Source organism: Convolutriloba macropyga, chromosome 4, assembly GCF_964194025.1.
Source record: "Convolutriloba macropyga chromosome 4, txConMacr16.3, whole genome shotgun sequence".
Taxonomy (NCBI): Eukaryota; Metazoa; Xenacoelomorpha; order Acoela; family Convolutidae; genus Convolutriloba; species Convolutriloba macropyga.
The window spans coordinates 72,912,317-73,056,495 of NC_134471.1; the positions used below are offsets into that span (position 1 = coordinate 72,912,317).

General features: G+C 35.4%; 3 protein-coding genes across 6 annotated transcripts; 2 read left to right on the forward strand and 1 right to left on the reverse strand.

Moving 5' to 3' along the window:
- Positions 1-29,464: 29,464 nt before the first annotated feature.
- On the forward strand, positions 29,465-41,528 carry LOC142338660 (uncharacterized). The gene is made up of 5 exons (XM_075388512.1): positions 29,465-29,965; positions 37,363-37,470; positions 37,899-38,063; positions 38,786-38,936; positions 41,254-41,528. Exons 1-5 carry the CDS (start codon positions 29,821-29,823, stop codon positions 41,369-41,371), a joined length of 687 nt encoding a protein of 228 aa, XP_075244627.1. The 5' UTR covers positions 29,465-29,820; the 3' UTR covers positions 41,372-41,528.
- A 3,586-nt stretch (positions 41,529-45,114) lies between these two features.
- Positions 45,115-70,486, reverse strand: LOC142338661 (uncharacterized). 2 transcript variants are annotated; one of them, XM_075388514.1, is made up of 5 exons: positions 70,089-70,486; positions 59,270-59,540; positions 58,033-58,172; positions 47,065-47,206; positions 45,115-45,581 (listed from the first exon to the last, which is right to left on the reverse strand). In XM_075388514.1, the coding sequence occupies exons 1-5, from the start codon at positions 70,165-70,167 to the stop codon at positions 45,212-45,214; spliced, it is 1,002 nt and encodes a 333-aa protein (XP_075244629.1). In that variant the 5' UTR covers positions 70,168-70,486; the 3' UTR covers positions 45,115-45,211. The 2 variants fall into 2 exon arrangements, with proteins under 2 accessions (XP_075244629.1, XP_075244628.1); XM_075388513.1 differs by having other exon boundaries at positions 58,033-58,175.
- Positions 70,487-71,801: 1,315 nt separating this feature from the next.
- On the forward strand, positions 71,802-120,434 carry LOC142338662 (serum paraoxonase/arylesterase 2-like). 3 transcript variants are annotated; one of them, XM_075388515.1, is made up of 3 exons: positions 71,802-72,009; positions 117,092-117,291; positions 119,410-120,434. In XM_075388515.1, the coding sequence occupies exons 1-3, from the start codon at positions 71,855-71,857 to the stop codon at positions 120,273-120,275; spliced, it is 1,221 nt and encodes a 406-aa protein (XP_075244630.1). In that variant the 5' UTR covers positions 71,802-71,854; the 3' UTR covers positions 120,276-120,434. The 3 variants fall into 3 exon arrangements, with proteins under 3 accessions (XP_075244630.1, XP_075244631.1, XP_075244632.1); XM_075388516.1 differs by lacking the exon at positions 71,802-72,009 and adding an exon at positions 100,806-101,411; XM_075388517.1 differs by lacking the exon at positions 71,802-72,009 and adding an exon at positions 100,806-101,400.
- Positions 120,435-144,179: the final 23,745 nt, after the last annotated feature.

Below are 144,179 nucleotides of genomic sequence, written 5' to 3' on the forward strand. Positions count from 1 at the left end.
TGCAGAAAAATGGTAATCCATCTTGTAGGAATCTGGCAGAAAGATGATTATCTTGTAGGAATCTGGCAGAAAAATAGTTATCGTGTAGGAATCTGTCAGAAAAATGGTTATCTTGTAGGAATCTGGTAGAAAAATGGTTATCTTGTAGGAATCTGGCGAAAAAAAAGGTAATCTTGTAGGAATCTTGCAGAAATTTTTGGCAGAAGATGCATCGTCTTGTAAGAGTCTGCCAGATTCCGTCTGCAAGATAACCATGCATTCTCCAATGGGGATAGGTAGAAAGAACGCTATTTTCGTTGATTGCCGTTGTTAAAGAAAAAGTTTTTTAAACATAGTTCAACTTCACTTTAAGGGCACACATTTCTGAGACAAAATTTTTGTTTAACGATCGTTGACAGCAGAAACCGGATTGTCTTCTAGAAGATGTTCGACTTTTCTCGGTGAATGATGCAGAATCTTGACATTTACTACCTATATGCGTTAAAACAAGCTTTCAGCTTTCTTGTCAAAATTTTTAGAATTCCTCCCTAGATATTAATTTGTTTCTGAATTCTCAATTTATGAGTAGACGTTGATCTGCGTCAATTCGAATTGAAGTGCCAATTTTTCTAAAGAATTGACGTTCTCCGTCAGTTTGCTCACTAAAAAACGTATATGCCTATTATACTACATTTTCGTGCCATCTCCCTTTCTCTGGTAGTTTCTTCTTTTATTCCATTTTTCAACTTTTATTCCATATTCAACTTATTCCATTTTTAGTACTTTGAATCCAGTATTTTTTGTTTATCTTTCGTGCAAAATAATCAAAGTTTCAGTTCACCTTTCCTTAACAACAAGCAAAAGCTTTGAATTCAGATACATACACGGCACAAATGTTTCAACTTCCTATAATCTGTAGAGCAGTAAACAATTCATAAATATGAACAACGAAAAATAAAACAAAGTGTTCCAACTAGTCAAAAAAATCAAGCGCAATTTCGAACTAAAGCTGTGATTTAACTATCGATAAAATAACTGTTTTTGAAGCTAATGAAATGCTGCAGCTGTCTGAGCAAATCGTTGTATGACCACTCAATCTTTTACTCGATTAAATAAACCACAACTTTTCCAGCTGTTTTTTACCGTTCTTTTTAATCTCTGCATTGGGCAGTTTATTGCTACGCTCACTCTTAGTCAGTTACGTATCATTGCTCTGACCATTTCTTCACTCAAACCATGTTTCTTTATTCCATGAGCTTTGAGTGCATCTTTTCTGTTCGAATTGTAATCACACATGTGACATTTGAACAAAATGTTTCCGTGTGCAGCTTGAAAGTGGCGGTTGGCGTTTCCGGTGTTTGAAAACTTCTTTTGGCACAAAGGGCAAACTAAATTGCCCAAACCATCTTCGCCAAATTTGACAGAGCCAACAGATCCAGGGGTCGCATTAGGCTGACCTAATGAGTTAACCTTTCTAGATCCCGGCTGAACAGAACTCGGCACTGATTTTGGAATACTTTTGGAGGATTTCATCGGCTGGAAATTCTTTGAACTATTTGAAACAAATCGCTTAAGTAGATTTGGAGCACATTCAGGTACATTGGCAGATTTTGAATCCAGAGGCAGAATTATCATCTCACCAAAATCAGTGACTTTTGCTAAATCAGTTAAGAGAAAGCTTACGCCGCTTTGAAAGTTGTCAAAATAATCAAATGCAAAACTTGAAAACCGCAGCTGGATGTTTACAAAGTCCACAACAGGTGTCATTGTTCTTATCGTAATTTCTGAAAGCTTAATTGAAATAAATGAATAAACTACGCATAAGCTTCGTAGACGCTACTATACAGAAGTAACGCATGACTAAAACTGACACTGAAAACGAAAAACAAGTTAAACGTAAAATCTGTTTTCTTCTTTGATAGAACTACAATTGATAGATCAACAATTACAGAAAAATCTAAAATGAAACAAAATGATCAGGAGGACACTATAAACAAACTCAATAAACAATCAAACAAGCAATAAAATAAGTTTTCAAGCGTCAATTAAACAAAATTTCCATCAATTTTTTTCATTGTATCCAAATTAAAATCACGTACTGGTGGCTATTCGCAAATTCTAAAACTTTTTCCCTTTGAACTTTTTCGAACCAATGCGCCGCTAGCCGTATATTTTGCTCGCGAAAATTTATCACTGATTACCATCGTAGGTGTTAATAAAGCGTGAATTAGACAAAAGTTAGCGACATTTAAGCGAAATTAAGCTAAAAAAATCGATTAATGATACTTTTATACTATAACTTGTCGCCCCTAAGATGCCCGACTATCTTTCCAGTGGAGGCGCGTTTTATTTAATTGAAGCAGTTATCACCATTGTTCACAAAATCCCCAAAATTAACTTTTGCAGCAAATATGAACGATTTGCAGCGTAAGGTCAAGTATTTTACATCAGTTTAGCCATCTCTACAGTGAGTCCATGTTTCTTAATACCATGCAACTTGAGTGCATCTTTTCTGCTAGTATTATAGTCACACAGTCGACATTTAAAACAGACGTTTCCATGAGCAGTCTGAAAATGTCGCTCAGCGTTGGCTTTCCTCGGAAACTTCTTTTGACAAAGAGGGCAAACAGAATTTCCCATTCCGTCCTGTCCAAAAATCACTGATCCGATTGAACCAATCGCAGTATTGCCAATGATATTTGTCACTTGCTTCGATGGTGCTTGTGTTCGTTCTGTTTTCACATTGGATATGGTTGCCTTCTTATAATTGACAACTTGATTTGAGAAACTCGTGGCAGGTCGCTTTAACAACCCCTTTCCATTTTCAAAGCTAAATGATCCAGTAGCTGGTTGTACAATTAGCCTACCGTAACTTTTGACTTTTGTAAGATCAGTTAAAAGACAAGTTAACTCTTTAGTAAATACTCCTGAGTCCACAGCGAATAAATCAGACAATATCAATTGAATGTTCATGCACTCTGACGGAGAATTCATTGACGAATCAGTAGCTATAACCCGCTTTGTCCACAGGAATCTGAAAGACGGCAAAATTTGTCAGAAAGGGGTAGATAAGTGTTTATTAATAATAAACTAAATTTGACCAGCGGAAAACATAATAACAAGAGCCAGAAGAAACCTAAGACTCAGAATCACAAAAAAAAGACTCATAGTTAAACCTATGATTGATATATTAAGCTACAATTTTTTTTGACACAAACAAGCAAACTGGATATTCTTCAAAAAATAACACAGAAAACGGACACTTCAAAAACTAATATGACAAGGTACGCATTAGTTTGAAAACATTATTTTTAATACAAGAGAATTCATTTGAACTAACAAACCTTTACTTCTCATTCGACCAAAAGTTTAAAAGGTATAACCAATAAATATTCCTTAGAAAAGATCGGAGAATGTAACAATTGAGCATGGCAAAATACTCGATAGGCACGTAATATGAACATAAAATTCCCTAACAAAGAACTCAAATTCTCAAATCAGATAGTTCCTAGAAGATAATTCCTAAAATTGTATCTTTTTAAGATAGACAGACAAAAGTAAATATTTATTCATTTTACCCTTTAACAATTTGTGAAACAGTTTTAAACTGACGATGAACGTAACCTGACGATGAACTTGAAAAATCCGTATCAAAGAACTCAATCTCTCAAATCAGTTCCTAGAAGATAGTTCCTAGAAGATATTTCCTAAAACTGTATATTTTTAAGATAGTTCCCGGACAGACAAATGTAAATATAAATTTATTTTATCCCTTAACAATTTGTGAAACAGTTTTATCCTGGCGATGAAAGTAACCTGACGATGAACTTGGAAAATTCCCTAAAAAAGAACACAAAATCTCAAATCAGATAGTTCCTAGAACATAGTTCCTAAAATTGTATATTTTTTAAGACAGTTCCTAGACAGACAAAAGTTAGTATATATTCATTCTGTAAAAGAAACCAATTTGTCAAATTAAACTTACTTCCGATATTTCAAATAAACGTTTTCGATCTTTACCTTCATTGTCAGGTTAAAACTGTTTCACAAATTGTCTAAGGATTAAATAAATATTTTTACATTTCTGAGACCACAATTAAAACAATTCTAGGAACTATTTCAAAAAAATCAATCGTAAATTTTCCTTTGGACAATATATAGCCTATTTACAACTCAGATTTATATCTGTTATCAATTTTTTAAAAAACAAACATTCCTACACCAGATTTTTCGATTTAGGCCATGTTTTTGTAGTTCTAGAGTAATTCCCAATTTGCCCCAACCCTAAGTAACCCTCTTGTGGAGGTTTTGCAAATTTCGTTTTTTCATGCACAAAAAGTTTTTTTTTGCCCTATATATCTTTCTGAAGTCAAAATCATGATTTGAAGTTAGGTTTTTACGTGATTTCCCCCCTTTACTGATCGCATGTGTTTATCGCCGGTTATAGCTTGCTGATGTATATAGCTTCGATAGTCATTAGCTTCTCTACTAACCGACGGTGGCCGCCGTATTGGCCGACAGGGCGTTTAGCCGACAACCAAAAAATGGGAAATTTAGCCAACAATTTAAGTACAAAGAGCAATAAAGCTTATTCTAAAGCTGAGATTGGCCAATTTAAAGCACCATTTCGTAAGCAGACAAATATACAGCAATTTTTCATCAACTAGTGTAACAAAGGTCTATCCGTGTTCGGACGGTATTTTACCGCATCTGGCCCTGCTTCGCGGGCCATGGCCATGCCTCAGAGGCCCGTGGGACTTGATATGAATCTATCACAACCGAACTACTGATTTATGGACCAATTATGGACTTTTATTACCAATTAATGATAAAACTGTCGGCTAAATTTCTCATTTTTTCCTTGTCGGCTAAACGCCCTGTTTTCCTAGCCAAATTTCCTAGCACCCTAACCGGAATTTTTCATTCAAGGTCAAACATGGTATGAGGATTTTAGTTTGAATTCATCATCAGAAAACTATTCACTATACAATAAGCTTCAAAACAGACTGTATAATGTCTTGAAACAAAAAACAGAAGATCTCCTTGAACTGTTTCTCCTCCCTTAGTACTGATAAATATCTTTGAAGTTTGGTCAATAATGTTAGAGGGACAAAAAAGAAAGCTTCAAATAACAATGCACTAAAAATTTCCGCTCTGATATGATTGTTGACGAAAAAAAATTGCATAAATATCTAATTTTGTATTCTCTAACCAAGAGCTGTTTTTGGTAAGAAAAATGAAGCAACACCACGTTTCGATGTTGGACGTTTCGATTCATCAATTTTTGGCCCATATCAGAAAAATGACCGTTTTGATATCATCAGAGAGCTAAATCTCACGAAACCAACAACTTACTGTAAACTAGCCACATGGACTCTAATTGATAATCGGCAAAGATTTAGCCCACCACGTGACGTTCATTGTAACTCATTGTATTAATGACTGTGGTTTCCTACGATGCCAAAAGAACCATCAAAAAAACAATCTATAAAAAGATGACATTATGGACCCTGTACACTACTTGCCTATCTGAATAACTAGTTCGTTTTCTAAATTAATAGAAAAAACTTAAACAAACACTTATATTGAGAATAGGAAACTATTATCGTCACTTCAGTTCGAATTTTGACGTAATGTATCAGCACAAGGTGTTATTCTGTTTTTCATCGAATCAGACCAAGATGAAATCGATAATAGTAATAATAAACACTCCGTTTTGCTTGATTTACCTAGATACCTAGAGCTTTCCTGTCACTATCACGCCAACCACTTTTGAAAAAATTAAAATCACTAAACTTTTCAACTTATGCATTACATTTGATAAAAAGGCTTTCATGAGGATCGCATACAACACGTTTGATTTAATGCAGTTGCTTCAAATTGATTGAGCCAAGCAAGATGTTCCTCGGGGACAGTTTTAGGACCACTTCTTTTCAACAAAAGCAAGTAAAAGAACTGGAAAGCTTTTGAAGTAAGCGGATGAGTATGTATTATTTTGTTGTCACAAAAAGACAGATAATGCTTTAAAGTTTTTGTAAGAAATGATTTGAGTTTGGAAAAATTACTTTTGTATCAATTGGTAAAACTTGAATGCCAAAAAAACGAAGTTTATTAAGTTAGTTAAATAATAAAATTAGATAAAATGATAAAACAGATAATATTATTTAGCAAACAGGATAACAGGCTCAAAGAATCTGAGATAGTAATTGTTGGAAGAACAATAGTAAAAAAAACAAACCAGTGTAAAGATTTAGGTGTTGTGATCAACAGTCACCCTAATATCAAACACAAGTAAAAGAATTTAAGGAAAATATGGCTGTTGGTATCAAAACTATTGATATTGTGCAACATAGATTTTCCATCATTGTTTTACTCATGCTTTTTCACTATCTTGTCATTAGTAATTTAGTGTACTCTGCTTTATGTCTTTCAAATCAGTTTAACTTTGGAGCTTTCTTCGAAAAAACAGACCAGTTAAGCTTCGAAATGTGTATCTTTTTGTTCTAGTATCAACTAGTCCAATGAATTGAGAAAAAAATCAATATGAGATATTTAACCGAGTTGGAAACTTTATAGTACTACTTCCCATATAATAGAAACACGAAAAAAGCCTTTCGTCAACAGCTTAAATTACCTACGGCCAGGATTAACAAGCGCACTAACGAAATGATTTTTGAAGTGAATACTCCCTCTTTTTCTTGCTCTAAATCTTTCTTTATTATGTGTCGTTGAAACAGAACTCACTACCTCTGTACCTTCGAGATCCAATTGTAAGTTTACAGTTATTCAAAAGTCGATTGGAAAGAATTCTGATACACGAGTTGACAACAGTTCCTATCCAAAAATCTACCACATGGCATGACTTCCCATTCGAATGATCTTTGACTAATTAAACTTCAAAAAAAGCAATTTGTGTTTTTGCATTAATCATTTAATTTTATTTAATTTTTAGCAACAGCTATCGCTAATCAACAATATAGTGTTCTCTGTCTCTCACTTGATTTAAATTATTGTCGAAATCATACTTCAACACAAGTGGCCTAGATTTTTTAAAAATTTTAAAGTTAACTCGATATATTTTGGGTACTCTAGCAATCACTCATGAGCAGTACAGTATTTCGTCCCGCTGACGTACTCACCTGTCATCTATCCTAACTTTCACATTATCAATAATAGAAGGAAAAACTTCAAGTTAGTTGAATTTGAAAAGCAAAGTTGTCAAAAATGAGATGTAGTGCAGTAACCTGGGAACTACTGTCCTAGTGCTCTCACCCACAGAGTCTAATAATAATAATAATAACAACAATAATAATAATAATAATAATAATAATAATAATAATAATAATAATAATAATAATAATAATAATAATTATAATAATAATAATAATAATAATAATAATTTCAATAATAATAATAATAATAGTAATAATAATATTAATAATAAAAATAATAATAATATTAATAATAATAATAATAATAATAATAATAATAATAATAATAATAAGACAAATAATAATAAAAATAATAATAATAATAATAATAATAATAATAATAATAATAACGATAATAATAACAATTTTAACAATAAAACAATCTAATAAACAAAATTATAATAATAATAAAAAAAATTAAAAGTAATAATATATCATAGATGCCGTTAAAAATTGGAAGCGCTCTGCAGATATAAGATTTCAAAATTGTTACATCACAGAAATATGGCTCCGAAAATACTCACGACGCACCCTTTTTACCCCGCTATCAAGTCTACAATAATGATCAGTTCTCTACAAACATTGAAAAAATCATGAAGTGGTTTAACTGGTAAGAATTCTATTAAACGCAAACCGCTGAATCAAAACTATGTAACGTCAGAATTACTATTTTGAATATGATCACCAAAACAAACCTATTTTTCTTGTTTGTATCTATGACGCGCCTAAGATAAGTTCCTAACCTTGGACTGACAAGATACTGCTCATGGGTCTATGGGATTTTGAGCGTCTGAAGGCAACTAACAATTGTCTATCTATCATAAATGAAAGTAATACAACTTTTTTATCCAATATTGGAACACTTTGTCAGGTAATAACCACATATATAATATTTTTGAGCTTCTTTTTACTGCGCAAATTTTCAGAGATTTAGAGGAACTATGAGAAGATGGCACAGAAATCTTAAAGATTTTAAGATTAACATTATATAATTTGTGTACTGCCGCAATCAATCTTGAGCAGTACAGTAGTTTGTCTCGTTAACGTAAACACTTGTTATCTATTCTAATATTTTCAATAGTAACTGTTCAAAATAAGATGTGCTTTAGCTTGATAACTTGACAAAGCAACTTGACAAATGTGCCTTAGCTTGAAAAAGCAATGCTGTAACTGAAACCCTAGAACAAATTGATCATTGGCAATCATCACTAACAAATGTTAGATTTAATGAGAAAATTGTGGGACTAAGACTGTTAGCAACTTGACATAATCTGAATAATTCTCCAGAATTGATGCGATAAGGTAACAATGGAGCATGGTAAAACACACGATAAGATTATATTATTGATATGTTAGATATAATCTTGGTTTATCTGGAAAAAGACGAGTTAAAAGAAAAGCTGTGCAAGGCAAGGGAAAAAACCGGGCAAAGCAGGTAAAAAGACTTGGCAAAGCAAGTAAATCCATAACAACACCACATACAGTTTTCATCGAGTTTGGAATTCTTTTCAAAAAGCTCAAATTCTCAAATCAGCGTTCAGACTCAAAAACTATAGTGGTTACTTAAACCTGACAATTTTATCGGAGAAAACGACGCCATAAAAGTAGGTTAGCAACTGTTTGAAACAAGGCAAACCCTTGTTTTCTTAAAGCTCAAACGCGCAAAAACAATAGCTGAAGTAATTATCGGTCTGAAAGAGAGAGAGTGAGAGAGAGAGAGAGAGAGAGAGAGAGAGAAGCCCAACGAATAACTCAGAAAGCAATTAAGATTTTAACTTTTAACGTTGTTGTGATACACTTATTAAATGGTTTCAGGAGTTCTGAAAACACCGGATATCTAAATTCGATAGCCTTTAGCATTTTCGCTGAAGGAGTTTAGAGGCAGGCACATGTTGTCCACCTCGTAGGTGCGGGTTATCTGGACGACATCATCAAGTGCATCCCATACGACCAGCGACAACAGCTGTTCGGTAGAAGTTACTTCAAACCCAACGCAGTAAAAAAAATGAAGATCTTGCAGAATTATTTAACAAAAAGAAGTGTAACTGCCAACCAACAGACGATCATCATCTCGCACGACGTAATCAAATATAATTTTTCCAAAGATAGACGCAACAGAACCACTGTTTGTTCAACAGAAGAATTGAAAGAGTTTTTCAAAACTTTCAGGGATAGAATAAAAGCAATAATATTCTTCAGAAGAGAAGGAACTATCGATCTCCGGAATAAGTTGATCCAAAGGAAATTTCCAATCGTCGAAGTGAAGAAAAAAATGCTCTCGCACAGTAAGCAGAAAGACTTGAAGATACTGCAGGAACTCGCTCAAAGTCACCCCGCTTTTGAGCTTGAGGCATTCATACTGAAATCACTAAGGAGGAAAGGAAACATACTTGCTCAAGTCGTTAAATAACCGTAGAAGAACAAGCCTTCCCGGAAGTAAACACTCTATGAGCAAAAGAAACAACAGCAGCAACACATGAGTTAGTTTTTCTTTCTTTTCTCCCCGTTTCATCCTCTGAGCTTAGTGCTTTTAAGACCTTCTTTGCTTGGAAGGGGCTGGGTTCATTGTTGAATCCTCCTCCCCCTGCACGCTACCATATCTTAGTGCCTTCAAGGCTTTCTTCGTTAGAATTGGCTGAAAAATAACAGTAGCAAGAGTTATTTTCTTAGGAAAACGCTCTGACTTAATGCATTCAAGACCTTTTCAAGTTGGAAGGGGCATAGCAGAAAGCAGTTTCATCTATTTTTTCCCCTCTTATACTCTACTACACTCTATCTTCTTCATCTTTATCTACTCAATCAGTGACTGATTATTTGGCGGACAATCCACCAAATACCCCTGTGGCGAGTTTTCTGAAGAATGCATAGATGGATCCTTAGCGTGCTTCAAATGCTGCACTTGGTACCATTCGGGCGCTTTATCGGGAGTACCAACGACAGTGCTTAAGATCATGACCAAGAGACCGAAACCTCTCTGGCTGTGCAAAGACTGCAATGACATAAGAAAGAAACTACAGCAAGACCACTTAGACCTGGAGCCAAATTATGTAAATAACAAGCTCGATATAAATAAAAAGCCATTGCTGAGAACCATGCATCCTTGGCCAACATGCAGAGAAGCCTGAAATTGGAACTTGAACACAAACTCAGCAATTTGCAGAGCAGTTTTGAATCAAAATCGGATACAATACTAACGAAGCAAGGGCAAATACCTTGCGAATTACATCCGACCTGGCAAACACATCCCAACGTGCCACCAAATAACTTGACGAAGGAAACACTGATCCAACACGAAAGAGGAAAATTTGATTTCAAAACGGGCAACTAAGGTAGTGCCCTTTAGTGTGACAAAGGAGCCAGAGCCCAAAGTATAAAAATTGACAACAATATCAATTCATTCAAAACTCTTTGCAAAGAAAGATGATGGAAAGAGCCTTCCTGACCCAAAAACTTTGAAAATTTCATTGATGAGAAAAACTTGAGAACTTAAGAGGTGCAGAGGTGCCCTAAAAATCAATCAGTACGTCTCAAGACCGAACCATGAGATCGAATAAAACAAATGATAGCGGATGCTAGGTCAAAAGATGACACAAATTCTGTCAAACAGAACAACTCAATTCGAGGAACTGGGAGCTAGCAGCTAATAGTGAAAAAAAACAAGATATCAATGCTCGGAATGACGAGGTTGAACCCTGACTACCCGATAACTAAAGAGCCTTGCTCTATAATGGAAGCTTGTTTGACTGGAAAAAAGACTGAAACTAGCAGAACTGGAACAACCCTCTTTTCCGAAGCGTGACTTACGAATAACATTAAGAGTGGAGAGCTTTTCCTTACGAACTTCAAGATTTTAGGAGCTGACAGGCCAAAAGCAAGAAATAACATATCTTGTCACCGAGGAGTGATGACTGCATTCAACAACGAATTAAATTATCATTAAAAGTGTATCGAGGGTTTACCCACTCGAGTTAGAAAGAGCTGCAATTTTGTAGTACTGGAACGCCAAGACCCTACCTAAGTCATCTTGCTCTACAACCTGCCTTTTTTTAGCCCCTACCGCCTAACCGGAAAGAAATTGATGCAATTCTGAGCAGTGAAAAACGTTCTGCGCTTTCAATGTAAATCTTGCGGGAGCTTTCAATATGCTAAATACAGACTTGGAGATCTACGAGTTTACGGAAAATTATGATGAAAACATTCCCGAAAATTTGGTTGAGTTTAACTATAAGCAGATACTAATGTTCAGTACTGCAAAAACCCAATGCTTGTATTTTATACTGACAAATAATCGAACGCTGATAAGTCATCCGGAGTCAAATAATTCTCTGAAAAAATTTATTGTAAAAAAGAACTAGAGTACTTTTTTAGTTACTTCAAATGCTACTTCGAAGGGTTAGATGCCTCCAAATAACAGCAGACTTTCAAACTTTAACGCTACAGCAATGTAGATGTAAGTATTGAATTGTGTTATTCCTTGCTGTTTTAGTTGATTGGAGTTTTCACGCCCAAAAAACAAAAGGATTATAAAATTTGCCCCCCTCGTTTACCAATGACATTTCTCACGAGCTTAGCAAACTTAATACGCTCAGGCGAAAAACAACTTGTTCCTGAATGGCATCATCAAAAGCGAATCCGATCGCCCTTGAAAGTCACTGCCTTGAACTACAGGAAGCGTACATGAAGGAATACGAGCAAGCACAATTTGCAAAGAACTCAACAAAGAAACAGAATCTACAAATGATTGAAGAGTTTGCGGGCCAAATCTACCCGCAAAACCAACAAATAAAGGCACAAGAACAGAAGCCAGCACAGACAATCAAAAATCGCCACTGTTCAACAAGTATTTCACATCGGTAGTAACAGACGAAAACTACTGTTTCTTTGAACCAACAGAAAAGCGACTCAATGGGATGTCAGACCTTGCAGGATGAAGTCCAGAACGAGCGAAATTTTCTAACCGCTACCAAAAGTTGTAAAATCAAAACTACCAGTTGTATTTAAAATCTTGAAATCGATAACGTGAATTTTTTACAAAATCAAAAGACCGACAAAGTTTCCAAGCAAGTGCAAGCTTGGCATGGTTTCAACCATTCTCAAGCACGAAGATCGAAGAGAAGTGTCGAAATACTGGTCAGTCACTATGTTGGGTATAATATCAAAGGTCCCCGAGAAACTCTTGTTCAAAGTTTTAAGGAGTCTGTTCAAACGCAATGTAAACGGCAACCAATTCGGATTTCCTCCCAGGAAATTGATTGTAACGCCGCTATTGTGCAGTCTCGCCTCGATCTATGACATTTTGGCAGCAGATAACGCCACGAGTTTTCTCATGTTATTTGTTTTCTCAAAAGCATTTGACATAATAACGCACAGTGTCCCGCTGTCAAAGATTCTCGAAATTGAAACCTCAAAAAACCTCGTAATTTTTAATAAAAGACTACTAACTGGAACACTGAAACATCTGAAGATCAACAACGAGTTATTGCCTCCACTATTGGTGCCCTCTGATGTTCTACAGGGTTCAGCCTTAGGACCTCTACAGCTCTTGATCTATATTAATGATCTGCCTGATACTGTCTTCTCTTTCGGAGCACTCCTGTTTGAAGACGATCTGAAACTGATACATTGAGCTGGTTCAGCAGCTTTGAAAAGACTAGGAAGATCTATCTGCTCTGCATGCAAGGAGTATGCAAAATTGTCTAATTTTTAACCAAAATAATTGCTCGAGTTTAACCCTACTGCCCAAAAGACTGAAGAGAAGCATCGAAGAATAAGCTTGGCTTCATCTCGGTTGCAATAAGATAGCTGTTAAGTCCTCTCTGAAAGATGTAGAACTGATGTTTAATTCAAACTTGGAATGGACCGGTCACATTGACCTCCGACTTGGAAAATCACAGAGAGTTATGATTCTACTGAAAAAAACATCATCAGATTTGTCAATCGAAGGCAAAGCGCATCTAATTTGAGCATTAAATAGTCCGTCGCTCTTCATTGCTTCAGGACAGACACCACAAACTAGATTGGTTCAACAAACAGGTACTTAAGTGGTTTTGTGGTAAGGAAGAATACAGAAAACCAATTCTACTGACCACAAAATACTCCAAATTCTCTACTTTATACTTCTTAAGGATCTTGTGTTCTTCAGCGACCTCTTCACTGGTCGAAAATTGATTTTTTAAAACAACTGAAGACATCAGGATCTGACCGACGAAGAAGAAATGTTCTCTCCGACCTCAAGAATAAACACCAAAGACAAAACTGCTGGTCCGCGACTGGACAAAGAGTGACCATTCCGTAACATCAATTTTGATAACTTTGAATGCAAACCAGTAAAAAAATACTGCTCATCAAACTCATGTGGGGATACTTTGAAAGACTTTGGGCCCCTAACATCACTTGTACATGGACTTTCTTCCGTCTATGCCAAAACTGAGAAGAAAAAACAACAAACACAAGATTTTCAAAAATTTTGGGAACTTAGGAGGTGCAGAGGTGCCCTAAAAATCAATCAGTACTTCTCAAGAATACACCGAGCAAAACAATAAAACAAATGATAGCTGATGCGAGTTCAGAAGACGGCAAATGCTGTCAACCAAAAGGACTCAGTTGAAGATACTGGAAGCTAGCTGCAAATAGCGAGAAGAAGGAAACGAGATATCAGAGCTCGGAAAGAAGAGGTTGAACCTTGACTACCAGATGACTACACAGCCCATTGTATAACGGATGATTGATTGACTGCAATAAAAAAAATGAAACTAGCAGACCTGGAACAACGCGAATGTTACGAGATTCTCCTCATTTCCGAAACGTGACTAACGAATAATATTAAGAGTGGAGAGCTTTTTCTTACGACTTTTAATATCATGAGAGCTGACAAGCCAACAGCAAGAAATAACATATCGTGTCGCGGAGGCGTGATGATTGCATTCAACAACGAATTAAATTATCATTAAATGTGTATCGAAAATTTACCCACTCGAGTTAGAAAGAGCTGCAATATTGTGGTACTGGAACGCCAAGACCCTACCTAAGTCATCTTGCTCTACAACACGCGTAGTGGTAGCCCCTACCGTCAAGCCGAAAAAAAGTAGATGCAATGATGAAAAATGAGGAAATGTTCTGCGTTTTCTATGCAATTCATTTCGGAATTTTCAATATGCCAATTGCAGACGTGGAGACGTACAAGTTTACGGGTAACTATGATAAGCGCATTCTCGGAAAGCTGGTTGAGTTGAATCCTAAACTAATTATAGTGTTCAATACTACAAAAACCAAATGCCTGGATTTTATACTGACAAATAATCAAACGCTGATAAGTCATTCGGAGCCAAAAAGTTCCATGACAAAATATATTTTAAAAGAGATCTACAGTACTTTTTTTAGTTACTGCAAATGCGACTTTGAAAGGCTAGTTACCTTCAAATATCGGCAGATGTTCAAACTTTACTGCTACAGCAACGTAGATATAAGTACTGAATTGTGTTTATTCCTGGCTGTTTGATCTGATTGGAGTTTTCAAGCCCGATAAACAAAGGGACGATAAAACTTGCCTCCCTCGATTACCAATGACAATTCTCACTAGCTTAAAAAACTCAATACATTCAAGCAAAAAACAGCTAGTTCCTGAACGGCAACAACAAATGCGAATCTGATTGCACATGAAAGTCACCGCCTTGAACTACAAGAAGCGGCATGGAGGAATGCAAGTTTTTGAGAGTTTGCAGACATAATCTGCCGGCAAAATCAGCAAATAAACCACAAGCACAGAAACCAGCACAGACAATAAAAAGTTGGCCCTGTTCATCAAGTATTTCCGATCGGTAGTAACAGAGGAAAAATACTGTTTCTTTGAGCCAACAGGAAAGCGATTCTATGGGAAGTCAGACCTTGCAAGATGAAGTCCAGAACGTGCAAAAATTTCTAATCATGCCCAAAACTTGTGAAAGCAATACTACCAGTTGTATATAAAAGGCTATAGAAAGAAAACTCGAAATCGATAACGTGCATTTTTACAAAATATCAAAAGACTGAAGAGGTTTTCGAGCAAGTAGAAGCTTGGCATCGTTCCAACCGTTTTCAAGCATGATGATCGAAGAGAAGTATGGAACTAATGGTCAGTCACTATGTTGGGTATAATATCAAAGGTCCCCGAGAAACTCTTGTTCAAAATTTTTTGAATCTGTTCAAACGCAATGTAAACGGTAACAAACTCGGATTTCCAACCGGGAAATTCGTTGTAACGCCGTTACTGCACAATCTCTCCTCGATCTATGAAAACTTAGCAGCAGATAACGCCTTGAGTTTTCCCATGTTATTTGATTTCTCAAAAGCATTTGACATAATAACGCACAGTGTCAACCTGTCAAAGTTTCTCGAACTTGAAACCTCACAAAACCAAAAATTTTAATAAAAGAATACCTAACTGGAACACTGCAACATGTGAAGATCAACAAAGATTTATTGCCTCCACTATTGGTAACCTCTGATGTTCCACAAGGTTCAGTCTCAGGACCTCTACAGCTCTGGATCTATTTTAATTATTTGCCTGATATTGTTTTCCCTTCCGGGGCACTCCTGTTTGAAGACGATCTGAAACTGATACATTGAGCTGGTTCAGCAGCTTTGAAAGAATAAAGGAAGATCTATCTGCTCTGCATGCAAGGAGTATGCAAAATTTTCTGCTTTTTAACCAAAAGTATTGCTCGAGTTTAACCCTACTGCCCAAAAGACTGAAGAGAAGCATCGACGAATAAGCTTGGCTTCCTCTCGGTTGCATTTAGATTGCTGAAAAGTCCTCTGTTAAAGATGTGGAACTGATGTTAAATTCAAACTTCGAATGGGCCGGTCACATTGACCTCCGAATTGGAAAATCACAGACAGTTTTGATTCTACTGAAACAAAACATCATCAGTTTTGTCAATCGAAGGCAAAGCGCATTTAGTTCGAGCATTAAAAAGTCCGTCGCTCTTCACTGCTTCGGTGTGCTGGGACAATAGAAGAACAGACAACACAAACTAGATTGGTTCAACAAACGCGTACTTAAGTGGTTTTCTGGTAAGGAAGAATACAGAAAACCGATTCTATGGACCACGAAAAACTCCCACTTCTCTTCTTTAAAACTCTTCTTCTCTTCATCGAGCTCTTCAATGGTCAAAAGAAAATTGATTTTTTAAAACACCTGAAGACATCAGGACCTGATCGACAATAAAAAAAATGTTCTCCCCGACCTCATGAATAAACACCAAAGACAAAATTGCTGGTGCGGGAGTGTACACAGTGTGAACATTCTGTAACATCAATTTTGATAACTCTGAATGCAAACCAGTAAAAATACTGGTAATCAAACTCATGTGAGGAGACTTTGAAAGACATTAGTCCCCTAACAACACTTGTATATGGACTTTCATCTGTTTATGCCAAAACTCTCTTGTCAACCGCGTGATGTAGTGCAGTTACCTGGGAACTAACGTCATAGTGGGCTCTCCCACAAAGTCTAATAAAAATAAAAATAATAATTATATAATAATAATTATAGTAATTATATTTTAATAATAATATTAATAATAATACCAATAAGAATAAGATTAATTGTTTAAAATAATAATAATAATGAAAATAATATTATTAATAGTAATAACAAAAAAATAATAATAAAACTGTCAATATAAATTAGATGCCGCTACAAATTTGTAAACGTTCTGCAGATACAGCTTTTCGAAAATTACATCAAAGAAACATGGCTCCTAAAATACCCGCCGACGCACCCTTTCGACCCAACTATCAAGTATTCGGTAATGATTGATTCTCTACAGACAATAAAAAGATCACAAAGTGATGTTAGTTGCTGTAAAAAATCTCTAAAACACAAACGGTTAAACCAAAAATTCAAAAATTTGTAACGTGAGATTTGCTAAAATTGAAAATGTTTACCGAAACAAATCTATGTTTCTTGTTTGTATCTATAACATGCCTAAGTTAAGTTCCTGTTCTTGGTCTGAGAAGATAATACTCATGGGTCTATCGGATATTTAACAGCTGAAAGCAACTAACAACTGTTCATATATCATAAATGAAGGTGATTCAAATATTTCGATCCAATACTGGAATACTCTGTCAGGTAATAACTACTTAAATATTATCTTTGAGCTGTTTGTTTACAACGCAAACTTTTCAGAGACTGAGAGAAACTGTCAGAGAGTGGCCCATATCTTAACCTGATATAATTGGTATACTGTCGCAACCACTCTTGAGCAGTTCAGTACTTCCTTTCGCTGACGTAAAAACTTGTTATCTATATCCTAAATTTCGCTAACTTTCGCATAAACTTAATTGAATTTGAAAACTAGAAATAACTAGTCCAATATAATTTCTGAAGCAAGATGCAAATTGGTTCAGCATGATACGTTCTAGGTAACTAGGAACGTTGAAAAAGTACAAAACAATGCCTTAGCTGAAAACTTGATCATTGACAACCATCAGTAAGTAAAAGTTGAAAACAAATAAAAATTTCTGGGTCAAGAATGTTTGTAACTTGGAGTTTTACACATCAAAAGCCACGTTATAGGGCTACATTTCATTGGTTTGGAGCTTTGTTATTCGAATTATAGTTTGACCTATCAACAAACACTTAGCAAACCTTTTTAAATAATTTTTTTTTTAAATTTGGTTTTCTGAAATGCTAATAATGTATATTACCACTTCCTAGTCTCTTAGAAAAGCGTCTGTTACAGTTAAGTACATTGTGCTACTCCGGTATTTGCGGTTTGTTCTCATTACAGATCGCCACTATGGTAGATTTTTGATGATGTTGCACCATCTTCGAAATTCTACCATAGTTGGGATCTAAAATGAGAACTCAAAAAGCTGGAGTAGCACAATGTACCTAACTGTAACGCCAACCCCCACATCATTTTTAGTGTTCGCCAAACGTAGGTGCAAAAACCAAGCACTAAATTAGGAACGAAAGATTCAAAAATGGTTCTTGCGATGAAAAACCTTTAGGCTAGAGCTGAAGTTCAGCACCGTTAGTGCTTTTTATTAACAATAAACTTGGGATTTCGTTATTTTAAAAAATTCAACCATGGTTTAGTACTTGAGGGACGAAGTTCCCACCTCCGAAAAACTCTTTCCTCTTTTTTGCTACCACTCACAATGCAACAGCTGCTCCTCCAATAAAAGAAAGGAAAACTTCACACCACCCAGTTAGTTTCAGCGGTTTCACAACTGTCCGGATAGTAAGTTTTCGCGGTTAACTTTTTTGATTTTTTCTTCCACTTTACTGTAAATTACCTTTGCATTACTAGATTCGCAATTAGTCTCATTAGCTAACCGTTCACGCTTTTGGTGTTCCACAAACTTTTTGCGCTCAGAGTAAAGAAATGATTCAAGTTTATACAATCAAAATTTTGTAAAATTTTTTATGAAAACTCTAGTTTATGTTCCTTAATTGCAAATAATAAAGCTACGAAGTTAGTGCAAAACCAATTGCAGTTGTTTTTCCGAAATGGTACTTTTTATATTCTCCTAATGGTTAAACGCCAGAACCTTGGTGAGAGAAAATTAGTTGTTTTCTGTATCTCAAGTGAAATTTGTTCAGATGCAATTTGTGCGTACGATGCAATAATTATATGATAATAATGAAGGCAATTTGAATTTTTCTTAGTTTCACTTCAAGCTTGATGATCATGTACTAAATAGTTGCAAAGTATGGCTTCGATAGAAAGTAGCATTGAAATTTGCTTTACCTGCTACTCTAAATTCACTAATTGATTTGGCTTCTGGCCTGTTTGTTTTTTTAATTAAGAAGCTCTGCTATATTATACAGCAGGTCTTTTGTAAACTCGGACGTTCCTTCGAAGGCCGCCCTCTCAAAATTTGCTCCATGATGCATCTGGTTGTTGAGAGAACGTCCTCGGTGATTAATCTGTTCCCCAATATTGTGTAAACTGATTTGCGCATTTTTTGTCCAATCGCTCAACAGTCTTCTGAATTGAGGTGTTGCGTAGGGTTGAACATCCATCTGATTTCACACTGAATTCAACGTTCTGCATTCCCTTCTTTTATCCAAGCCTCAAATAATTCTGCAAACTCTCGTTCAGTTCCAACACACTTTGTCCCGTTAATACTTTTTTTGCTCGTTTTGCCTCTTTTTGCGATAAGCTGCAGGATTGCGTTGGAACAACTATCTGTGTTCAACGTGGACACCACTGCTAAATGCAACGCTCTCAAGGTTGATCAGATTACATCGCCGCTTTTTGTTTCATCGACCCGTTTTCATACAGAAATCAACAGAGAAGTTCAGTACAACAATTGTAGAAGCTGTTGAACAATCTTTCCGTACCTCGCGTTATTCTGCCATTACTGATGTTTTGATTTGTGCTCTTCGTTTTTGGCAGGTAAGACCCTTGCATTTGAATAATTAAACAATCCTCTTCGAGTGAGTTTGAGAGCTGTAGGATTCTCCTGCATTTTGGAATTTACTTTTCAAATTTGAGGTTTCGAAAACCTAACTCTTCAGCGAGCAGTTTTGTCTTTTCTCTCTCTCTTTCTCCCCCCTCTCTCTCTCTCTCCCTCTCTCTCTCTCTCTTCAATGTACACTACATATGTTGATGGATTGCATTAATTCAAATATTAGGGTCAGCTGCTCTGACCATTCAATTTCTGGTTGCTTCAAACTGAGGCAAAGATTAGAGATTAGATTCATTTTCTAAGGCCATCAAAATTTGGTTCACTCAACCAGGCCAACCCCGTGAGCCAATCGTATCTCTTGATTTCGTCAATGCTCATTGCTTTGGTGCAAAGAGTCGCTGATTTGTTCCTACCGCACGCTTAGTTCTACTGTGATATATCAATTGTATCCAATAAATCAACTACTTGATTGGGCTCAAACACTGTCATACAGTCAGACAAAAAACTAACTATTTAACTTTATTTCGTGATTCCTTCAACCTGACGGCCGTTTGCAATTTCCATAGCGAAATTGGAAGATATCTGATCGGAGCCACTCTGCAATTCCCAATGACAATGTAAATCCCGTGAGTATTCTATTGGCTCTGAATATAGATAGGTTCCTCCACAAATCGTGTCTTCAGATGCGCTAACAAACATATTGAGTTCAATTTTGTCACTCGTTGTTTTCAGGTTTCTTTCATCGATGCTTTTTCAGCTTCATAGGGAAGTTTTTTTTCCATTTCAGGATTTTTCTACTTCACTAGGCTCCATTTGTAGTCCAAATTTTGTCCATTTTTAGCCCGATTGCTTTTCAGTTGATTTTCTTGTGAACCCGGAACAGATAGAGCAATCTAATAGGATCAAATACTTAAGATACAGGTGACAGTATCTTCCTATGAGTTACGGGTTTTATTTTTTTTGTTTAATTAATTGCAAACTTGAACACTGACATCAGTAACATTTCATTGTAATTAAAGAACTGTGGATCACAACCAATTCCGTTCCACTTCGACTCGTTTCTTGTTGCTGATTGATTTTCGGTCATTTTGGATTGTTTCAGAAACTTATCATATATGTTTATCCACCTCTTCTATTAAATTCTATATTGGAACAGAAGAGAATGTGACTGATTGAAGACTCCTAGTGGTTCGTTTTCGTTTTGCTTTTGCTGCAGTTGGTTTTTTATCTTCGTAATTGAGTCCCACTTGCTTCAGAGTATAAATTGCACGAGTTTGAGAACTCTTTGCTCAAAATGAGAGATGCGGAAACTTGTATAATTTAACAAGTTCGCTAGTTCTTAAAAAACTAAGAAAAATGAAGCAACCTCTGTCCTACTCGGGGACGTCCACTCGCAAGAACATGGAATCAATGTCAGCTGTCAGAGCTAATTGCCCTTACAAAATACGATTATCGATCCAATCAACCTGTGTAGGAGATCAGGTCCGGCTAGTAGCTTGTCATTTAGGCATACATCTTTGATGCAGCATTACAAACACGTCTTTTTTTGCCAGGCTTTGACTTTGGCACTAGATGGTGTGACAAATACCATTCTTTCCAGAAAAAGACTTTAACTTCGGTATCTGTACGACTCCCTTTTCTGCATGGGTATCTCTTGATTGTTGATAGAAAATACATTTGATTGTTGATAGAAAATTCAAATACATCTGAAATATTGGTTCCAACAAGTAAAGCTGGAACAAGTCTGATCTGAAGTTTTTGAGTAAATTTGGCTCTGGTTCGCTCTATAGCATTCCTATATCGTACCCGTCACTTTTTAACCTCCTTGCGCTCTGTAGCTTTTTTGTGCCTGCAGATATTTCTTCGACTGGCGACGACGTTGATTTTGGAGGCATAAGCTTCAATGTACCACCAGTTCTGGTTATTCTCAGTAAATTTTTGTAATCAACAAAAAACCACCAGAACTCTTTAAAATATTGAGGTGAATTATCGACTGCCGTATACAGCGTCGAGTTTGATTGTAGATAACCAAATTGTCTGTACTCTTTGAGAACGTTCACAAAGTTAGAAAACATTACTGTGAAGCTGTTCCGACCTGATAAATAGTGAATTTTTTCCCAACTTGCCTTGTGAGGATTTTCCATCTGTGCATCAATGATCAGATAAGGACTTCCAAATTTCTTCTCTAGAAAGCTCCAGGCAGCACCATAAAACTGTCCATAAAAGATTATCCAGAGGCTAATGACGTTCCCTTGCCTGCCGGTAGAATTTGTAGAACTTATTTCTCAAAGTCTGCTTTTAGTCGTTTAACAACTGAAGCAGTTAACACTCATTTGAGAGTGTTTTTGATAAACCTGTTAAACCCCAGCGTCAGTTGACTATCGGAAACTAGGTCGTGGGGAAGCTCTCTGTTTTCATTGCTTGATGAACAATCGCGCGAGACTCGATATCGTGCTAAGCGACTATGCCTGTTCATTTTGATGGGTTGATTTGAAACGAAGTGTTCTTCGATAAGGCGATTTAAGATTTTTGGTACTGCAGACTCAATCTGACACATCTCTCCTGTCTGGCGTCCTATTGTAGGCTGATTTGACCCGACCACTGGTTGATTGTGAGTCTTAAAATAATGTTCTTTTTTTTCGTGCTCTATCTCACGATCGTCTTCCATTATTTGGTGTTTTTCAAATTTTTTCACTCGCATTTTTAAATGCAGCCTTTGTTGTTCAACCTGTGTTTGTTACAGTTGCATCTGTTCTTCACACCTTTTTTTCTGCAGATGTTTCCGAAAAATTTTCCATATCCTGACCACTTGTCATTGCTCCGTTTTCGTGATCGTTTGGGCAACAGAATTGTCCGTTAAATAGTTTTCGATTCTCTCGCTTTCGCTCAATGTGCGCAGTTCAATTTTCTTTATTGATTTGCACTTTTCTATTGGACTCATTGGCGAATCGCAGTTGATTGGTTTGGCTACTAGTAGTTGTGCCCCTGGATCTCTCTTTATCAGATTAGGCTGCTGTCTGCGTTCCACTATCCGGGTCAACGGACTGAAGTTAACCTCTGCTCTCTTATAAAAGAAATGAAAAATTTTACACCTCCTAATTCTTTTCAGTGGCTTCAAATCTGTCTGTATACTACGTTTTTGAAGTGTATAACGCACAATTTCTTTCTTCACAAATTCTTTTTCCTCTGGGCACTTTGTTTTTCAGAAAAAGTTTTCATACAACCAATCCGCTACACTTTGCACAAATTCTTTTTTCTCCGGGCACATTGTTTTTCAGAAAAAATCTTTCATACAACCAAAATTAGTTCTCTTTTCAGCAAATTGAATTTAAGTGAACTGTACAATCAATGAGATGGTTCATAGAAACAGTTCACAACAACAAGTAATTTACGCTAAAGAACTTTGCTTGAATACTCACTTTATGCCAATTTTGTAAAACATAATTTTGAAATTTGATCTGATTCTTTGTAATTTTCAAGCTCTATTAATGCTCATAGTCACAAGGCTTTACGCATCAAAACTGCATTTTCGATTTATTTCTGGATAAGGCTGTCGAGAGAATGTGAACAGTTTTTCGAAACGTCAGTTTTTTGGAGTAGAGCTGATGCCATGGGAGGTTTGTTTACAAAAAATAGGAATTTCTTCAATTATTCTGTATCAACAACAGTTCGAGTCGCAAACCAATTATAAGAAATCTGATGAAATATTGTGATGACCTTTGCATTTTCTTCCGAATATTATAACAAACACAAATTGTGCAACTTCAGCGCAATAAACTTTGCAGGTGATGTTAATATGGTACACTCGAACTTCTCCCATTGGTTATTTGCCAGAATCGGTGTGAGAAAATCTTTGGCTGCTTTTTGTGTTTCACGTGAACTTCGTTCAGTTGTATTTTGTTCATATGTCGCAAAAATCATTTGACAATACCTAAAGCAATTCAGTTTCACTTTATTTTTAGTTTCTTTTCATGCTTGAAAATCACGTTCTAATATTATTATCTATGTGTAGTTGCTTTGATGGAATTTAGCATTATTTGTTGCTTGTTTTGCTACTCTAAATTCGCTGCTCGATTTGGTTCTTAGTCTGTTTTTTTTCAATAGGAATATCTGCTTTGATTTTTCTGGGGCATTTTTCCATCACAAAATTTGATTTCTTTTTGGTAGTACAGAACCGAGCTGGCCAAGTGGTTTCCTGTAAATTCCGCCGTTCGTTCTCACTTTCGCTGATCGAAACACAATTCTCCTTGATGGTGTCTGTAACTCGACATAATGCATAGCTTCGTCGTTTATCGCTATTTTCGATTAATTTTCGAAGATTTTTGTTTGCCGTAGATTATCTTCTTTGCCTGTCATTCAAAGTCGGCAAATACCCTTAACAAAATCTCTCCCAATTGACTTTTACGTAAACTTGAGTTTATCGAAGGAGCTGTAGATAATAGCAATTTCTTCTGCACCTAGTAGGTAGGGAGGAGCAAACAATCCTTTTTCGCAATCATTGGTCATGTAGAAACGACTACTGCCTCTAGACGCACATAATAAAATGGCTAACAGCCATTATTAATAGCTGATGTGTGTATGATGGCTGCTAAGAAAAAAAATTCAAACAATTTCGGTGGGAAGCACAAACGATGCCAGCCCCATTGAAATACCTAACAACAATTTTTTTCAAATGGAAACGATATTTGAAGGTAGCTTCACCCTGAAAAACAATCGAAGTTTTTTCCTAACGACCTTTATGACCTCAATCAAACTTACGTTAGGTTAAATAGCAGTCATTGTTTTGGTTCAAGTAAGCCACATTCAAATGAGAAAGATTTACAAATTTAGGTATTACTCTTGAACAGGGCATGGCAACAAGATAGAGAAAACAAAAGAGAGATCTCAAAAATTCTTGAACATTTGGACCAATTCTATAATTCACAAAATTAGCAATCTTGTTAGAAAATTCATTCGGAAAATTCGGTAGATTTTATTTACAACAGATTTTATTGCAAATCATGCTTCCATTCGCTTCGCTAAAAACAAATATAAAGATAAACAATATTTTATATTTCAAAATTGGCATCCTAAATGAAGAAGCTGATATAGCTTTGATTCAACCAAGCTTTATACCACAATTAAAAAATAGTGAGAGAGAGTGTATGAGCAGTGCTGATGGCTTGCTTAAATCGCGCCGCAGAATGTTGAGATGTAAGTTATTTATATTTAAACAACACATAGCCAGAAAAATGCAAAAACGATTTCAAGGGGTGTACTGATTTTAAGGCTGCAACCTACCTTCAGCTTCAAACACCAAGAAATCACTTTTGAAGAACCCAGTATTGATAATCCCTCCAGTTTACAACTTGTCCGATGAAAAGACTTCATAATTTTAGTGCGGGTTCCAATTTGAAAACATGTTCACCGTCCAGCACTCAGCTAAATTCGTGGTAAAGTCTTTGCATGTGTTCAGCTATGGTCTCATAAGACAGATTACTGCTACCTGAATGACCAGTGTTATATCAAAGAACGGCTCAGAGATAACGTCTTGATCATCAAAAATTAATGAACTGTCGCGTGAACTGTCATGTGGTGAGAAGTGACTACGCCTGTTCACTTCAGGGGTTGCCTCGAAACGAGCTCTTGATCGAACTGGTGTTAAAATGTTGTCGACTCTACTGGCCCAATCCGAGACATTTTCTTTTTTGGTTTCCAGTTGAAGAGTAATTTACCTCGATCACTGGTTGAAAAAAGCTCTAGAAGATGAACAGTCTGTTGGCAGAGGACTTTTTTTGTTGGGTCGATCTGAAACTTCAGATAGTTTGTAAGCCAAGACATCGTTTAGCGTTAACTTTTCCTCTAAGTCTTGAAACTTCTTGTCTATTCTTAAGCTGTTAACTGAAGCTGTTCCTCTTTGATTATGATTGAATTGCCTGGTTAGTGTTTGCTTTTACTTTCCTTATTTTTTAATAAGGGTTCGCAATTCAGTTTCTAAATTGAGTTGCACAATTTTGTTCGCCCCACCGGACTTTTGCGGTGGATTCGTTTGCTTTTCGTTGGTTGGTGCCTTTGGCAATCTTTTCATCAGATTGGACAACTGCATGCCTTCCACTGTCCGGGTCGGTGGACTAAATGTAACGGCTACTCTGCTATCAAAGACTAGGGAAACCATACACAGCCCAGATCATTTCAGCGGTCTCAAATCTGTCTGGATATTATGTTTTTAAAGTTAATTTTTTGTGAACTGTGTTTTGCACTATACTCTAGATTACTGTTGCATTGCTTGTTGCTCAATCAGTTTCTTTAACTAATTGCTCAGCTTTATTGTTTTACAATTTGTTTCGCTCAGAATACACAAAATTGTAAAATGAATTTATAAATTTAGAGTAACATGTGTGCAAGAGTCCGTTGAATCTGGCTCGGAATTGAATTTATAAAAGAAAAAAGCAACACATGTTTTTTAGATCTAAAATAGATTCTGCTATAGAGATCTATCAAAAATGCCTAAAAGTGGGGCGATTTAAGGGGGTATGTTCCAGCTAGTATTGGAAATGCTTCTGCTAGAAAATACATGAGGAATCATTCTTGAGTACGAAATGCCTCACTGCTGAATTGGCTCAGAACGATGATGGCCTCCACCGTGACTTTGGATGAGGGTTTCTTCTAGACTTCTCTCCTGAATGTTTTGAGTTGCCGCTGACGCACTTTACAGTATCAAATGTTCTCCATCTCTGGTTTATGGTTATACCCTATTCTTACCACCTGTTTATAGGGCAATATTCTTGTGAATTCCCTCAGTTGATTTTTTTGCAAGAATCCAGTTTTTTTTCCAGTGTTTTCCATGAACCGCTCATCCTCCTCTGCTGATCATATTTAGTTATTTCAAAAGCGGTGAATTGACAAACTCATTGTAGCGTGATAGCCCAGAGGTAAGGTGCGTGATTTGCACGCCAATGATTGAGAGTTCAAACTCCTGCATCCGTGAAGCTGTCTGTGTAAGGATGAGCTCTTACTTAACCATAGCTTCAGGTTGACCATAGCCTGACCCCCCCAGCCTTATAAAGCCGTTAAATTTGCACCCCCCAAAATCTAAGTTTTCGCGAATTGTGAGAGCGATATTTACATTTCATTGAAGCAAGAATGTCTAGGTAGATTGAAGGCACTTTTAGAACAGTTTCTTTAAGAAGTTTTAAAAAATCAAGCCCTTATTGTAGCCGAAAACACCAAAAATGATCTAATACAGAAAATTTTATTGATGCTTACGTTATATGCAACAAATTTTGGTTGAATACGGAATACTTTGAAACCATAGCTGAGCTAGCTTTTAGTAAATGCATATTGCTCATATATGTTCACGTATAAGATTACGTAGCTTTAACAATATGTTTACACATTTATAAATGGGGGGTGCCTAACTAAGCGGGGGGGGGGGGCGCTAGCAGAAAAGATCCTGATCTTTTTGAAAAAATTGCTAGTCGCCAAAAACATTGTTGCAATCTTAGCTATCAACACCAACGAAAGCAAGCCCAGAGTTAAAATATGAATTTTGGAGTGTCCGCATTAATGACGACCAAATTTGTCCTCTACTTTGAGTCGGCGATAAATTCTTTACTTTTTGACGTAATAATATAAATGTCCGCAACTAGAATTTTATCTGGTCGGGGTTAAATTTGAGCTCACGAACGAGCTCCCGTACCTAACCTTCAGAGATCATCAGTACTGAATCAGAACAAATTCAGAGAAATTTAGGTTTTCAGTACTGAATCAGAGATAATTCAGAACGAATTCTGAATTTCTCTGATTCAGAGAAAAATTCAGAATCAACTTTCTCTGAAAATCTCCGAATCAGAGCAAAATCAGAATAACAATTTCTGAATCAACTCTGATTCAGAGCAAAAATCAGAAATTTTTTAAAGCAGCAAAACAAACAAAATTGGTAATAAAAACTGGCTCTGAAATAGGTCTTTGCAACAATAGCAGTGATAAAAGTAGGCATCTTGAGTTTTTCGCATTTTTTAGAATATAAAAATTAACTATGATTCTGATCATTTTTTACAACATCTGCTGCATATCTGAGCACCTGGTTCTATGATGCAATTAGAGACTCTATACTAACCAAGAATATACAAAGCTTTTGGTCAGAATGTGTTCCTTTGAGAGAAAAAACTGTCATTATAGAAAAATAATTTGCGACTTTCTCTATAATCACTTATATAAAAAAGTCTTATATAAAAAGTCTTATATAAAAAGTCTGTTAAAGTAAATTGTTTGATTTTCTTGATATTTATGTAAACTAAACCGTATGGCCGCTTCGTATTTAACCTGCAAAAATGGCAAAAAAACACATATGAGAAAAAAAATTGTCATTATATAAAAGAAATTGCATTTGCAACAGAGAATTTTTCAACTTTTCAAACTATTTTTATATGAAAACTCGTCACAAAATGTAAACCTTTTCGACGATATAAGTAAATATATCCAAAAAAATTTTGACAGAATTCTATAGTCGAAGGTGGAATACGAATCGTAAAATATGAACTGTGAATCTGCAGAAGAAATGGTCAGAATGTGTTTATTTGAAAAAAGTTGTCTTTATTCAAAGAAGTTGCAATTTTCTCTATAATCCGTTTTAAAGTTAGGTCTTATTGTTATTGTGAAATAATGCAATTTTCGGGTATTTTTGGTTTAGAACTAGTTGTATGAGCTATATGAACTGTGAATCTGCAGAAGAAATGGTCAGAATATTTTTATTTGAAAAAAAGTTGTCATTATTTTCTTTTGGAAAATTGTACAAGCTTGGTTTTTTTTACCATGCTATACCAGTTTTCCTAGAGTTTATTTCAGTAATTCTGCCACTGCCGGTCCCCAGCCCGGAATGAAAAAGGAGGAGGGTTTAAACCACACATAACATACTGGAAAGTCTCAAAAAGTCAGTCTTTAACTTGACTTGAGGAGATTTCCGACAACCTATTTTATAATTTTCTTCAATTTCTACAGGTATTGTATGAATTTGTATATTTTTCCCAAATTCAGAGAAGATCAGAGTCTGAATCAGAGTTTGAATCAGAGAAAAATCAGAGTCTGAATCGGAGTCTGAATCAGAGAAAAATCAGAGTCTGAATCAGAGTCTGATTCAGACAAAAATCAGAGTCTGAATCAGAGTCTGATTCAGAGTCTGTATCAGACTCTGAATCAGAGGAATTCAGATCGAAATGTGACCTGAATCAGAGTCTGAATCAGTACTGATAATTTCTGAATTTTACTCTGATTCAGTACTGAATTTGCTGTTGAGTTAGGTACGGGCTTGTATAGCACAATAGGTGAGCATGTAGAGATTTATGTACGCATGGCTAATTAAAGTCAGAGAGGAAACGACAAATTTGCATAAAACTAGGTTAAATATCCTGGCAGGATATCAAAAGGTGTTCATTAAACACACCATTTCTTAGAACGACAATCAATACTATTGAATAATCAAATAGCAACTTCCGAAGGTTTCCATTTCTACTTTGGGTGTCCCATACAATACATGTTTATTTAGTTTTTTTTAATAAGCTGCGATCAGAATTTTGTGTGCAGTTCGTTTTCTTACACACGGCTTCTGTGAGTTTATCGTATCGGCTTTCGTTTCTGATTTTTTTGCTGTATTTTAGTTGTTCCACTCATTGAAAAAATATACGTCACAAAATCTGAAACGTAGCGAGAAAGCTGCGCGCTTAGACATTTTAAATATAACTCGTTGTTAATAAGCTATACTAGCCAAAATTTATCTTCTTAATCGTTATTATTTGTATTGTGTACAGTAAAATTCATCATCTTGTATCATTTGCTGGTTATTTGTAAGAGAACAGATTTTAATTTGAAAAAATATTGAAGAATTTTTGGTCAATTATTCAAATTTTGTACTTTTCAATTATCTGTCGTGTCATTGCATGAAGCGTAAACTCGAAGAAAACAAGACGTAAACGTCATTGTTTTTTTCTGTTAGTCAACTTACTAACTTTGAGTTTAATAATTAAAACTGAAGTTCGTTAAAACCACGTCTGAAAGTTACGCAAAAGAGGTAAACAAAAACACCCCACCTACCTACCCATACACGCTTTAACTTCTAACAACAACGTAAACACAAATTCATTTCTTATAATCTTATCAATTATTACTGTATTACGTAATCAATTTCGCGGAGCTTTTGCAAACATTTATCCGACCAGCGACAAAACTGAACTTTTGTTAAACAAACATAATGGATGAAAAGGCTGGTTACATACCTGTTGATCAACAACAACCACAACCACAGGCAATGGCGCCCTACCCCGCTACAGCACCGGATGTAGCAATGAGTTCAGGAGAACCCCAACTCCAACCACCCCCCTATCCTGTCAGTGACCGTAAGTTCGATCACTCTTTTCAAAGGTTTCTAAGAGTGTATATATGCAACAGCTGATTATATACCGTGTGCCTTGAGCGCGGGTAAAATTAGTCTCTAATACCTCGGAAACCCGTGATGAAGTTTCCACCCCAAAAAGTGCAAAGTTATTGGGGACCTTTTATAAAAGATATCCCTGAAAACTCTTGCATCGGTTGGGGGTAATGCTTTGAAAATAGAGTAAGAGTTAGGGTTATAAGGGTTTAGGTTATGGTTCGGGTTAGGGTTAGGGGGGAATTACACGTGGGGGCAAGGAGTTGAAAACGATGAAAGAAGTGGGAAGGGGAGGGGGTGTTTAATATGATGAGTTTGATTCAGGACTACTGGCATTAGTACCCCCCCCCAACTGTTACATTTATTGCAGCCGTTAAAAACCGGTGTCAAAACACAAAACCCAATGCAACATAACTGAAGTTAACCCAATTTCACAACTGCTTAAGTTAAGAATATTTTTGCGTTTTCAAGTCCAAGAAACGGATGTATAATCTAACCCCAGTCACGCCATGCCTCAGTCTTTATATAAAACTATGAAATTAAATTTAGGGAAAAAAAGATGTTCAGTATGATAAAACTGCCTCGGTCTTTATATAAAACTATAAAATTAAATTTAGGGAAAAAAACAAGATGTTCAGTATGATAAAACTGCCTCGGTCTTTATATGAAACTATAAAATTCAATTTAGGGGAAAAAACAAGATGTCCAGTATGATAAAACTGCCTCGGTCTTTATATAAAACTATAAAATTAAATTTAGGGAAAAAAACAAGATGTCCAGTATGATAAAACTGCCTCGGTCTTCAGATGAAACTATAAAATTAAATTTAGGGGAAAAAACAAGATGTCCAGTATGATAAAACTGCCTCGGTCTTTATGTAAAGCTATAAAATTCAATTTAGGGAAAAAAACAAGATGTCCAGTATGATAAAACTGCCTCGGTCTTTATATAAAAATATAAAATTAAATTCAGGGAAAAAAAACAAGATGTTCAGTATGATAAAACTGCCTTGGTCTTTATATAAAACTATAAAATTAAATTTATGGGGAAAAACAAGACGTCCAGTATAATAAAACTGCCTCGGTCTTTATATAAAACTATAAAATTAAATTTAGGGTAAAAAACAAGATGTCCAGTATGATAAAACTGCCTCGGTCTTTATATAAAACTATAAAATTGAATTTAGCGAAAAAAACAAGATGTCCAGTATGATAAAACTGCCTCGGTTTTTATATAAAATTATAAAATTAAATTTATGGGGAAAAAACAAGATGTTCAGTATGATAAAACCGCCTCGGTCTTTATGTAAAACTATAAAATTCAATTTAGGTGAAAAAACAAGATGTCCAGTATGATAAAACTGCCTCGGTCTTTATATAAAACTATAAAATTAAATTTAGCGGCAAAAACAAGATGTCCAGTATAATAAAACTGCCTCGGTCTTTATATAAAACTATAAAATTAAATTTAGGAGAAAAAACAAAATGTTCAGTATGATAAAACTGCCTCGGTCTTTATATAAAACTATAAAATTAAATTTAGCGAAAAAAACAAGATGTTCAGTATGATAAAACTGCCTCTGTCTTTATATGAAACTATAAAATTAAATTTATGGGGAAAAACAAGACGTCCAGTATAATAAAACTGCCTCGGTCTTTATATAAAACTATAAAATTAAATTTAGGGTAAAAAACAAGATGTCCAGTATGATAAAACTGCCTCGGTCTTTATATAAAACTATAAAATTGAATTTAGCGAAAAAAACAAGATGTCCAGTATGATAAAACTGCCTCGGTTTTTATATAAAATTATAAAATTAAATTTATGGGGAAAAAACAAGATGTTCAGTATGATAAAACCGCCTCGGTCTTTATGTAAAACTATAAAATTCAATTTAGGTGAAAAAACAAGATGTCCAGTATGATAAAACTGCCTCGGTCTTTATATAAAACTATAAAATTAAATTTAGCGGCAAAAACAAGATGTCCAGTATAATAAAACTGCCTCGGTCTTTATATAAAACTATAAAATTAAATTTAGGAGAAAAAACAAAATGTTCAGTATGATAAAACTGCCTCGGTCTTTATATAAAACTATAAAATTAAATTTAGCGAAAAAAACAAGATGTTCAGTATGATAAAACTGCCTCTGTCTTTATATGAAACTATAAAATTAAATTTAGGGGAAACAACAAGATGTCCAGTATGATAAAACTGCCTCGGTCTTTATATAAAACTATAAAATTAAATTTAGCGAAAAAAACAAGATGTCCAGTATGATAAAACTGCCTCGGTCTTTATATAAAAATATAAAATTAAAATTAGGGGAAAAAACAAGATGTTCAGCATGATAAAACTGCCTCGGTCATTATATAAAACTATAAAATTAAATTTATGGGGAAAAAACAAGATGTTCAGTATGATAAAACTGCCTCGGTTTTTATGTAAAACTATAAAATTCAACTTAGGGGAAAAACAAGATGTTCAGTATGATAAAACTGCCTCGGTCTTTATGTAAAACTATAAAATTCAATTTATGGGAAAAACAAGATGTCCAGTATGATAAAACTGCCTCGGTCTTTATATAAAACTATTAAATTAAATTTAGCGAAAAAAACAAGATGTTCAGTATGATAAAACTGCCTTGGTCTTTATATAAAAATTTAAAAGTAAATTTAGGGAAAAAACAAGATGTTCAGTATGATAAAACTGCCTTGGTCTTTATATAAAACTATAAAATTAAATTTATGGGGAAAAAACAAGATGTTCAGTATGATAAAACTGCCTCGGTCCTTATGTAAAACTCTAAAATTCAATTTAGGGGAAAAACAAGATGTCCAGTATGATAAAACTGCCGCGGTTTTTATATAAAACTATAAAATTAAATTTAGCGAAAAAAACAAGATTTCCAGTATGATAAAACTGCCTCGGTCTTTATATAAAACTATAAAATTAAATTTAGGGGAAAAAACAAGATGTTCAGCATGATAAAACTGCCTCGGTCTTTATATAAAACTATAAAATTGAATTTAGGGAAAAACAAGATGTTCAGTATGATAAAACTGCCTCGGTCTTTATATGAAACTAGAAAATTAAGTTTAGGGGAAAAAACAAGATATCCAGTATGATAAAACTGCCTCGGTCTTTATGTAAAACTATAAAATTCAATATAGGGAAAAAAACAAGATGTCCAGTATGATAAAACGGCCTCGGTCTTTATATAAAAATATAAAATTAAATTTAGGGAAAAAAACAAAATGTTCAGTTTGATAAAACTGCCTCGGTCTTTATATAAAACTATAAAATTAAATTTATGGGGAAAAAAACAAGATGTTCAGTATGAAAAAACTGCCTCGGTCTTTATATAAAACTATAAAATTAAATTTAGGGGAAAAAACAAGATGTCCAGCATGATAAAACTGCCTCGGTCTTTATATAAAACTATAAAATTAAATTTAGCGAAAAAAACAAGATGTCCAGTATGATAAAACTGCCTCGGTCTTTATATAAAACTATAAAATTAAATTTAGGGGAAAAACAAGATGTTCAGCATGATAAAACTGCCTCGGTCTTTATGTAAAATTATAAAATTCAATTTAGGGAAAAAAACAAGATTTCCAGTATGATAAAACTGCCTTGGTCTTTATATAAAAATTTAAAAGTAAATTTAGGGAAAAAACAAGATGTTCAGTATGATAAAACTGCCTTGGTCTTTATATAAAACTATAAAATTAAATTTATGGGGAAAAAACAAGATGTTCAGTATGATAAAACTGCCTCGGTCCTTATGTAAAACTCTAAAATTCAATTTAGGGGAAAAACAAGATGTCCAGTATGATAAAACTGCCGCGGTTTTTATATAAAACTATAAAATTAAATTTAGCGAAAAAAACAAGATTTCCAGTATGATAAAACTGCCTCGGTCTTTATATAAAACTATAAAATTAAATTTAGGGGAAAAAACAAGATGTTCAGCATGATAAAACTGCCTCGGTCTTTATATAAAACTATAAAATTGAATTTAGGGAAAAACAAGATGTTCAGTATGATAAAACTGCCTCGGTCTTTATATGAAACTAGAAAATTAAGTTTAGGGGAAAAAACAAGATATCCAGTATGATAAAACTGCCTCGGTCTTTATGTAAAACTATAAAATTCAATATAGGGAAAAAAACAAGATGTCCAGTATGATAAAACGGCCTCGGTCTTTATATAAAAATATAAAATTAAATTTAGGGAAAAAAACAAAATGTTCAGTTTGATAAAACTGCCTCGGTCTTTATATAAAACTATAAAATTAAATTTATGGGGAAAAAAACAAGATGTTCAGTATGAAAAAACTGCCTCGGTCTTTATATAAAACTATAAAATTAAATTTAGGGGAAAAAACAAGATGTCCAGCATGATAAAACTGCCTCGGTCTTTATATAAAACTATAAAATTAAATTTAGCGAAAAAAACAAGATGTCCAGTATGATAAAACTGCCTCGGTCTTTATATAAAACTATAAAATTAAATTTAGGGGAAAAACAAGATGTTCAGCATGATAAAACTGCCTCGGTCTTTATGTAAAATTATAAAATTCAATTTAGGGAAAAAAACAAGATTTCCAGTATGATAAAACTGCCTCGGTCTTTATATAAAACTGTAAAATTAAATTTAGGGAAAAAACAAGATGTCCAGTATTATAAAATTGCCTCGGTCTTTATATAAAACTATAAAATTAAATTTAGGGAAAAAAACAAGATGTTCAGTATGATAAAACTGCTCACTTCTATTCTGAATGGTGAACGAAAAGTAAAAAAAAAACGAATTGGGTGTAAAAGCAACAATAGCAACGGGTTCTCTGGGACTACTTTGTTTTTGCGCAACTCTAGGACTATTTACATGCAGTACACAACTTTTTTATCTCCACTAATTTGTAATGTCATACAACACAACTATTAAAAAAAATTTGAGCTGAACTATCTAATTTACAAGACCTTAAAAACCTGTTTTACAGGATGTTGGAAAGTTAGGCCAAAACTTAAGCAACTTAGCATAAACCGTTCAAGATGAACAGTAGACTTGAAGCCTCTTGCAAAATAAACTTTTTCGCAAAAATAAGTATGAATCAGAACCTCTAGCAACAGTGAGCATCTATATGAAGCAAATGCCGAATCACCTACTAATGTATGAGTAATGAAAGTAAATTTTAAAAAATTTTGCAAAAGATTTTTGCTGGTGTGTTGGTTTTTGTACTAATTTTGCAAGATGTAACAAAGACTGTTTTTGTGATCCTTAAGTAAGCTAGTAAATGTTCACTTAATTTCATTTTCATCTAGGTTCCAATTCTTAGCATGTTTATCAATGTTTACTTGCAAGAATATTGCTTAAAACTTGATTATAGCAGCTGTCCAAACCTGCTTTTAATTTTCACTAGAACTGACGCCGCTCCTTCGACTGAAAACAATGCGAGAGTTATCCTTCAGATTTGTGGGACCCGCCTTAGTTGGGTCAAAACTATAAGATCAACTGGGTAGTTCTTTGTTCAGACGATATTAACCAATCGATTTTCTCATTGTAGAGAGTTGAGCGTGGTACCATTACTAATGCCGTCTAACGTAAAAAAGTATAATAAGAAATTTTTTTTCACTGACTTACGTTGTTTTTTTTCACATTTTTGCAATATTTCCTCGAATTTTGATCAATTTCGCTAATATATTTTTTTGAAATTGTTCGAGACAATATCACTGGTTTAACTTGTACAGAGAGGTGAGTACTAATAAAATGATTGATTGGACTTTTAGGCTAAAATTTTGGGCAAAACTCTCGAGTATTCAGCTGCTTTTCATAAAAACGCACAATGTACTTCTTTTCTCCATATTGTCCTATTTCGGCACAACACCACATTAAAACGGCTGATACATTTTTTTTCAAACTCCGATTAGAGATAGTTTTTTTCGGGTTCCAATGAAAATGTTCGGAAAATCAAATCTAGTTTTTTCTTAGTTTTCGTCATAATTATCCAAAACTCATCTATTAAACTTTGATATTTTGATTATATTTTCAAATTATCTTTTGCTTATTTTGGAAAAAACTAAAGTTTTTGATGGATAAGCAGGAATAGGAATATTGTGGATTTGTTCTAATCGTGGATTTTAATTCTCGAAAAGTTATCTAGATTGTATTGGGGCGCGGTCTTCTTTTATTATTTTTGCTTTTTTGTTTTTTATCTTATTTACAGACCAGATCATAGTTGTTGTATTTAGAACAATCATTGATGCCAACCAAACCACGAAAGTCACCGGTAGCAAAAAAAGAAAAATAATTTCTAATGAATCAGGATTCTTCCACGCAAAACTGACAAATCAATTGAAAAATAAATTTGAACACTAAATATGCCTTCCTATTGTTTGCATAATACCTAACCATCATAATTCTGCATTCTATTTTCAGAAAACAAACTATTTGAATTTTTTTTACAGAAAACAAAAAATTACTACAAATTAGATTTAAAATTAACGGAAAATCAAATGTTTTCAAAATATCAGTGCCGCGTGCCTCTTAATTCGTTGATCATTACCTCATAAAAGATACCAAGTGAACTGCTTTCAGGGGACAGTATTTGCTTTCATAATTTTTCAGTTGATCATGTTTTCGATATACAGCACACATCGTAGAACAGATGCAAAAACGTAGGCTCAGATGTAATAAGATTTAGGTAAATTTTTATTTCTTAAAATTTGGCATCAAATTTTAGACGTTTCTATTGTATATGTCATTGCTGAAAATTTCATTTAAGTTCATGCTTATTTGTTTTGATCACTTCAAGTAAAAATGAACAAGAAAAGATCCAAAATTTTGAAACAAATCGGAAATCTTTTGTTTGAGAGTTTGAAATTTTTTGCTTGCCTGTTTTCTTTACTGGGAGCCAGAGTTAATCATACTTTAGGATCAGTTTATTGAATTTTCTTAGACAACTTTATAATTTACGTCAACTCTTCTGGTTCTATTGATTTTAATATTAGAAATAACTCATAAAAGTTTCCAAAATAATTCCTCAAAAAAGTCGACAACATTTCTTGTAATCGTTTGTACAATTTTTAATTACAGAAAATTGGACACCTTCATAAATTTATTATTGACTTTTCTGGTTCTAGTGTTATTAAAAAGTTGAAATAACTCATAAAAAATTGACAAGACCTCTTATACTCGATTGTACCTTAATTATAGAAAACAGTTTACTTTTCTGAAAATAGAGTTATAAGTTTAATTTCCAGTTGTAAATTTGCATCGAATAACGTGCACAATGTTGCCCAGAAAAGTTTTCAGCCTTTCGGTACTCCGAAAAAAAAACATTTTCATATATTTGAGTGTTTGACAGAAACTGTTTCTGGTGGTCAACAAAACTTCAATTCATATCCGAGCCAACCTCCTCAAATAGCAGCACAACAGCAACCAGAAGCATACCAGAACCAATACCCACCTTACGGTACGTCAACATAGTCAATTCAATCTTGGCTATAACCTAATCAGCCTCTAATTTTTTGTTAACTGGTAATGAAAGTTAAAAAGTACCCTCCCTGACTCTGGGTGAAGTCACCAAGATTTTCTGACGTTTATTTAGAACCGAGAGGTGGTTCGAGATGCAATGGCAAAATTAGGTGAAATGCCAAAATTAGTAAATTTGAATATATCCAGTTTTCAATATTGTAGCTTCCTAGGTCTATAGGTGGACTATGGGCGTTTTTCACACCTGTGCTTAATTTAGTTTTATTTTAATTTGCGTTATAATTTGCGTTTTCTTTTATCCTAAAGGAAACTTGAACAAACGTTTCCACAAATTAGATTTTATTAAAAACAAAACTATCAAAATTTTATCCACTTTTTTTGCTGTGTTCTTGATAACTTTTTTCCCAGGAGCCCCCCAGCCAGGACCTCCACACCCAGCTGATCCGAAGACAGGACCACCCCCATCGGGTTACCCTGATCCTCCGAACTACCCCAATCCGGGACCTCCCCCACCTGCCCCAGGACAGGTTCCACCAGCTGTGGTCGTACCAGCTATATCGGCTCCTTACTTGGGTAAGCGAACAACAGGGCCATCTGGAGCAGATTAACTTAAGATGTAGTAGCGATGACTAAAGACTAAGTTGTTCTGTTATTGGCCCTAGTTGAGATATTTTCGGTTTTTCAGCATGAGAAATCGCCGGTATCGTCGTTTTTTTTCAAGCCCAAAGCGAAATTTCCTATGAATTTTATTCGGTCTTCTCAACTAGGGGGAGCGTTCTTACAAGCAAATAATTTTTGGATCTTTCCCGTTTGTGATTTGGCGCTTGCTCTGTAACTGAGGGTGTATTATGTCTGCGGGGGGGGGGGGGGCAAAACAGGAAATTTTTTTACAAGTATCTCAATTTTGGAGCAACCCTACAACTATCTGATTTTTGGATACCCCGTAACCAAATATTTTAGTAGCAATTGTAAAAAACTAAAATCCGTGTTTATATAGCTTTCTAAGACGCAAAAATTGCAATAATAGATGGTCATCAGCATATTGTGTTCTCCTGGAGTATTAAATGCATAAATGAATTTCTATATTATCTTCTAAATGTAAAAGAGCAAGTTTCTTTTTTTCTAATCAATACTCTGGAAACAATTTATTATTATTATAATATTGTACCGAAGGGAGAAACATACCCCAATTCTTAGTGATGAATAATGGGAAAGACCCGAATTTTGGAATTTTGATGCGGATTTTCCTCTTCCGGAGAACACGTGAACAAACTTTTCCTCTGTTCAATGACCAGGTCACAAGAGTGCAACAGTGAGGTGTCAGTTCTGTGCAGCCACAGTGACTACCGAGACAGAGTACAAAGTTGGGTCTGGCACTTGGCTCTCTTGTCTGGCTATATTTGGAATCGGAATTCTCTGTACTCTCTTCATTGGCATCGGATGCATGTATGTAGACGAGAACTGTAAATCAAGGAGTCCAATTTCAGATCTTTTCTGTTTCTGCCCCCCTTCCCGGGTCGAGGTTTGGCGGTGATTTTTTTTAAGAAATGCGGTGAAAAGCGGTGAAAAAAAAATAATTTTTACCGCGTATTTCTTACATCTTTTTGCGGTGAACGCGGTGAATAGCGGTGAATTTATTCATTTTCACCGCGTTCTCAGTATTCTTACAAAAAAGGATCGTCCCAACACGGGTTTGAACCTGTATCTTCCTGCATGCCTTCACCTGCTTAATCCACTGCGCCAACTCTCACTTACAACGATGAATTTTCTTGTGAATTTAAATTAGATTGAGTAAAGTTTGGAAATCATATGCAGTGAATTTTTGTAAGATATTCGGTGAATTTCGAGGTGAATTGTTGTAAGAAATGCGGTTAAAGGCGGTGAAATATTTTATTGTCACGGCATTCACCGCAATCACTGCATTTCTTACAAAAATTTACCCAAAGACCTCGACCCGGGTTACATAATGATTCAGTAAGTAATGTCAGGGGATGCATACCCGTACCATGTCCACAGAACCACCAGCTCTGATTCAGAAAAAAACAAAGAATGTCCCAGCCCTAATTCAGAGTCTTATCAGGTCAAATACAAGGCTGCTAAGAGAACACTGCAGAAAAGATCTCTTGAAGTTTCTTTGAACAGAGAAAAATCAAGAGTCTTTGGTCAGAGAAATCTGTAAAGTCTGTCAAGAGTAGACCCAAGACTTGGTGACCTCTTGGCAGACAGGGCGCAGGACTTGGGATTTCGCTTAGCAGAAAGGATATAAGACTTGATTTGAGGATTACAAGGATGAATTTTCCTGGGTTCAGGGGCACTTTTAACATAAGTTTGAGTATCCTTAGAATCAAATAAATGTCAAATTTATCAGATATGATTATGAATGCTGTCAAACCTAAGTTTGTGGCTCTTGGTAAAGTATGGTTATCTTTTCAAGGCCCAAGAATTTCTCAAAAATACAAATTCAGTACACACTGTTGAAGAAAATTGAAAAAGTATAGCTAAAAAATCATAACAAGGCCAAATTCTATGAATAAATATAAAACAACATTCACAAGCAAACACAAAAAACTACTAACAAGCAGAATGTAAAAACACACAATGCAAAACGCTTCTTGAATAGCTTGACAAAACTTATCCTGAAGCGGAAACTTTCAAAATAACGAAAAAAACGCTTAAAAACGTAATTCGTTTCCTAGACAAGCTTGTTCAAAAACTCCTTTTGATATGCATCCCACACATAGAGTGGGATTTTGACTTGGAGCGTAGTTCGATTTCAACCACTGCTTGACTAGCTTGAACAAAATATTTTAAAAAGGCATTTTGCAATATAAAAAACGTCATTTTCTGAAAAAAAAAATAAAAGGGTTAATATGTTGAATTTTGACTCTCTTCAATATGCGATTATCCCCTTGTGAGCTGAGTGGTAACAACCCTCGATGAGTTCTTGGCTTATGAAAAGAGCGCTCTCAGGCATAAGGTGGTGTGAAAAACCCTGCTCAGTTCAAATGGTTCATGAAAAGAGTTCAGCTCGACTTTGTCACTTGGCTTTAACTTGACCAAAAATTTGCAGGTAGACTTTAACTCAATCCAAATTCTTTGTGCTGAACTTTACCTCGAGCCAAATGTAAGCTGGACAACAGCGGGACGCAGCTGAATTTTAGATGGAACCAAACGTTTCAAGTGCACTTTAAGAGTTGTTATTGCACTTCAAATTGTTTGGCAAAATTCCAACTCTTTCTAAATTGGAAAGGCTTAGGCAATGCCAGTTTGGCAGTACCCGTTGATTTCCACATGGAAAGAAAAAAAAATGGAAAGCAAACACCCCCCCCCCCCCCCAAAAAAAAAACAGACGCACACACATACACACGCAAGAATTTTTGGATATTTCCGTTTATGACCCCCTCCCAGTTTAGAGGGTGCATATTATCTGCACCCCCCCAGACGCACGTGTCATATTTTACATAATGATTTACCTTTAAATGAAACGTGCTCTGTAACTGGGGGGTGCATAACGTACTGGGAGCGGGGTGTGGATGGCACAAGCGATCCGAAAAAATCCGATAGTTATTTTGTCTATTCAGAGGAGATCTAGGCTAGGTTACGTGACGCTCAGTTGACGCCAAACTTTGGCAGTAACTTCATCGGAGCCATGTACCTTATAAATGTCACGTAACGTGTCTTGTTATTTATCAATTTTTAATTAAGTTTGGGACCACTTTGCCTTATTGTATAATGACGGTACTTATCTTTTCTCCTTTTTCAGATTGTTCTTCGTGTGTTGGGTTCCCTGTGTGATCGACGAGTGCAAAGATGTCACGCACTACTGTCCCAACTGCAGAAAAGTCATCTCTCAAAGAGGAGCACTTGTCTTAGGGCGATAGAAACACATCAACATTTGTTACGGAGAAAGAACAGAAGAATTTGACAAATATTTTTATACATACAACACGTGAAAAATTAGAAAACCTTTTGTATTAAAACTTGAACAAAAAACGGATCTAAACGGATCTATTCTGTTTCGGCTCCCAGTGTTTTTATGACCCCAAGTTACGAATTATATGTTGTTATATAGCACGTTACTATGTAAGAGAATAGCACGTGCGCCTGGGGGTCATAAAAAATTTATGCTCACTAAGCTGGGGGGCCGAAACAGAATAGATCCCAAAAAACAAGGACGGTGGTTGATCGTGCCGAATCAAATTCTAACTGACGCTGTTAACCTTGCAAGAATATTGAAAGATTTCACAAGAAATTCTTACAAGATCATGCAAGATTCTTCTTAGATCTTGCAAGAATAAGAGCCAGTTTTGACTAGGGAATCATTACTGGAAACTGCAAACATTTTTGTTCAACGGAATCCGGGTTGATGTGGAAATTCTCTATTTTGAAGAACAAATATTGGTTTGGAAAAGTAATATCAGCATTTGGTTAAGCATTTATTTATGTTGAACGACGCGTCTAATTATAATTTCGAGATGAGCCACGAAATCGCAAGAAGTTATCCATTTAGAATTTGATTTGTGGGTTTTGATCGCCAGATCAGCCAAAACGATATTAATGTTTACGTTAAAGTTAATATTTGTAAAACAAAACTAAATTTTTCAATAACCAAAACTCAATTTATTATTCTGATTTTAGTATTAAATATTGTTTGATGAGACTAACTATGTACGAAAATTATTAAATCATCAGCTATAATTTAATTAATTAATTGAATTTATCAGCTACAACAATTAGCGACATGTTTTGCTCTCTCCACCTGATGTTTAGGATCTCAGATCTCAGAAAACTTATGAAAATTTCGTTACACGTATGGTTATAGAGTTAAAGGTATGGTGACACTTGGAGAAAGCTGAAGCTCTACAATCAAAAAAGTGTAGAAAACTGAGATATACCTCCGAAACACAACAATATTTGTTTGAAAACTAAATCTGAAATTCTGATATGTCGATACCATTAACTTTGAGATCATCCCGAACAGACGTATGAAGTGTTTTTTTAAACAAAACTGTAACATCATTTTATACTGAAACAACAATCCGCTCTAAAGTTCAAGAAGCCTAACAATTTCAGGTTCTCAAAAATTTGGATTTATTGATCACAGTAAACCATGAAACCTCATTGATAAAAATGGACTTCACATAAACTTAGATGCATTAGTTGAAGTTGTTGTACAAGATAATGGCAGGCTCAGTGCATTCGAAGTAACAAAATTATGGAAATGATCAAAACTAAGTTTAGCGGAGAATACCGTTATCCTGTTCCCGCCTTTTCATTCAGATAACTAAGAAAAATTGAAAGACATCTAATGTTCAAGTTTGCAACATTCAGCTTTAAGTGCTTTTATGGTTAATATATGCCAAGAAAAAGGAAAAAAAAATACGAGAAATTTGCAAACTCGAACTATATATGTTCAGCTTTAGAGTAACCACGATAAACCATGATGACATGGACAGATTTGTAACTTATTTTTCCACGTTGAAAATTGTACTGTGTATATGGAATTGCTGCGCTTTTTGATGTCATCAATCCAAATCAGCATCATAATCCACTGAGAAATCCCCTATCAAATTTTGAGTTCTACTGGATATATCAGTTTTTTATTTACTTCTTTTTTGAGAACCTAGGTTTTGAGACATACTAAAGCCCTTTGTTAACCCATTTGGAAGACCATAACCCACCAGTTTTGGAGCCCAGCCATTTTAATTTTTATAAAAATGTTTCTAAACAAAAGGTGATTTTTCTGTTGGCAGTCCTAATCTTTCTTGCTTTCCGTTTAGTTCTTTTCATCTTCTAAAATTTTTGCATTTTTGCTCGCTCAAATCACAATTAATCAACAGCTCAACAAAAATTTGGGAACTGAGCCAATGTGCCCAATTTTTTGCTAGGAGCACAGAGCCCACAGAAGAAGGCCCAAAATATGCATAGTTTACTTGAAAAGAAATCCAGATGAAATATTTTTGGGTGAAGTGAGGCACAATTTTAGAAGCAACAACAACCCTCATGCTAATGAGACGTTACATTTGGCAAGATGAATGTCTGCCAAACTCCAGATCCCACCATCCATCTATTAATTATATTTTGCTTAATTTTTTATAAGTGAGGGAAAGTATTTTAGAAGAAAATTTATCAAAATGACGATTAATCCGGCTACAAATGTTTTCTTTCGATGGTTGAAATTGAAACTGATTGAAGACATGATTTTCCTTTTTTTTCTAACGTAATCTAGCACGTTAAACATCCTTTAATTGGGATTCTGCAACATCTTTGTCGCGATTTAGTCTTCAGAGTATGATATCGTATAACTGCGTTATACAACAGTAGCTTTAGCATATTAAAAACACTAAAAGCGTGTTCTCGCTTTTTCTACTTTTTCCTATATGTCTTCTCAACTTGAAGTCTAGTCAAATGAGTTTTCACAGAAGCAAAACTGAAAAGAGTATTCTGAATCTGATTCATTTCGTTGAAATTACTCCGTATAAATTTTGAATAAAGGTATTACATACTTTGCTTTTTCTAATTGCTATATTGTGACAAATATGTTGCTGATTCCCAATAAAAGGCTATTCAACTATGCTAGTCCTTGTAAAAAAACGGAAAATCATGTCTTCAATTTATGCATGAGTTTCAATTTCGATCATCTAAAGAAAACATTTTAAAATTCAGATGGTTGTGCAACCATATTAATTGCCACTTTGAATTTTTTTTCTTAAATTCTTTACATAAAAAAGTTGAAGCAAAATATAATTACTAGATGGATGGTGGACCTGGACTTTGGCAGATATTCAACTCGCGAAATGTAATGTCTCATTAGCATGAGGTTTGTTGCTTCTTAATTATAACCTCATTGCACCCAAAATTATTTCATCCTGATTTCTTTTCAAGTAAATACTGCTTATTTTGGGCCTTCTTTTGTAGTCTGTGCCTTCCATCTGGCTTTTATTTTTCTTCTGGGTTTTATAGTTCTTCCACTTATATCTATTTTAAGCAGAAAACTATCACTTTGTTTTATGCTTTGAGAATTGTAATTTTTTTTACGGATTAAGAGATCTATGGGCGCTTGAAACGTTCACGGCAGAAAACGTTAAAAATTAGATTTCTGCTGCAAAATTTTTTCATGCTGCTCTCAGGAATGAGACTTTGGGAAGGATCTCTGAAGTATTGCAAACTTTCTGATACTCATTTTTGTGTTCTTTTTGTTAAAAAAATCTGAGTTGTTATAAACGTAGTTTTACAAAATGGAAATTTGCATTCTTTTTGTATTTTTCGGGAACAAACAAAAAATCAGACAAATCTATGCATCCGGTTGTTTTGTAACAATTCCAGTTTTTATCCACAGTAATTTACTCGGTTCACATTTTCGAGGGTTCAGGTTTTTGAAACATTAGATTATTTCATAGCAGTGAAACATTGCATAAGAGAACTGTTTTAATCTACTACTATCAAGAGGGTTTTCTTTCGAAATTTCAAACTTCGTAATTTCAAACATTGCTCGCATTTTCCCACTCTCATTCCGCCGATATCATTTTTCCATCTTATTCTAACTATCATATTATTTCGGGCTCATTTCACTTGAAAAATGCTTTGTTGTTTCCAACAATTCTTCAACACGAGTACATAAAAATCTTCCTCAATAATACAACTATTTTACTTTCACTTCATCTACACACGGAAAACTACAATTGTAAAAGGCTAATACAAAACTTCAAACGACAAACAAATCAATAAAGTCCTGACAGTTGCATGTTGACTAGTCTCACTACATCCGGATATATTTTGTAAACATCCTGGTCCATTAGTATGGTAAACGCGGCTGTGAGGTCTGAGGCGAACTTACAGTCAAAGTTGGTCTTCAACTCCAGACACGTCAAACAAGGCTTGATCGCATTTTCCAAATTCCGGTTCGCTGGACACATCTCTGGGCATATCCCGGCCGGGTTCATAAATACGAGGAGGGTTTTGCGAAAATCGGTTGATGACTTTTGGAAGACGTTGTTTGCAACGTACGATTGTCGAAGCACTTGTCTCAAGTCGTTCAGTTTCTTGGCCAGTTCTATGCAGTTGAAATGCTCGGTTGGATCATTGTACTGGCTGTTTTGAAAAGTAATGGCCCCTATTGAGCTTTCAAATTGTAAAATATTTAGTTGGGTCGGGAAACTAGTAGCTCCTTAGCCCGAAAGCACTATCATAGCGCGACATTTTAGTGCCAATGTGAGGAATCACATCTTATTGCTTTGGTTGGTAACAGAAAAATCAGATATGAGATCTGATTTTGTCTACAATATCTTCATTTCAATCAATTGAAGAAAATGATAGGCGTGACTGAACCATACTGAGTCATTAATATCAAACAACTGGAACGTTCGATGAAACGATTCCTACAATTCTAGGATTACCGAATTCCTTGGCACTAAGTACATTTGCGGATTTTTAAGCTTATGAAAAGCTCATTTTACTTGGTTTTCATACTAAAGTATTGATAACAGATGAGTGACATTCCGCTCTAGGAAAAAAAAAGGTGACCTCTAATTCCTACTTTTCCTATTGTGAAAATTGCTGAAGTTTTTCAATGTAGGGTTTTTATTCTAGTGAAGGGTTTTTCTCCTATCTCAGAAAACAGTCTTGCAGTTAATTGAAATTCTATTTAGCCTTAAATATCTCGTTATGATGGATTTTTGCCTTCAACATCGTCGTGAATCCTATTTTTGAATTCTTTTTGAAATCCTTTTTGACTTTTTTGAACGTGAGTTACTATTTAGATGTCCAATAGAATCATGAAAATTCAATAATTCCTATTTGGAAAACGGAAATTGTGCCAACATTTATTTGTTTAAAAAAATAGTAAATAGCAAATTCGTGCGTTGAGAATCGTGAATTTTTGCGAGAATTTTGTAACAATTTGAGAACTACATTTTTTCAACGCATTTTCACCGAAATTTGTGAAAAAAATCAGTAACTTCACCACATTTTTTACAATTTCAGCGGTCAGTAATTGTGACACTCCTTGGAACCATATTTTGGTTATTTAATTCCTCTCTAAGTAAAACATAAACCAACTAATATCGGAAGAATTGCTCTCGAACGACAGGCGGGTGGAAAAACATTTTACCCCACCGGGATTCGAACCACTGACCTCCCTCTTCATAACCATATGCACTACCCACTCGGCTCGTTGTGATATTTTGCACTTGTTTTTGCTATGCTGTAACCGACTTTATATTAGCAACAAGCTTTACTTAGAGTGAGAGCATTAGAGATCACTCAAAATGAAGAACGAAAGCGTGAAAAAGTCACTTGAAAAGTCAAAGATTGTTCTAGAAGAAAAGTGCAAAATGGTCAAGCGCAAAATTTGCATAAAAAAGGCCAACACCTTTACAATAATTGCTATGAACTTCGTTCAAGAGCAATTAAAAACAACTGACAAGCCCATATTGGAAATCAAAACTCATAGGTGGGAATTGCATCATCTTATAACTTTTCGCTGATGTTGTGGTCTATTTTCTTATAAAGGCAAATGTTGGCGACACTTGACTTCATGTAAACAGCGATTAAAATTTTCAATGAGGGCCATTACTGGTTGGTGACAACAATCAATCCGGATAGCCAGTGTTGTATTCTGTAAGCGAAGTCGGTTTGTTTGGTTGGCAGCAAGGCTTTGAAGAGGTAAGTGCCGTCCATGTCTAACTCACAGAACCAGTGATTCTTACTCAGCAACCCTGAAAATAAATTTTTCGACTAGTTTTTTTTTCTGAAAATGTCATAACTACGATAGTCCAGGCTCGAATCATCAATCTCCGGGTTGCGGTACCACATGAACTCTTATTCAAGTGCATGAAGGAAAAAAAGGAAAAAATGGTCCTTACCGATGCTAGTGGGGTGTTCATTGTTCGCATTTGAAGTACCTATGGGTCTCATGTCAAAAAGTCTCGACACATCGAATTCCAATGTCTCATTCTGAAGTTCTCAAAATTAATTGCGCAGGTTAACGTTCCAGACGGAATCAAGTATGTCCAGACCGTCCCCGGAAAAATGTTATGTCCAGACTTTCGCGCGTTCAATCCCAAACTTCAGTGCGTTTACCAAAATTTCATGCGTTTAAAGGATTCTCGTGCGTTCATGACTTCACGGGATTTTGGTGTTCAAGCCTAAGATTTTTTACAGTCCAAGCCTAAGAAAAACTTAATTTCGCTTGTATTCTGTTTCAAATGTCACAGTTCATCGGGTTGAAGCGCTTTTCTAATTAAATTAAACTTGGCATGGAGTATTGCCATGTATGTGGAGTCTGAAATAACAAAAACTTTTCAGAATAGATTAAAAGTTATTTTTGCATATAGACTTTTCGGAAGTTTTCGCTTATTTTCTTTGAAATATAGTAAACTTTCATCAGGTTGACGAGTTGTTGAAACGAAATCAAAGTTGCCTGGTGTTAGTTGAGTCTGAAACGACTACAAAGTTTATTGTAGCTTGTCTAGGGAAAAGGCTTATTATCTGAAAGTTTTTTTAGGACATTATGCCTGTGCCCTATTTCACCAGACCTTCGTGCGTACATGTTCAGAAATTCGTACGCCTTTTGATGTTTCCAGACTATGTAAATTTAAATGTACGACGCCTCCTTGCGCATTCATCTTTGGTCTGGACATATACTTGCTTCCGTCTGCTTCCGTCCTGGTGACTTTCAAAATTTCTTTAAGCAATTTGTTCTGAGACTGCACCTTGTAGTTTTCATAACAATAGGGACAGCCAAAATCTAACTTCATATCAACTCATAAAACTCATAACTGTTCATGAACAATTATTCAGTTTGAAACTTCATACATCAACTGACTTACGTCGGACGAGACGCTCTCGGACGACTGTCAAGCGGGGTATGTGCTGTCATCGCTCATACAAAATCGGATTTATATTAGCAAGAGACATAATTTCCAAATGCGCGCAATTCAAATCAGTAAAAAATCAAAAACGCGTGAAAAAGTTACTCTAGAAGATAAATCAAAATGTTCTATTCAAGAAAACAAACAAGCAAAATTTTTGAATAGAAAAGACACACTTGTTTCGAATAATTACTTGTATACAAATAAAATACAAATTTTGTTGAAGAGCATTCAAAAATGATCTCATCATAAGCACAGTCTCTCAGGGGAACTATTTTAAGTTTCTGTGCTTCATTTATTTGGAGAAAAGCAAAAAACCAAGAAGATGGAAAATTTTGAGTACTAAAAAGTTGTAATTATATCTAAAATTTTTTTATTTCAGATATATTAATTGAAATTTTTGTGATCAGTTGGACAGTGTCAGTGGAATACCTTTTTGCTAGTATTCTGATTTCATTGGAAAGAAAATCTTGTTTGTCTCTAAATTAAACTATCTGGTTTAAGAACGATATGGTTTTTCTTATCTTGTTTCCGAATGAAAGTAGACGAAAGTGATAACCGCTATTTTTATAAATTCTGATTGTTATCACAATAGAGCTATATATTACTCTTGCGGAGAGAATTCTTTCATCAAGAAGTGCTTCTGTAAAACGTCTCCAAATCAAAAGTGTTAACTATAATCTACCGTTTTTCATAATGAAATTTCAAAAAAATCAAAATATACAGTACTTTCAAAATTTTTAACAGAATGTTTCGAACGTTCTTTTAGCAAGATAACCGTTTCACCCTCTATACATCTACCTCTACACTCTAGACAAGCTAATTCAATTTCAGATATAACAAAAGCTCCCATCTTGTGTCAGAACTACGCTAAGATTATCTGTAATCAATCACTATAAATTTCAAGTATTCTCTCTCTCCCTCTCTCTCTCTCCCTCTCTCTCTCTCTCTCTCTCTCTCTCTCTCTCTCTCGCTCTCTCTCGCTCTCTCGCTCTCTCTCGCTCTCTCTCGCTCTCTCTCGCTCTCTCTCTCTCTCTCTCTCTCTCTTCTCTCTCTCTCTCTCTCTCTCTCTCTCTCTCTCTCTCTCTCGCTCTCTCTCTCTCTGTCTCTCTCTCTGTCTCTCTCTCTCTCTCTCTCTCTCTCTCTCTCTCTCTCTCTCTCTCTCTCTCTCTCTAAGTTCTAGTTTACAAAATACGAAAGAGTGAGATGAGAATACAAATGATTTAGTTTATCTCTAATGTCGTGTTGAAAACATGCTGTTTATTTGTTGTATTTTACCTGACCAAGACTAGGAGTTAACCTGTGAAAAGCAAGATCTTGCAAGAAATCTAATTTTAATCTAGAAAAATTAGCATCTTCTGCTAAGGAGAATCTGCTCGCACAAAAAGCATCAAAAATTTTAAATGCAATCAATAAACTTGAGACAATTTTTTCGAAAACGCATTATTTGGAGAACAATTTCTATTTAAATTAATATCCTATCGACAATTTTTTCCCAGATGATTCCTGTAGAAACACTATTGTAAATGGGCTTTTTGTTGCAAAATAAAAATGTTTGACAAGAATGCTGTAAGACTAATATCAGATATAAAAATTGAACAAATTTATCTTGCAAAAATCAGACGTTCTTTTGCATCAGCTGTCTATAGCTGGGCAACCATGAAGGCGATTGAAAAATTTGTAATGTCCACTGATTCCATTTCCATATACATTATTACCCAAAATCGCGAAATAAACGTATGAGAATAGAGCGCTTTAAAACAGTTGCATAAAATCTTGCTTGCTTGTGTTGCTTGCTTGTGAACTTACGTCATCCATGAAAAACAAAACAATGCAGCCTATCTAAAAACGCTTTCGAACTTTATGATATAAACAAGCTTGATTTATCCATTGCATAAAGACAAATGTATACAGCAACTCTTCCATACTTTTTCACGCCAGCTCCTATTTTATCTTAAACTGACTCTTCATCAAAGCTTAATACATTCTTCATCTGAAAAGGACTTAATGAAATCTTTTCTACAACTTTTTTATACCTTTACGCTGGGGAAAAATAAATTACAAGAACAATATGAGCGACAACGACTCTGAGCCCTCATCCAATTTTTGATCTTCAAGTACCGTTAGTGCTGGTTTCCGACGACAAAGTGATGAACTGGGAGCCCAAATATCAGGTTTGAATGAAAGAAAAGTTTTTGAAAAATCAAAAATTGAGCAACTAGAAGGCAAACAAAAAGAAACGATTGAGAGATTTCGCGCTCAAGAGCACTACACAAGCAGAGATTGTGTAGTCGTGTTCAATCCCCCTTTCGATCCCTCCGGTGCCAGATACGCAATAAGCAACAGATTGAAAAAATTTTATGGCTTTTTGGGTGTCGACCTCAATCAAGACCAAAACAAAGCATGCATATTCTTCCTGCAACTGATTGCTCTGGCCTTTTTGCGTTTGTGATTGCAAGGTTTATATATTTCGAAGAAAAAGACTGGGTGTATAGTTGTTGCCGCAAAATTAAACAACAAAACAATCACGTTAATAGCAAAAATATCCTCATTAATGAAGGTCTCCCAAGTGAGCTCAGATCAAAACGGAAGCAACAAAGAAAGGCTGTGTTACATCTACTAAAAACCGAAAAACCGCAGTGTCTCCGCTTCTGCCAGGAAGAGCGTTAACTCTACATCTCAGGTGACGATGAGTGGAAACACTTCTTTATAAGTTAGAGCAATATAAAGTTGAAATAACGGAAATGATTAAGTTCGTTATGAGTCTTTTTGCCCAGTTTACCTCAAAAAATGTTCAATGTTTCGCATTTAGAGATTTGTTGCAGCTAGCTGCGGGACTATCGCATTTGTCATCATCATCTTTGGATTTGTCATCTTCATCTTTAGCAAACTTCCTTATGTTACCACCAAAAGACTTTTTGACAGCTTGCGAAGCAATGGTCTCCGCAAGCTGTCAAAAAATTTTTTGGTGGTAACACAAGTAAGTTTGCTAAAGATGAAGATGAAAAAACTGATAGTCCCACGGCCAGCTGCAAAAAATCTCTGAATGCGCAACAATCAACAAATTTTGAGGTAAACTTGGCAACAAAGACTCTGGGTCTGGCTATTAACCGCCTACATCTTCAAGCAAACTGAGATCAATAAGACACCTGATTTGATTCCTCCATCTTATGTTAAGTACAGTTTTGTTTCTTAGGTTATATCGGATAAATGCCTATTATATAAACGCAGCTCTGTTCATCAAACGTTTCTTTAATATTTAATCGAACTTTACTTTGACAATAATCGTCATATTATTTCAATAACGTCAGCTTTTTGCTTCACAGATTCTTGTTCCCCCAAGCGATATCTGCAGCACAGAAACAATTTTATGCGTTGCACTTAATTAACAGAAAACTTCTTTCCAAAACACACGCGATATTTGCAGCTTTTTGGAGCAAGTGGAAACTATTATGTCCTTTATTTTTTGTTTTTTCTCTCTGCACCCTTTTTATCAACTTTTCGTATTTTCAGAGGTCAGTTTTCAGTTCCAATTGTGTTTGTTATAACGGTATGTTTGTTCCCAATTTCTTTAAAGCTTTCAGGCAGTTGCAGGGTAAGTGTATAAAACTGTATTGATTTTATTCCAAACCAAAAATTAGAGATTTATATTGATTTTCCAAAACAGATTTTCATCTTCAAAACTTATTTTTATCAAGATCATGAGCAAAAATTTTAATCTTTTGCAAATCATTAGAGCATATAAAAAAATTGCAAATCTATTTATAAAAAAATGACAACATGTAACAGAAAACAAAGGGATGGGCTGCTTCAATTTTTGTTAAAAAATTTAGGATGGCAACTTATTTCCAAGTTTAGCAACAGTCACTGTCAAAAATGAACCGTTCGTTTTAAGTTGAATGACATTAACGTATTAGTCAAAACTATTTACTTAAAACGATATAACTTAATTGAGAACTCTTCTGACAACATACGTGACTATTCACACATTATCGAACTCAGACAGAAAGACTGCCGTTTTCGCTGTGGAGATCACAGCGTTGATCATCTCTCTCTCTAAGTTCTAGTTTACAAAATACGAAAGAGTGAGATGAGAATACAAATGATTTAGTTTATATCTAATGTCGTGTTGAAAACATGCTGTTTATTTGTTGTATTTTACCTGACCAAGACTAGGAGTTAACCTGTGAAAAGCAAGATCTTGCAAGAAATCTAATTTTAATCTAGAAAAATTAGCATCTTCTGCTAAGGAGAATCTGCTCGCACAAAAAGCATCAAAAATTTTAAATGCAATCAATAAACTTGAGACAATTTTTTCGAAAACGCATTATTTGGAGAACAATTTCTATTTAAATTAATATCCTATCGACAATTTTTTCCCAGATGATTCCTGTAGAAACACTATTGTAAATGGGCTTTTTGTTGCAAAATAAAAATGTTTGACAAGAATGCTGTAAGACTAATATCAGATATAAAAATTGAACAAATTTATCTTGCAAAAATCAGACGTTCTTTTGCATCAGCTGTCTATAGCTGGGCAACCATGAAGGCGATTGAAAAATTTGTAATGTCCACTGATTCCATTTCCATATACATTATTACCCAAAATCGCGAAATAAACGTATGAGAATAGAGCGCTTTAAAACAGTTGCATAAAATCTTGCTTGCTTGTGTTGCTTGCTTGTGAACTTACGTCATCCATGAAAAACAAAACAATGCAGCCTATCTAAAAACGCTTTCGAACTTTATGATATAAACAAGCTTGATTTATCCATTGCATAAAGACAAATGTATACAGCAACTCTTCCATACTTTTTCACGCCAGCTCCTATTTTATCTTAAACTGACTCTTCATCAAAGCTTAATACATTCTTCATCTGAAAAGGACTTAATGAAATCTTTTCTACAACTTTTTTATACCTTTACGCTGGGGAAAAATAAATTACAAGAACAATATGAGCGACAACGACTCTGAGCCCTCATCCAATTTTTGATCTTCAAGTACCGTTAGTGCTGGTTTCCGACGACAAAGTGATGAACTGGGAGCCCAAATATCAGGTTTGAATGAAAGAAAAGTTTTTGAAAAATCAAAAATTGAGCAACTAGAAGGCAAACAAAAAGAAACGATTGAGAGATTTCGCGCTCAAGAGCACTACACAAGCAGAGATTGTGTAGTCGTGTTCAATCCCCCTTTCGATCCCTCCGGTGCCAGATACGCAATAAGCAACAGATTGAAAAAATTTTATGGCTTTTTGGGTGTCGACCTCAATCAAGACCAAAACAAAGCATGCATATTCTTCCTGCAACTGATTGCTCTGGCCTTTTTGCGTTTGTGATTGCAAGGTTTATATATTTCGAAGAAAAAGACTGGGTGTATAGTTGTTGCCGCAAAATTAAACAACAAAACAATCACGTTAATAGCAAAAATATCCTCATTAATGAAGGTCTCCCAAGTGAGCTCAGATCAAAACGGAAGCAACAAAGAAAGGCTGTGTTACATCTACTAAAAACCGAAAAACCGCAGTGTCTCCGCTTCTGCCAGGAAGAGCGTTAACTCTACATCTCAGGTGACGATGAGTGGAAACACTTCTTTATAAGTTAGAGCAATATAAAGTTGAAATAACGGAAATGATTAAGTTCGTTATGAGTCTTTTTGCCCAGTTTACCTCAAAAAATGTTCAATGTTTCGCATTTAGAGATTTGTTGCAGCTAGCTGCGGGACTATCGCATTTGTCATCATCATCTTTGGATTTGTCATCTTCATCTTTAGCAAACTTCCTTATGTTACCACCAAAAGACTTTTTGACAGCTTGCGAAGCAATGGTCTCCGCAAGCTGTCAAAAAATTTTTTGGTGGTAACACAAGTAAGTTTGCTAAAGATGAAGATGAAAAAACTGATAGTCCCACGGCCAGCTGCAAAAAATCTCTGAATGCGCAACAATCAACAAATTTTGAGGTAAACTTGGCAACAAAGACTCTGGGTCTGGCTATTAACCGCCTACATCTTCAAGCAAACTGAGATCAATAAGACACCTGATTTGATTCCTCCATCTTATGTTAAGTACAGTTTTGTTTCTTAGGTTATATCGGATAAATGCCTATTATATAAACGCAGCTCTGTTCATCAAACGTTTCTTTAATATTTAATCGAACTTTACTTTGACAATAATCGTCATATTATTTCAATAACGTCAGCTTTTTGCTTCACAGATTCTTGTTCCCCCAAGCGATATCTGCAGCACAGAAACAATTTTATGCGTTGCACTTAATTAACAGAAAACTTCTTTCCAAAACACACGCGATATTTGCAGCTTTTTGGAGCAAGTGGAAACTATTATGTCCTTTATTTTTTGTTTTTTCTCTCTGCACCCTTTTTATCAACTTTTCGTATTTTCAGAGGTCAGTTTTCAGTTCCAATTGTGTTTGTTATAACGGTATGTTTGTTCCCAATTTCTTTAAAGCTTTCAGGCAGTTGCAGGGTAAGTGTATAAAACTGTATTGATTTTATTCCAAACCAAAAATTAGAGATTTATATTGATTTTCCAAAACAGATTTTCATCTTCAAAACTTATTTTTATCAAGATCATGAGCAAAAATTTTAATCTTTTGCAAATCATTAGAGCATATAAAAAAATTGCAAATCTATTTATAAAAAAATGACAACATGTAACAGAAAACAAAGGGATGGGCTGCTTCAATTTTTGTTAAAAAATTTAGGATGGCAACTTATTTCCAAGTTTAGCAACAGTCACTGTCAAAAATGAACCGTTCGTTTTAAGTTGAATGACATTAACGTATTAGTCAAAACTATTTACTTAAAACGATATAACTTAATTGAGAACTCTTCTGACAACATACGTGACTATTCACACATTATCGAACTCAGACAGAAAGACTGCCGTTTTCGCTGTGGAGATCACAGCGTTGATCATAGCAAACTCAAAAACAAAGAAAAGCTCTAAAACAAACTTCAGGCGTTTGACTTGTCCTTTTGCAGGAAAATCAGCTACACCAGGGAAACTTCAATGAGTTTGAGTTGCGTCGATATGGCCTATTGCAGTCATGTGGTTGAAAATTCAGTTCTGAAAGCAACTATCAGTGTCCATTATACAATTCTATAGGACTTGAAAAGAGAAAATAAACTTGGCAGAGAAGTTGAATCAACCTGTCAAATCAAACTACAGAAAAATCTCAATGACCCGTTTATTGCAACAAAATTGGATTTCAAATTAAGTTAAGAGTCGAATAAATTTTTTGAAAAGCGAAACAGAAACAATAATAATTCTAATTTTTTTTACAATTTCAATGATTAGTTAACAAAGTAATTAACGACTCAATTCCCACGAAAATTGTTTATCACAAAAAACGTGATAAAAGGAAAGGATTGAAAATGAAATTAAAAACTTGGCTGCACTCCAAACTTTTCCCTATCACGTGTTTCTGTGAGAAAAACTTATATCAAAATAACTAATTACAACCAAATCAGAAACACTCTATTTTATTTGCAAAGAAAATTTGTCTTTTTGAAATCAAAAGAAATTTGATTTCAACGATACATTCATTACAAAAAGTTTCTTCCAAGCAGTACGAGATGTAGAAGGAAAAAATGAAGCCACAAAAATGTCGATTAAAATTGTGCTGAAAGCTTTAGTGATTGTTTTGCATCTGTTTTAGCCCAATTTTTCTCTTGCTGCGCTCATGAAGATCTAATTTTAAAGACCAATAGATCCAATTTTTCAATTGTATTTAGTTACGTTAACGAAACAACAGTGGGGAGAATCATAAATTCTATGCCAAATAAAATTTTTCAAGAAGAGGTTAGTTTAGGCAGAGCAATTTCCAAAAATACAAACCTATACTCGAACTCCTGTTCTAACTACACTTTTTGTTGACTGTATTGAGAAAGGCATTTTTCCGGAGTGTCTGAAACATGCCACGAAGGTTCCAATTCTTAAAGTTGGTGAAACAGAAAGACCCAGTAACTTCAGACATATTTCGCTTCTGTCAGTGTCAGCAATTTGTTCGAGATAATTTTATCTGATCAACTTTGCAGCTTTTTGAAAAAAAAACAAACAGTATTCTCTCACAAAAACAATACGGCTTTCGGAAAAAAATATCAACTGTACATGCCGTGATTAATCTGGCTTCGTAAAACCAAAAAAATCTTGGTACAAGAAGACAGCAGTAAAAAAGCGGTATTCTAAAACCTAAAACACGCTTTCGATACGGTGGATTAAAATCAACTTCTTGACAATCTTCAAGGCTTAGCTTTCACAATGCCAATACATGAGTTTTTAACATCATACCTATTATCAAAGAATCAGACAGTTAGATTGACGGGGAACGCCTCTAAACCAAAACCAATTCACTTCTGAGTACAACAAGGCTCAGTACTGTGTCCCTGGCTTTTTATTCTTTACGTTAATAAAATAACAAGAGCTTCAAGACAATTAAATTGATGAATTTCTGCTGACGATACTGTACTTATTCAAAACCAATCTACTGACCAAATTGCCTTCCAGAATGGAGTTAATCAAATTTTTGTGTGGTTGAACAACAGAAAATTGTCCCTCAGTTGCAAAAAACATTTGAAGTTCTTTTCAGCTAGCAAAAAAAGCTTGATTGCTTTTATATTTTAGAACCTTGATAAACAACAAAACTATTGAACAAAAAAGAGAAGTCAAATATCTTGGTAGAGTTCTTGACAGATTTTAAATCCTTTGAACACTATGAAAACTTAATGAAAAAATTGAATAGTTTCATAAGCTCTTTTTACCAACTGAGGAAGATACTGACTTGCCAACAATTACTCTTATGTTACAATTGTTATGAGCAGCCAACTTTTGATTATGCCGTTTTATAAACGGCACTGCTTGTAAAACTGCATTGGATCTACTTGAAATAAAATTGAAGCATTTGGGTTTAAAAAGCATGATTCATTTAAAAGCTTAAGAGAAAATGTTATATTCTAACAGTGAAAGAACTTCATTTGAAGGAATTATTGAAATTACTAGTAAAGATCTTAAGACATGAAAGTCAATTAGAAGCGATAATTTTAATAATCACGCCTGCTGAAATTCAAATTTTATCTATATTGAGCAAAAAGACTAAATTAAAAAAACTTTTAACAATAAAACTGGAACTAGCGCTATATCAATAAGTGCCCGGGTCAGGAAATTTTTAAATGCAATGCTAAAGCTTGAACCTCGTTATGCATAACACATAATAGAGATATAAAAATCCAGAATAGATTGTTCTCTTTTTTTTTTCCAGCGTTAGAAATTACAAACAAGGTAATGCTGACTGGCTTTCGCTTTTGTATTAAGTTACACATAGTTTTTGGTCATACTGTCTCATTTTTTGTTGGCTGTTGAAAATAATTTATGCTTCGTTGCGACTATATTTATTTCTTCAGTGCTTGTAACAGGTCACTGCAAATTGCTGACGAAAACTGATCCAAGGCATCCTTCGACTAGGCTATATATAAGCCTTCTGATTTCCTCTCAATATTAAGTGATGTGTTTGTATTAATAACAATAACATGTCCTAAATTTTGAAAACCGAATTTATTATTCAGTGATAAACTAGTTCTGGATCAGTTTCATCACAATTTGTTTCGTTCTGGGACCTCAGCCTGGGTTGAGATTACAACACTTAAAAATGTGACTAACGTTTGATGAGATCCAAGCTGGCGGTGATTGGATCGGCTGGATTCCCAGCAACTAAACAGTTCATTGTCACTTGGGCAAAGCTGAAGTCGAACACAGCTGCTGATTTCTTCGAGGAACTAGTTCCCGGTTCACGAGCAGTTCTACTGGGATTGCACAGTTTCCATAACAATTACCTATTTCAAAACTAATGCCAAATTTGTGAACATTTGCAAATTTTTGTTCTGCAATTTGTAAAGATTTGCAATTTATCTCTGCAATTTGCTCGGCAATTTGTAAAAATTTGCAATTTATCTCGTCAATTTGCTCGGCAATTTGTAAAAATTTGCCATTTATCTCGGCAATTTGCTCAGCAATTTGTAAAAATTTTTGTTCGGCAATTTGTAAAAATTTGTTGCAAATTATCTCTTCGCAAGGTCAAATTTGCAAAATTTTGCAAAATAATGTTATGTTTGCAAAAATTTGCAAACGATCGGCCGAGTTCGTTCCGGTCCAGCTCTGCTTAATTCAGCAATGTGGGTTATTTTCTTAACCAATTCTCCGAGATTGAGTAATTCAATTGAAAAATGTTAACAGTAAACCTTGTAAACGATGTGTGTGGTCAAATCACCCTACAAGGCCATCTTCTAATGACTAGGGACAAAAAGATTCAGACCTGTTTGCAATTATTTGTAAAATTGATGCATTATTTTACAAAATTTGAAAATTTTCGTATAAATGGTTGCAAAATTGACATTAAGCTTAAACTAGGTTAGTTCAATAACTCATTGAATGTTTGTGACAGATATTTTAGGTGGCAATTTACAAAACCCTATCTGATCTTTTTGACCTGCACCAGAGTTCTGGCCATTTTTACACGAAATAAATGGCCGTTTCCAGTGGCTTTCTTTTAAGAAAATGGCCGATTATTTCCTAAGCTGTATAAACAGCGGCCGTAATTTACTTTGCCCCCTCCCATAAATGTTTTTGGGAAATTAGATCCACTATGTTTAATTGCTCTCACTATGATTAACTATTTGTAGATGAAGCAGAGATTGGGGGGGGGGGGTCTAATCGAGGACAACTAATGTGAATTTGGACCAGTAATTGGTCTGAATTGAACCATTTGATCTGTCCTTTTTGCTAATAGTTTCAAACCTATTGTTACCCAACCACCTATCTTCAAATTTATGGACGCCGAGGGTCCTATATAAAAAGTCATCAGAAACTATGAAACTGTTGGAAACTGATTCAGTCTAGCCTGTCCGAATCTAAACTTGACGCATGACCGTCAAGCAAATCATCATCTTCAGAATCGCTATCGTCGTTTTCACACAGCAGAAGTTCACAGTCCGCTTTCGTGTCGTTGACCTTGACCGACTGGCTTTTACCCGATTCAGGGGTGAGCTCTCGGAGGTTTGCCTCGATTGTGTTGATGAGTAGATCGCAGAAATCACCCTCAACCAGGTTGACAAACCCCACAAAGTGTGACTTGAGCTCTACCTTCTTGTTCAGATGCTTCACTTGAGAGACTGGAACAAAAATCAATTTTTAATAGAAGAAAAGATTTCTATATATAGAAGAGAATTAAAACTATAATGAAAATTAATATTAATTTTTTTTTCAGTACCAAATATTCCAGCTTCGAATAATTAAACCAAATTAGAGTAGAAAGCGTCGTACTGAACAAATGCTAGGAAGCAATTTGCCTGTTTCAGCACCGTTAATTGAACAAAGGAAACAAAATTTCAAAAATGAGAAAGCTTGGAACAGCAAAAGCAGAGCATAAGTGTTTTTTAATTCGCAAATGTATTAGAGTTGAATCGAACAGCATTATTTCATTAAGTGAATTCATTTTCATTACCTTGTAATTCTTTTCCGTTTCAAATAATTTTTCGTGGATATTTTCCGTTTGTACACCCCCCTCACCCAGCTTAGTTTGCGCGTGTTAAATGCACCGCAACCCCCCCCCCCCTCTCGACGCACGTACCATATTTTTACAGAATGATTACTCTGTAATGGCCACATTATGGGGGGCACAAAAGAAAAAATAGATGATTCCGGTTACTTTTTATACTAATTTTAATGTTATACTATTACTACTGTATCATTAGGTTACGAGATTACTGCAATGGCAAATGCAACAAATATAAGCATTCATCAAATGACCCGACTGGTTGATGTTCCACTTTAAGGATAACTTCTCAAGGCAATTAAACCCAGATTGCCAAAAACGTTTATGTCACATCAAACAATGGTGTAACTATATCTACCCCATTAAAAAATTTCGATGAACATTTCCAAATCACAAGAATAACTAAAATTGACATTGGTCAAAATAATTGAACCCGCATACACAGGGTTACTACAGGCAGATGAAAAGAAGAAGCATTTCAAACAATGGCACCAAAATTTGATGTTGGATTGAGTTCTTTAAATCTGGCAATCAAAAACCAATTCGCTTGAAATTTTAAACAAATGTGAATTTGTAAAGAAAACTTTTGAATGCAACATTCAGTGCAATAAGTTGCTATCAATTAATGGAATATCCAAATCTTAACGGTCGTAAACGCTGTTAAGAAAGGAATAGATAGGGTACGTTTGTTTTTTTAATCCAGGCACATGATAAATAAAAAAAGACACCGTTTATTCAAAACTATGTTGACAATTCTTTGAGTGTTGCACTCAAACAGGGAAAAAAGTGATTGTGAAAACTGATTTAAGTTGTGTTTTTACAATTTTAGTTAACAAAAGATACAATTTTAATTACACTGTTCAATATTGCTATCAAAAATTTGGTAAGATCTCTGATTTCGTATCTTCGTCTCTTTTGTCGGCACAACTCGATATATTTTTCCATTTTAATTGCTCGTATTAACGATGCCAGAATTCATCAAGCGTATCGAAAAAAGGCTTATTCGCAACAAACTGCGACAGCAGCTAACAACAAGCTGTTGTCACATCAACAAAAATTATTCTTTTTCGTTTTAAAAATTGAAAAAAAAAATATTTCTGTCTTTTTGTGATACTTCGGACCCCAAAAGATTATGTACAGAAAGATGATAACTAAATACTTAACAATTTATTAACATTTTAAATAGCCTTTAAAACATTTGCAATTTTCGAAAAATGATAAATTAGCAAAACGGAAAAAAACCAACGGCTATATGATCGCAACACAACAAATGTTCAATCTGGGACTACTTAACTGAAGAAACAATGTTATCAATTTATCCTGAAAGGTCATATTCTAAAAGTTTCCAAAAGGTGGCGCCAACAAAGAAGTTTTTTAAGCATTTTGACTATTCTAATTGAGCCATTTTCAATTTTTTGCGAACCAAATCTTCATTTAGTTTTTTATATTTAAAAATACCAGGTTTCCGAAGTGAGCGCGTTTGTTGCTTTTGCGTATGTTAAATTGAACATACTGGTAATTTTCCAGCTCTAAAATGCGGCAAACTTATAAAATAGGGTTCAGAAAATTTTTAAATTAATATGAACGACTATGTTTACACAAAAAGACAGATACCATCAAAAAAAGTTTGAGAAGACTATATCGACTATGATAATTAATTTTTTTCAACTTTTCAAAAAATGAAACTGACAACACCCAATTTTGAGGTCTGATTTACTGTATTTTATTGATCTCACAAAATGCGGTTGATTTTGGTTTCATTTTGAAATTTAGAGACCACGTGCTAGATATCTATATGTTCTATTCTTTTTTACGCAAAGGCAACCAATACTTGTTTTGGACGAAATCTGTGGGACCAAACATTTTGATAGTTTTTTGAAAATTGACAATAATTTTGTTCCAAAAATTTTCAAAGAACGCTTTCTGCGCATACGGAAATGACCAAATAAGTTTTTTCTTCAGAATCTAAAATAAAGGTTCCAAACAGATTTCAGTGAATCTGTTGTGTAAACAGTGTATTATATGCAAACTATCATTGATGCATTTTTTTCTGTCAACTCATAAAACAAGAAATCAAAGAACAAGGCAGCTACTTATACTTCCTTTTGAAAGCGAAAGAAATAATAAAAAGATTTTGAATTTTTCGAGCCAAATAGTGGCAAAGTGTTCTATTCCAGTTAGTCTGCATGGAATAAATTTAGACTATTTTATATTTTGAATGTGTTTTGCAGACGATTGTGCAAATTTTGTCCTGAATAATTTTATATGATAGGCAGAGGTCTTTATTTTTTAGTGCTTATGAGTTGAGTGAAACAATCAAACACTTACTTATATTTGTGATAGGTCTTCAATAACAAAGTGACATTAATTATTTTTCTTTTAGTGACAAATCTGCTTTAGATTTTTGTTACGACCCCCACTTTAGTGGGGAGGGAGGAACTATATACTCAAATGGGTTTTTTTTTGTTCAGTCAATTTTGGCCGATCGATATAATCATCGCAGAGAGTTGTGAGTGGTATCATTAGAAAGCCGGTCCAGCGTAGAATGAGAAAGTAAAAAAATTTTTCATTTGTCGTTATTTATAGGGAGTTATCGAGGTTTACAGTTTTGTGGATAATTGCTGTTTTTATTCATATTTTCAGTATTTTTGACCAAATTTTGTCAATTTTGCTCAAAAACATGTGAAATTTGTTAACTGTACTGCTTTTTATTTCCTCTCTAAAGATAAAAGAGGGTTGCTGAGGTGTTTGGTCCGAGTTTGTTGGCTAGAATTTATGCTAAAGTTTTCAAAAATCAGACTTTTTTTGAGATAAATAGGACCACATTTGCTTTTGTTAGCCCCCTTGTCAAATTTGCTGGAAGTTGACACCTTAAAACTGCAGTCGAAATCTTTTTAAGCTCAAAAAGGACCTAATCGTAATGCCACTAGCTTTATGAGTCTTCAGGATTATAATTTTTCAAGTTTTTTTTGCAAATTTAAAATCGATTATTGAAAAAAAGCATTATTTATTTTTTGACAAACTGAAAATTTCTTTAAAAATTGATCTATTTCGCAATCATTTGAACAAGTGAATGTTTTGTTAGACGCGCAGTTAGTTTAAAATGCGGCAAACTTATAAAATAGGGTTCAGAAAATTTTTTAATTAATATGAACGACTATGTTTACACAAAAAGACAGATACCATCAAAAAAAAGTTTGAGAAGACTATATCGACTTTGATAATTAATTTTTTCAACTTTTCAAAAAATGAAACTGACAACACCCAATTTTGAGGTCTGATTTACTGTATTTTATTGATCTCATAAAATGCGGTTGATTTTGGTTTCATTTTGAAATTTAGAGACCACGTGCTAGATATCTATATGTTCTATTCTTTTTTACGCAAAGGCAACCAATACTTGTTTTGGACGAAATCTGTGGGAACAAACATTTTGATAGTTTTTTGAATATTGACAATAATTTTGTTCCAAAAATTTTCAAAGAACGCTTTCTGTGCATACGGAAATGACCAAATAAGTTTTTTCTTCAGAATCTAAAATAAAGGTTCCAAACAGATTTTAGTGAATCTGTTGTGTAAACAGTGTATTATATGCAAACTATCATTGATGCATTTTTTTCTGTCAACTCATAAAACAAGAAATCAAAGACCAAGGCAGCTACTTATACTTCCTTTTGAAAGCGAAAGAAATAATAAAAGATTTTGAATTTTTCAAGCCAAATAGTGGCAAAGTGTTCTATTCCAGTTAGTCTGCATGGAATAAATTTAGACTATTTTATATTTTGAAAGTGTTTTGCAGACGATTGTGCAAATTTTGTCCTGAATAATTTTTTATGATAGGCAGAGGTCTTTATTTTTTAGTGCTTATGAGTTGAGTGAAACAAACAAACACTTACCTATATTTGTGATAGGTCTTCAATAACAAAGTGACATTAATTATTTTTCTTTTAGTGACAAATCTGCTTTAGATTTTTGTTACGACCCCCACTTTAGTGTGGAGGGAGGAACTATATACTCAAATGGTTTTTTTTATTCAGTCAATTTTGGCCGATCGATATAATCATCGCAGAGAGTTGTGAGTGGTATCATTAGAAAGCCGGTCCAGCGTAGAATGAGAAAGTAAAAAAATTTTTCATTTGTCGTTATTTATAGGGAGTTATCGAGGTTTACAGTTTTGTGGATAATTGCTGTTTTTATTCATATTTTCAGTATTTTTGACCAAATTTTGTCAATTTTGCTCAAAAACATGTGAAATTTGTTAACTGTACTGCTTTTTATTTCCTCTCTAAAGATAAAAGAGGGTTGCTGAGGTGTTTGGTCCGAGTTTGTTGGCTAGAATTTATGCTAAAGTTTTCAAAAATCAGACTTTTTTTGAGATAAATAGGACCACATTTGCTTTTTTTAGCCCCCTTGTCAAATTTGCTGGAAGTTGACACCTTAAAACTGCAGTCGAAATCTTTTTAAGCTCAAAAAGGACCTAGTCGCAATGCCACTAGCTTTATGAGTCTTCAGGATTATAATTTTTCAAGTTTTTTTTGCAAATTTAAAATCGATTATTGAAAAAAAGCATTATTTATTTTTTGACAAACTGAAAATTTGTTTAAAAATTGATCTATTTCGCAATCATTTGAACAAGTGAATGTTTTGTTAGACGCGCAGTTAGTTCAAAATGCGGCAAACTTATAAAATAGGGTTCAGAAAATTTTTTAATTAATATGAACGACTATGTTTACACAAAAAGACAGATACCATCAAAAATTTTGAGAAGACTATATCGACTTTGATAATTAATTTTTTCAACTTTTCAAAAAATGAAACTGACAACACCCAATTTTGAGGTCTGATTTACTGTATTTTATTGATCTCACAAAATGCGGTTGATTTTGGTTTCATTTTGAAATTTAGAGACCACGTGCTAGATATCTATATGTTCTATTCTTTTTTACGCAAAGGCAACCAATACTTGTTTTGGACGAAATCTGTGGGACCAAACATTTTGATAGTTTTTTGAAAATTGACAATAATTTTGTTCCAAAAATTTTCAAAGAACGCTTTCTGTGCATACGGAAATGACCAAATAAGTTTTTTCTTCAGAATCTAAAATAAAGGTTCCAAACAGATTTTAGTGAATCTGTTGTGTAAACAGTGTATTATATGCAAACTATCATTGATGCATTTTTTTCTGTCAACTAATAAAACAAGAAATCAAAGAACAAGGCAGCTACTTATACTTCCTTTTGAAAGCGAAAGAAATAATAAAAAGATTTTGAATTTTTCGAGCCAAATAGTGGCAAAGTGTTCTATTCCAGTTAGTCTGCATGGAATAAATTTAGACTATTTTATATTTTGAAAGTGTTTTGCAGACGATTGTGCAAATTTTGTCCTGAATAATTTTTTATGATAGGCAGAGGTCTATTTATTAGTGCCTATGAGTTGAGTGAAACAAACAAACACTTACCTATATTTGTGATAGGTCTTCAATAACAAAGTGACATTAATTATTTTTCTTTTAGTGACAAATCTGCTTTAGATTTTTGTTACGACCCCCACTTTAGTGGGGAGGGAGGAACTATATACTCAAATGGTTTTTTTTATTCAGTCAATTTTGGCCGATCGATATAATCATCGCAGAGAGTTGTGAGTGGTATCAATAGAAAGCCGGTCCAGCGCAGAATAAGAAAGTAAAATTTTTTTCATTTGTCGTTATTTATAGGGAGTTATCGAGGTTTACAGTTTTGTGGATAATTGCTGTTTTTATTCATATTTTCAGTATTTTTGACCAAATTTTGTCAATTTTGCTCATAAACATGTGAAATTTGTTAACTGTACTGCTTTTTATTTCCTCTCTAAAGATAAAAGAGGGTTGCTGAGGTGTTTGGTCCGAGTTTGTTGGCTAGAATTTATGCTAAAGTTTTCAAAAATCAGACTTTTTTTGAGATAAATAGGACCACATTTGCTTTTTTCAGCCCACTTGTCAAATTTGCTGGAAGTTGACACCTTAAAACTTCGGTCGAAATCTTTTTAAGCTCAAAAAGGACCTAGTCGTAATGCCACTAGCTTTATGAGTCTTCAGGATTATAATTTTTCAAGTTTTTTTTTGCAAATTTAAAATCGATTATTAAAAAAAAGCTTTATTTATTTTTTGACAAACTGAAAATTTGTTTAAAAATTGCTCTATTTCGCAATCATTTGAACAAGTGAATGTTTTGTTAGACGCGCAGCAAAATCTGAGCTGATATTGATCTCACTGTGGATCTTACAATAAAATTTTTTTAGATTTAAATGGGGCGCGACCTTTTTTTTCAAAGAAATTCCGCTATGTAAATGTTTTTATGTAACATACTGGCAAGAATCTCAAATCAGGGCTCAACTAATGACAGATTTTAATTGCAAAAAAAGATGTCCAACGAAATCATAATATGGTTTAAAAGTTTAGTTCATGGTTTCTATGGCTTTGACGAATGGTTTTCGTAAAAATTTTATAGACTTCTTGAGTTTTGACTTCATTTGTTATACTTTTTGTAGCCCAACAACTTAGTGTCCCCAATCAATGATTCAGTTAATTTTTTAATAGATATAGATGAACCTAGACAATTTTTTCAGTTGTTTTCAAATGTCCCTTATGACTTTTTATTTTATCAATATATTTGTTTTGAGAAAAGATTGTTGAATTTTTGAACTTTGCCACTATTTTATCTTATTTCTCTCAACTTCCGGCACGGCCTCAGTAAAAATAGGCAAATAACAATTCCGTGTTAGTAACACATTATTGTTGGAAATTCCGCTATGTAAATGTTTTTATGTAACATACTGGCAAGAATCTCAAATCAGGGCTCAACTAATGACAGATTTTAATTGCAAAAAAAGATGTCCAACGAAATCATAATATGGTTTAAAAGTTTAGTTCATGGTTTCTATGGCTTTGACGAATGGTTTTCGTAAAAATTTTATAGACTTCTTGAGTTTTGACTTCATTTGTTATACTTTTTGTAGCCCAACAACTTAGTGTCCCCAATCAATGATTCAGTTAATTTTTTAATAGATATAGATGAACCTAGACAATTTTTTCAGTTGTTTTCAAATGTCCCTTATGACTTTTTATTTTATGAATATATTTGTTTTGAGAAAAGATTGTTGAATTTTTGAACTTTGCCACTATTTCATCTTATTTCTCTCAACTTCCGGCAAAGCCTCAGTAAAAATAGGCAAATAACAATTCCGTGTTAGTAACACATTATTGTTGGAAATCGGTTTTATATTCAACGTGTGTTTTCTTTGTTTTAGTACTACGCGTTTTCAAATATTTTTTTTTTCATTTTCATTTTTGTGCATAATTGTTTTTTTTTATGAGTCCATATCGTTTTCTTGTCGAATTAGCTTAGTTGGAAGTTTGAGCAACGTTGAAAAAATGCGTATCTGTATAAATTAATTGCTTTTGTTGAATAGTTTATGCTTTTTGGGCTGAGACCAAGTTATCTCGCAAAATTTTTGTTGTTTTTCCTATGTTTGTCTTTCCTTTTGTTTTTGACCGCCAAATACCTGATAAGGATAGGTCTAAATTGCTTTCTCAGGGCGTATAACTCCGCCTAGATAAAGATTTCTGTTTATATTTGTTTGTTTTAATGATTTTGAAACTAACTTTTTAAAACAGTTTTTTCATCTGTCTCTTTTTGCTCTCAGTTTGGTCGCCATGTAACTCATTCTCACTGATTATAAGTCTCAATTAAGTGATGATTCATCCAATTTGATTGTGCTTTATTATACGTCGTGACTGATTGCTTCAACTCATTTATTCTCAAATAAAAGTTTTCGAGATTTATAAACGGTTCAATTTTCGGGTTTCTTTTTGTTGTCATGTCTACGTTGTCTTTTTTATAGGGAAGGCTCGTTGATGTTAGGATGAGGAGAAAAATTGATTTACAGTTCTTGCGGGTAACGACTTATAACCATAGTGCCTTGAATAGTATGATGTCGTAAAATTGTTTGAAGTTTTGGCTTCTTTGTGTGTTTGTTATATATTTGTTATTTTGTGGGGTCGTGGCGTGGTCTCACTATTATTAGGCCCAATTGGCTTCCTGAGGTGTTGCATTCTAATCCATCGCTTTTTGTTGAAATCCTAAACCTGTTATCACTTTTGGAAATAATTTCAATAACTTCAAATTTTCGTTCCTCGGCTTTTTTACTACTTTTACTACGAGACTTCATAAAATGTTTGAGATTTTTATATATATGTACATTTTAGAGCAATTTTGTTTTCTTTTTTGTTTATAACAGTATTCGTAAATCCCATTGGCTTCAAATTTTTGCACAATTGAAGATTGGATTCTGGTATGTCTCAATTGCTTCCTACGGAGATAGAAATGAAAATTTCAGTGATTTCAGGTGATATCTAAAGACATAAATAATTGTGAAGTTAATTTTTTTCAAAAATAGAAACTTTGAATAAAACGTATTTTTAACCTTGCACCTCTTTGCTGTTTTTTAACTTTTTTGTCGACCTGTTAACCAGTTGCATTGAGAACCGGTCCCATATTTTTTCTAATGAATTATAGGTTTAACTGTTTTCTTTAGATTTTATCTGACGCGAGTTTGATTTTGTTATGATTTTTTAATGTAGACATCGAGCTGTGGTTGTAAATAATATTCAGTTTTTAATTTTTTAATGGTCTTTTTTACCCTCGAGCGTGGCATTATTTTATTCCATTGGTTGTTTATTGAACGATATCTATGTCTTTGATCTCTTTATCAGTTGGTAGCCAATTAAGTTCAGAATGTTGATGAGCGGGGCAGGAACATTATGTGCGTACGCACATTACCGAGCCTCCTTGTTTCTTTGAGTTTTTGGTGTTAAAAATCCTTTTGTTTTTATGTGCATAAAGCGCTTATGTTTGTAAACTTTTCGAACACAAAAACAAAGGCGACAAAAAGAAAACTGTCAATACTTTGTGACTTAGTTTTCCATTGAAAAAACTATTTATTGAATCGGGTTATAAATAACACCCAAAAAAGTACCACATAGTTAACAGGTTTGCTAAATTTTAAAGAATCAGATTCGACCGATTTTTGTATGTTTTAACCATATATAGTCTCTAACCGCAAGTTCCTATGAATTAGTAAAAAAAACCTCGGAAATCAATTTCTTTTTAAAATTTTAACTAGTTCGCATAGCTGATATAGTCTTCTGGAAGTTTATTTTATGAGAGTTTTGGCTAAAAAAATCTTAAGCCTACTGCCAAAATTTGCTGGTATTTTCGATTTAATTGTTTTTTTTCCGGTTTTTTTTTTACAGAACCTTGGTTTTTTTTTCGTTTCAGAACGCAAAAAATCCAAACAAAACTTCGTTTCGTTTCGTTTTCATAGCATCACATATAAACGCCACGACTATGAATTAATTAACTTATTCTCTATCGTTGTCCGTCATGACTGCTACATTTTAAAAGACATTTAGCAAAAACTTAAAAATTGTTCAACTAGTTTTGTCAATAAGTTAAAGAAAAACTTCACGTGTTTGCAACACTTATTTTAAACTTTGATTGAGAAGAAGTATATTTGAAGATGCTAGGAATAAAGCGCTAGTGTAGCGTTCGACTACGTTTTTTTCTTAAAAAACATGACTTTTTCGTATGGAAAGTGAAATTATGAGAAATGTTACCCACAGTTTCGGCCGTTTAAACCAAAACTATGACAACATACACTTTTCAAAATGAAAAATCCAAGGTTTTCCATCAAAATCGATTATATCACAGGTCTATGTCGCGTCTTCTGGACTAGGCACATATATGTAATGGTTACTGAGAACTTCTGGCGCTTAACTCGAACCGCGAAGCTGTTCGAGATATTAAATCAGAATTTCGAAGTGACTTTTAGAGTCACTTAACCATGCTTAAAACACGAAACGCGCACGTTTTAAAATGACAGAAGTCAACGAAATTCAACTTCTGGCTCAGCAGCAACTGCTAGAAATTTGACTTCTGGCACTGCAGACTTTCGGCATTTTGAAATGTGCACGTGAGTGCTTTAACTACTGGTACCTCATTAATAGATTTACCCCACCATAAATTGAAAACTTCTAAAACAAAAAAAAATATCGCCAACTTAATTTGTTATTTTTACTTTTTCAAGATTGCTGGTGTACGGTTTAAAATCTCGTTGGATCTGTGCTTACCTTTCAGGGAAAACGGGTCTAGCGCGTGATCAATCTCACCCTTCTTGCTTTTCTGCGTCTTGCGTTTCAAAAACGACATCAAAACAACCCAAATTGTAAACACAAAACAGAGACGTAGATAAAAGAAAAACCAACGCAAACTTCAAATTTCGGTACTCAGTAACTGATAAACACTTCTGAAACTCTTAAGATGGTACAATATGCTAATATGGGTCACGTTTCGGGTTAGACTATTGTAGTTTTAGTGAATTTATAGTAAGTAGCGATGCGATTTAGTTATAAATGAGAAAGCGCGAAATGCGCATGATGAGATTTTGAGCAGTAATAAATCGAAGTTAGCTCAGAAGTGTGTCAACAGAGAATGTTCCTGCAACGCAAACGCAGATTAAGATTAAACACAGTCCGAAAGAGAACAAGAACTGATTTGAGAAGAGTTTTCAAATTCTCTTCAATCTTCATTCACAATCGGATTGTTCAATGTTTAACTGTCTCACAATTTTGATATGGGTTGGTTTTGTAACTTACTCTAAAGATAACTCAGATAGCCGCCAAAATTTGTAACATTATAATTATTTTTTCCCGTTTCAGCCCCCTGCCCCCCCCCCAAAAAAAAACAGAGGAGTTGGTGCATATTATCTGAAAGTGTGGAAAGCTAAAGATTGATTTATGTGACATCAAACTAGAGTGCGTATTGCGTAATTGGCGCGAGGTGGGGGGGGGTATTAGGGGGTTATAAGGTATTAATTACGTTGGAGTATTACTAACTAATTCATATGCTTTGAAAGATGAGGGGGTAGGGTTATCACTATTAAACGTATTACTAACTTTAGGGTATAACAAATTCAACTTCGTTGGAAAACGAAGCAGTTTGACTTGACTTTCACTCTCAAAAATATTTCTAAAATGGAACTTAATAGATTGAAACTTGACCCTCAGATGCATTTTGAGGCGACATCTCAATTTAGGAGAAAATAGCATATATCGGTTGGTATATCGGTTTCCTAAGTTGTACAATTTTAACTGATGAATTCCATTGTTGACAGGTTATAGTTAAGAGCACTCTTAAGAGATCTCTTAAGCTTACCGAAAGCAGGCGAAGGCTTCCTTGAAATCAGAACTTCTTGATCACTTTTATAAGTCATTCTTAGATGAATGAGTGGCGGCCTGGACCTTGGTGCCATAGTCTTTTAGTGCTGACACAGCGAAAGTTAATTCAAACCCGTACTGAAACATGCTAATTTTCGTTTGCATCCTCAACAGATTAACGCAAGCGCAATAACATTCTGTCGTTTAATATCTCATGAACATATTCAGTCTGTTGTAGATCTGTGTTGTATTAACAAATTTCCCTTACTGTGCTGAATTTTTTGTTGAAATTTTCGAATGCAGGCATGTCATTAAAATCCGTTCCTTGTCTAAAATAATTGTTGCCTATTTTTGAACAATTTATACCCCAGTCGTTGTGTTTATGCAATTTATGCAGCACTCGTTATATGTATTTGCACTCGTTACTGGAGCCAGCTGGGCTTCAATGCTGTAACCCTTCGGGCGCTGAATAACCAAAACATTAAATTAAGTTTGAAATCAATTTGCACTCACTCCAGTTAATACGAATACTGTCTAACCATTTATCTTGAGCTTCTATGTCACTTTATTTTGTCCTCAGTTTTGCTCATAAATCTGGTTCTATCTGCTTCGTTGATTTTCAGATGTATGATTCCCATTATTTCGCTTTACTGGTGTGATGTTTAATACCCGCATGTTTGATGCCCACACCTTTCCTGTGTCTAGAGAGCAGTTGGCTACCCTACCCGAGATCATCCCTTCACCTTAACACTATTTCGAGGAGGCAATCCAAAGTTATTCATCTCTTACAGGATGATCAGTGGAGAACTAGAACGTTCAGTCTTCCTCCTGGCAGGTCAGTAGGGCAAATTTGAGTGTCTGGAAAGGGTGCAAAGTGAGTTTAAGCAAAACTACACGAATCTAGATGAACCAACATCTCCTGCATCTCATATCAAGATTTTACAAACTATTATCTGATGCATTAACTCCTTTTTTAACTCTGATGTGATAGGTATTTTATTCGCTTGATCTTAATCACCACACTAGAGCTAAACCTATATTATTGTAACGACCTTAATTATGTGCTAGAATAAGTCTCACTAAATGCTCACAATGTTCTTTGCTAATTTCCAAATCTATGTGTTATTTGCTAGAAAAAAATTGATTAGAAATAAAGATTAATTAGTAAATAGAGAGAACGGATAGAGCACAATTAGGGGGTAAATCTTACTTGAAAATATGGTGGGGTAACTAATCTTAATCAAGAAATTGAATCCATCTTACTGCTGGATGTGAACATTACTCTAACTCTATTTTGCTATAAAATTGGCAGACTTACAATCGCTGCTGTATTTCCCTCTTAGCTGAGGAGTAGATGTTTCGCTCTAAGAGCAGTGAGAGAAAGAGAGAGAGAGAGAGAGAGAGAAATTTTTGTTGGATATTCAAGCGTCTTACGTTTGCGCTGATTGAGTTTGGTCTGATTTCCTTCAGCAGCAAGCTCTAGGCTCGTGCGTGTTTATAATTGAGTCAACACGACTAAAAAATCACAAGACCTATGACTAGCTCCGAATCAATTCCTAGGTCATTCGTGGAGCCGACTATTACTCGTCTTTAGTCATATATTCGTTTCAGACTTGCTGCTGAAGAGCGGCCTGGATAGCTTCAGTATCCTTCACTTAGTACGCGTATTAATAGCGGCAGGGAATCAGCCGGTATGGCCTGCTGCATAGTGTATTAAATAATACACAGCAGTATTTGGCTATGAATAATGTATTCATTCACTCAACGCAATTTACGCAGCATAGCTCTCTCTTAATATTCCGTCAGTTTAGACAAAGTCTAAAGTGTTCACAAAGTCGACGGTTAAATAATTATACTCTCTGTAGTATCGGTAATTGCGTCGGCAGTTATCCAATTAGCAAAACTACAGCTCACCCCTGTTTAAAGAAGAGAGAAATTGTGCTCTATTGTACAAAGGTTACATTAAGAGTAATAAGTGTGCAGTGACCACTTTTTTACAAAAAAGTTAAAAGGTTGATTGATGAAAAAGACATTATTTACTCGTTTGAAAAGTTTACAAAATTAGTTTACAGAAAGAGACTGATTAATACACCGGTTATTGAGCTAATATGAAATAAATATTTTGCTTTACAAAAATGAAATTTTCAATCGACAGATAGACAAAGTTTGTTAGCAGGATAGCGGTAATAAAATCATGAAATACAGTTTAACCAAATGTAGAGAAGAAAGATAAGTTCGAAACTTATGTATAATAAATGGGGGGATACTATTCAAACATTTAGGGATAGAACATATTAAGAAAGTTAAGTTCAATCTTAGAGTTAGATGGTAGAATGTTTCTTAAGTTCTTTGTTCTCCTGTCTCAGTCTATTAAGTTCTGAGGCCATCTGATTATTAGCTTCGATTAAGGTCTCAGCTTTCTTTATCAGCTCCTTTTGTTGGTTATCTCAAATTTTAAGCATCTGACTGGACAGGATGTTTTGTTTTCGGTATCGCTCTTTCTCTTCATGTGCACTTATAGTGAGGTGATCCAGCTTCATTTGGAGCTCACTAGCAGAGGACTCTGAGTTCCACAGCTGTCGTCTGAACTCATGGTTTTGCATTAGAAGCTGGTCTGAAGAGATCGTTTCTACCGGCTCATCTTGTGGAGGAAAAGCCTTAATCAGTTCAAAAGTAACGTTGATGCGACTGTGGCATTCTTTATTCTCTATCTCATATTTCCTTTGACTCACATCACGGTTTCTGAGTCTCCACAAGTTTAGCGACCGGACCAGAGAAAAGTCTGGTATTACAGGAAGCACAGACAATGGAACCGAGATTTTCTCGCCTGTGGTCTTATTCTGAATAATGGATTGCTCAGAGAGGCATCACTTGTTGTATTCTGGCCTGAGGGAGTAGTCAAGCGACTTGACAAATAGTGGATTGTCGTTCAAGGGGAACTGCTCTCGTCCAAATTGTTCCTCTAGGCACTGTGGTTTCTCTGGATAGTCACGTCCCTTTGGAAGTCCATCATCGATGAGACTTTTGATAAGGTGTTTGGGAAGCGGCTGGGAATACTTTGCGTTTGGTTGTCTTTGGTGTTGTTGTGGTTGATGTTGTTTTTGATGTTGCTGTTGATGTTTGGAATGACCACGTTGACGTGGATGTATCGCTCGGGGTTTTTTGGAGAGTGGTGGAAGATCACTCATCCAGTTTTTAATGGGGTCATACTGGTCCTCTGGCAGTCTGGGGATTGTGTTCTGGTAGGATCTTTTCGACATCTTGTCAAACATAAAAATAAATACACTTACAAAGAAAGGTTAAAACGAAATCAAGCTGTGCTGAAAAGAAAACAATCGTACTTTTTAACGTACCAACAAAATCATACTCTTAGAGTACAGGAATACAATCACACATTATGTGCAGAATCAATTTTTGCAAAGCTCCCACCGGGGTGGAAAGAAATAAAAGAAAAATTCGAAAGAATTGAACTGTGGAAAACAATCTCCGTTTTTGAAAATCGGAATGTCCTATTAATCAAAAAATTATTTGTTTAAAGTTTTGAATCAGATTGTGTCAGATTTAACTGACTAAAATCGGGTTTGGGACCTCGTGGCTCCCCTCCGTGCGACGTCACGCGCAGCTGGGTTTCTTTTGTGTTGCAGTATATACCTGCTAGTGATGAAGGGTCGTTAGATGGGGAGAAGGAGGAGGACTTTTTTGAGGAGGCCAACAGAGAGGGTGATGACGAAGGAGAGAAGAATAAGGATTGGGAAGTAAATGGGGTGCATTGTTTAGGAATTTTCCGACCAAACGTCGTGGGGGTTGATCTTCTTCAAACAAATGGGGCAATTATGTTTCTCTTGGGCACAGGGATTACACACAAAAGGTCCAAGGTTCTGGTGACATTTTATGTGCGGGTGAGTGGAGGAGGTGACACATTTCTTTATTTGGTTGCAGCAAAAACATCAATAATAAAAACTAAGGGATAGAGTATAAATGTGGCGGAGGCAAAGGGGGCAGTTTGGTTGGGAGGATTGTTTGAGTAGGTTAGTTCTGCAATCAGTGCAAACTAGATGAGGGGGTTGGTCTCCGTCGGAAGGGTGCAATTTTTTCCAGCATGAAGTAATTCTTAAACAAATGGGACATTCATCACGATATTCGACAATAGGGGGGCGTGATGAGTTCTGGAGGGGAAAAACTATTCTGAAGGATAAACAATTTCCCATTTTAAAAATCTCGAGATGGATAAAAAGTTTCGTTATTGAAGTTGTTTGGGGGATTTATTTGATCTAATTCCAATAATAGCGATTTTTCGATTTTCAAAAAGAAATTCCAATGGGGCGATAGGGGAGTTAGGGTTTTCGTTAAACTTTGTTGGGTATCAATGTTAACATAATAAATTTCCAAAGAAGGGGAGGTTTAGTTATGAGTCTCGATAAAGGAACGTTTAATGTCAATTATTCTGACTAAATACTGGTTTCAGTGAAAAATCCTAATTATTTTAATTTATTGGTTTCTGTTGAGATACTTCTAGCACATTTGGACTCGTTTTCGAGGAGGTAAAAGAAATAATTCCAGTAAAATGAAGTGGGATAGACTGAGAGGGTAGATTGTTTCTGGGTTTTGACGTTTTTCAGGTTTACTAAAAAAATGCTTGAAGGGAAGGTTCAGTTTCGAATGTTTTCACGAAACTACAAATTTCAACTAATTCTTGGTTTAAAAGGAAAAACATGATTTAAAATAAGGAAATAGGGTGCTTAATTGTTAATTCGGCGTTAGAATAAAAGGATAGGAATAAGGCTATTTCGAGTATCTGGGGGTGACTAATTTTTACGGTTAGATAGTGATTTAAATTGCTGTGGGGTTGTCGAATATAGTTTATGAAGGAGTTATGGGTGGTGGATAATCCACGGATAATATATTTTATTTTATTCAATTTAAGGGTAAGGGATCTATTCTGTATATTAATCATTACCAGTTGGAGATGTCAATGGGGATCTGATCGAAATTTTGCTCTGAAAGCATCAAAAAAAAGTTCCAATAAGAGGAAAAAGCTGGTATTGTTATCGAACCTTCGTTCCAAGAGTCTACAAAATCAAACAAAACTTCTAGAATGGGGGTTACTTGATAGGGAAAATGGATAGTAAAAAATCGATTAATCTGATAAGGTCTTACTTAACTGCCTTGGTAGTAAAGGTACATTCCAAAACGTTATCCTCGTGCTGATGGATCTCGAAGTTCTTGCAATGTACCGTGAATACGTTTGGTTCTCTGAAATGTTTAAGAAATAAGGCAAGTGGTCTCCGTGGGAAGGGTGCAATTTTTTCCAGCATGAAGTAATTCTTAAACAAATGGGACATTCATCACGATATTCGACAATAGGGGGCGTGATGAGTTCTGGAGGGGAAAAACTATTCTGAAGGATAAACAATTTCCCGTTTTAAAAATCTCGAGTTGGATAAATAGTTTCGTTATTGAAGTTGTTTGGGGGATTTAATTGATCTAATTTCAATAATAGCAATTTTTCGACTTTCAAAAAGAAATTCCGACGGGGTGAAAGGGGAGTTAGGGTTTTCGTTAAACTTTGTTGGTTATCAATGTTAACATAATAAATTTCCAAGGAAGGGGAGGTAAAGTTATCAGCCTCGATAAAGGAACGTTAATTCATGGGTTTCTGTTGAGATATTGAGATACTTCTAGCACATTTGGACTCGTTTTCGAGGAGGTAAAAGAAATAATTCCAGTGAACTGAAGTGGGGTAGACTGAGAGGGTAGATTGTTTCTGGGTTTTTACGTTTTTCAGGTTTACTAAAGAAATGCTTGAAGGGAAGGTTCAGTTTCAAATGTTTCCACGAAACTACAAATTTCAACTAATTCTTGGTTAAAAAGGAAAAACATGATTTAAAATAAGGAAATAGGGTGCTTAATTGTTAATTCGGCGTCAGAATAAAAGGATAGGAATAGGGCTATTTCGAGTATCTGGGGGTGACTAATTTTTAAGGTTAGATACTGATTTAAAATGCTGTGGGGTTGTCGAATGTAAATTATGAAGGAGTTATGGTTGGTGTATAATCCAAGGATAATATGTTTTGTGTTATTCAATTTAAGGGTAAGGGATCTATTCTGTTTATTAATCATTACCAGTTGGAGATGTCAATGGGGATCTGATCTAAATTTTGCTTTGAAAGCATCAAAAAAAAGTTCCAATAAGAGGAAAAAGCTGGTATTGTTATCGAACCTTCGTTCCAAGAGTCTACAAAATCAAACAAAACTTCTAGAATGGGGGTTACTTGATAGGGAAAATGGATAGTAAAAAATCGATTAATCTGATAAGGTCCTACTAAACTGCCTTGGTAGTAAAAGTACATTCCAAAACGTTATTCTCGTGCTGATGGATCTCGAAGTGTTTGCAATGTACCGTGAATACGTTTGGTTCTCTGAAATGTTTAAGAAATAAGGCAAAATTTGTTAAAACGTTTAAAATAGCAAATAAAATAATTAGTTCCCGAAGGGACTTTTGAAGACCGAGGTGCATCATTTTATAAAAGAAAGTGCATGTTGCTTCCTAAATCGAGTAGACCATATTCACAATCAAGTAAAGTTTCCTTAAGAGTATAAAATTTTTCGTGGTCTGAATAAATTAATATGTCCACTAAGTCAGAAAAATTGGGTGCGCTAACTTTTAAATGCACTAAGTTTTCATAAACAGGTATAAAAGAGTAATATATATGTCCATAAAATTCGTGAAATTTAATAAATAAACCTTTATGGTACTCAGATACAAAAAGATCATTAAAGTTTTGCATCTCAAACCATAATACTGAAACAGTTAGGTTAGACTAATAAGAGTTGATTAAGTTTGATTAATTAAGTATAAAAAGACAAATTGGATGACTGAATTATGGGGGAGCAATTGCATTTACTTCTTGCTCAGTAGGAACTTTAGGGTAAAGATGTGGTATTTCTGGCATAAGAGGTGATGCCACTTCAGGGGCAGTGAGTGGTGACAATTCAATTTGACTGTTGTCGTGGTAGATGTTATTATCTGGTGTATGCTTGAGATATCGACTTCTGTTTGGTTCATTGTTAGTATTGTTGTATTGTTTGTATTGTTCATCATCTTTAGGTGTTTGATAAATTGATGTTGCAATGGAAAGTAGAAACAAATTGTACGAGGCTCCTAGTAATGTTTTCCAAAAACCAATAGTGTTTTTCGACAGTTTTTGTATCTCGAAAGCTCTTAAAATAAAAATTACGACATCGATCATGAACTTGATCAACATGAAACGTGCAAATAAAATTCCGGCTCTTTCTATGTAATAGCCAATTTCTCCAAAAATACTCTTAAAGTGATCAAGGAAAAAAGATGGTGACAACATTGAATCGAAATATAGTCAATTATTGAGGCCTGCGGCGCAATAGATATCGCGTTGACTATTGTCTACCTGTGCGTTTTGAAGCACTGTTCGAGAAATCTTTTTCAAAACTGAATTAGATGCAGATTTGTGTAAAATTGTTCTCCAAAAAATCTTTCAACTGGTTTACAGTGTAAATACCTGCGCGATGAGAATCATAGTCTGGGATTTTTTGAATATAACCAATTTGTTGTGGAGCAAAAACAGCGGGCGGTTTAAAAGGAACTGGCGCCGGCAACAACTGATACCAAGAATTATTATTATCTAAATCAAGTTGAAGCAAATTTTTGAAAGTATCTGTACAGTCTATTTCATTTGCAAATGAAGATGTTTGGCGCATAATAGGATTAACAAACATAGTTTTTCCGTCATAAAAGATCGGAATATGGTCGTAACAGCGATCAAGTACTTTAAGCGGTGAATTTTTTTTTGGACACGGATATAGAAAACCCATAACACCTTCAATTTCTAAGAACATTGAACAATTTCCGGTTAACATGTATCCGGCCAATCTATTGTTTTCGTAAGACAATGCATTGATCATTTGGATTTGAGTGCGTCTGAGCTCGCATATATTTTGAAAAATAAGGAAGTCAGACTGTTCCAAATCACGATAGACCTTATACATCATGAAAATAATTTTCATACGCATATGAGCATCATAATCGATTGTGTCTTTTTCAACGTTTTCAAAAATTTTTTTATGACTTCCAAAATGTTGGCTACCAACTAGCTCGTTTTTAGGTGTCTCTTAAAAACCGTTCACCCTTATTTTGTTGTCGGTGCCGACTTGCATTTTGTAATAATTAACACTATTTTTCGAAATTACGAAATTAACACTATTTTTCGAAATTACGATTTCTTTCATTATTTATCCTCAAGTTTATGTCTCGCGTGTGGTCTATTTTCATGTTGTTTTGCAAACTATAAACGTCATTTTGCACGTCGTGCGTACTTATAGTGTAGTATTGTGGTGGATCTCGTTCGTTTGTGAACTTTATCATTTTTTCGACTTGAGTGAAAAGTTTTGTAACAATGCAATTTTCTGGCACATCCCATGAGTAAGCGAAGGGGTCTAGTGAGGTTGTTTCACAACCTCCTTCCTTAAGTTCGCATGGAAGTTTTAATCCTAAAGGGGTAAAAACTGATTTTGTTTCCTGATCAACTTCGAGTTCAACTCTCTGCAATTGTGTTTCAAAGGAGAAAAGTTTTACTTCTCCTGACGTAGAGCAATCGGTGTTATCTTCTAAGTGGTCGTCCTCAATCAGACCACCGTGTGTGTATTGGTGTTTTAAAACTTCGTTTGAAATGTCTAAGTTATAAGTTCTATCGTACTCTGTTATTGCAATTTTTCCTGTTTTGTTTGCACGTCTTCATTCTTCTGGCGTTACTATGACGTCAGTTGTAAGAGAAATTTGGTCATATGCTAAAGAAGAGTGCGATAAAAATCCACAGTGCCATCTTAAAGCTTGCGATTTTACTCGACACATTACTGCCTCTACTTTTGTTCTGTATGATCTTTGATACAGTGTCACCGTTGCGGGTGCAACTTTAGTATTTTCTGGTTTAATGTTGCATTGAGCTACTTGATTTAGAGCATACATTTTGCTTTCTTTCATTTTTGAACAGTCATAATGAACAACTTTTAACGTAGGGGAAACATCACCCAACTCATTCCTAACTGAGGGTCTACAAAAAGATACAACAATAAAGACGAACAAAATAGTTAAATATTTATAAAGGAAGTTATTGTTTTTCATTATAAGTTTATTTTATTAGTGATTGACTGAGTTTTTGTTTTTTTTTAGTGTCAGAAAGCTAGGAGTAAGTCTGGAAGAAGTAAGGGAAAAGGTCTCGGAAGTTAATGTTCCGATGATTTGAGCCTTTAAAGTAAAGATATAAGGTAAGATTTAAGTAAATCCCGCTCGATAACGAGTAGTAAGTTTTTTCAATCGTCCCGAAATTCGACGATCGATTCGAGATGAACGTTGATCATCCGAGGTAGTTGGGTTTGCTTCGGGTGATTGTACACGGGTTTGGGTTCTAACAGGGCTGACTCTAATGTCAGGTGGATCTGCAAAACGAATACGTGTTTCGGGATAGGGGGTAGAACTTCTAGTTATACTACGACTACGGTTATCAGGTGTTTATGTGTTATCTACAAACGTAGTTGAAAAACCTTCCTGAAATCCGGAATCTGGTTTTGTTATTGTGGTATTGTTGTCTTCAAGAGTTTTCTCATGTTGATTTTCATTTTGTATGTTATCCGTATTACTTGTAAAATTGTCTACTGGGAAAAATTCAGTTTCAGTGAAAGGTTGTTGAAAGGAAAATTTATCCACTGGCTTATTAAGTTATTCAACTTGTTTATTCATTAAATTTTCGTAGAACGGTTGGAAGTTTTTATTCCTTTAACCGTAGTCAACAACTAATTTTGAAAATGGGTTTTCGATTGGGAAGTACTCTATTAGATGGTTTCTATGAGCAACTTTTTTGACAGTTTTGTTTGAAACAAGTTCTATTTCGTAACTTACATTCGTCAATTTTTTTGTTACTTCATACGGTCCTCATCTTAGTTCATGTAACTTTTTGGATTTTCCGTCCTCGAATGAATGATTTTTCATTAACACTAGTTGTCCTACCTCTAAAGGCTTACCTAGTTTATGTTTTTTTTCTGTTTTGATGTGCTTTGGAGTTAACTTCAAGGCTTCTGTTGTATGCAGTTTTGTAAATTGATTTTCACGAGCAGGCAATGAACTACTTAGTTTCGGTTTTAGTAGTTTATCTATCTGATCGTTGTTGCTACTTTGTTCTGAATGCTTGTGGGTGGTAAATCTTTGCAAAATTCTGAATTACAAATTAAATCGGAAGACCTTAATAATCCTAATTTCAGAGAAAGGGGAATTTGGGGCTTTTGGCGTAGGGTGTTAATCCTGTACTAGTGTTCGCTGTTGTGTTATGAGCAAACGCGAACTTTGGTGCTAATTCTCTCCAATTACAATTAGCTTGTTCAAAAAAGATTCGGAAATGTGTGCCAAGGTGTTTGTTTTGGATCTCAACTTTTCCGTTGGTCCAGGGAGAGTATGCTGCTCTAGGAGCATGCGTAATTCCAAGTTCATGAGTCCAACTTGTGAACTCCTCGTTCATAAAGGCTGATCCTTTATCATACACAAGTTTTTGTGGTATACCAAAAGTAAGAAAAAATTTCTCAATTGCTGATATTGTTTCACTTGCTGATGTTGTTGAAACTGGGTAAACTTGGATGTAACGAGAAAAGGAATCAATTACTACTAAGCAATGTTTATTTCCATTCGATGGTGGATTTATTAGACATTTGTGATCTATATGTACCGTGTGGAAGGGGAAAGGTACAGTTTCTGTCCATTTTTCAAGTGGTGCTTCGTTTAAGTCTTTGCGTATTTGTTTATTTTTTTGACAGTCTAAACAATTGGCTATTAAGTGAGAAACCCATTTATATAAACCTGGCCAATAGAAAAAGCGTTTTATGCTTGACAATGTTTTATCTTTTCCAGAGTGTCCAGAAAGCGAATCTTGGTGAGCTCATTCAAAAATTTTCAAGAAGAGGGATAATAGTGCGCATATTTTGATGTTTTGATTTTTTGGATCTTCAGTTGGTTGTTTAATACACAAAATGTTTCCAATTAGGCAAAGATTTTCGAAATTATTCAAGTACGTTTTCATGGCTTTTGATTGTCGAAAATTAACATTTTTCTCATCTTTGTTTCCTGATTCAAAAAGTTGTCTGACAGTCTGAATAACAGGGTCTTTGAATTGTTCCTGGCTTATTGCTGTTATAATCAAGTCAATTTCTTAGCAAAACTAGATAATTTCTCAATGAGTTCTTTTCCATCTGAAATATCGTTATTTTCACAAATTGAATTTGCTAGTCGTACACTTGCTATTCTATCAAAACTTGCTTTACTTGCTTCAATCTCTTGCTCCAGACTCATGTCATCTATTTCTAAATCTGACAATTCAACAGAATTTAGCAAAGGGTAGTCTTCTGATGTAGAAATTTTTTCAAATTGCTCCTTTTCTTTTTCTAAATTATCATCAAATTCTAAAGACAAATCAGAGTAGTAGTTTTCACTGTCGTCTTGTTCGCCTAAGATTGGCTCTTTTAGTGGGAATTTTTCACGATAGTGATTTTTTGCATTTCCTTTCAAGAAGGATTCTTATATGTCCGAAGGTGAACAAATTCGATCACTGGGTTTATGGTTTGTCTGAAAAAATTGTTCATTTTCAAAATTCATTTTTTTAATACCTTGAAAAGTTTGTTTTAGAATGTGGCAGCAATCGTTTTTCTGTCCTTTTTCATTGTCATGCAACACGAAGTATTTTTCTTCGGTGCCTGACTCGTCATAAAATTTAATGTCTTTCGGGATTTTTTTGTGCTTCAGTTGATACTTGTCTAAGTCCTTTATCGAGACGTTTCTACTAAGGATGTCTGGAAAGGCTAGGTTTTTGCCTTCTGTCCAGATTATTTTCAAATTTTGGAATTGTGAAATGACAAGTTGATAGCGGAAAAACCGATGAGATAATTTTCCTCTACGTCCCCAAAGATACAGCAGGGGCTTGTGGTTTGTGTAGAGGTACACTGGATATGGGGAACCTATTATGTAAAGCTCATATGTTTGTAGAGCGGAAATTACACCACAAAGTTCTCTAGCTCTTGTACTCATTTTTTGCTCATCTTTTGTGTAAACTCGAGATTTAAACGCAACTATCCGTTTTCCGGTAGGAAATTCTTGAGCAAAAATTGAACCAACACCAATTGATGATGCATCTACATGAACATGGAAGGGGTATCTTGTATCAGGAATTGCTAAGACTGTGTCTTCACTTGTACGATCCTTGATTTCTCTGAACAACTTTCGTGTTCACCTGTCCATTGAAATGTGGTTTCAGTTTTTATGAGATCGTAAAATGGCTTACTGTCTACATGCAGATTTTTTATGTACATGCTGTAAAATCCTAAAAACAACCTAGAACTCGCATTACATCTCGTTTATTCTCAGGTGTCTTTAAGGCTTTCAGATCTTCAACTCTTTTCTTTACAGGTTGAATTCCGTCTTTTCCTACTACATGTCCTAAGAATTGTACTTTGCGCAAAAAGAATTTCGTTTTCTCAGGCTGAGTTTTCAGTCCTGCTTTGCGTAGCAAGAGGTGGTACTTTTGTGTTATTGAGTACATCTCTTCAGCTGTCTTGAGCTTGCATGATTGTGTCATCAATATAAGTTACGGCTTGTCTAGATTTTATTAAAGGTGCAAAGTGGATTGTCAATATCCTACTGAAAAAGTTTGGTAGTCCGCAAAGTCCGTAAAAACCACGTTGAAACGTGTATTGTTTTGAACCTATTACGAAACTTGTTAATTGTTGTGTTTCCTCCGTGAGAGGGACTTGATTATATGCAGAGCATAAATCACTTGTAGTGAAGTAATTTCCGTTTAATCTAGTCAATAAAGAACCTATTGGCTCTAGAGGCCACGAGTATTTACTTAGGTCTGTTATTGAATTTAGATATCTAGCGTCTATTACTAGTTTCACTATGTTTCCCTTTGGAAGGATGATAACCGGATTAATAAATGACGATCCCATTTCGGTTTCGTCTCCCATTTCTCGAATTATTCCTGCTTTACAGAGATGATTTAACAAAATTTCAAGTTTTTCCTGATGGTGTAATGGCACTCGTGATGGTCTTTGCTTAGTCAAGGTTGAATTTGGTAGAAGTTTTACGTGAAATTTTTGCTTTATTTTGCCAACATTATACTTGTGCTGAGAGTACACCTCCTTGTCTCTGGCAAGAAGTTTCATGAGATCTAGTAATTGTGCATCATTAATGTCAGATTGACTGAAGTCAAATTTTTTGAGAAACTCACGGTCTGATTTACTAAACGTTTCCAGTTTTTCTGGTGGTATTTGTTGTGGTCGAATTTCACCTTCTATTGTTTCTTTTGGTCTTAATTCTTTTAGATCTTGACTAAAATCTGTTTCTAACTCATGGTGGTCTAACTCATGGACAAATTCTTTTTCTTGAGCGTTTTTCTGAGCTTTTTTCAACTTTTGTCTAATATCTGTTTTGTCCAATTTCGGATTTTCTAAAGTCTGATTTGTGTTTTCAATTTTTTCAGTCACATGAAAGATGTGATTGAAATCTGTTGCAGTTTCTGTTAAGACATCTAAGAACGCGACGTTATCAATCAGTGTGTACTTTTGTGTTTTTTGACAAATTTCTTCCAAAGTGTATCCTATTGAACCTTTATCTATTGTTACTTTACAATCACCAGGGTTATTAAGCATTATTGGCAACTCTTTTTCTTTTCTTACACAATAGACGTTGTATGTGTAGATATCTTTGTCCTGGAGTCGATTGTCAATTATAAATGATGTTCCTTGTTTGAAAAATTGGTTTGATGGTGTAATTGTTAGTACTCTGCTAGATTTCGGTGCTAGTTCGAAAGGTCTGTTAAGTACCTCTTTTTCAAATTTACTTTCAAAAGGATAACTTTTGTTTGATATTTTGAGAGCGTGATTGAGACGTTTGGATAAATTTTTAAGTTCATTTTTGGAGTTGTTAATTCAATTGATTTTGTTGTAAAATTCAAAAAGTCCATTCCTAGGATGTTTAATTCGCAACCGTTTTTCTCTGAAACCCATGTTTTGAGATCTGTGTAATATTTGCCTTCAATGTCAAATGAGATGGGGACATGAATGTAGCCTAACAATTTTAGTCGTTCGCCGTTGTCTGCAATTGTTTTCTGTTTAGACTCAATTAGTTTAACGTCAATCAGTGACTTAAGTTCTTGTAGAAAATCAAAGTTTATTAAGGAACACGTTGCTCCTGTGTCAACTAGAAACTGCGATTCGAAACCGTTATGTTTATTACTGTCTCCGACGGCGTGAATGTACAAGTTAATAATAATGTTTGTCTTTTTATTTTTGTACGGAGACTCGTCTAATTTAAATTAATTTCATCTTATTGATTGTCCACAAAGAATCCATTAACTTTATTTTCTCTGAATTGAACTCTGTTTGAATTACGGTCTCTACTGTTATCTCTAGAATTCTGATTAGAACTATTACTTCTCCTATAATCCTGTCTTGGACTGCTTGACTCACGATACCTTGTTCGGGAATCGTTTCGATCATATTGTCGTTCCCTGGAATAGTTCTTATAGTCCTGTGGTCTACGATCGTTGGATCTGCTATTATAGCAACGATATCAATTCTCAAAGCTTTGTGAGCGATTTCTGAAGTTATTGTTCTCAGATCTAGGATGAGTAGAGTATTGTCTGCGGTTGTCTTGTTTGTAGTAACTGTTTTGTGGTCTAGTGTCTTGTCTGTATCCGTTCTGATTTCTATCATAACTATCTTCTCTTGGACGACGTCCTCTATAGCTTTGATAGTTATCTCTGAACTTATCTCTTTGCTGTGGTTGCTGTCTGTTTTGTTCATTAAAGTCTCTGTTTGCATAGCAAAATGCTATTGGGTGACCTAACTTTCTGCAAAATTTACAAAATTGTGTGTGATTTTGTTTATTTCTAGGCTCATTTGGGTTGTAGGCTGTGCTAATTCTGTTGTTTTTCATTAAAGTTGCTAATTCTTGGAACTGGTCTTTTATACCATCTATCTCCATTTTGTTGTCTATGCTGCTAGATGCTGTGCCTGTGAAATCACTACTTACTGCAAAACTTAAATCTTTAGTGCTCACATGATTTTAAAGTTGTTCCCATGTTGCGTGAGGTGTTTCTGTCAGATATTGATGCGCTTTTTGTTTAAGTGCTGGAGGAGTTAGTCCTCTTACAAAAACTTCCATACACTTAGTTTGCTTTTGAGCATCTGTGAATGGGTCATCCTTTTTTCACTGCTTTTGTTAGTCTGTGTACATAACTTTTTATCAATTCATCTGGCTGTCTACGAATGTTTTCTACCTCAATTCGTTTTCTATACTTATCTTTCTCGTCTGTGAACCTATCTAAGAAACCTGTCCAAACATCATCCCATGGTTCTGCTGCGGGCAAAGAATCGAACCACTGGGCTGCTGGTCCTCATAGGACTGAGCCAAATAATGCTTTTCTACGTGCGTCATATGCATTTTGTGCATCTCCTGGTCCTGGTCTAAGTCCTAATGAAGACTCTATTTTTCTCTCTATTAGACTTAGAAAATCTGCTACGTCCTCAGTTGGGTCTAAGCCTGTAAATTTTTCAAGAGAAATGTCTGGGTATGCTACGATGTTAGCCATTTTTGTTTTAGGGTTTTTGTTGAATTATTACTAAGTTTTTATATGAAAAAGATACTATAAACGAAAGAAAACAATATAAAATTCTAATCAAAAGAATTTGAAGCTAAGAAAAAGTCAAACAATTTTTTATAGACTTTAGAAAATATTGACAACAATTTGCTTAAACAAATGGTCCTATCTCAAAAAAACTATTTGGAGTACGAAGTGCGTCTAAAATTTGGTTAAACTTTGGGTTGTTTTTCGCATGTGCTATGTAACAAGCTAGTCCTGGAATGTTATCAAATTTAATGAAAACGCACATATATTGCTTTTTCTTATCTAATTTATAACTAGTAACTTTGCCTGTATTATGACCAAGTTTGATAATAATAATCAAGAAGTTAGCGTCAATACTCATTGAATTCAACTTTTGCTCTAATAAAGGTGTAAAAGTTTTAGTGAACTAGAGTTCAATATAACTATTGGGCGTGTGCAAAGCTTTCAAAGTTTTGGAAAAATCAGGATTAGAATTGCATATGTTATAAAACAGTGTAGGCGCGGATCGTTAACAAATTGTAATAAATAATCAGAGGTTGTTTATCGTTATTTAATGTGTACTTTTTACCTTTTGCAACTTTATCGCCGTACAAAGTGGTTACATTTAGGTGCTTTGTACTAATATCCATAAGCTAGGTTATAAGACAATAAAAAGAAAAAAAGAGTTTTTGTTTTGTTTTTCACTTTGTTTTATACAAAAATATTTGATATTAAAAAATTATAGGCATTTGTTCATTCGTTGATAGCAAGGTTAGCCGATATTCTTTCCAGAAAAATTTTCCTGCGTGACAAAATTTTGGTTTTTGACTGCTTTCAGAGAAGGCTGTTGTTAGTATTGGCCTAAATACTCTGACTCGATAGGAAATGATTTGATTATCGCTATTAGACTTTCTTATTAGAACACATTAAACTCTTTCTTTTTGGATTATTTCTTTAATAAAGTTGGGTAATGTGGGTGAAAACATGCAAACTTTTTCAAACTTATAGAGCTTATTATCTGGCAAGGGTACTAGATTCAGATTTTGGCTGCTTTCACTCATTTATTGGAAGCTTGTGGTTGAGCGTACATACGTTGTAAATCGATGATTGAGCCACGTTTATTAAGTTTATTGAACAAATAATCTAAGGAGGTATTTTCAGTTTTAAATATGGTTACTTGTGCGACAGTTTTTGTTCTTTTGATACGGTAGACTATTGTCACGTATGATTGTTCAACGTCGGTGACGTATTTGAGCACTCGACAGTCTGCTGAGTTATCCTTAATACTTATTTGTTTGTCTCCTATTAGGTATTCCATAAACTTTTTGCAAAGACTGGAAATTTTAATTTGTTGAGGTGAATTTGTATGCAAAATTATACGTAACCCAACAAGTACAATCGAATATATGGCTCAGAAAAACTCAAGAGAAAATTAAATATCACAAATTAACAGTAAAGGGAACGTTTACTTAAGAAAGTTGCACGAACAGATCGTGTTATTTCCTTTAAGTCTGCCGTTTTGGTGGTTAATTTTGGACAAAACACTATATTTCTATTAGTATATTAACTTAAAACAGGCGTTAGTAGGCTTCAATAGCTATTTTTTTTGTCTATGTGTTCGAATATTTACTCATACTTCAGGATTATCGGCGAATTTCAGGAAATTATTTTGAATTTTGAGACCAATTCTGAGATTTGTACCGCTAATTTGTATCCAAAATGAGATATTTTTCAGCTTTTGTGATTCAATTTGGGTAGTTTTTCACAAGTTCCGGGCAATTTTTGGATTACCTGGATGACTTTTGGGTCAATTTTGGGCAAAAAGTGACAAATTTGTGTCAATTTTGATGAATTACCAGATCAATATAGGCGAAATTTTGAAAAATTTTGGCAAATTTTGACAATCTTTTACCAAAAGCGGGTGTTTTCTTAATGAAACAGGGCAAAATTGGGAAAATTTTGGCTAATTTTGACAATCTTTTACCAAAAGCGGGTGTTTTCTTAATGAAACAGGGCAAAATTGGGAAAATTTTGGCTAATTTTGACAATTTTTCGACAAATTTGGGCTAATATGTCAATAATTTGGGTCAAATCTAATAGTTTCCGGTTGTAATTATTTCGATTTTGTGTTTAAAAGCAAAAATTGTAGTTAAAATTTACTAAATATAGTTAATTATTGGTTAATTTTAGGCAAATTTAGGATTGAAACCGATACATTTGCATGAATTTTAGATAAAAACTGAAATATTTTGGTCAAAAATGGGCAAATTTAGGAATTTTGGATCCTTTGGTCCCCAATTTGGGCAATTTTTAGGTAGAATTTAAAAAATTTTGGTCTGAATCTGTGAATTTTAGGGCTTTATGAGCTTAAATTGGCAAATTTAGGGAACAATTTGGGCTTATTTTGGTCGAAATTAGTTGAATTTTGCAGCAAAATTCAATTATTTTCTCAAAACTGGGGTGAATTTAGGCAAAAAACACAAAATTTCTACACCAAACGAGAATAAATTTTTCAAAAATCTGATAAAATTTGAACTCTATTCTGGACAGTTCTAGTGAAAAATCATGTATAATTGGCTGATTTGTGTTTGAATTCTCACTAATTTCTGTTAATTTAGGCAAAAAATAGGAAAAATTGGGCTGAAATTCTCATAAAACCACATTTGTTTAACTCAAAAACGCAAAATTTTAGAAATTCTGGGGTTAAATCGAGGCGTTATAGTGATTGCTGGAGCGTTTGGTTGACAATACAACGTTATTTGTGGCTATCAGTGTGAGTTAATAACTGTTAGAGACACTAATAGATACACTATGCATGTATAATGAGACAGAACAACGGTAAACTAGGCTTATCTGCATGTGGGTCAATTTGTACTATGGGTTTGGAGGATGATAAATTCGACAATTTAGATGATAAATCAAAAGTTAAGATGTATAAGACACGCTAAGGTTAAGTTAAAGACAATAAATGAGAGCTAGATTAATGAATATGGGTGTATGATTTCGTATATAGGACTAGGGAGGATAGTACAGTTCGTTATGCTAACAGTATTAAAGATTTGGTTAAGTTGAACACAATTATTTAGTCTAAAGGTAACATTAATGTGACCGGTCTTGTTTAATTTTGTGCGGGGGGATACAAAGACGTCTTTTTATGATACACAATTATGTACTCACGTGTGCGCTTAAAAAACCAACCTACAGTGTCAAAATTTGGGTCTGAGAAGCAAAGAACCGGTGCTCAAAGTTACTAAATCAGTGGACTGTTCTTTTGTGGGGAGAACCCGTCTCTTTTAGTAGGTCGTAATTGAGACGTTCAGAATCTTAGAACATCTCACACAGGTACTGGGATAGCGCGGTATGTGGCCCTACCATAGAACCTGTGTGACCTCTGGGTTTTTGGTTTGGAAAACTAGCCACGAAAAGTCCACCAGGTCCCTGAATTTGTGAGCAACCGACGTTCTTTATTCCTCGTCGCACCAGTTTTTAACTCTGATGTGGTAGGTATTTTATCGCTTGATCCTAATCACCACACTAGAGCTAAACCTTTATTATTGTAGCGACCTTAATTATGTGCTAGAATAAGTCTCACTAAATGCTCAAAATGTTCTTTGCTAATTTCCAAATCTACGTGTTATTTGCTAGAAAATAAAATTGATTAGATATAAAGATAAATTAGTAAATAGATAGAACGGATAGAGCACAATTAGGGGTAAATCCTACTTGAAAATATGGTGGGGTATCTAATCTTAATCAATAAATTGAATCCATCTTACTGCTGGATGTGAAAATAACTCTAACTCTATTTTGCTATAAAATTGGCAGACTTACAATCGCTGCTGTATTTCCCTCTTAGCTGAGGAGTAGATGTTTCGCTATAAGAGCAGTGAAAACTTTGTTGGAAATTCAAGCATCTTACGTTTGCGCTGGTTGAGTTTGGTGTGATTTCCTTCAGCAGCAAGCTCTAGGCTCGTGCGTGTTTATAATTGAGTCAACACGACTAGGTCATTCGTGGAGCCGACTATTACTCATCTTTAGTCATATATTCGTTTCAGACTTGCTGCCGAAGAGCGGCCTGGATAGCTTCAGTATCCTTCACTTAGTACGCGTATTAATAGCGGCAGTGAATCAGCTGGTATGGCTTGCTGCATAGTGTATTAAATAATACACAGAAGTATTTGGCTATGAACAATGTATTCATTCACTCAACGCAATTTACGCAGCATAGCTCTCTCTTAACATTCCGTCAGTTTAGACTAAGTCTAAAGTGTTCACAAAGTCGACGGTTAAATAATTATACTCTCTGTAGTATCGGTAATTGCGGCGGCCATTATCCAATTAGCAATACTACACCTTTAGCTGCATTGAATGAAAAAAATTGTTCTCAATTTGTCTAAGCTGTTTGCATGTTTGGTTTTATTATAAGTACCTGTTGGCATAAATTGAGTGTTTTTTTAATACTTGTTTTGTGATCATAGGGATAGCATCAAATAGTGTAATAGAGATAGCAAGCAGAATGCAAGGAAGCTTTAGTTACCACTTGAATAAGTAGTGTAGGGGTAATTATATTGCAAGTATGCACAGTCTAGGCAACAGCGTCTATGCAAAGTTGAATCGCAGCGCGCGAAAGAACTATGCTCAGCAGATGACCCAAGCACTATTCAAAATTCAGACTTTAAATTGTAAGTTGGGGCATGAACATAACCATGATCTGGACAAAAAAACAATGTTTTTTTAAATCATTCAGAGCTGAAATCGCATGACTGCTTGCTCCGAGATGTAGGGAATTAATGCTATGTTTATTCAACTGATTTTGATTGGGCCTTTGAAAGCATTTTTTATTATTCAAACCCTCCAAACGTTCCTGTGGGTTATATGAACTATTCCGGGTCAAGGTTTGAGCTGGTGTAATCAAAAACATTACGCGAGAAAAGTCGCAGAATAAAGTTAAGTTATGTAGGAATTGTAATCGAATTGTTGACTATTTTAGTTCTAGATGATGGATTTTTGAAAAACATTTACACGATTAAATCAAAGCTTTTTTCAAACAAAAGATGAGCGCAATATTCAAACAAAAAAGAGAAAAGAATGAGCACCATCTCAGCTCGGACTGAACGTTCAGTCAAAATCAGTGTCTAATTGCAAGTGTTATATCAGTACTGCTTCAGAGCTATAATCAAGTCACTTTTTACACTTGTCAGTTCAAGTGCAGATCTTAGTTAGCACGTGCACGTCTAAATCAAAGTTTTGGCCAGGACGTTCAAGTCTAAAAACAGTCAAAATAGACAAAACAAACGTCCCAAATCTCCACATAAAACGCCAAAAGTAGTAGGAAAAACGCACTACCTTATACATTTTCAACATATTGACAATCAGCATTCCAAGCCTCTTTATGAAACCATTTTTGCTCAACTAAAACGTCTAAAATCAAAATATTTTTAAATCAAAATTGCTACTTTTCCACACACACACAGACACGCACAATCACTTACACACACAAACATACACACACACGCACTTTTCCTTTTTTAACGCTCAGTACAGTAAAAACTGCATAATTTCTGTTATAATTCTAAGTTTAATTCAATTTTTAAATATCATTTTGCATGTTTTTCCGAGGTGAGATCAAAATTGTAAGGATCATATTGATAGCATATCATGAAGGGTGGAAATTCTGAACAGAAATTGTGTGAATATGTCAGTTATTTAACTGCTGATCAGATTCCTTGATCAAATTTGATTTTGAAGAACAGACGAATCAGCGCTTTCATTAGATTTCCTACCCTAATTCAGCTCAAAGATTGGAAAAATTCGCGCCATTTTTTCACAGGAAACCGATCGATGTTTTTAGAACTAGCTCATTCAGTGCACATTTACATAGGAAACCACGAAATTCACCATAAGGCTTGCTGCATAATAAAAAAGTTGCTTACCACGTAAGTTCTTTAAACAACAGCAAATGCGTAGGAAGATTTGTTTTCCACCACAATTCTGAGTTAAATTGCTTTTTTATATAAAATCAGAACCGTTTCTTTAGAAATTCATCACCACCTGAGCAATATACAATTTTGCAATACACAAAAACTTAAAATGAGCAACTTTATGCAAATTCTTGCTAAAAAAAGAAAAGTTCCAATATATTCTAGACTGCGAATCCACACTTCAGAAGTAATTGAATTTCAGCTCAATGTTTATCATAAATCCAAACAATTTTGGCAAGTGAAAACATTGGTAATCGCATAACTTGTATTTTTCTGGGGTGAGAACAAGGCTCAACAAAACTTGTAAAAAGAACTTGGTGTAAAGCTGAGAAATATGGAAAGAAAATTGAGAAGTTTGAAAGATTATTGCAGGTCGCAATTTTTCTTGATCAAATTGCACTTTGCAGTGCAGTAATGCCAACGCTTTTAGTGAAATCAGCGTAATCACCACACTAGAGCTAAACCTATATTATTGTAGCGACCGTAATTATGTGCTAGAATAAGTCTCACTAAATGCTCACAATGTTCTTCGCTAAATTCCAAATCTACTTGTTATTTGCTAGAAAATAAAATTGATTAGATATAAAGATTAATTAGTAAATAGATAGAACGGATAGAGCACAATTAGGGGGTAAATCTTACTTGAAAATATGGTGGGGTATCTAATCTTAATCAAGAAATTTAATCCATCTAACTTCTGGATGTGAACATTACTCTAACTCTATTTTGCTATAAAATTGGCAGACTTACAATTGCTGCTGTATTTCCCTCTTAGCTGAGGAGTAGATGTTTCGTTCTAAGAGCAGTGAGAGAAAGAGAGAGAGAGAGAGAGAGAAATTTTTGTAGGAAATTCAAGCGTCTTACGTTTGCGCTGGTTGAGTTTGGTCTGATTTCCTTCAGCAGCAAGCTCTAGGCTCGTGCGTGTTTATAATTGAGTCAACACGACTAAAAAATCACAAGACCTATGACTAGCTCCGAATCAATTCCTAGGTCATTCGTGGAGCCGACTATTACTCGTCTTTAGTCATATATTCGTTTCAGACTTGCTGCTGAAGAGCGGCCTGGATAGTTTCAGTATCCTTCACTTAGTACGCGTATTAATAGCGGCAGTGAATCAGCCGGTATGGCCTGCTGCATAGTGTATTAAATAATACACAGCAGTATTTGGCTATGAATAATGTATTCATTCACACAACGCAATTTACGCAGCATAGCTCTCTCTTAATATTCCGTCAGTTTAGACAGAGTCTGAAGTGTTCACAAAGTCGACGGTTAAATAATTATACTCTCTGTAGTATCGGTAATTGCGGCGGCAATTATCCAATTAGCAATACTACACCTTTAGCTGCATTGAATGGAAAAAAATTGTTCTCAATTTGTCTAAGCTGTTTGCATGTTTGGTTTTATTATAAGTACCTGTTGGCATAAATTGAGTGTTTTTTTAATACTTGTTTTGTGATCATAGGGATAGCATCAAATAGTGTAATAGAGATAGCAAGCAGAATGCAAGGGAGCTTTAGTTACCACTTGAATAAGTAGTGTAGGGGTAATTATATTGCAATTATGCACAGTCTAGGCAACAGCGTCTATGCTAAGTTGAATCGGAGCGCGCGAAAGAACTATGTTCAGCAGATGACTCAAGCACTATTCAAAATTCAGACTTTAAATTGTAATTTGAGACATGAACATAACCATGATCTGGACAAAAAAACAATGTTTTTTAAATCATTCAGAGCTGAAATCGCATGACTGCTTGCTCCGCGAGGTAGCAAATTAATGCTATGTTTATTCAACTGATTTTGATTGGGGCTTTGAAAGCATTTTTTATTATTCAAACCCTCCAAACTTCCCTGTGGGTTATATGAACTATTCCGGGTCAAGGTTTGAGCTGGTGTAATCAAAAATATTTCGCGAGAAAAGTCGCAGAATGTAGTTAAGTTATGTAGGAATTGTAATCGAATTGTTGACTATTTTAGTTCTAGATGATGGATTTTTGAAAAACATTTACAGGATTAAATCAAAGCTTTTTTTCAAACAAAAGATGAGCGCAATATTCAAACAAAAAAGAGAAAAGAATGAGCACCATCTCAGCTCGGACTGAACGTTCAGTCAAAATCAGTGTCTAATTGCAAGTCTTATATCAGTACTGCTTCAGAGCTATAATCAAATCACTTTTTACACTTGTCAGTTCAAGTGCAGATCTTAGTTAGCACGTGCACGTCTAAATCAAAGTTTTGGCCAAGACGTTTAAGTCTAAAAACAGTCAAAATAGACAAAACAAACGTCACAAATCTCCACATAAAACGCCAAAAGTAGTAGGAAAAACGCACTACCTTATACATTTTCAACATATTGACAATCAGCATTCCAAGCCTCTTTATGAAACCATTTTTGCTCAACTAAAACGTCTAAAATCAAAACATTTTTAAATCAAAATTGCTACTTTTCCACACACACACAGACACGCACAATCACTTACACACACAAACATACACACACACGCACTTTTCCTTTTTTAACGCTCAGTACAGTAAAAACTGCATAATTTCTGTTATAATTCTAAGTTTTATTCAATTTTTAAATATAATATTGCATGTTTTTCCGAGGTGAGATCAAAATTGTAAGGAACATATTGATAGCATATCATGAAAGGCTGGAAATTCTGAACAGAAATTGTGTGAATATGTCAGTTGTTTAACTGCTGATCAGATTCCTTAATTAAATTTCATTTTGAAGAACAGACGAATCAGTGCTTTCATTAGATTTCCTACATTAATTCAGCTCAAAGATTGCAAAAATTCGCGCCATTTTTTTTACAGGAAACCGATCGATATTTTTAGAATTAGCACATTCAGTGCACATTTACATGTTTTCTGAACAACTCAAAGAATTCAATCTATAATTTTTGCAGGAAAACCAGAATTTCACCATAAGGTTTGCTGCATAATACAAAAAAAAAGTTCCTTACCACGTTAGTTTTTTAAACAACAGAAAATGCGCAGGAAGATTTGTTTTCCACCATAATTCTGAATTAAATTGCTTTTTTATATAAAATCAGAACAGTTTCTATAGAAGTTCATCACCACCTGAGCACAGTCCAGCAATATTCAAAAAACTGAAGATGAGCAACTTTATGCAAATTCTTGCTAGAAAAAGAAAAATTCCAATATATTCTAGACTGCGAATCCACATTTCAGAAGTAATCGAATTTCAGCGCAATGTTTATAATAAATCCAAACAATTTTGGCAAGTGAAAACTTTGGTAATCGCATCGATTGTATTTTTCTGGGGTGAGAACAAGGCCCAACAAAACTTGTAAAAAGAATTTGGTGTAAAGCTGAAGATTAAGGAAGGAAAATTCAGAAGTTTGTAAGATTGTTGCAAGTCGCAATTTTTCTTGATCAAGTTGCACTTTGCAGTGCAGTAATGCAAACGCTTTTAGTGAAATCAGCGTTTTCAGTATATTCTCTTTCTTATTTTTCTTAGCATAGGGGGGAAAATGAAAGAGAAAACAGAAATTGTCGAATATAATTCGGATATCTGATGAAAGCTTGGAAAAAAAATAGAGCATCGATAAAATTACAAAGTCAACTGCTTCCGATTGCATTTTATTAGCTCACCTACAATAAAGACTATCTACCTCTCACATTGGTTTAGCTGAAGACAAAATGTTTTGCATTAAAAAGTCTGTTACCATAAGTTAGAGCAAAAAACTGTTGTTTTTTCAAAAAATACCATTCCAGCAATAAGGTACAAAACTTTTTCAACTTAAAACTTAAATTCTGCAAATTTGTGCCTAAGTAAATGTTCGAAGCACTTTTCTTTCAAGTTTTACGAGAGCTACAAAACTTTTCCAACTTAAAATTTAAAGTCTGCAAATTTGTGCCTAAATAAATGTTTGAAGCACTTTTCTTTCAAGTATACGAGAATTGGTATAATTGAAAAAAAGCTTTTTGTTTCCGACTCTTAAAGTAAGAACCTTTTTTGATCCCTAGGCACTTAGTGGAGGGAGGACTTATTTGTTCAAATTTTTAGGAGAAATCTAACCGACTATTTTTTTCTTGGGAAAATCCGTCAGGCGAATAATATGAAAAAAAAAACTTTTTGATTTACTTTTATGTGCTTCAAGAATTTATTAAAGCTTGACTTTCTTCTCCAGACTCCAAATTGACTGTTTTTCTGATTCTTAAAAATAACAGATCTCATCCGGTGTCTAATGCAGTCTTAATAGTTCAGAGTTTTAGTTCTGATTCGGAATTTACTGACAATGACACTATGAATTTTTGAACTTTTCCCTTATTTGTCTGGTTGTCTGGTTTTTGATGTTTTCGAAACGTTTTGGCTACCTCCAATTAGGAGACAACTTTTGCAGTTCTGAAATATTAAACACATTGAAGGTAATAGTTGTTCGGTTTGGTGGTCAAACTTTTGCCAATGTGCTCTTAAGTTAAGCGCAACTATTTTTCGAAAACTTTTTTGAAAAGCCCAACAAATGTAATATTATAACTAAAAAACTTGTTCAATTTCCTTTTTAATCAAGTTAAACATTTCTATTTTTTTTGTAATCATTCGCTGCATAACGTTACTCTGGTCAAATTTAGAGTAAATTTGACCATTCTGAGATGTATCAGTCCAACTAAGTCAATATTAGCGACAATTTAATATTTTAAAAAATAACACCCGATAGACTCTAATAGACTCTAATAGACTCTAATATTTTTGTGATAACATCTTTGTTGATCTCGTTGTCCTCTTTGCGAGCGAGAGAGTTTGGCTTATACGGTTGAGCTATCTTTATTTAGATCCTGAGATTTTTTGAAATCAATAATGTCAATGAGAAATCGAAGTTTATCAGTGAATTTAGTAGCTCTAAAAAAACAAAAAAAAGTAATTTTGTAGCGATAGATTTCTTGAACTTGCTCTTAGATTGGCGAGAAGTTTTTTTCTTTGTTGACAATTTTTCATTTAGAGTTGTTTTTTTCTCTCTTGCTGCAATTTGACTGCTGTTTTTTGCCGTTTTTCCTCTTGATTTTCCGCGAACAAATTTTTAGTGCTCTGAAGTATGAGACCTCTTATTGTTTTTTGACAAATTTACCTGTTTTTTGTTACTGTGACACAAGAATTTTTGTTGAATTTATCAATCACAAGAAATTGTTGCTACTTGTGAGATCCATCACCAAAATTAATTAACGTGAAGACAACTGGAATCTCTGAGGTGTTTTGGCGAGAAGTTTTTTTCTTGGCGAGAAGTTTTTTTCTTTGTTGACAATTTTTCATTTAGAGTTGTTTTTTCCTCTCTTGCTGCAATTTGACTGCTGTTTTTTGCCGTTTTTCCTCTTGATTTTCCGCGAACAAATTTTTAGTGCTCTGAAGTATGAGACCTCTTATTGTTTTTTGACAAATTTACCTGTTCTTTGTTACTGTGACACAAGAATTTTTGTTGAATTTATCAATCACAAGAAATTGTTGCTACTTGTGAGATCCATCACCAAAATTAATTAACGTGAAGACAACTGGAATCTCTGAAGTTTTTTGGCGAGAAATTTTTTTCTTGGCGAGAAGTTTTTTTTTCTTTGTTGACAATTTTTCATTTAGAGTTGTTTTTTTCTCTCTTGCTGCAATTTGACTGCTGTTTTTTGCCGTTTTTCCTCTTGATTTTCCGCGAACAAATTTTTAGTGCTCTGAAGTATGAGACCTCTTATTGTTTTTTGACAAATTTACCTGTTTTTTGTTACTGTGACACAAGAATTTTTGTTGAATTTATCAATCACAAGAAATTGTTGCTACTTGTGAGATCCATCACCAAAATTAATTAACGTGAAGACAACTGGAATCTCTGAGGTGTTTTGGCGAGAAGTTTTTTTCTTGGCGAGAAGTTTTTTTCTTTGTTGACAATTTTTCATTTAGAGTTGTTTTTTTCTCTCTTGCTGCAATTTGACTGCTGTTTTTTGCCGTTTTTCCTCTTGATTTTCCGCAAACAAATTTTTAGTGCTCTGAAGTATGAGACCTCTTATTGTTTTTTGACAAATTTTTCTGTTCTTTGTTACTTTGACACAAGAATTTTTGTTGAATTTATCAATCACAAGAAATTGTTGCTACTTGTGAGATCCATCACCAAAATTAATTAACGTGAAGACAACTGGAATCTCTGAGGTTTTTTGGCGAGAAATTTTTTTCTTGGCGAGAAGTTTTTTTTTCTTTGTTGACAATTTTTCATTTAGAGTTGTTTTTTTCTCTCTTGCTGCAATTTGACTGCTGTTTTTTGCCGTTTTTCCTCTTGATTTTCCGCGAACAAATTTTTAGTGCTCTGAAGTATGAGACCTCTTATTGTTTTTTGACAAATTTACCTGTTTTTTGTTACTGTGACACAAGAATTTTTGTTGAATTTATCAATCACAAGAAATTGTTGCTACTTGTGAGATCCATCACCAAAATTAATTAACGTGAAGACAACTGGAATCTCTGAGGTGTTTTGGCGAGAAGTTTTTTTCTTGGCGAGAAGTTTTTTTCTTTGTTGACAATTTTTCATTTAGAGTTGTTTTTTTCTCTCTTGCTGCAATTTGACTGCTGTTTTTTGCCGTTTTTCCTCTTGATTTTCCGCAAACAAATTTTTAGTGCTCTGAAGTATGAGACCTCTTATTGTTTTTTGACAAATTTACCTGTTTTTTGTTACTGTGACACAAGAATTTTTGTTGAATTTATCAATCACAAGAAATTGTTGCTACTTGTGAGATCCATCACCAAAATTAATTAACGTGAAGACAACTGGAATCTCTGAGGTTTCATAACTAACATCTATTGCGTTTATTCAATTAACAGTTTATGGTTTTCATGGCCAAGGTGTTTTTGTAAACACTTTTTGAATTTTGAATATTGCCTTTTAATTGTATTTTTAGGTTTCTGGTCGATATATCTCACAATGACAGGCACCATTGAGCTTCCCTGATGTCGAATAAATAAACTTACTTAATGTTTTTGGTCGGCAATTTTCTATTTTTGAGGCTTCAAAACCATGTCTTTTCGTTCAGTTTGTCTCCAGTTTCCACCTTCGTTATTGCTCTGTTGATGTGTTATCACAAATTATTAGTGATGAAAGGCCCATTGAACAACCTAAGGAGACATTAACGCATTTTTATAAGTTTTTAAAAAATACTTCTTGCTTCTGGTGACTATGAAACTGCTTGTCGTATTAAATGAGTCGATTTTTTATTTTCGCCACTTTTTTTTATCTTTTTTGTTTCCATTTGTGTATTAGTATCATTAATGACAGCTTCCAGTCATATAGCATTGAAGCCTTTTTAAAAGAGTGGTCTGCTGAGAATTTTTTGTCGCCCTGACCCTTATTCTCAATTATTAATTCTGTCAATATTAAATTCTCAATAATAAATTCTCAAAATAAATTCTGTCGACAGTTTACTAACGCAGTCTTACTGGCTTAATGTTTTTTTGTTTTGTTTCCCAACTACCCACTGTGACAACCATGTACTTGTGACTTTTCTAAAAGACATTCCAACGTAAAATTTTAAAAACAAATTTTTTTAAATCTTGGTTATTTTCCAGTGGTTGAAGAGATTTAATGCTTTTGTGAACATTCGTCTCTTACCTTGATTATGTTCATTTTCGTCGTAATATTTGACCAGTTATTGTTAATAATCTTGCGACTCATTAGCGAGGATGTTATTCGCTTCTTTTTGGTGTCGAAAAACGAATATTGAGTCTTTTTTGAAAAAACTATTCATTTTTTAAAATTTTTCACGTCAATTTTTCACGCCGAGACTCTTTTCCATGCATTTCATGGCATCAGTAATCTATTTTACGTTGATCTGTGCACGATTTGAGCGAACTCGCGATATGTGTAAACTAAGAAATTATTTATGTGTTATTTTTCAGAGAAACACAGTGTATATGCTTAATTTATGCACTAGATTTTTTAGTCAGCGCTTAAGTGTACACATTGAGATAATGTATAGCTTGAACAATTTTGCGCACAGTACAAAATGCTACGTCGCACTTATTCAGCGTTTTTGCTGCTTTCTTTGAGCGTGGTAATTTTTTACGTAGACCTGTCGCATGCATTTTTTACGTTCATTTACGTTAAATTTTGTTTTTATATTGTTTAACTTGTAGTTCTCTTATATAGTCCTGAAATCAACTGCATCGAAAAATCAATGATTTATAATTATTTTGGATCATTTGAACTTAATAATACATCGTTTCAATTGTTCTTAAACATAGGACAGATCCAAACGTCAATTGGTTTTCAAGAAAAATAGGATTGCTTTATATCATTGAAATATAAGCTAGTAAATATCAGTGCAAGTAATTAATTAAAAACTTTCGGTAGTTATTAATTTATGCTCTATGATATTACTAACTACTGTTTACCGGTAAATATTTGGGTTGTAGGTATAACTAGATAAGTTTATCACGATTACACCCTCATTGTTCTTTGAACCCATCTATGTTTACATTTATTAGTTGAATTACGAAAGTCTGGATTTAAAATCAATCGTTTTTATTTCTATAGCAGCAGTTCTTAATTTTCAGCAGTTCTTTGTCATGGAGCTGGTACGTGGAAGGTTAGAGCTTTCGCTCATTGAAACTTAACATGTTTGAAATCAGAGTTTAAAATATTTACAGCCATATTAAAATTTTTATCACTTTCTGGTAAACATAGAAATTAGCTCTGCTTCTTTTTACCGAAAATTCTGAAACTGTATGTTGGAAGGTTGAGAGAGAACAACCTAATGTGAATTGTGCGCTATAAATACGTTTGACATCCAAGGTCGAGGTCCAGACAGAAGATGAACACACGAAATCCTGTTGAACGCAAGAAAGTCTGAAAATGAACGCACAAAAGTCTGGTGAACGCACGAAAGTCCGGACATAAGATCTGTCCGTCTGAGACGGTCCGGACATACCTGTTTCGGTATGGAACCTCAACCTCGGATAGCTTGGCTAGAAGATAGATTAAGCTTTAGTAGATAGATTCAGCCGTGAGGAACAAGAAAACAAGAAAATGGGTTATAAGAGATGCCCCAATTCTGGAGTCAAAGGCCAGCTGGTGCAATATTTTTCACGCTAAGCTGGCAAGTAAAAGATTCTGGTTAGAATCCAATATTAGTATAATTTCGCCTGCATGTCTGGCCATCAGCACTTTATCTGGCTTTATAATTTCTGGATCGGTCCAGCTATTTGTCCAACTGTGCCGGTTTTTGATCTGTTTTAGAATGCTTATGGGCGTGATATTCGTATTGTTTTCACACAGAACAGATCGATGCTGTTTAGACGAAAAATTCATTTTTTTCGCTATTTCTCATACAAGCATCGTTAAATGAACGGGAAGGAAACATGTGGTACAATAGTACATATTAGTCTGGGGGCTATTGATTTGGTGCAGCCAATCAAGTTCATTTTAAGTTAAATCAATTTAGTTCATTTTCATTTACCATTATTTCATTCATCATTTAGTTCTTGTTCTGAAGATCAAATCTTATGTTTTTACACTTTTAATTTTGTTTACATCCTGTGTATCTTTTGTCTGTTCATGTTGTCTCGTGATTTTAAGTTGACGCAATTGGACTTGTAGTATTGTGAACAAATTGTTGATCAGTTTAGTTAATCTTATTTTGGAATCATTCTGTTCATTTTCTGAATTCAATTTAGTTGTCTCTCTCTTAAACTAGATTCCGCTCCGCTAAAGTCTTAATTCAGATAAGATACAAATTAAGCTTATTTCGGTAAGCGAAATAACCATTCGAATAGAGAACGAACTGTCGCTCCGCCAAATCTACAATAATTCTGTATTCAGAAAATAATTTCAACAAGCATCAAAATTAAGTGTCGATTCGCTCCGCGAATAAGCCAACAAATTGGAACACTAAGTTTGAATAAATTGGCACCGCGAATCAACTCAATCTCAGATTGCTAATCTGTACGACATGGCGCAGTCAGCTCGAGAATCTCGAAAAACACCATTGTCGATAGAACCATTTTGGGAACGTCCAACGTCGGACCCACCAATCAGATGGGAAAAATGGCGGATCCAGGTCAAACTTGCGATCCGTTACAACCGAAACCTACGACGGTTCGACTACCAGCGGAACCAAGGTATGAATCAGCAATTGAAGATGCCACAATGGAAAAGGAGAGAGACCGTCAGATGCAAACAGTCAATTGAAGTTGCAATGGGAGTTAAAATGTCAAAAATTAACAGAAGCGGGAGTACTATGCGGAGAACCGCCATGGAATCTTTGCGACCAAAAATGTGTGTGTCTTCTATACCTAAGCATTGGTACAGAGGGAAGACGTTTGCTAACACAAAAATTTCCTCATGACAATATCTATGACCTGTCTACCCTCAAACTTTGGGAGATGATGGAGATAGCTTTTGTCCGTCCACGAAATATCACTTTCGATCGATATGTGTTCTTTTCTCGAAAGCAGAAAAAGGGTGAAACAGTAGAACAATTCTACAGCATCTTGAAAGAATTGGCTGAAAATTGTGATTTTGAAAATCGTGAGGAGGTAATCATCAGGGACATCTTCATCACAAACATGTTGGATGATGATATTCAACGGGAACTTCTCCGCGATACAGTTGACCCAGAAAGAGCACTCAGTATTGCAGTCAATATGGAAATGGGCCACCAGAACCAGCAGAGAATATCATCCAATAACAATGCAACTGGCAGTACAGTAAACGCAATACAATCAATCAATCGATTTCGCGGCCCGAGTGTGCGTGGTAATCAATCAGGCAGAACAGTAGTGAACCGTGCATCAGTTGGTCAATGTCGTGGTTGTGGTCAGTCTTGGACACCAACGCATCGCCAGGTTTGCCCTGCTACGGGTAAGAAATGTATTCACTGTGGTTTGCTCAATCACTTCGCAAAGGTATGTCGAAAAAAACTTAACACTGCACGAAATACACAACAAAATAATCGTATTAATAATATAGAAACTGCTGGAATTTCGGATCAAAGTTCAAGTCAGGAAAGTCAAAACGTTAATTATATAAATTATAACGAGCAAATTAGTTCGGATTATGATTCTTCAGACGACAATTACGTTGCGACAGTAGAAAATATTAATTCACCGCAAGCAGCACTGAAAAATATGATGATAACGATCGGAAATACAGATTGTGATCTGCTTCTCGATTCGGGCAGCGGTCGCACTATTATTAATATGTCGCTCGCTAAAGAAATAATGTATAACTGTCCGCAATCAAAATGGTCAGAGAAAAAACCATCAGAAGTAAAGTATTTTTCTAATGACATTGTCAAAACTCTAGGCACTTTGAAAACGCCAGTTCGATGCAACGATTGGAAAATTCAGAAAGCAAAAATTACGGTCGTAGCTGATGGTTTCCGACCAATTCGCGGACGAGACCTTTTTGATCAATTAGGCATAATAATATCGCAGAAACCTTGCCCGAATGTAGAAGTCAATAACATAGATCAAACTTGTGCGATAAAAAGGTCGTTAGCAAAAAAATTGGAAAATCTAAACATCACACGGATAACTCAAAGTTTCACAAAAATTATCGAGTGACACATCAAAAAGGAAGAAAAATGCCAATACATCTTCAACCGAAAGTGAAAATTGAACTTGAAAAATTGCTAAACGAAGAACATATAGAAAAACTGACCAATTGTTCTTATCAATTTTTTATCTCTCCAATAGTCATTACAGTGAAAAAGGATCAGTCACAATGTCACTTCGCAAAAGAAAAAATCGAATGGCTTGGACATAATATTACACAATCAGGTGTAACTCCACTATCAAATAAAACGGATGCAATGGGGAAATTATCAGCACCTACCAATCTTAAAAAACTTCGATCGTTTATGGGTTCAGTAAATCATTTAGGAAGTGTCGATTCGCTCCGCGAATAAGCCAACAAATTGGAACACTAAGTTTGAATAAATTGGCACCGCGAATCAACTCAACCTCAGATTGCTAATCTGTACGACATGGCGCAGTCAGCTCGAGAATCTCGAAAAACACCATTGTCGATAGAACCATTTTGGGAACGTCCAACGTCGGACCCACCAATCAGATGGGAAAAATGGCGGATCCAGGTCAAACTTGCGATCCGTTACAACCGAAACCTACGACGGTTCGACTACCAGCGGAACCAAGGTATGAATCAGCAATTGAAGATGCCACAATGGAAACGGAGAGAGACCGTCAGATGCGAAACAGTCAATTGAAGTTGCAATGGGAGTTAAAATGTCAAAAATTAACAGAAGCGGGAGTACTATGCGGAGAACCGCCATGGAATCTTTGCGACCAAAAATGTGTGTGTCTTCTATACCTAAGCATTGGTACAGAGGGAAGACGTTTGCTAACACAAAAATTTCCTCATGACAATATCTATGACCTGTCTACCCTCAAACTTTGGGAGATGATGGAGATAGCTTTTGTCCGTCCACGAAATATCACTTTCGATCGATATGTGTTCTTTTCTCGAAAGCAGAAAAAGGGTGAAACAGTAGAACAATTCTACAGCATCTTGAAAGAATTGGCTGAAAATTGTGATTTTGAAAATCGTGAGGAGGTAATCAGCAGGGACATCTTCATCACAAACATGTTGGATGATGATATTCAACGGGAACTTCTCCGCGATACAGTTGACCCAGAAAGAGCACTCAGTATTGCAGTCAATATGGAAATGGGCCACCAGAACCAGCAGAGAATATCATCCAATAACAATGCAACTGGCAGTACAGTAAACGCAATACAATCAATCAATCGATTTCGCGGCCCGAGTGTGCGTGGTAATCAATCAGGCAGAACAGTAGTGAACCGTGCATCAGTTGGTCAATGTCGTGGTTGTGGTCAGTCTTGGACACCAACGCATCGCCAGGTTTGCCCTGCTACGGGTAAGAAATGTAATCACTGTGGTTTGCTCAATCACTTCGCAAAGGTATGTCGAAAAAAACTTAACACTGCACGAAATACACAACAAAATAATCGTATTAATAATATAGAAACTGCTGGAATTTCGGATCAAAATTCAAGTCAGGAAAGTCAAAACGTTAATTATATAAATTATAACGAGCAAATTAGTTCGGATTATGATTCTTCAGACGACAATTACGTTGCGACAGTAGAAAATATTAATTCACCGCAAGCAGCACTGAAAAATATGATGATAACGATCGGAAATACAGATTGTGATCTGCTTCTCGATTCGGGCAGCGGTCGCACTATTATTAATATGTCGCTCGCTAAAGAAATAATGTATAACTGTCCGCAATCAAAATGGTCAGAGAAAAAACCATCAGAAGTAAAGTATTTTTCTAATGACATTGTCAAAACTCTAGGCACTTTGAAAACGCCAGTTCGATGCAACGATTGGAAAATTCAGAAAGCAAAAATTACGGTCGTAGCTGATGGTTTCCGACCAATTCGCGGACGAGACCTTTTTGATCAATTAGGCATAATAATATCGCAGAAACCTTGCGCGAATGTAGAAGTCAATAACATAGATCAAACTTGTGCGATAAAAAGGTCGTTAGCAAAAAAATTGGAAAATCTAAACATCACACGGATAACTCAAAGTTTCACAAAAATTATCGAGTGACACATCAAAAAGGAAGAAAAATGCCAATACATCTTCAACCGAAAGTGAAAATTGAACTTGAAAAATTGCTAAACGAAGAACATATAGAAAAACTGACCAATTGTTCTTATCAATTTTTTATCTCTCCAATAGTCATTACAGTGAAAAAGGATCAGTCACAATGTCACTTCGCAAAAGAAAAAATCGAATGGCTTGGACATAATATTACACAATCAGGTGTAACTCCACTATCAAATAAAACGGATGCAATGGGGAAATTATCAGCACCTACCAATCTTAAAAAACTTCGATCGTTTATGGGTTCAGTAAGTCATTTAGGAAAACTGATTCCAAATTTGTCACAACTATGCTACCCCCTCCGACCTCTGCTGAAGAAAAATTCAAAATTTCTCTGGACAGACGAGCATGAAAAACAGTTCTCATTGATTAAAGAACAAATTGCGGAAACTACCGAAAACAAACTTTTTAACCCGGAATTAGAAACACGAATTAAATGCGATGCTTCACGTAAGTGTTTGGGATGTGCATTAGAACAACGAACACCTAATGGTTGGCATACAGTAGCATTTGCGTCACGAATCTTGAATTCTGTTGAGGACAGATATAGCATAAATGAGCTCGAACTTTTGGGTGTTGTCTGGTCCGTGGAACACTTTAAATATTATTTATACGGCAAACCCTTTACTGTAATAAATGATCATAGGGCTCTTCTCTCAATCATGAGAGAGAACAGATCTAACAAATCTTATAATAGTAGATTGACACGTTGGGTAGGTCGATTACTACCATTTGATTTTTCAATTGATCATCTCCCTGGCTCAAAAATGGGATTAGTGGATTATACCTCTCACGACCCGCAACAAAAAACCGTTAATATATCTGCATATGACAAGCAATTTATAGTAGCAAAATTGGATGTAATTAAACGCGGTGCGAAACGCTTCGTATTAAATGCCTAAAATTACGTCGATTTTGCAGCGCGAAATCCGCTAACAGAATGAGCCTCAAATGATCCAAATTCCTCTAACAAATTATGCAGTGACTTCGCTCCGCGAAATCCAGAATATTCTACAATTACGAATAATGATAACTCAATTAACGAATTAACACCAAATAACTTAGATTCCAATATCCAAATCGAGACAGCTAACATTCCTCACTCGATTTTTGCCTTGAATCGTTCTACCAAACAGTCGCTACCTGAATTAAACAATTTCCAACGAATCGCAGACAAATTCAATAAAGTCTACATGATGTCTCAATCAAATTCCGACGATGAAACCTTGATGCAAGTCAAACAATCGACACCCTCCAGAGTACGATTTGCAGACGAAGCAGGAACGTCATCAGCCCAAGCAGTACCCGCAACGCCAATCACACCTACCACTGATACGACAACAGTCACTTCGCCTTCAGTAGATGATCTCTATTTGATCTCCTTCAATTTCGCTCTCTCAAAGATCTTTTCCAGTTCCCTGATGGCTAGCCTTACAACTAAGGATGCGATTCTGAAAGAGATACGAGATTGCATTCTGACCAAAAATGAGGACCAATGCAAGCAGATATCACCCTATATACATTCCTTCTGGAAAGAGATACATTTTAAGAATGGATGTGTCTGCATTTACGACAGGATAGCCCTTCCCCATGCAATCAAAGACGCATACGTAGACGCCATCCATGCAACTCATCCTGGAACATGGGGATGACCGATATGGCAACTCACGCGTGGTGGCCATTTATGCACAGGGACATAGCTACAGAAACTGCAAAATGCAACCCCTGTGTCAAGATTGGTAAAAGTCTGATTGGTCAAAATCTGTTGTACCTGCTATTAAATGGGCACCGTTAAAGATTTGCAAAGTTCCAAATGAATAAATTCAAATTGATTTTGGAGGACCAATCTATAATGAAAAAAATCAAGAGATTTACTTTCTTGCATGTTTTGATCGATTTTCAAAATTTCCAACAGCAGAAGTATTTGATAGAGCTAATGCAGATAATATTTTGGAATTTCTTCAAGAATATGTTTTGCTGCACGGTATACCCCGTGCAATTAGATTGGATCAAGCTCGATGCCAAACGGGACAACAAGTTAAAAAATTTTGTAGTCAAAATAACATACAGTTAATTGAAGCTCCAATACACGATCACAGAGCAATTGGCTTAGTTGAAAGGCTAATTCAAACAATCAAGAATCAATTAGCTTGCTTTAAAACGGCGGCGCGAAATCAATTCAATGTGAAAGCATTCAATAATTTATCAGCTCCGAACATGTCGTCAAAAGACTATTAATATATCACCATTTGAGGCACATTTTGGTAGAAAGGCGAATACTCCGTTAAGTAATATAACGACTAAACCAGATCCAAAATGTCTAACTTACATAAATTTTTAAATAAATATTTAGATTTGGAGACTGTCCGATGGGAGGAACTCATTGCTGATGAAAATTGGAACAATGAAGGACGCAGCGACACAGGAATTGAGATGAACAAAGACAGACTGAGCAAAGATGCGACAAAAAAAACGAGGACCCGAACAAGGAATCAAGAGTGATTCCCCACCCAGACGTTGGACAATCAGTACCACGAACAGAAGCTTCATTAGAAGTAAAACTTGCGAAAAAGAGACCGCGCACAAAACGATCAAAGAAAAGTCTCGATGGCTTATACGACGTGTTAGCGCCTAGATCGTCGGTAGTAAAAACGAATACATTCATCTCAGTCATTAAAGAACCAGGAAAAAGAGACGTAACTATCAGAAATTCAGACATAGCAAAATTTGGCACAAAAGCCGAACGTCAAACCGAACTACAGGTCTACGCAAATCGACGTCCAAAGATACCAACGGGAAAAACAACCGAGGAACTGATCAGCCATCACGCGAAAGAATCAAGGAAGAAGCTAGAGGGAGGAAAACGCATGAAGCACAGAAAATTTGCCGATGATGTCAGTACGGTTTCTTCAATACATTCTAATTTCACACGCGCTCTTCGGGTACAAATGCCCACTAAACCAAAAAGATCATTATCAACAGCACCGCCAAAACAACCCACCGAATTAAGAAGTGATTTCGCGGTGCCAATGGAGATGCCATATACTTCAATTGTTATAGCGGAGCCACCTAGCAGACCAAAACGTAAAGCCGCTACAAAAGCCTCTGCAGCATTAATTCCTTCAAAACGAAAACGTTCAACACCCTCGGTTACCAAATTAGATGAATCCGTCACATCAGTACAAACTTGTCCCCCTACAACATCCAGTCCTGGTGTAATTGCGAGAAACAAAAGAAGACAAATCATCAAGCAACAACAAATCCAAAACAAATCGATAATCTCCGCCATAAAGACAGCCGCTGCCCACACTCATCAAAGCGAAACTGACTTTACAGTCGGCCCATGTTCACCAACACAATCGTATCCTACGCAATTCTACGTCTCGCCAAATTTTGAAGGACCAGAATCATCGATGACGGTCGGTGAGGCCGAAAGATATTATGAAAGTGATAGCGACTAAAACATTTAACCAAAACTGTTGACATTTAAAACAATTTTGATTCAAAACAATATAGCATTATTTATTTAACCAGTACATATGATGATTAATTTATTGATAAATAACTTTGTCATTTATTTTCGTCAAGGGGGAAATGTGGTACAATAGTACATATTAGTCTGGGGGCTATTGATTTGGTGCAGCTAATCAAGTTCATTTTAAGTTAAATCAATTTAGTTCATTTTCATTTACCATTATTTCATTCATCATTTAGTTCTTGTTCTGAAGATCAAATCTTATGTTTTCCCACTTTTAATTTTGTTTACATCCTGTGTATGATATCTTTTGTCTGTTCATGTTGTCTCGTGATTTTAAATTGCCGCAGTTGGAAATGTAGTATTGTGAACAAATTGTTGATCAGTTTAGTTAATCTTATTTTGGAATCATTCTGTTCATTTTCTGAATTCAATTTAGTTGTCTCTCTCTTAAACTAGATTCCGCTCCGCTAAAGTCTTAATTCAGATAAGATACAAATTAAGCTTATTTCGGTAAGCGAAATAACCATTCGAATAGAGAACGAACTGTCGCTCCGCCAAATCTACAATAATTCTGTATTCAGATTATAATTTCAACAAGCATCAAAATTAAGTGTGGATTCGCTCCGCGAATAAGCCAACAAATTGGAACACTAAGTTTGAATAAATCGGCAACGCGAATCAACTCAACCTACAGATTGCTAATCTGTACGACAAAACATTTACTGGTAATTTATGTTTCTCGTATTCCAAGTTTTATAGGCATTATTTAGCTTATGAAATAACTGAAAAAACTAAACTAACTAATTCTTATCAACATTTTATCAAACACAATGAACACACACACACTTTGAGCTTTCATATTCAGTTATCAATTTCACTCAAGGTCACTATCTATCTCATCCAGCATATATAGGGTTACGGAAATTTTTGCCCAGGTTGAGGTCCCAGAAGGAAAGTCGATATGTCCGGACCCAGATTAACACACGAAGGGGGTGTCCTGCGTTCAAATTTAAATAGTCTGGAAACACGGAAGAATGCGCAAATTTTGTCTGGAAATATAACGATTTTTGGTCACGCTATATGAAAAGATTTTTTGTGTCTGACTTATTATGCACTGGGGTTAATCAATTTCAAATTTGTTTTTAGTTCAACAAACTCCCTGACTCGATAAAAACACTTTTAAAAAGTATATCAGTGAAAAAGAACTTTTTTCTAGACAAGCAACACCAAAAATTCATTTTGAGGTAGACTTAACTTACAACTTACAGTGGGGATACTTCTCACCAGGTTTGGTCCGATTGGATCAACTAAAGTTTGAAATTGAACGCTCGAAAGTTTGACGAACGCACAAAAGTCCAATGAACGCGAGAAAGTCTGATAAACGCACTAAAGTCGAATGAACCCGCAAATGGTCTGGTGAACGGACAAAAATCTGGACAAAAAAACGCACGAAAGTCTGTTCATAGACAATTTCCATCTGGGACGGTCCAGACATATCGAAATTCCGCCTGGGACCTCAAACTGGGTGGGAAAAAATCGCTGTGCTTGCTTATGCTAAAATTTGAATGTTTATTCTTTGAAAAAAATAATTTTGATCAAATCACTTATGCGATTACAATAAAGAGATTAAAAATTATAAAATAAAATAGTAATAATCCACAAAGTATGAAAAAACCGATTGAGAGTAATTGTTTTTTTTACTCAGTATTTTAAGAGATTACTATGCAGACACCCTGCCTTCGAATGTTGTCGCTACATTACAAAACAACAGATATTGCAGAAGTTACCACATATCTGAATATTATTCAAAATGAGCAGATAAATGATAAAATTAATAAATTTTCGCAGCGAACTAACCCTTTTTACATTTTGAGGAGAAACGCCAAAACAAAATTGAAGGTCTGAGAAGTTTTTGAAGAAGATGGAAAATGCAAGAGGTAAAAATAGATTGATTGAATAATCTGATTTTTTTTCAATTTTTGTTTTGGTTTTAATGATAAACTGCATATCTTTTTTGTTAAGAGCAAATGATTCAGAAATTCCACGGCCTGAATTAAATTGTTCAATCATTTTCTTGAGAATACATGTCGGAATTTTTTCCATTAGTTCAAAGTGTTCTCTAAGGAAAACCTTTTTGTAATTCCTCAATTCTGCTAAACTTTCAAATTCTTTATTTTTGAAGAAGTTTTTGTTATTCACTTTTTGTCGTTCTTCCTATTTTTAGCAGAACAGACATCACGCAATTTTGAAATACCCCTAGTATAAATGACTTGTAAATTTGAAGCAGTCAAATCAATTAATTGTAAAGCTCAGAGATTTTTAAATTTAAATGGTATTACATAAAATGTTTTTTGTTCAGTTTCACAGTTTTTTTGAAAATTTTATCAATTTAAACTTGCCGTTATTGAGCTTCGATCTGTTTTAATAAAATCACAAAACAGTTTTTTCATAGCAACGTGTGATTGTGAGCAAAGGAAAACTAATGTCGTTTTTTGTAACAAAAGTTATTGCTGAAAAAAAGTATAAAAGGCCTAGTACACTACGTTGAGGTACAGCAATATTAACCAATTTAATTTCAAAAAATTTTTGTCTCCCAAGCAAGACTCTCGAAACGTAGCTGTTTCACTTATTGAGAAATATTATTAACTCATTAACCTATTAAAAACTGTGTCAAACCATTTGTTTAATCAATTAGCGGACCCTCCGTGCGTCACCTTTCCAACTAAAAGGAGATTAATTTTTTTGTCAAACTAACAAGAATTGTACTTTTTTGTCTCTTAATAGAATTGATTTTGGTTGAAAAATTTGAACTTAATTGAAAAAAATATTGGTGTTGACAAAATCTTCTCGGATACCAAAACAGTAACTGGCACGTATGTTTTTCTTCTATAAAATTGAACACAAGTATTAGGTTCATATTTTGAAATAAAAACACTTCAACTGTTTTTAAATAGCTGTTGATATTTACCAGTTTTAACACCTAGATACATCACTCTGAAATTCCAATAAATTAATTGAATGTTTTCAACAATGGTCCACCTTCTATAAAAGGGGGCAATTCTTCAATCGAACTTAAGGAGCAAAATATTAACCAATCAGAGACCACTAAAAATTTTCCACGTATGCGCATAATGTTTTTTTTTAAAGAATGGAACCGTGTTAGGTTAATTAGCCAAACCGACGGTCGGGTCGGTAGACGCGCTTCGCGCGCGTTGTGACATCGTCATGATATCCAACTCTTAATTTCCGGATTACATCCACAACGCATAAGATGCATGGCAGTGAATAGTGGCCCGAAAATACGCTTGAACCGAAATTCGGCTTTTTGCACTATAGGCCAAATAGATTTGTGGTAGACTGTGGCACAAAGGGGGATTCTCTACTAGGTATCCAAGAGTTAATTGTTTAAAATATCGCATTGTATCACCAGTCAATTACATTATACAAAAAATATTGTGACCACTTATGGTATTTCGAAAAAGAGTATTTTCTCAAGTGTGGAATTGATATAAATCATGGGTCCTTAACCCCTAGTTGAGAGAGGGACTTGGATTTCGAAATAGTAATTAATTTGCAAGGTTTTGAAGTTTATCTTGAGCGTATTTGATAAGTAAACAAAAGGAGCGAACTTGAGCGATTTAGGTTGGTGTGAAATCTTAAGTAAACAAAAGGGAGATTAGATTTGCAAAGTGATCAAGTTGTCAGAAATAGTCAGAATCAAACTCCAAGATCATTAAGCGGAAGAAACCAAGTATGAATATACCAAAGAAAAGAATGGAAGGGCTTGGCAAAAACAATGATAATTTAATAAATAAATTCCCCGAAATCCCAAAAATGCATCCTCTAATAGCCATTTTGATATGATAAACGCGAGTATTTATTCCCTATAAGTAACTACTAGTTTGGGGTTACTGCTTACTGTTTTCAGGAAAGATATAAAGGTTATCTTAACAAGGAAAATTTAGTGCATAAAAAGGGAAACAAACAAAAGTTTTGCTTTGAAGAATTTGTCGGCCGAATTTATTGTATTTTTCCAACGAAAAACATGTTTGTTAGCCTCTGACAGTTACCCACAGAGTGGGGAAGACCAGTTAAAGACAGAGAGGTAAAGTTGTTGTCACAAACCATACTCTGTGAAAAAACAAAGCAAATTATTATATGTGAAAGAAAAAGCACTTACCAATATTTTGTTTTTCGAATTGTAGAAAAGAGACTTTTAATCGTTAAAAACTGATACTTTAATGGTGTAGTTCAGCAAGTGTTCGGCTTTTGTGCACAAAAATCAAACGGGCTTGAATCCATATTAAATTTAAGTAAAATAAAAAGATGGTTGAAGGGACACGCATGAAGAAATGAAAAGGAAAATAAAACGATTTGAAAAATTGTTAGCTTTTTATTGCAATAGTGTTTTGAATCCAAACCCGGTAACCCCATTTTAGGAGAACTAGTGAGATTAGTATTTCAGTAGTGTTTTGTTTTTGCAGGAGAAAATTGGAAGAGATCTTGGGAATTAATGCAATTAGTTTTTGGAGTTCTTATATCCAAATTTTGTCAGTCAGTCGCATTTAGCGGGGGATTTTTGGTTAAATCATAGTGTCTAGTTAGAATCAGAGCTCGGAAAAAGTAACACTACTATCGTTTTGGTAATTACACATTGTAGGAAATCATTGTTGTCAAGAAAAAAAGGTAACTAAAGTATTAGAGGTTCAAAAGGTCTAAACATTAGCAAAAGAGAATTTTTGGTGGAAAAAAACGAGTTATGAAGTGAGTTCAATGTATGAGATGGGACTAATTATTGCCCTGAAGTGATCTAGAGAATAGATTGATAAAGCCAAAAGAGCACAATGCCTGTTTGAAGGAATTTCTGATAGAGAGAAACTCAAAAGTTGCAAAACCAAGCGTCCATATTTTAGCGACCCCCCCCGCAAGTCCTGAAAACCCTACTTCCTCAAGTCCGATCACCATGAAATTTTAACTGATCACTCCCAGGACAATTCTTTAAAACAACAGGCTTTTTCCGTACCCGAAACCGCTCTTTTGGCCTTTAAAGTAAACAAAGAAAAAGGCAGAAAGAACTATGTTTTCCCTGATTTTTAAATGATTGACAGATCGTTAAAACACAATATTCTCAGAACCACAGGGGAGCAAACGTATTCCTGGGTTAAATCAGGCAAGTTTTAGCAACATGAAAAAGGATAAAACAGAGTTTATGTACTTGTATAAGAACTGTTGGACATGAAACATAAGTTTTGTTGCATCTTGAACTTATCAAGCGAGTTGTTCAAAAATTTCGGGTCATATTAGGCAAACATTTATATAAGATAAACTGCAGCGCGTGACTGACCTTCTACGCCCACTATTGCACTTATACGTTAGGTCAAAACGTTCTAAAAGGAACGACACGTTACATTTTGCTGATAAAAACTGATAAGGTTGAGTACCCTTAAGAACAAGAAAAACCAGCAGACGCGAGAGAGCAAGTCTGAGAGAAAGACTTACGAGGCTGAGACACAGCAGTTTGTTAGTCAAAACTGTGAGAGAGAGAAAACTCAAGTGGAGCAGTTGATTCTCAGAGTGAGAAAATTGTAGTTGTTTAGTGAGTTCTTTGCGAAAGAACATAATTTGGCAGTTGCAGTGAGTGAAACTGCAACGTTTTTCAAAATTGCTGGTTGCGAAGATTATAAGTTTCTGGCCAGTAACATAGCTACTGGGAGGCAGAACTTATTTCAGTTATCGGTGAAAAGTAGTAGAGTGACGGATTTGTGGATACCTGCGGAGAGAGTGATTGAATTGGTTTGATTTGGTGTGGATCGTTAATTAGTTTTGATAGAAAAATTCCTTTTGATTATTGAATATACTCAATTAACTGTCTCTGGCTATATATAACATTACTCGTTGCTGGTATTACATATTTTGAGTATTAATTCAATTATCCAGAGTGAAGTTTTCAAGCAGCCGATAGAGCAACATTTTTTGGGGACAACACAGTACACTCCCTACAACAAGAGGAACTACCAAACGAATCTTTCGGAATTGTGATAGAGTTTTGGGCGCTAGCCAGTCCCCAGCTAGAAGCCTTCTAACGACAAAAATACAAAATTCTACATCAAGAGATGATATTTTATTCATCCATACGCATACAAAAAACTAACATAAAATAAACAAAAATTTATGATTTGCACAAATTCTTTTGGAATTATAAATGACAGGGTGATTACAGCCTCGACTTATGAAAAGACAATGCTCCACCCAAATTGATTATAAGAAGACATTCGCTTGTTCTCACCGTAATCTCCACATTAGCTCGACCCATTTTTGGCTGCTGGAATTTAGGTCAAATTGAGTTTAATACCCGAAATTTGATGTTCAACTTTAGTTTGACCCAAATAACGAGTCGAGGAAAAATTTGATTCATTTGCTTGGTTTTTGGCTCAACTTTAAAAATTCTAAATGCAAAATTGTATCTCATTAATGCTTATAATGTAGTCAGCAAATATACTCCTTCGTCTGATGCAATTTCAAAGATCTACTAAAAAAAATAAAAAAAATCGTCACTCGTCACAGGCGATACTTGACATTTTTTTTGGAGGAAAACGTCTAAACATTGCCAAATTTTTTTTATCGTTTTGAGATAAATTGGACTGCCTTGGTGCAAATCTGTTCAGTCTCGCCGATGGCTCAGTGAAAGCAACAAAAAAGAAAACAACAAAATTTGAAAAATACGGATATTAAAAAAAATCATGAAAAGATATTCGCTCGATCCAAGAAAAGACCATGCTCGACTGATAAATTTGTCTAATTTGGCCTTTTGATATACTATTACTCGACCCACAAACAGACTTCAAATAGGAAGCTCGACTATGTAATTTTGGTCAGTAAAGCCCCGCACCATCACTAGAATTTTTTGAATCTCTTCGTATGCGGAATTCTAAGCATGCGTATCTTTATCTACAAAATTCAGCAGCAAATTTTGTAGGTAACTTTTGCCTGAAACGGTCTCCTCAGAGGTCACTTTGGCCTATGAAAGTCTTTAGAACTTAAGACTTTCAATTTTGATCTGGAACCTTACACTTTAAACTGGGTATCAATTAGAGGAACTCTTAAAGCATTTCTCATTATTCCTGTTTCAGACACCCGGTTGCCTTCATTTCTGTCTCTTTATTGATTCTTCTGGTAGCCGAGAGAACGTACAATTACATGGACAAGTATGGTGTGTTGAGAACAGTTGAGGTAGTGCACCCCGGTACTTGTAAAGTTCTCGAGGGAGACTATCATGGAAGCGAAGACCTAACCCTGGGACCGGACGGATCTGTCATTGCTTCAACTGGGGGTTCGTGATAATCTGACATCAAAAAAGCCATTCCTGCCATACAATTTTAATCAAAATACTGAACACATATGGTTCATGAAAGACATGAGAACTGTATATCCAAATTTGAGACCACCTAGAACCTGCGCGTTCTTTTTATGCTTATTAAAGAAAAAATAATTCGCTAAGTGGTTAATAAGCTTGGTATGCTATTTAATGGCTCGAAAGTTTTTATTATTCTGCTAAACTGGCGGCATTCGACCATTAAGAAAAGGTACAGAAGCCAAAAATTTTGCAGTTCACCAGTAAAGCTAAAATTATTTTTTAATAGGTCAGGCGAATGACAATTTTTCAGGAATGAAGAACAAAGGTCTTTAGATGTTTGTACAAAAAAACTTAAAAAAAACAGAATTTTTGATTAAAATGATCTTGACTATTTTTAAAGAAAAATCTAAAAAATGATTGGAAATTTTGAATAGAAATAACTAATTGTCATTTTTTTTAGTTTCCAACACTTGTAATGCACCTGTTCATTTTTGTCGGTTTTTTTGCCCATTTGGGCAAAAATATTTAGTTCATCTTTGGTATAGGTTCGCAATGCTGCTAAAGCAAAAGGAAAGCTGTTTTTTATTATTCTCTACCTTGAAATTTTAAAATAAGTTACACTCTGATTTTACTTTGATTTTACCTTCGACTTTGTATTTGAAAAGTCTGTAAGGTTTAATCAGCATGTTGTTAAAGTTTATTTTTGCCTTCGAGAAAAACCACTTGATTGAATGCCAAGCCGTTCAATTTCTGTGATAATTTACTCTCAAATAAAAAAATGTGAAGCTAAACAATTAGTGAGAAGAGAGGGAATCATCATAGTTTCAAGATATTATCAATTTAACAGTAACCATTATGCTCAATGCTGAATAAGTTTGAAATCTCAACTTAAAAAGCAAAAATACTTTGACTATATGGTTCATCCAGATTGATTTTCAGTAAACATTGTATCAAAAAATTCATGTTCTTTGCTTTAAAAAACTTGGTAAAACAGGAACTTGAATCAAAATATCTTTCATTGAAGCATCATAAAATGTACGAAAAGCAAAAGTGAAAACAATCATAATTATTTGAAAAGAATTATACATATAGTGTGGAAACTAGTAGTGCCTAATGGCGTGACAATTAGTGAAGAATGGTTGTCACAAATTTTTTGCGCAGGCCACAAAATGCACGTTGTGGAAAATGATTGGGATCATATCCAATTTAGAAACAAATGTCAACTAAATTAGCCTAGTGTAACTAGTTTTCACACAATTGCAACTCTAATCTTAAAACATGTTTAATGAAGAATCCCCACAAAATCGAGAATGTTTAATCGATTTTTCGAGAATTGGCCACGTAATGTTAATAAGTTGTCAATTTTGTACTTAGGCAAAAAACCTCATGTATCTGGCACAAAACCAACACTCTGAAAATATTCCAACAAAATTTTTTTTGTTGTCTTGTTATTTCAAGTTTTTCTGAATATAGGTACAGCACATATTCTAAAAACATTAAATTTTCTATAAAATACATGACTTCGTATAGTTATACAAGGATCATCAATCATATTGGCGTTATGCCAATATGTTTTATGGTAATAGGTTTTGCCAGGTGCATTTCTCCCTGAGACTACCACGATATAGATTTTTGAATTCCTTGACTTCATATTACCACCGTGCTTGATTTTGTTTGAGAACCGTACCAGGAAAAACGGTATATTTCGTTTCACGTCATATAAGATATTTGTGTGACTAATAAAAAATCGCGACTCAAAAATGCACAAAAATCGCGACTCAAAAATGCAAAAAAATGCACAAAATACATTGATTGCATAAATGAAATAATGAACATGAACACAGCACCGAAAAAGAACATCTGAGCACTACAAAAATTGTGTTTTAACTTGTTAGCTTGCCAAAAACTGTTTTAGAACAGAATAAAAAGTATTTCTCCGTCTTTGGTGTTCACTGTTAGCATCGGCTCTTTCTTTACTTACCAACAAGCAAAAAAAGTTGATTAATCTCGAATTTACAATTAAAAAATTTTCAAAACGTGATTGTAATGTGATGTGAATGAAATTTCCAGTGATGTAAACGCGAATTTTTTTAGGTTTGAACTTACTTCAGAGAACGGCAAATTTCTACAAGGGAGACAAATTGATCAAAATCACTGGAACAAAAATTGAGGAACTACAATTTGAAAACTTCAAGTACGATTTCGTTCCTCACGGAATTGACTTGATGGAAGTTGATAAAGAAAACTGGCTTCTATTTGCTATCAATCATCGACCTGATCAAGATTACGTTGAAATGTTTGATTGGAACACAGCTGGAAACAATCTAAAGATAAAACATTACAAATCCGCTAGTGTTGCGCAACTTGGAATCACCGGAACCATCAATGACGTAACAATTACATCACGCACTTCCTTTTACGTAACAAATGACAAGTTTTACAACTCTAGAGTTGATCAAATTGCCAAATATCTTGGACTTCCTTTTACTAAACTTGTTCATTATAATAACGGAAACGCAACTGATGTTTCACGCGGCTACGTTGAGGCGAATGGGGTCGCAATTCTAAAGTCTGCTAGAAAAATTTTTCTAGCCGATCCATTTTCTAATACTTTTTATGAGTTTGAAGTTGACCAAATTGATGGGAGCTTAAAACTAGTGAGCAGTTTAATAGTGCCGACAAGCCCGGATAATATCAACATCGTCTCCGAAAACGAAGTTCTGATTGGTTGCCACGTTAAGTTGCATGACTTCTTGGTTTACACGAAAGATATTGATCACCTCAATGCACCCTCCCACGTGATCAGGGTGTTCCGCAAGGATATAAAAAGTGAATGGGAGTATGAAACTGTTTTTATGGATGATGGGTCGATAGTGAGTGGTTCGAGTGTTGCAGTTTACAGTAATGATGTATTGTACATTGGAACTGTTGCAGATAAGATCGCATACTGTGTTAAATAGACTTCATATCAGATCATTAGAGCAAAGATTTTCTCCTTTTGATAATTTCCTACTTACACCCGATTAATATTTTTGGAGCTATTTTATCACTAAAAGATAGAAATTAATGTTGTAGCTTTCGTTACTTGAATTGAAAATAAAAATCTTAATTGACTAGTATTTCCATATCAGAGACGGCATCATTGAGAAGCACCAACTTTGCAGCACAGGCAAATAGTTTTCTTCCGCAGACACGAGCTTCGTTCTGCCCCATAGACGAGTAAAAAAAACTCCGTCAAAAGTGAGCTCAAGTCTGCGCTAGAAATTTTATTGGCTTACTATAACATAAGTCGCGGAACCTGAAAATGCGTCAAAAGTCATGACAGTGTTAAACTGAATTGAATAGAATTCAATTTTTAGACTGCAATGAAAACAATTTCAATCTCTCAGCAGAAGTTATTTTTTCAGATTTTCGCAAACAGTCGAAGACTCTGAAAGTACATTATTCAAATTGACGAATCGGATTTTCTACCAAAACAGCTTTTGATGACAAGTTTGGTATCTCAATTCCCCGTAATTAACAAATAAGAAATGTCAGAGTATACACTTTAGTAAGTTGTGATCATAAGATGGAGCTTGAAATGATAGCTCAATATAAGAGATCATCGAAAGGCTCTCGCAGTTGGGACCAGTTGGCTCAGCGGAGAGCACAAAGTTGTAACCAATTCAGAAATTGTGAGGTCGTAACCCTCATATTCCTAAATTCTACTCTCACTATAATGGCATTGACATAGAATCAACATAACGAGCAAAGGGTTGCTCTAATAAGAAATAATCGGTTTATAGTCGGTTTTCAAAAACGGCAAAACATCAGCAGTTTTTAGCGCTGTGTTAAATTACACTCAGAATACCTACTACATGTATTAAGATTGCAAAAGGGACTGCCTAATTCGCTTAAGTTTTTGCTACTCATATTTTGCAACCACACATGAAAGACAAAAAACATCATCTACGGTGCTAATTTACTATACATTGAGTTCAAAAGGGATCTACGTAAATATTTAAGAAGCAACCAAATTATCCGAATTTAATACCTATAGCTTAATGTTCACGCAGGAAAAAGTTGAGCTCAAAATTTATAATGAATGAATATGGCATGCAAGTTGGGTAATATCAGAACTCAGATGCATGTTTGGGCGTTCTTTCCATTTTTTAGAAATTGTCTGGACCGAGAACTTTCTGGTTTTCTAGAACTTTTCCGGAACATTTTCGGTTTTTTTCTGAAATTCTCTGGAAAGGTTGAGGACCTAATATAGCTTAGCTACTGCATAGTCGTAACTTATAGTCGTAACCAAGTTTAAAGCCGGAGCTTGATTTGTCAAAAAAAGTATTCGACATCACTTAGCGAATGCTTCGCTCGATTGGAAATTTGTAAACAGACATTTAGTTACGGACAATGATATATCATTTCAAATGTCAACTTTCCACTTATCAATCTTGGTATTTCTATCTTTACTTCCTGATTGTTTAATAAAATTGTATATTGACCTTTGACCTCTCCAGAGTTTTTTCACATGCCAAAGAACGTGCTCAAAATTTTGTTTCCTCAAAAAAAGAAAATTAATAGGCATTAACACAATAAAAGTATCTTAGCAACAATATACTGTTAACAAATGATTTTACGGAAACATATATGAAATCTCAGTAAACCTATGCAAAATCGATAAATCTTAAATTAGCAGGAGCATAAAAATTGTCAATTTCTTGTTGTAGTTGAGGCAGAAAGTTAGTGATAAAAGAGGTGTCAGAATGTAATATGTAATTTTTTCTTGCTCCCGGGAAATCAATTCTAAAAAGTCTATCGTCTTTTTCTTACATCAAATCATTCCCAATTAAATTAATAGAGCAGTTGTTTTCAATTGTAAAAGAACAATAATTTTTTACCCATATCACCAAATAACCATGATAATAATTTTTCCTACTGTCAATCAGAACTTAATGCTTTTTAGATTACTAATTTTGCTGAAAGTTGTTTTTTATGAACGCTACATAGTGTTCCGTAGCGATATGGCTTCAAAAAGGGTTGCAAGAATGTTAATCCCAGTTTTGTCTAATTTGTGAGCTCCTATTTACTGATTTTAGCACCTGTATGCATATGAACATCAATTTGCCGATTTCTACATGCGTTAAAATTGAACTTTGTCCTTTGCAACGTTCTCTAGTGGGTCAATTTAATGCTAGGTGCTATAGTTACTCCCAAAGAATTGCAACTCAATGGAACGTTTCACAGATCAAAGTTAAATATTTCTACATTCAGTTATAGCATGTCTAATGAAGTTAAAATAATCGACTTTTCAGAAAACCTTCTCCGCGTTGCTCAATTGTATGCTTAAATTCATGATTTAACGTTTTTTGAACATTCGGCGATTTCAACTTTATGGGACAGACTATATATAGCGTGTCTCACTCGCAAAGTTGAAATAATTCGACGTTTCAAAAAACAATGTCCACCTTGATAATTAATGTTCGATTATTTCAATTTTATAGGACAAGCTAATGTGGACAGTGTTTTTGGAACGTTTGCTTATATAGCGTGTCCTATAAATTTGAAATAAGCGAACGTTCGAAAAACGCCAAAAACATGCAATTGAGCATCAATGTGCTCATTTGAATGTCTACGTTTTCTCCATTAAATTTTCATTCATCAATTTTTTCTACATGTATAAAATTTGAACTTTGACCTTTGAACTCTATACTGTTGCTTTTGAAACGTTCGCTTATTTCAACTTTATGGGACACGCTATAGTAAGTCCCATAAAGTTGCAACGCAAGCGAACGTTCAAAAAGCTCGGGGCATTCAAATGGACAGTGTTTTGCTACATATCTGCATGTTTTAAATTTGAACTCTGACCTTTGAAACGTTCGATAGCGTTGCAACTTTATGGGACTGACTATATTGTTGCAACTTTCTGCGACTGACTATAATTCAACTCTCTGGGACGCGCTATAATATTTTTAAACAAAAAAATTAGCAGCAGCTTTTAATTTTTACTCCGGTGGTGCAAATTATGTTATTTGAGACGTCCACAAATGATGAGAGGAGTGCTCGTAGAGGAGCTACAGTGACTCGGGGTGAATCAGAGCTCGGGTAAGCATAGTAGCCCAACTCACATGACGATGTTACCCAACGCGTCATATCGTTATAGTATGCGTGAAGTTACATCAAGAGCCAGCAACCCTACCAAAATACCAAAGTATAGTTACTATTGCGGTAATTTGTGGAAATTTGCTAAAGAAGCGTTACCTAAAAGGATATAACCAAATAATATATTGTATAATAGAAAACATTATTGAGTTATTAAGAGTTAATATTAAACAGAAAAGCTCCTGTCATCCACTTAACCCTAACTTGTTTATAGAGTTTCACAAATGACAATTCAAGATGACAGAACAGAAAATAGTTCAGGTAATTTTACCTTAACAAATTAAATTGTTAATGTAAATTATTACCTTAATTCAAGCTAACGTAAAATTAAAGCAACTTTTTTAATAGTTCACCTTAATTCTGTTAGAATATTGATCAAACTATAGTCTTAAACTTAGTGAGAATTAGAAAGAAAGTGTAACTTACCAGATTAGAAAGACAAACTCAAATTGATTTTGATCAGAGAATTTATATAAATGAATCGTCAAGAAATGGTGCTTAGAATCAATATTCGGTTCAAACTGGTGAATCTAGATAACTAATTTTAGAGTGAGATTATTTGATGTAAAATGTTCCCAGCATGTATTGAATGATTGTGATACCACCAGAAAAGTGAACGAATTCTTAGAAAAGTGTAATTGCATACCATCAATGGTACCCCCTGCGACTGATCTCTGGGAAATTTGCAGAAGCAAACCATATTGGGTAACCCTTGCGACCCCCACTGTAAATCATGGTGCTAAGATTAGTTTTTTATCCTGACTTTCTCGCTCTGATAACGGGTATATATACAGCTGATTTTTGAGCCTTTTTTCATCCCCAAAAACAAATCACCATCTTGATCTAATAATCAGACCTCTCCTGAAAATCTCTAATTTGTTGTTGACAGTCATAATCTTTTTCTGCTTAGTACCTTTTTTTTCACAACTGTTTTTGCCTGCTCAAACTACGATGGATCAAGAGACAGTGAAGCTGCTGACCTACACAGGAAAAGCACAGGACTTTCCAATCTGGAGCACAGGATTTGTGGCAATGATGCAGACGAAGGGACCCTACAAATCACTACTTGGGACAGAGGAGCAACCCAACGAGCCTGCACGACTAGCCAATGGGGCGAGCAACGATGAAAAGAAGAACCACAAGGTGCTGAAGGATGCATATGAGAAGGATGTTGCAGACATCACGGAGAAACGGAACAATGTGTGGTGCCATCTGGCACTGACTATAGATGCAACAACCCTCATGCTGTTGAGACATGACTTTGTGGGAGATGACGGTATCGAGATGGAGCAAAGGCTTGGAAGCTTTTGCAAGAGAGATTTCAGTGTGGAGACACCGACAGTGGTGACTTTGGTGGCACAGCTTGCTCGACTGCAGCTCGAGGATGCTGAGGATTTGGATAGCTTCTTCATCAGAGGACATGAGTTGCTCACAAGGCTACAAGAAGCCGGGGAAGCAGTCTCAGAGACCCTCTTCAACGCCTTGGTCCTCAATGGTGTACCAATGAGATATGAATGTTTTGTTATACAGGAAAGCTTTAACACGGCATTGAACTTCAGTGTTGAGGAAAAGGCTGCAGAACTTCCATGAGAGCACAGCACAGAGGCACAAGGGACAAAGTGGTTCAGTGGCACTGGCAGTGAAACGTGACTTCATGAAGGGACCCAGCAAAAGAAAACTGCTTTTTTTGTGGGATCCCTGGACAATTTGCCAAGAACTGCAGGAGGAAGGAGACAGCAAAATGCAGCAATTGTGATGAGAAAGGTCACCTAGACAGGGCATGCAGGAGACAAAGAGACGGAGGCAAACTTGAGTCTGTGGCATTGGTTTCAACATTGGCTTCACCAGACGAGGAATACTGGGCAGCTCTTACCAGTGGAAGACAGCAGACATGCTAGTGAACAGTGGTTGTACAGATCACATAGTGACGAACATCGATGCGTTCCTGGACTTTGTGCCCATTCAATCAGTGGTCAGAAATCCCAACGGAGAGGCTTCCAGAGTTGTGGGCAGAGGCTGTGTGAGGATCAGCATACCCTCAAACAAAGGGGTATTCCAATGCGAACTCAAAAATATTTTGTGTGTGCCGGAATACTCTTCAAACCTCTTATCATTCTCATGATGGACGTATTGGGGACATAGCTTCACTTTCGAGAAAAGAAATAGCTGCATGAAACTCCAGAAGTGAACTCAGGTAAAACTAACACAAGAAAAAAATTGATTTTACTTACCCTGCAGCGTTCTCGAATTCAAGATGAGTTCCAACAACGTGAAACTTGAAAGTGCAAGGAAGTGGCACAGACGGTTGAATCATTTGAATCAAACGGATGTGATCAGGAATGCACCAGAGACAGTGGGGAACTCGATGATGTATGCAATGTGTGTGCATTGGCCAATATCACAAAGACTCCAGTACCAAGAGTGGCAGAGACCCAAGCAGAAGAGAAGCTGGAGAGGGTGTTCAGACGTGATGGGACCTTTCAGAGTAGAGTCACTGTCAGGGTTTCGGTTCTGCATTGCGTTTGCAGACCAGTACACGACATTTGTGTTTGTGGACTTGCTCAAGGCAAAGAGTGATGCACTGGCCAGCCTGAAGAAGTTTGATCTCAGTGTGGGGACGCCCAAGAAGTTGAGGCAAGACAATGCGAAGGAGTTTCTCTCAGAGCAGTTCAAGACATACTGATTAGATGCAGGCATTCTACAGGAGATGGCCATAGCAGAGACGCCACAACAGAATGGGTTAGCTGAGAGGTGAAACAGGACACTGCTGGAGATGGCAAGATATTTGCTCATTGACTCAGGACTTCCCAACGTGATGTGGGGAGCAGCAATTCTTCACACAACAAGGATCAGGAACTTGTTTGTGAGACGAGAAGAACAAAAATGCCCATCAGAGCTGATGCGAGGTATAAAACCTGAGCTTTCAATTAGTAAACTATCTATGTTTGGTTGCACAGTCTTCATGAGGAAGCGAGACAGATGTCAGCAAACTTGAACCCAAGGCACTGGAAGGAAAGTTTTTGGGCTACACTGAAGGAGACAACGGATACCTGGTGTACGTACCCAACACACGCAAGGTTGTGGTAGTTCGAGATGTGATCATCAAGGAGTCCGAAGTGGGCTCAATCCCTGACAACACAGAGACGCCCAACCTACTAGATGAGGGCTCACAGCAACTGGGGATCTGGCACCCAGATGATGGTAATCAAGACGATGGCAGCAAAGAGGAGCAGGGCACAACTACTGCCAAAAAGGAACAGTGGCATTACACAGAGAGCGTGAACACTCAAGAAACGACACTGAGACGAGATGCCTCAGATGTTGAGGAAGCTGCACTGGATGAAGAATCTACTGCAACAAAAGGGAGTCTCAGAGACTCGGAGTCACTGAAAGACAGTGAAACGGAGAACTTCTCACAGACATTTGGTTACTTTGAAGAGGCACTGGAGCAAGCGGACAGGGCATAACCCAGACGAGGGACACGATCAAGGAATGCTCCGCAATTTTTGGAGAAGTCGGGACCCATCTTGCTGCGACTGAGGGTAACTATATGGAACATAAAACAGTCTACGAAGCCAAACAAGCTGAAAACTGGGACCAGTGGTACCGGGCAATGAATGACGCGGGCAAGGCACTCCAAGACAACGAGACTTGGGAACTGGTGAGACCACCCACAGACAGGGACGTCATACCGGCAAATGGGTCTACAAGCTAAAATTGGGACCCAGTGGTCAAGTTGACAAATACAAAGCACGCTATGTGGCGAAAAGCTTCAAACAAGAAGTGGAAGGACTGGACTACTTCGTGACACAGGAGTTTGTAAAACAAGGATCAGATGAGGAGAAGTTAGTATGCCGACTGAATAAATCAATTTATGGTTTGAAACATGCAGCTAACAACTGGTAAAAGGAAATGGCAAACTTCCTACTGAGATAGGGGTTCACCAGAAGCGGGAATGACCATTGCTTGTTCGCAGGAGCAGAGACAGAAGGTCACACTTTCATCTTGGACTGGGTTGACGACATCATAGTGTCATCAAGATGCATGACAGTGATCTCCGATGTCAAAAAGGCACTAGAGGCAACATTTCAGATGGAAGACAGAAAAGACTACACTGGTTTCTAGGTATAAGAATCAGGCGAGAAGAGGGCAAAAAGTCAATGTCGACCAAGAACGCTACATAGAAACAATGCTTGAGCGGTTTCAATTAGATCAATGCAAACCCTCAAGAACTCCGGCTGATTTGAATTTGGAACTTCAGACAGCACAGAAAGTAGACAAAGAAGTGGACCAGAGGATCTACAGAAACTTGGTGGGATCACTTCTGTATCTGGCCAAACAGACGAGGCCAGACATGTTCACAGTCAACATTCTGTCCAGAGACATAAATGCACCTGCCAATCAACACTGGATGTGCTGAAAAAGACTTCTGCAATATCTTCAAGGTTCAAAAGGTTTAAAACTTACCTTTACAAAAGAAACTAGTTATGATTTAGTGGGGGAAAGTGATGCAGACTGGTCTTGTGATGTGAACGGGAGAAAATCAACGACGGGCTACTACTTCAAGCTCAACGGACGTGGCGCAGCACTCAGCTGGGGTGTCAAGAAGCAGGCCACAGTTGCTCTTTCTTCATCAGAAGCAAAATATCAGGGCATGGCGGCAGCAGTTCAAGAAGCATTGTATCTGAAACAACTCCTAGGGGAATTTGGCGAGGACAATTGGAGAGGACAATTGGAGAGGACAACCAGAGTTGTATTAAATTGTACCAAAACCCAGTCAAGCACAAGAAGAGCAAACATATTGAGACAAAATTTCACTTCATTTGGGACAAGACGGAAGATGGGACTATTTCAATTCATTACGTTCCTACTGACAAAATGGCAGCCGATATCTTCACGAAATCTTTACCCTTATCGAAGGTGGAAACATTCAGAACTGTTACGACGGGAACAGACTCTACGCAATCCGCTCGAGTCTGAGTGGGGGTGTTAGAATTTTGATCAAACTATAGTCTTAAACTTAATGAGAATTAGAAAGAAAGTTTAACTGAACAGACTAGAAAGAAAAAAGCAAATTGATTTTGATCAGAGAATTTATATAAATGAATCGTCAAGAAATGGTGCTTAGAATCAATATTCGGTTCAAACTGGTGAATCTAGATAACTAATTTTAGAGTGAGATTATTTGATGTAAAATGTTCCCAGCATGTACTGAATGATTGTGATATCACCGGAAATGTAAACGAATTCTTAGAAAAGTGTAAATGCATACCATCTATGGTACCCCCTGCGACTAATTTCTGGGAAATTTGCAGAAGCAAACCATATTGGGTAACCCTTGCGACCCCCACTGTAAATCTTGGTGCTAAGATTAGTTTTGTGTCTTGACTTTCTCGCACTGATAATGGGTATATAAACAGCTGATTTTTGAGCCTTTTTTCATCCCCAAAATCAAATCACCATGTTCTAATAATCAGATCTCTCCTGTAAATCTCTAAATTCTACTGTAAAATATTATTCTAGTTATTCTCTCATTTTGAGAAATTAATTTTCCTACTTAGTTAAAAACGCTTTTCGGCTTGCGAAAACCCATAACCCAACAAATTCCGTTAAGGTAAGTTTGTTTATTTAGTGTTCATGTTTCCTAGGTTACATGACAAATAGCCCAGTTCGTTTTAACCCATTGTCATTTCACCCACTCTGTCAGTTTACCCAATGCCATTTTACCCAACCTGTCATTTATCCAATGCCATTTTACCCAATGTTAACTTGTTGTTTGATTTTTTGTGTTAACTACACAATGTTGTTTGATTTTTTGTTCAATTATCAGATGTTGGGTTGTGATAGTTTTATATCAAGTCCCACGGGACATTTATTTATATAGTCGGCTAAATAGTTGTTCTGGTAATTTTACAATAGGGTAAATCAAAGTTGGCATTGGGTAAATGACATTGTTTAAAATGGCAACCAAGAATCTTTTAAATTTATTAAGATTATTATTAGTTGCTCTTGAACAAAGTTCTTAGCAATTAATGTAAACGTGTTGGTCTTTTTTATGCAAATTTTCCGAATGAACGTTTTTGCGCTGTCCTTGTAGATCATTCTTTGACTTCTCAAGTGACTTTTTCACGCTTTCGTTCTTCATTTTTGAGTGATCTCTAATGCTCTCATTCCAAAGTAAAGCTTGTTGCTAAAATAAAAACAATTGCAGCAAAGCAACAAAGCTTCCGGTGATGGATCGGGAGGTCCATGGTTCGAATCCCGTTATGTTCAACTGTTTTTCTACCCACCTGTCGTTCGAGAAGAATTCCCCCAACATTAGTCGGTTTATTTTTAATGTTGTAGTGTATTTGGAGCGTCCGCTGCTGGAGCTTGATCTCATTACTTCATATTAATTTACTTCATTACATTTTGTGGAGAAAAGTCGAAAAGGAACAAATGGTTAACTTTTGGTAGGGGCGCCAGCTCGTAATGTTCAAAACAGTTGAACGTCCAAAATACTTCAGACATGCAAATGAACATAAAAAATGTGGATAACTCCATATCTCAAAATTATTAAACTTAAAATGGACATTCGATTTCAAGAAATCTTCTGTGCGTGACATCTTAATGGGACAGACTATAAACTGGCCTCGAAATCCGATTGCAATTGTTATAATCTGAAGATATGTCCTGTAAATTTGAAAGGAGCAAACAATTGTACCTAAAAAACAGAATAAGGTCGAGAACCAATATGCTCATTTGCTTGGCAGTTTTCCGTATAACTCTTTAACATTTGTACATGTTGTAATATTGAACTTTGACTCTGAAACTCTGCTTGATATTATTGAATCATTGGTTGGGTTCAGCGTGATGGGACACTATCTTTCAAATGAAAAAGGCCGGGCCTGTTAGTTTGGACTTGGCAGAACAGAATTTCTGCTTAGGAAATTAGAACTACCAAGGATTTGACCTCGACATAAAAAGTGAAAAAAACTAGCAGAAGGGATGTGTCTGAATTTACACTGTAAAACACCCCTCGAGCAGAAGTTTTTTCATAATTGCTTAAAGTTGTTATGCTTTTAGCGTCGAGTAAACAAGTATTTTTTGCAAGTGGTCAGTACAAATATTCCACTAGAAGCAAATTTTTGAAAAACTGATCTGATGTACGACCTGAGCTGAAAACTGAAAGCTGAAAGCTGATTCTTTATTTCTTAGAATCCCGGGTTTAAGTTTCTTTGATTTCATACAAGGATCATACGTTATTACACACTCCACACTTGATATCTTAGTACAATAGCAGTATGAAAACAATCATATATGATCCTTGTATGATTACGAAGAAATCATTCATAATTTTTTTTCAATTAACCTTTTCAGTTTTATCGTTAAAGTCTAACTTGTATGACATAACTTTGTGAACCGGCAAACGAAAAATTGAGCGCTGAATCAGAGAAGTCAATCTATAGGAGTGAAGTCTTCATATTCTCAGAAGCCAGTTTAGACCTTCAAATGTTTATTTATTAGAAATCCGCAAAAAATTTTTGTAAAATGATTTTTTAGAAATCCGCAAATAGTAAAATGAGGAGGTCACATAGGATTTATCGAAAATAAATGTCCTCTGGCTACATTATACGGAAATTTTGTGGCACAAGTCAAAATTTGTGTGCCATATATGACCTTGTGAGAACTTTTTTTTCAAATTGAAAAATATTTTTTTCAATTCGAAAAATATGAATAAAATTAATCCTGCACAATTTCCAAGAAAGTAAAAATGATCTTTGTATGACTGCTAAGAAAACATACAAAGCACTCATGACCTAGTATAATTATTAAGAATCATATATTCTTAGTATGAAATCAGAATAGTTGTATGATCGGTTACCCGAGATATCATTTATACTAACAAAAATAAAAGGTATAATAATTGATGTTTAAAAAGATCAGATGACCAATCAAGAAGTCATAATCACTTTATAATAAATATAAAGATTCAACTGAGGCTGTTCCTCAATTAAATGTCCCAATATGTCTGCTGTTAAATCTTTTATTGAAAGAGAAACAATTGAAAGCTTTTTCAAAACAATGCAATTTGCCAGAAAACTGCACAAAATTAAATAAACGCACATTTGATTTTTGATTTTTTTCTCACAACCAAAGGGATGTAATTCTTCTGAAGATAACAAAAAAAATTGAGGTTATAATTTTGCAAAAAAAAAGATCGAGTGAAATTCAACATTGCATCGATCTGTAAGCATTGGATCAGGTCTTAAAGTGACCTGTGACAATGATATTTGTTTGTTTTGTTCTCACTCGCTTGTAAAGTAAAATTTTCTCTGCCAGGAGAATTAGTTGGCTTTTATCTAAATTGCTCTTCTCAACCATTTTTTTGCATTTTTCTCATCTTTAGTCTCAACGATGTTAAAAGTGAAACCAAATTGTTCAGAGACTGCCTCCTTGTTTGAATGAAAATTTTAAGTCATCAACTACACGAGGGTCAAATAATTTTTTAAAATTGCATTTTCAAACTGGACGAACTTTACATTTTAGAAAGTCAGTGAAAAATCCGAAGTTTTTAGATTTTCATAAATTTTTTCATAATTAATTTGATCAAAGTTTCCATACCGTTATTTGTCCATTGTCTTCAGATTTAACACAGTCTTCTGGTGAGCTGCGGTACATCGTCTTTAGAAGACGAAACAATTATCTATGGAAGATTTTAAAGATTTCATAACTAATTGAGAACTAACTTTAAACAAGTTCACAAGTGTCAGTGTTTTGGACTTAGGACTTTATTTGTTAAGATTATTGTTAGTCCTTTTCGTCAATTTGTATTATATGCGCACGTCTATGCCTAGTTGTTTTTTGAACGCAAATACTGTTTTAGTTCTAATTGCCATCATATTAAATCCGTCGTAAATTTGAGCCGATAAATTTTAGGATTAAATGTTTGATTGAGTTAAAGAGCAGCATTAGTTTCGGTCAGGCAAAACCTGAAAATTTAACTTACAGTAGAAATATAATAGGGCATAAAAACAATAGCTGGCTCGGGCTAAATTTGAATTGCTCACTATAGTCGCTTAATTTTTTTAAGTCCAATTTAGTCAGACTTGTGTATTCAAAACACATTTCTGGTTTAAGCATTGTCTTTTCTTTAATCAAATCTCAATTGAATTGCAATTGAAAACCTGTGTGAAGACGTAAGAATCAAGTCCAAATTTTGAATAAAGATTTTTTTCGCTTACATATAGTTGCGTACATGTTCTATTTAAATAAATAAACTACCCTTCATTTTAGGGGGACAATCATTTTGAGGAAAAAGCATAAAACGAGAATTATTTTAAGTGATAAAAAGTCGATTCGCATGCTTATAACTATTTCTAAAATTACTGTTTGGATAAATACTTAAAATCAGGAAGCGAGCTCAAAGTTTTTGAAAAGAATTTCATTTCAATTCAAAATTTGACAAAAACGTTTATGTCCACGTAACAACGATATAATCATTCGGAAAAAAACTAGCTGGAAAGATGTTTAAACCTTCATGTGTGTCAATCAAAATCATGACAATTTAACACTCAAAATGAACCTTCAATTTTTTTTCGCCAAATATTTTGACAGAGGTGGATCTATCGCTGTCATTTTTCTTGGCTAAATAGGTTCAACTTGGAATCTCAATAGACGAGAATCAGACCTTTCTTGAAACGTAAATTAAAATTGTAACATGAAAGTGGTGAAAAAACCATTATAAAACTGTTTTGTTCACAAACGTCTTTAAAAGTAGGTGCAGAAGAGAACAGATCTTAAATATCGAAGGTTGTTTCTCCTCCAGAAGAAAATGGAATTCTCTAACAGTCTAGATTGAAACTTTGCATTACTTGGAAGTGTATGCGGTTGTACTAATTTCAAAAACTATCTCTGATCAAAAAGCAATTTAGTTTATATAAAGAACAATATATAAATTATATACACTGAAATAGACTGGAAGATTTTTTTCTCAAGGCTAAAAATATCACAAACGGACTTGTGGGAAGGATTATATAAAGATATGAGGAGAATTAACAGAGTATAAAGATGAAAATGTTTGCATTAATCGCTTAGTGTAAGTCCCAAGAAAAACTAAGTCAAAAACTACATAGAAAGTTTTATATTTAAATGAGACGGGTTTGTTAGATAGAGGACAGGGTAAAAACCATTTCAATAACCACGAACATAAAAAATTTTGTCCAAGACCTGCAAAATTTTTGTCACCAATTTTACAATATAATTCACGCCATCATATATTTGATGTGATAATTTGAAAAACTGCAGAAATGATATATAGTTAATCACTGCTGGAACTAAAATTATTGACACAATTTATTTATTTATTTGTTTACCAGCTGTTGTATAAAAGTAACAGTAAATTATAAATTTACCTTAACTTCAGATTTAACAACTGGAAGGATCACCGAAGAGTTGTTCCACTCATCAAGCGGAGATCCCAGAAAATCAAATGATTTAGGGTGACATCTTAGTAAAATAAATCAAAAATAGTTCTATTATCGAAGATATAGTTATCTGTGAAGTTCTTGAAAAAACATTTAAATTGGGGTTGCGTTATTTTTTTGACGTTTGGGGGAATTAACTTATTACTCATCAAAAAGTTGTAACCTATCGTAAGTTTTCGCGTGAGTGATTTTTCCATTTTTTATTTTTAAAACTAATTGTTGGTAAAATATTGGCAGCTGTTCGTCTCGTTGTTTTAACACCATGCATTTCATCTAAATCTAAGGGTTTCATAGGTGAGTTATCCCTAATCTGGTTAAAAACTTCCTTAAAAAGATGTGCTGCATAGAGCTCGTAGACGGAATAAATTTTGTATTTGATAACTTCCTCTTGTGTCCAATCACAAAGTTTTTTCTATAGAATTGTTCTTAAAATCCGTTAAAATCCGGATCATGAACTGAGCCGTTTTTATGAATTGGAATTACGCGTGCAACTTTAAGAGCCTCTGGATAGTGTTCTTCAAAGTAGCACTGATTGAAAACTTCCGTAAGTGGTTGACTTATTACGGATAGTGCTTGTTTCAGTGTTATGTTACTTATCCCATCATGACCAACGCTTTTGCTGTTCTTCAAATTTTTAATTGCAGTTGAAGTTTCGTTAATCGTCACGGGGTTAAAAACAAATGTTTTTTTCAAATCTATTAGACTTGATTTGTAAATGTTCTCCAAAATTATTCGCCAGTTTTTCACCTATTATTGAGAAAAAGTCATTGAAATCATCCGCTGTAAATTTACAGTATGTGTTTAGCCTGGTTTTTGACCAAAGATTTCTCAGTATCGAGAAAAATTTTTTCGAATTTCCTATATTGGCTGTTTTTTGATCATAGAAAGCAATTTTTGCATTTCTGATTGTCTTATCACAGACGTCTCTCTGTGTTTTATCTTTATCCCGATTCTCCGTGGATGGGCGTTTGATCCATTGTTTGAAGAGTTGGTTTTTTCTGTCTTTGTTTTTGACATTCCTTATTAATCCAAGATTTTTTCGAAAAATTGATCTTTTTGTATGGCGCAAATCTATCCAAAGCTACATGGAAACTTTCTGTTAATGTTTGTAATTTCTTATCAATTGACCAGTTAAATTCAATTTTTTGTAACATGTGATTGAAAAAAAAACAGATATCTTATTAAAACGAAATAATTTTTTAAAAAGGTGTAATTTCGAACCCATGTTGTAATTTTCTTTTTTTTGTGCATCCATGACAGATGGACAAACTTTTTCATCTAAGAGAGTTAATATTGGAAAATGATCACTTATGTTGCTTTCAATTGTTTTATTTTCATATTGAGAATTGTTAATCATATGATCAAATCAGGTACTTGTAGTGGCTGTCACACGAGTTGGTTCTAAATTTTTAATTTGAAGACCAAAATTTTCCAGCAAGTTTTTATAGTTCTTCACTTGATTATTGTTTCCGCTAATATTTGTGTTAAAATCGCCGCATAGAGTCACATTTTTATTTCCAACTTCCAGTTGTTCAAGTAGTTCATCAAATAAAACCAAGAAATCGGAGTTCTTCGTTGATGGTGGTCTATACATGATGCGAAAGATTAATTCAAAGTTATTTTGAGTATTCGTAACTTTAATCAAAAAGTTTTCAAGTTTTTTTTTCTTTTTTAACGGTGAACTGTGCGCCTGTAAAATCATCGCGTATAAAAAAAGCCAGACCACCTCCTTTTTTAGTTTCTCTATTTTCTGTGATAATTGGTAATTATCCGTCAATTTTATAAGAATCAATAGGATCATTGTCTGTTAACCAAATTTCGCATAATCCTATTTCAATTGATTTGGTTTTGAATTTTTCGATTAGACAGCAGAGTTGGTCATGATGGTTACGTAGAGATCGTATTTTTTAAAAAAAGTATTGATTGCTTTTCGATGTCTCCCAATTGATGTTCTTTAATCATAACAGGAAGCGTTAAGTTGGTACAGTTTCATTGAAAGCTAGCCCAGCAACGCCGCCCGATCAAACTGATCCGCTGTTAAATTTGAAGATTCGCATGGAATTTTCCGGTGTGGAGAGTTACTCAGTAGGCCTTTAATGAAGTCAACCATTTTTTGATCATCATTTATCATTCCTTTAAGCTGATCTATGAGAGAGGAATCTGTCACGGGACTGGGTTTAGGTAAGCCACGTTTGGATGGCCTGAAGGGTGTAACCTGATTGTTACTGAAAGTTAAGCACTGAACATCATTAACATTTCATGTTGTCCCCACTGTTTTATTTGATATGGTGCTTTCAGTCCCCGATTTTCCACTTGGTTGATCACTTCTGGACTTCTGAAGCAGGATACCTTTTGCTGATAATTCATCAATATCTTTGTTACTCACAATAGTGTGAAAATCGATGTTATTTTCACCTGTTTTAATTGTAACCTGTGGTTTTGAGTTGTTCATAGAAACTCGAAATCACTCTAGATCACTCGCATACATAAGAAGTTCTTTGTCAACTTTGGTTAAGCGTTCATCCATATATACAGATTCATGGTTATGAGGGTTTCGGAAATTTCTTAATATTTTTTTTCGGCCCCAAATTCGGATTTTTAAATCGAAATTATTGAACTTAGCAATAATGGGCGGTGGTCGTCGAGGGTTCCTGACAGCTCCCAGCTCGTGACATGCAACCAGATCCCGATGGCCCATTGATACTCCCAGTGCATTGTTGATAAAGTTGATCACGTCATCAGTAACATTTGTGTTGGATATAAGGGGTAAATTCCGAAAAATAATACAGTCTTTGGATTGGTAACGTTCAATATCGTTAACTTTTTGTTTTAAGTATTGTACTTCACTTTGTAGGTATTCTATTTGGGTATTTTTGTGTTGACTTTCATTAAAAAAGCAGTGCTGTTTAACAATTAGGCATGGAACAAAATGCTAAAATCTAGTTTCAGCATTCAGGATCGCAAGATGGGTTTCGAAGGTGGAGAAAAAATTTTTATACCCAGTGTCAACTGTTAATTTGGATTTATGCTGCGCCGCTGCTTTTGCTTTTGGAGTTTGCTGCGCCGCTGCTTTTGTTGAAATTCATATAGTCAGAAGATTGAGTCATTTGGAAGCTTTATGAGCGTTACTCCTTTGTCGGAAAGCAATCTTTTTCGGGAATCATTTGATCATTTGTCGGGAAGCAATTTTCAAATGATCAACTTGGTTGATCATTTGAACATATTGCTGCGCCTGCTCGTTAATCATAGCGGAACCCGAGCTTTGAAGTCTGGTTATCGAGCTTTACTTCGGCCTGACTCTTTATTCTGTTCCAATCCGATCGTGGCTTTTTAATTTGTGATTAAATGGGGGCTCTGAACAATACCTAAAAAGACAACAAATATCAGGAGTCAAAAGTGTCCAGGTGTTGCAAAGTGACCGATAAAGATACGACTCGACAAAATTTAGAGTTCGTAGATCTACGCGGCAGCGCGTTTTTCATAGGTATACTGTTGCTTAATTCCACGAAACTGGATGAATTTACAAAGTCGACGGTTATCTGGTAAGAATCATATAAGAACAACGGTTATCTGCTAAGAATCTTGCAAGATTAACGGTTATCTGGTAAAAGTCTTGTAAGAGCCCTTACAAGATGACGCATAATCATACAAGAGTCTTACGAGATCTTAGCAGATAACCGTCCCAATTTGACTAGGGTTTTCATCTAGTCAAACAAAGCACCTGACTCCGGGAGTTTTCCATGATCCGTGCGAACAACGGATTCGAGATGTAGACATGCAATTCTGGGCCATTTGTGGTATCTTTATTCCGATAATCATAGTACTAACATTATACACATTTATATACTTGCCCAGAACTGATATTGACTTGCGGCTAGGTCTAGGGTGCCGTTTTGAAACTGATCATCAAAACCCGCCCCCTTGACAACTAGTAGGTTGGAACTCTGATTAGCTAATAATAAATCAATGAGGTTAGTTACGAATAGTTTAAGTTCAATTATGGGTAAACTTGAGCGAATGCGACATATTGATCACGAAGCTTTAACATCAATATATCCTCTGTATGAAATTACCAACCATAACCCTTGATGCTAGAACTATTTCAAATCAGAACAATTTTATTTAAACTCAATCGATTCTCTAACATTCATATTTGACCCATATTGTTTAAGCAAAGGTAGCCTAAGTAATCAAATATTCATAAGTTATTATTACTATATGGTCAGTGCATTGTGGTAATGGAGTCACTTTTCGGCAGGTTAGAAACTTATTCATTCTGACAAAGTCTCTGCCAAAAATTTTTTCATGAAAATTTTGACTGGGCGTAATATTTCCAGAATTAAGTTGGAAAATGGGAGATAATTCGAATTTTTTCTCGAACTAGTCATCCGAATTTTTTTCTCTGAACTTTTCTCTTGACATTGTTAAAAGTGACCTTATCAGACTATGGCCATAGTAGAAATCCAGAGTTGAAAGTTCATGATTCAGCGCTGAGTTGCTCTGGGATCATGCTCCGGGAAAACAGTATTGTTTTTTTTCTGTAGGAAACAAGGTTGTGTTTTCTTGGCATTTATATCACAAAGCTGCATCAGAATAACTTTACGTGGTCAATGTAGGATTTATCAAGAAAATCTACTCGATTTTATATTTTCCACGATCATGTTTTAATATCAGTGTTATAAGCGTGTGTGGAAACTAGTTACGGCAAACTTAGTTCAAGTTCTCACCAAGTTTATCCGAAACTTAGTTTCCACGATGAGTAACTAATTTTCGCATGCAGTAGCAATTAACTCTGATACTATTCTAGACCGAAATGAAAGCTCAATTGGCAAATAATTAATCAAAAGAAATAATCAGAAATATCTCTCGATAAGTGGATTAGGATGACAATAGCCGTTTAAAATAGCCGTCACAAGAACAATTAAGTCTTTAAATTTGGTGTAATGTAATTACTAAAAAATTTAGTGAAAATCTTTTTGGGCTAATTACAAGCTCAATATCGATGAATTGGGTAAAATTTTTGAAAAGTGAACACGCAAAATGGTTAAGCAAAATAATAATGGTCAGAATTTATGCCACTTGTTTTCACAAAACAACAAAGTATTAAAAATTTGGAGATATTGGCCGCGTGTTGTAACTAATCGGTGATTGTAATTCAGTTAGATAGTTGTCAGTTGTTACAAAACATGAGCGATTTGACTAGAAAGCAATATGGAAACACATTAAGATTTAAAAATCATGGTCTAGCTTTAAAGCTGAGAAAATGCAGACTTTCGACGAGTAAATTCAAGTTTTTTCTCCAATCCAACTGTATTCAATCAACGCAAAAGGCCAAAGGCCCCTCTCAATGGCCCGGCAAATCTAGCTTGATCTTTTTTAGCAGGTATTTTGTTTGAGTCGATTTTCGACTCAGATTGGTCACCGATACGTTTTCGAAACATAAAAATATTAAGCCTAAAAAGAGCGCAATCGATTCAGTATATTAGTAGGCTCAACGAAAATTATGTTTAACGAACTTTTTCCGAGCTTTCTATGCCAAATAGAACGTATTTTGTGTGCATTTAATCTTTTTGTAAGGCTTACATGGTTAAGAGATTATGACGTAATAAAGTTTCTCGCTGGATAGATTCTCGCTTTATTTAAATAGCTCTTTAAATAGACTGCTCATTTAGTTTACTCGGTAACATCCTCCGGCCCGGAAGAAAATGTTGGGAGGATCGGTACAAGCTTAACGAGTGGGCGGACGAGCGATCCGGATGACGTGCGTAAGACGGCGGAGCGGGCGACGCTGTCGGAGCCGTACCGAAGTTCCTCAATCCGAGCGGTTGGATAGTAACCCCTAGGGTTGCTTTCTTCAACGATCCAAACTAAATCACCGACCTTGAGGTGCTGCTCGGCAAGCGTCTGCCACTTAGATCTACGGTTCAACGCAGGTACATACTCCTTGAGCCAACGTGCCCAAATTGCATTGGCGTAGGACTGTGCACGGGCGTACCGCTTACGATGATCGAACTCGTCGACGCCAACGATAGACGGAATTCGGGTTGCTTGGTTACCGAGTAGAAAATGGTTAGGTGTTATTGCGCCTAGGTCGGACGGGTCGGCGCTTACGGGCGTTAAGGGACGTGAGTTTAGTGCGTATTCGACCAGACAAAAAGTAGTGTTCAACACCTCATCTGTGAGGCGACGCGTACCGAGGATAGTGTACAGTACTCTTTTAAAACTTCGAACTAGCCTCTCCCAGATGCCACCTTGGTGTGGCGCACTGGGTGGATTGAACCTCCACTTAATGCCCTTATGTGCAAGTTCGGTGGCAATGTCAAGCGTATTCCATTTTTCCACACATTCACGGAGCTGTTTCTCCGCTCCAATGAAGTTCGTACCATTATCCGACCAAATCATAGCAGGAGTACCCCGACGGGAGACGAACCGCTCCACTCCCATTACACAAGAACTAGTGTCCATGGACGGGACAACTTCAACATGGACAGCACGAGTAGTGAGACAAGTGAAGAGAAATCCCCACCTCTTCTCGGTAGTCCGACGAACTGTGACGTAGAATGGGCCGAAGTAATCAACCCCGGTGTTGGTAAAGGGAGGAGACTGGTATGCCAGTCTCTCCTTTGGGAGGTCTGCCATGATAGGTTGAATGGTTGCTGCACGGAACTTTCTACACAACACGCAGTTTGATTTGATGGAACGCAGTGTGGAACGTAGTTTTAGGATGGCATAACGTTCCTGTACCTTTGACCTTAAGTAATCAATGCCCTGATGATGGTTCTTCAAATGAGTATGCCGCAGAAACAGTTTAACAAAAGTATGACGTGCATCCAGCACGATAGGATGCTTAGTGTCAAAGTCAATTTCCACTAGCCGTCGGAGCCGACCAGAAGAACGGATGAGACCATGAGGCCCAATAAACGGAGTAAACTGAGCAATGCGGCTGCTCTTCTTAACAGATTTGTTGTCAAGAAGATCCTTTCTTTCAGTACTAAAGGACTCTTCCTGAACCAAGTACTGGAGATGACGCTCGGCTTCGTCAAGCTCAACAGGATCGGCTATGCTGCCGTCTACGGTACGGTAACTTTCATGAGATGGTAAAAGACGGAGCACATAGGCGGTGACACGCAGTAATTTTTGATAAGAACTGAACTTATCAAACGGGATTAGATTGATACTTTGTTCCTTAGGGGGCTTGGTTACGGATGCGGCTAAAGATGAGATGGAGTCATCATCTTGTTCCTTGGTTACAACGCCGAGTTTGATGTTATCAACGACGTCAGTATTTGGCACAAAAGGGAATTGCTTGGTTCTCAAGAAGAGGACCCCTCACCCAGCTACTTGATTGCAAAACTTCAGCGGACATGCCACGCGTGCCAGCATCTGCCGGATTATCACAAGTGGCGACGTGGTTCCATTGGTCAACGCTGGTGTTCTCCAGGATTTCACTAACACGATTTGCAATGAAGATGGGGTGTTTGTTTGTTGAGTTTATCCACTGCAAGACGATGGTACTATCTGTCCACATAAAGACTTTATCCACAGTAACCGTTAATGCTCGACAGATTTCCCTTTTTAAACGGGCAGCGAGGAGAGCGGCTTGTAATTCCAACTTAGGAACTGTCATTACCTTCATAGGTGCAACACGGGCCTTGCCCAAGACAAACGCCAGCTCTGTTATAATCTCCCCGGAGGAGCAAGTTACTTGAGCCCTAAGAAATCCTACTGCACTGAATACGTCTTGCGAGCTATCACCAAACATGTGGAGTTCAAGATGTTGGAAAGGTCCTGAAAAGTAACTTCTCGGTATAGTGATCTCAGCTAACCGCGGCAGTTCAACACACCAGGCAAGGAATCTGTCAACTGTGTCTTTAGGTAACTCGTCATCCCAACTTTGTCCATTGACACGCCAAATGTCTTTCAAGATTAACCGAGCACCAACAGTGAACGGTGCGACAAGACCAATTGGGTCGTAGACCTTTGACACAAGACTTAGGACCAAGCGCTGTGTTAAACTTTTCGTGATGGTGCTGTTAGTACCCCTGCTTACAACCAGAGTATCGTTGTTGTGATCCCACTTAAGCCCAAGCACGTGCATTGATTCCTCCTTGGATGAAACGATGACCTTCGGTTCAGTGGATTGAGCAGACCCATCAATTCGGTCAGCCAGATCTGGTACATTGCTTACAAACTTAGTAAGCTTGAACCCACCTAGATGGAGAAGATGTACCAATTCCTTCGACCTAATGAGGGCCCTCTCGGGGGATTCCACTGAGTCCAAGTAATCGTCCATGTAGAAGTTCTCAAGGACGGCTTTCGCAGCTTCTGGGTACTCCTTAGCATTATCGCGTGCCGTGCGCTGAAGTGCGTAGTTGGCGCAGGTGGGTGAATCTTTTGCCCCAAAGATGTGGCGCGTATACTGGTGTACCACAACATTTGATGTGGGGTCCTCCCGCCACAAAAAGCGCAATGATGGTTGATCACATGGCAACACTCCAACTTGGAGGAACATTCCCTCGATGTCGGCGGATACGGCAAATGGATGTTGTCTGAACCGTAGGAGTACATAGATTAGGTTTTGTAGTAGGTCGGGTCCGGTAAGTAATGACTTATTAAGAGATGCGCCATGGAATTTTGCTGCTCCGTTTAGTACCCTACGAACCTTACCCGGCTTGTTCGGGTTAACAACCGGATGGTGTGGTAGGTACCACTCTCGTTCCGAGCGACTTTCCACCTTATGAGCATCTTTGACCCTTACTACGTAGCCTTTGTCTAAGTCCTCTTTGATGGTATTCGAGTATTTTTCCCTTAATGTCTGATCTTTCGTTAGCCGCTTTTCCAAAGACTTTAATTGAACAAGTGCTGAGAAATAATTGTTGGGCAGTTCGATGTTATCTTCAGCCCATAGCATTCCGACATCGTACCTTTTTCCATTATGCACGGTGGTGTTTTCAAGAATTTCATGCGCACGTGCATCCGAGGCGGATCGTGGGTCTACTTGCTTAAGTGCGCCGTACGACTCCATGTCGTACCAAGATTTTACCTGACTAGCGAGTTCAAAATCCTGCTCCATATTGGCTTTGAAACAAGTCGATACTAAACCTGAAGACGACGGTAGAGGGCCGCTTAGAACCCAACCTATGGGCAAGCGAACAGCGAAGGGCGAGGACTTCTCATCGGCAGCGAAGTACTCTAACGGGCGGATGGCATGATACACATCCTGTCCAATTATCATCTCGATGTTTCCGTAGCAATATGTAACTGGGTCTAGAACTGCCAGGTGCGGGTATGTCTCCTGAAGTGCTTTAATGTTAATGACATCGGCGCCTACATTCAAATTTTCCTTGACGTAAGGGCTTACTTTAAATGGTTCAAATGCTTGGTTGTCGCGTGGTGTTACAATTAGTTCAACTAACTTAGTGTCTACAACCTCCTCGGTATTTATACCCTTGACTGTCAGTTTCAATGCTGTACCGTGCAAACCAAGTCTATTTGCAAGATCATTGGACACCCAAGAGTTACTGCAAGCGGTATCGCACAAAACTAAAGCCGTGGTGTCTTTACCGGAGGAGCTCTTCAACTGTAATTCAGTCACCTGAAGGAGGCCTTTCACATTACTCACAGATGACAAAGTAGTGGTCTTACTCGATGATTGTGGACACTAGGAAGTTTACTTTGATTTGCGCCAGCATTAGAATTATTGTTGTTGTTGTTTGAAGGGGATTTTGATGGATAAACCCTCTCAGCTCCATGGAGAAGAGTATTATGGGAGCTGTTGCAACCGTCCTTCCTGCATTTCCTGGGGTTTGGGCATTGCCTGAACATATGCTTTTCTCTCAAACATGAGAAACAAAGTTTTGCTTCAGCCACTACCTTTGCTCGCTGAGTGGGAGACTTTTCTTTAAATACCCTACACTCCCAGATGCGGTGGATACCTTTACACACAATGCAGCGAGGGGTTGCAGGCGTTGCCGATGTTGAGGCTGGTCTCTGAGTGCCCTTAGTTTGTGTATTAGCAGCAAAAGTTCTTGAGGCAACTTTGGTCTTTACTACTGAGTTGGTGTTATCCTCAGTTCTTGCTTTCGACGAAGTTTGTTTCATTAAATCATGTGCCTCGGCCTTCTCCTTCAACCAATCGTTGAAGTCAAGGAGTGTTGGCTTAACCCAATGTTTCTTCACTGTGAAGAGTGACCAAGACTCTTTCAGATTGGGCGGCAATTTTTGCACAGCCGTATTGAGAAGTGAGGCGCTCTT

Bases quoted from the DNA above. Each gene is read 5' to 3' on its own strand.
- LOC142338660 (XM_075388512.1), top strand. From the start codon at position 29,821: ATGGATGAAAAGGCTGGTTACATACCTGTTGATCAACAACAACCACAA. The intron at 37,471-37,898 runs GTACGTCAACAT...CTTTTTTCCCAG, and splicing joins GAACCAATACCCACCTTACG to GAGCCCCCCAGCCAGGACCT. The intron at 38,064-38,785 runs GTAAGCGAACAA...TTCAATGACCAG, and splicing joins TATATCGGCTCCTTACTTGG to GTCACAAGAGTGCAACAGTG.
- LOC142338661 (XM_075388513.1), bottom strand. From the start codon at position 70,167: ATGTCGTTTTTGAAACGCAAGACGCAGAAAAGCAAGAAGGGTGAGATT. The intron at 59,541-70,088 runs GTAAGCACAGAT...TTTTTGTTCCAG, and splicing joins AGACCCGTTTTCCCTGAAAG to TCTCTCAAGTGAAGCATCTG. The intron at 58,176-59,269 runs GCTAGACTGAAT...GTGCAATCCCAG, and splicing joins TCAAGTTTAGATTCGGACAG to TAGAACTGCTCGTGAACCGG.
- LOC142338662 (XM_075388515.1), top strand. From the start codon at position 71,855: ATGCCCACACCTTTCCTGTGTCTAGAGAGCAGTTGGCTACCCTACCCG. The intron at 72,010-117,091 runs GTCAGTAGGGCA...TTCCTGTTTCAG, and splicing joins TTCAGTCTTCCTCCTGGCAG to ACACCCGGTTGCCTTCATTT. The intron at 117,292-119,409 runs GTTCGTGATAAT...GAATTTTTTTAG, and splicing joins TGTCATTGCTTCAACTGGGG to GTTTGAACTTACTTCAGAGA.